The following is a 144,179-nucleotide window of genomic DNA, read 5'->3' on the forward strand; positions in this document are numbered from 1 at the left end:
TGTTAGGGATAGACATAATAAGCCTGTAGTTGCATGGAATCCAGGCTTCTGTCATCATATCCAGTGTTGCAATGGCTCAGTGCCGTCTTTCCCATTGGGCACGATGGGCAGTTGCCCGGGGGCCCTAGGACCTAGGGGCCCCCGGCCCAGCCCAATGGGAAAGATGGTGGCCGGGGTCCGGGAATTCGCTCACCCTCGCTGGGGTATCCGGGCGGTGGCGGTAGCTAGAAGCCTGATTCGGCGAAGCTCTATTTGCCGGCGGGGCGGGAAGCGCTGTTGCATTTGAATAGACTGGCCGGACGCTGATTGGCTGAATTCAGAAAATCAGCATCCGGCCAGTCTTTGAAAAGGCAACAGCGCTTCCCACCCCGCCGGCAAATAGCGCTTCACCTCCTAGCTAGCAGTGAATTTAATTTCGGGGGTCCGTGTGCCGGGGTTCTGATCACCCTCACTGGGTGATCCGGCAGGGGGATCAGGGCATCGGTGGCGGTAGCTAGGAGCCCGAAGCGGCGAAGCGCTATTTGCCGGCAGGGGGGGCGAGAAGCGCTGCTGCATTTAAAATGACTGGCTGAATGCTGATTGGCTGAATTCAGCCAATCAGGATCCGGCCAGTCTTTTCAAATTCAACAGCGCTTCCCGCCCCCGCCGACAAATAGTGCTTCGCCGCTTCGGGCTCCTAGCTACCGCCACCGCCACCCTGATCCCCTTCCCCAGCGAGGATGGTCGGATCCCCGCCACCCGGCCACCATCTTTCCCATTAGCGCTATTTGCCGGTGGGGCGGGAAGCGCTGCTGCATTTGAAAAGACTGGCCGAACGCTGATTGGCTGAATTCAGCCAATCAGCGTCTGGCCAGTCTTTTCAAATGCAACAGCGCTTCCCGCCCTGCCAGTTAATAGCGCTTTGCCACTTCAGGGCAGGCTCCTAGCTACCGCCGCTGCCCTGATCCCGCTGCCCGGATCCCCCAGCGAAGATGATCGGATCCCCGGCCGCCGGAAGCTGACTGGCTGCCGCACGGAGCCAGAGAGGTGAGGGTTGGGGAGGTGACTGTGGGCTCCTGGGCAAACTAATTGGGGGGGGGGGGTCCAGTGAACTAGGTTGCCCAGGGGCCCTTCCTAATGTTAAGACGGCCCTGCAATGGCTACTAGCCATCACATTGCAACCATAGGCAGTTTTACTATGTGCAAGTCCAGAAGCTTTCAGAGTTTTGCACATTACATTACCTTAGCTGCAGATGCGGCTTCCGGGTATCCTCAGCTGCACAAGAAGAGCCAGCCATCGGATGGGCTGTGTAAGTTGCATCCTATGGCTGGCAACCATTGAATTCCTGTAATTCCATGGAAAAAGTGCTTCCATTGACTCAAGAACATCATTGTTTGCTAACCATTGGCAACCAACAATTCTGGGGCATGTAGCTGTGCACCATCTAATGATGGTGTTCTGTGTTATCTGGCTGTGATAGCGATGTAATTAATCAAAGGCACTGCTTCTAAATGGACTGCCTTTTAGTACATTTTCTAGAATTGGTAATAACCCTGTTTCTTCGTGGAAAATGCTAACCATATGGAGAAGCAGATTCGTATATACCTCTGAATCAGGCCTATAATTATGTCCAGAGTTTGCACATACACTGGATCTTAACTGCTCATGTGCAGTACGATTCTACATTGTTGATCGCACTATGAAATCAGACTCCGTGATTGAGAGTCTGATGCCACTATGGGGCGAGGAGTGGTGGTAATGGCCTCAGGTTCCAAAAATAAAGGCATGTCTACATCTTTGTTGAGGTGGGGCAGGAATTTCCGATTTCCTGGCCTTTTGGTAGGTCCTGCAGCGGCTGACTTGCTCGACTCCATCGGTCACACAGCCAACTGATTGTGTCACAGATAATACAATGCTAGTTCATGGGTGTGATGCCTTTTGCTGCATTACCATATTAGTACTATCGCTTCAGCCACATATCAATCAGGCCCACTTTGGAGTAACTGATTTCCGGCTAGCAGTGGGTGCTGTTCATGCCACTGCCGCTCAGTAAGGTTGCATGGTGACTTCAGTAGAGTGAAACTTTGTTGTTTCTTGGTGAACCAAGACTATAAAAGCAGTAAATGACTTGGGAATGTAAAAAAATCAGTTCAAACACGCTAAGGGAGGAATCCAATTACTCCAAAAAATGCATCGGTGTGAAAAACGCTTAACATGTTCACATATACCAACATTTACCATGTCGTCATCATGGTCACAATGACAACAACTATTTTTGAAGTATCCCTAACCCCTAAACATGGCAAAGGGCAACATTTTGTCCATGTTAATATTTATCATATGTTCATTTGTTAACCTTTTAACTATGATAACATACTGTATCAATCAACATTCTCAGTGTTGTCATTGCAACAAAAGGATGCGGTTATTATCCCGGGGCTAGCTAGCGGGTGCCCAGGGAAAGGGGTGGTTAGGGTTAGACACTAGTGGGAGGATTTAGAGTTAGGCTGCAGGGGGCGAGGGAGGGATTAGGTTTAGGCAACTACAAGCCAACATTTTGGAGCTCATTCTTTTCTTTTAGTGCCTAAGAGTAGGCACCAACTAGTTAGACTGAAAGATTTGTTCTTTTTACAGTTTTATTGCGCTTCAGAACCTGAGCGGTTTAAGGAGTCATCTGGGAACCACTGTAGCTGCACCTACATAGCTGAGCTATTTCCTGGCACTTGCTGTCTGTACAGCAACCACTGTTATCATTGGTCAGCGCCATTAAGGAGCCTGCAGCCACCATTTCAGAGGTGCCCCCAAGAAGCAGGAATCGCCTTCAGACTGTTCTTGAGTAGTATCACTGCAGCTGGGTGCCATTTTAAGCGGACACTGCAATTATCAGATTAGTTTCAGGCTCCTCATAGTGGCTGATAATAGTAATTATGCCATAGGATTGTTACCTGTTTTAATATTGTAATGCCTATTTGGAGTTGTTAATGCAATTAAGGGGATTTTTTTTACCTCAGAGTTGTGTACTTAACCCAGTGGTTCCCAAACTGTGTGCCTCGGCACCCTGGGGTGCCTCAGGACACTTACAGGGGTGCCTTGGGTTGTTGGACCAGGATCAATTCATATTAGTTATGTGCAATGTAACAGGCAAAAGCAGTGCTAGTGGCTGCCAATCATAACATACAGTATGTGGACAAACAGGAGCAAACCCTGCCCCTCACCAGATAACTGTGACATATAAACACAATGCACTTACTTTTATCTTTTTTTCCTGAATTTCTCAATAAGAAACATTTGGCCTAGGGGTGCCTTGAAAACATTTTGATGCTCTAGGGTGCCGTGATTCAAAAAAGTTTGGGAACCCCTGACTTAACCCCTTTCTTAGTGCTGGTGGGAGTGTTTATTGTAGATTAAGGGGATTTTTACCTCAAGCAGCTTCTTCATCTGCGTTATTTTATGCATGTTCAAAATGTGACTGTAAGCTTCCCAAGGGTTGGATGGAACTAGGGCCCTTATTCAGCTCTGATCGAAGTACAAATTTGTTCTCAAAATGGGCAAAACCATGTGCACTGCATTTGGGGCAGATGTAACATGTGCAGAGAGAGTTAGATTTGGGCGGGTGTGTTTAAACTGAAATCTAAATTGCAGTGTAAAAATAATGCAGCCAGTATTTACCCTGCATTGAAACAAAATAACTCTCACAAATCTAACTCTCTCTATAGATGTTACATCTGACCCGCCCTACAGTACACAGGTTTTGCCCATTTTGAGAACAAATTTCTACTGCGATCAGATCTGAATAAGGGCCTAGGTTCGCTTTGCAAGGCAGGTGATGCTGTCACTGGTGTGGACCGCTGGGAGGCTCTGCAGCAGAAGTGGCCTGAGTGGGCAAAAGCCATGGCCCTGTCTATTACAGATTTGTCTAGGAAAGTGGATTCTCAGTCTCAAAGTGGTGCTATTACCCCAACCCAGACTTCATAGTTTATGGATGAGCTGTCTTCAGCTTGCAAAATGGAACAATGTTTTTTCTAAAATGACTGCATCTATGGATAAAATTTAACTGGCACTTCTTCCAAAAAGTGTACATTACCCACTTCATTGTTACAGGTGTCGGAACAGGAAGATCGAGATTCATGCCAGGAGGGGGTACTTGAGGAAAAGTAGTGTGAAGATATCTCTAAATGGGAAGAAGACTCTCATTCAAATCCTGGGATTAAGGATTTAATAGAATCAGTTTGTCAGACCATCTGCAGGAGGTGGAGACGGCGGATACAAGTGGTGCCTTGTACAAGCATAAAAGAAAAAGACATTTTCAGTTTTCCCCCGTTTTCCCATTTTGACAAACCTTTCAAAGAAGCTTGGCTAAAACCTGATATCTTTACCTATTTTCTGAGTATGATTCTGAGATTTGGGAAATACCCCCTAGAGTAGATGCTACGGTTGCTAGACTAAAGCTACCGTTATACCCACGGTACAGTCTGTGTTCTTAAAAGATCACACTGATAGAAAATGTGAAGGTTTATTAAAATCAATTTTGCTTTTGCAGGTGCTTCTCTTCATCCAATATTGGCTATGGCATGGGTCAACAAGGCCATTGAAGCCTGGTCTGCACAGCTTGACTAACGTCTTGAGTCAGAGGGAAATTTGCCAGTCATATTAACATTGGTAGAGCATTATTGGATGCAGTCGAGAATCTCGGCTTTGGCTATCTCATCCATAAGAGCTCTCTAGTTGAGATCTTGGGATGCAGATCCTGAGTCGAAAGGGAACCCTAGAAGAAGTACCGTTTGAGGGTGAGCTACTATTCGGCTCAGAACTAACAAAAATCATTACCCATGATACAAGAGGCAAGAGTCCCTACCTTCCAGTCTTACCTCCAAAGAAACAACCACCTAGTTTTTGGTCTTTTAGTCACCTGATGACAGGTAGATTTCTTTCCTTTCGTGGATCCTCCAAGTTTTCCAGCACAGGAAGTTTCGAGTTGCTGCAGCTTCAAGAAAGCCTACTCCCAAACAGAATGACTCATTTGGGCCCCACATCTCCCCTCCGGTGGTGGGAGCCTGTCTTCTTTAGTTCCAAGATCTCCAAATCTCTGAGTGAAAGGAGTGGTGTCCAGGGCTTACATTTTGGACTTGGAGGGTCCAAGGCCATTCGGATATTGCGTTACCCCTATCCCAGGGTAGCTTATATAAACAAGCAGGGCGGAACTCACATTTTTTTGGGTCTTGGCGGAGGTTTCTCATAACCTACGTTGGGATGAGAATTGGTTACCGGTAATATTAGCGGTTCACAGTCCAGGAATGAAAAATTGGGAAGCAGACTTTCTCAGTCTTCACACAGTCCATCCTGTGGAGGTTTTTCAACTGATTGTGGACAAATGATGTGGACCTCATGGCTTCTCAGCTAAACAAAAACAATAACACTTTTGGGGAAAGGAGAATTATTCCCTCTCTTATTACACTACATTTTAAATTTAAGGCCATTTAGTTATGTACAGTGCCTAATTGCAAAGTTATATTCTACTAATGAGTCATGTTATGCTCAAAAAGGTTCCCTACTGGCTTACTGACCTTAAGCTAGCAAGACACATCCAATATCTGCTCATGCATGACTGACCGCTCCTAGGGGGGTATTCTGGTTCATTCGCTCAGATGCGAATTCGCATCCTTGTGAGTGAACGAGATCCCTCTTTGCGAATGGTGGTACGCCTGCAAGGCGCGTACGTTCGCACTGGCTGCGAATGGATGTTTTACATAAACATCCATTCACATGCCCCTGGGAACCTCCCACATCTTTCTATGGTTGCCAACCATCGAAAGATGTGGAAGGTGCATGCATATTTAAGGTTGCTCTGAGAAACCTTTCATATGCGTGTACGCTCGACGGGAAAGTGGGCGGGCAGCTGACATCTGTTAATGTCAACTGGCCGCCCCTGCATGTCCGTCACGGCCCCATTAGCATGAGAACGCCCAGTGTTCTCATGGGAACGCCCATGAAATGCTGAGCGTTACCATATGCTAATGAGCCAACCTGGCACCCCCCACCTGCAAAGATGGGTACAGTGGGTGCACTCACCCTGCGCATGCACATGAGCAGAAATGCGCAAAGAGCAAACATTGACCCCGTGTGAAGGCACGCGGGCCAACGAACGGACATGAATAAGGTCCCTAATGCAACCCAGGTCCTTGACCTGAATACCAAACACCCAGATCTCATTCAATCTGGCTACATGTGTGTGGCCTATTTTCAATCCCTGTAAGGTCCTATAGCTTTTGTATATACATTTAGAAATGTTCTCCACAACTTTATAAAGTCAAATTGCATTTGATAGTTAATGGTCCTTTAAATTTAATCATGTTTTGCTATATTCTTTGACTAAGACTATATTCATATTAGGTTAAGTATATTTTGTATTTGTTTATAAATGAACTTTAACTACATTTGTTATGGTCATTTTCGACTACTACAGACAGTGATTTTTTTTTTTTGTGCTTTCATCTTCATTCACAAACAGAACATATCAATCAGTAGGCTTGATTGGTGGTAACCCTGAGATAAAAGATTTATTAGCGAGAGGTAATCAGGAAACACTTTATAGTACAAAAAATAAAGAAACCAAAATGTAGCTGCAAATTTTTCTCAAAACCCACCGCTGAACCTCCCCCCTGCATAACTCATTCATGTGGCCAGTTTGTGGACATTATCCCCAAACCAGCCTACAATAGCAACAACAGGCCTACGCCTTACACTGCCGGACTTGTTCCTTTTGCAACATTCCCCATGATCCTACTGCTGTAAGTCCCTATGTTGCGATGACACCCTTGCAATAAAGCAGTGAATCCCCAGCCTTTATAGCAGTCATTACACTATAATGTATCAGCTTTTTTAGTTTCAGGCTTTTGTACTTCTTACGTAAATAAATAATTTGTGCATTTTCTGGTTAGTTCATTTTGTAGCCATGGACACATATTACTGCTCAAAGTAATGCAGACAAAGCTGAAGTAGAGCCCACAATTTGCAAAGCGTTTTGTGGACACTGCCACTCTGGGGCATCAGAGGCTGATCATTTCATTGGACTGGTTCTGTTTTGCAAAGCTTTACTCTTTTACATTGATGTTATGAATGTGCCCTTTTCTCCTGGTGTAGAATAGTATCACTTTTTGTTCCCTACATTAAAATATGTGGAGCATTATACTTTACCTTCTTCTGCTTTATAGTTCACTATTACCTCCTCTGGCATAGAGTTCACTCTTAAAACCTCTCCCTGAAACACTCACAGAACCATGAACCCCTCCGTGCTAGCATGGTGGTGAAGGAGGTGACCGCTGTTGTAGTGGGGGAACTGCTGCACATCAACACATTGCTTAGTTCTTACATTTACAGTCAATAGGAGGCAGCGGCAACTCTTCAGTCATTGCCAGCACAGCCTGGTGTGCGCTAGGATAGTGCTCCTGGTGAGAGGTATCTCAGTCTCCACCCTGTGCACTCTTTCTAGGGGTGTCTTTGGGGAAAACTGGGTGTGGGGGCATTTGTGGGGCATCCCATAGGAGCAGTTGGGTGTTTGGGATAGATGGAGACACAGACATCTCTGCCCCTGCATGGTGACCCCTGCATAATGGGGTCTAGCGAGAGGCGTGGGGGGTCTGTACAATATGATACAGGCAGGTGGTGTGCAGCAAAAATTCAGGTGGGGAGTTTAGGTTCTAGACGGAGAGAAGCTTCATAAAGACCCTCTTCATCCAGCACTCCTGAGGAGTCCAAGAGATACTGTGTGACCTGCAAGAAACAGTAAGGAATACAGTTTGTAAAGTGTTACCACAATAAGACTCTCCTCCAGTCTCTAAACCTTGAAGCGTTCCCTGAAAATTCACCTCTTCAGGCAAGCTTATCAAATTGCCCACATAACCGCCATAAGCTGTCCTACCCAATACTCTATGCAGTCAACATATCCTCACATGTTTTTTCTCTTCTCTGTTGCATCCAGCTAACCCCTGGCCAACATTGCTGTGTGTTCATATAAAACAACACAACAAGAATCTTTTCAATATGGCTGGACCTTTATGCAACAGATAATAACTACCCTTGTGTATCATTGTCTATTTCCCTACAGATTGTAAAATTGCGCGCAGGGCCTTCCTACCTCTATGTCTGTCTTTGTATTACTCTGTTTAGTTCTAGGACTTACTTTTCTGCTGCCCGTTCTACAGCGAATTGGGGGTGGGAGCTGATATCATTTGACGTTATACGTCAGCAGGCCGGGGAATGCCTGTGTTCGCAGGGGCACGCCTAGCATTTCTATGGGTGTGCCCACCGTTTTCTGGGAACGCCCATGAAACGCCGGGTGTCCACCACAGAATGCCTTCTGCCTGTCAATCAGGGGGTCTGCAGGATGGGGCTGAATTCGGACCTGTTTGAACAGGTCTGAATGGGCCCCTTAATTATATTAAAAATAATAAGTGTATGGGTAGTTGCACAAAGGGGGGTGGAATGCCTTTTTATAGCAATATATGGGTACAGGCACGTCCCCATTACTATAAATTCTACAATGCATAGTTGAAAGACAATTATACAGAGTTCTAGCAATTGATTTGTAAGGAGCCTCAGTGCTCCACAGCATCAGCCAGAATGCTACATTGGCATTGTATTGAACTATAAAGAGCTGATAAAGAAGAAACACATAAAGTGTATACGTAATCACATCAAAATGTATGCTAGCAATATCCTGCTGTGATAACAGCTACACCCCCATTACACCATTGTGATAATAGTATAGATTTTAGGCAAAATAGACAATATAATATTGGTGGACTTGTAGTCTTACCTTAGGCTGATGGTCTATCTTGTAGGATGTCTGCTGAAATTGCCTAATCTCCCGAATTATATGTGAAATCTAAAATCAAACGATAAACCAAGAAATTGTGTTCTAGACTAATAATGCCAACAGTATAAGCAAGTCCAATTTAATGTTAGGTAGCACAGAGGCTACCCAGAGGTGCACTCAAATCTCAATACATAACTGCAAAAACACATAAAACCCGACCTAAACTGCTTTCTAGAGAAAACGAAGTATGCCGGTAATATCTGATTTGTGTGACCTTATGTTCGCCATCATTTAATCTGTAGTATCAGTATTTATTTATTTTTACTAAAGGTGCCTTTACTCCTAGCTCCTGGAAAAAAAACAGCATGTAGCAGTAAAAAAAAAACAGGGTGGGCCAGCAATCACAGGAGGGCAAATCACAAGCCACTGACTGATCTTCCTGTAAACAGTTCACCCCGCCCACTAACTGTAACTGATATTGAGTCATGCTCAAGTAGATGAAAGCCGCCCATTTCCCAAGAAACCATTTAATTATTGGCTGAATTGCCCAAACATCTCTGCAATGTAAGCTCAAATAACGGGGGTAATTCAGACCTTAGCGCACGGCCGTGAATGTGCGGCGGCCAGCAATCAGGTAGACGCCGCCCTGAAATCCCACCTTACAAATTCAGGTGTATGCCTAGCGAAGACTCTGCAGCCGAGCAAATATGTCCAAAACCCTTCAAGAGGCTCAGCATTGAATGATTCTTCCACTGCTCAGAGTCATCAGAGACTTACTCGGGGGCTGCGATGAATACAGGCATATCCAGCCTATTACTGATGTCACACACCCTCCCCTAAAATGCTTGGTGACACCTGCGTTTTCCTGGACACTCCCTGCATTTTTTTATGACACGCCTAGTGTTTTTCTTGGCACTCCCATGAAACAAGCGGTAACCACCCCAGACGCCTGCTCCCTGTCAATCACGTTGCGAACGGCTTGGGAATAGAAATAGTAGCAAGACTAAATCGCAGTTTATCGATAACCATCCGCTGTGTGAATTCACAGCCGTGTAATCAGGTCTGAATCATGCCCACTATCCTCATGAACAGCAGTCTTTGTGACTTGGTCATATTTAGCTTCCAATACATTGGAGTGGAGAATGTCCATAGACAGGATGTTTGGAAGGAGATCACTATGATAGGGGAAGATCGTTACTCCCATTAGTCTAAGATAAGCAGTCATTATTGTCATCAGTTTGGTGAATAACTGGGTTGGAGAAAAGACTAAAGGGGAACAGGAGTCCTGAATCGCAAGATGAAGGGAGAATCGATGGAGTACTCAGAACGGGGATGTGTAAATAAGCGTGCTGAATGTCCAAAGAAACTTGACATTCTTCTTTCTCCATGCTTGCTATCACAGATTTAGTATGGGATGTCCAAAACCGTGTGGCTTCAGTACAACAAAAGAGGTTTGAATAAAATCTGGAAGATCTAAGATGGAAGCTAGACAGTAAAAAGATAAGACTGTCAATTGATGTTTGCAGCTGACTGAGCAAACCAGAATCCGGACCATAGATATATAACTAAGATGATATAACCACATCAGGTCCCTCCGTTAGTTTAACTACTAACAGAACCCAAGGAAAAGAAGAGGACAGCGGAGGAAGTGCGGTGGCCAGACACGGAGTCTCTATGGTGAACTATGAAGTAGCTGTTACAGGAAAATAGCAGACTGTCTGAATGCAAACATGCACTCGGGAGGGGACCAATCCCACCTCCTACGGCCTAAGGGGCAGGTTTGGATCCAGTTGGAGTCCCCACAGACTCTCCTGAGGAGATTCTGAGCACAGACTGAGTGAGGGAAACTGTGGAGTACTGGGTGTGCAACCAAATCTCCAGCACTCCGCCACCTCCACCTACAGTACACGGTAGACCCACAGTCAGTGATGATGGCGACTGTGAGAACTCACTGTTTAGTAAATTCACCCCAAACTGTTAGAATTGCATCTATCAGTGTACTTGTATATCTCACCATTCTCATCTTTGAGAAATTGACCAGTCCATCTTCGGTATAATTTGGGGTACCCTCCTCTATAAATGCCAGATCAGTCAGGTACATCCCCAGGTAAGGAACACAGGGAGGGTCACAGCTGCAGGGTAAAAGGGAACACAAGGTAAAACAACAATCCTCATGTATAATGTAATAAAGGTAAATGAAGTCTGTTCACTCTGCAGTAGGATGACACACAGTATCGGTTACACTCTTGGCCATGGGAGGTTTTAGGAATATGAATGCCCCAGCAACAAAATAGCTCAACTCTGTGAACATCAGTATTAGGTGCAACTCTGTATCAGGCCTGAAGTATATACAATGTACACAACATATAATGCATAACAAGACTTATTATGATATAATTAAATAGTGTATACAATGTCAGTCCAGAATACAATTTCTACCAAGCATCAGATGACAGTATAGGAGTAATGTGTTGGCTACAATCATCACTGAGAATTACAGTGTACCCAATATCATTTCACTCACAGCTCTCCTATACTCAAACACTTATCTTCGTCCACATACTCATCTCCATCATTGGCCTCAAGCCTCTTATAGTATGTTGATTGAGTCCTCACTACTTATATTTAAGCTGTAATGTGTATTGAACTGTGGCACTTTTTATTTGTACTCTATTTTTGTTATTTATTCAATGTTATGCCAAGTTTTGTCTCCCTGTACTGTTCCTTTGTACGGCGCTGCGAAACACCTGTGGCGCCTTATAAATAAAATTATAATAATAATAATTACAAATCACTACTAAATGATGATAATATGTATGCGCTATATAAGAAACTGTTAATAAACAATACATAATAATCTGGTATACACAAGAGTTCTAGGAGAACTGCAGTGCTGGGAATGGTAATGATTATAATGTACACTGTTTATGAAAATGAAAAAAAAATGTGGTTCTGTAATGATTTTTGTTTATGTGGCCAGCCAATCTTTATATAAAATATTTATTATTTCTCCTGTTTCTGTGCATGTAAAGATGGTAGGGACTGCAAAGGAGCCAATGTTTGTTCCTTACGATAGGAAGAGCTGGGTGGATTGGCATGCTCTTTGCTGAATGTGGGTTACACGCAGTAATCCATCTGATTCTGTGCCCAAGTGCAGAACAGAATTTTGTTTAACAGATGCGATATGATAACAATGTTCAAGAGGTGGGAGCTGATGATTAATAAGAGCAAGATGTAACTAATGAGAGCTAAGTGTACCCATGCATTTCATACTGCCCACATATTGAAAATGGTACTTAACTTTGCAATATGGGAGGATTAAAATGGGAGTTCTATTAAAGATGGGATGTTGGCAATAACAACCAATCAGATTATGGGGGTATTCAATCTCCAATTTCCGACGGGGGAAATAGCGTCAGGTGCCTATTCAATGCTGTCTTTCCCACCAGCATTGAACAGGCATCTCTGCAGAATGGACCTGACTTTAAAAGCTGTCTGGCCCATTTTGACGAGAACGGCCACGGATTGTCAAGCTCACGGCCTTATCTCGACGATCTACGGTTGTTTCTCGTGGACATGCCCCCTTTTCGGTGCTGGGCAGGTGGGACATTGAATCCCGCCTTCTGATTTGCGGTCGAGCAGAACGAAAAGGGCCAGGGTCACGGCTGTAAAGATGGAACGAGTCGTGACCCGGGATTCAATACCCCTCTATATCTATTATCTTTTAGAAATGCTAAATAAATAAGTAGAATCTGATTGGTTACTATGGGCATTGGTATCGACCCGTGGGAGTGTGCATTTTAAATTATATAGTGCATACACACAAGAAGATATGCACAAAAATATTCTTAATGATATCGTTATTGTGCATATCGTTAAAAAAATGTGTGTAGTATGTACGCAGCTTTACTGTGATGTTTTTTTTCTGCATTACATTGTATGTTAGATACAAATTTAGTGGTTGGCTGAAGCCATTTATTGTCAAACAACTGTGTTTACTCTTTTTAAATCATAAACTACCCAAATGACCCTGATCAAAAGTTTACATACCCCAGTTCTTAATACCGTGTATTGCCCCTTTAACATCAAAAGACTTCAAGCTGTCATTGTGGTAGTTGTGGATGAGGCTCTTTATTTTCTCAATTGGTAAAGCTGCCCTTTCTTCTTGGCAAAAAGCCTCCAGTTCCTGTAAATTCTTGGGCTGTCTTGCATGAACTGCATGTTTAAGATCTCCCCAGAGTGGCTCAATGATATTGAGGTCAGGAGACTGAGATGGCCACTCCAGAACCTTCACTTTATTCTGCTGTAGCCAATGACAGGTCGACTTGTCCTTGTGTTTTGGATGATTGTCATGTTGGAAAGTCCAAGTACGTCCCATGCGCAGCTTCCGGGCTGATGAGTGCAAATTATCCTCCAGTATTTTCTGATAACATGCGGCATTCATCTTGCCATCAATTTTGGCCAAGTTTCCAGTGCCTTTGTAGCTCACACATCCTGAAAACATCAGCGATCCACCTCCGTGTTTCACAATAGGAATAGTGTAACTTTCATCATAGGCCTTGTTGACTCCTCTCCAAATCTAACGTTTATGGGGTTGTGGTCTCATCACTCCAAATGACTTTGTTCCAGAAGTTTTGAGGCTTGTCTCTGTGCTGTTTGTTTCTGTGCTGTTTGGAGTATTCAGTGGGATGCTTTGTGGCATTTGAGTAGTAATGACTTTCTTCTGGCAACTCAACCATGCAGTCCATTTTTCTTCAAATGCCTCCTTATTGTGCATCTTGAAACAACCACACCACTTATTTTTAGAGAGTCCTGTATTTCAACTGAAGTTATTTGTGGATTTTTCTTTGCGTCCCGAACAATTTTCCTGGCAGTTGTGGCTGAAATTTTTGTTGGTCTACCTGACCGTGATTTGGTTTCCACAGAATCCCCAATTTTCCACTTCTTAATTAGAGTTTGAACACTGCTGATTGGCATTCTCAATTGCTTGGGTATCTTTTTATATCCCTTTCCTGTTCTTTACAGTTCAATTACCTTTTCCCGCAGATCCTTTGACAATTCTTTTGCTTTCCCCATGACTCAGAATCCAGACACGTCAGTGCAGCACTGGATGAAAGATGCAAGGGTCTTTCAGGAAACCAGAAATTCACTGACCTTTTATGAACACACATTGATTACAAGCAAACAGATCACAGGTGATGATGGTTACCTTTAATAGCCATTTAAACCCATTTGTGTCAACTTGTGTGCATGTTATAAGGTCAAAATATCCAGGGTATGTAAACTTTTGATCAGGGTCATTTGGGTCGTTTCTGTTGTCATTACAATTTAAAAAGAGTAAACACAACTGTTTGACAATAAATGGCTTCACCTAACCACTAACCATGAGTGAAAGAAAAGTTTTTGAGTTATCATTCATATTCTCTGACAAATGGCCAGAAAATCACACATTCTGCTAGGGTATGTAAACTTATGAGCACAACTGTACCTTTATATCTCTGATCTAGCTATTTGAGCAAATATACCTTACTAAAGTGAAAACTTACTTCTTCAAGGCCTCTCTCAAGTTCTTAAATCGCCCTTCTGAAGACACTAACTTCTGAAGACGGTCAATAAGGGTCTTTGTCTATGAAGGTATATCAAAATGAGTGTTATGTACTTTACAGTTATGGAAAAAAAGGATTTAGAGATCAGTAAAGGGCAAAACTGCAAGTATATAAATGCATACTGTATACACATATCTTATTATGTTACCGTTCAGGCACTGAAAAAGGGCAGTTTAGTACCTGTTTGGACACTTTGATCCAGGTCCTCTTGAGTCGAAAGATTGCACTGCGATTCAGTGACGATGTAATCTCCAGAACAGCGTTGTAGTTGTGTAGACAGCGACAGATATCAGCCACTGCCACCCACTTCTCAATTGTACATCCGCGCATCCCTGGCTCCTCGCTCCGCAGGATCTCCGTGGCAATCAGGTTACTCATCTGGCACATCCCCATACACAGAAGTGTTAGAATATTAATACCTTATCGTGCTGTTTCTTACAGTCCATCTCCTGTGTTCTCAGTACATTTTCCTAGAAATGGCACTCCTGCCATGTGTACAGACTGAGAAAGTATGATCAAGGTGCACCACCACCACCAGTCCCAGCAACCCTGTATAATCCTGTCCCATGAACACAACCCTGTATAATCCTGTCCCGCGAACAGTGACTGCACATAACATGTTAGATCTGTGCACTTGTTTAAGTACTATTATCTATAAAGATTGTTCTATGCAAAGTGGAACATTTTAAAGCAACCGCTCATAAGGTCATGTGACCTTCTACCAGTGAAAGCAAACATTAACTATTAGATTACTGCCAATGGTATAAACATAACAGCCCCAGCCCCACAGTGACTCACGTGGTTGAAGTGTGTGCTTGTGCCCATGATATAGGGTGTTCTTTCATTCTTGTCTGTTTTCATCCAACCTTGACCAAAAAATTCCCTGTAGGGGAAGGAAAAGTAAATGACAATCTGCCAAAGCTGGATACATTAAGCTGGACAACCCCAACAATGGAGGCTAACCTACAAATAACTTATTTGGGATAATACAATAAGAAACGAGCTTGTTAGTGAAAAGAGAGAAGGGTGGTGATGATGTCAGGTGTTCATGACTGGGATCATCAAGTGATGGGGGATAATAGGGTCAGTAAAATATATAAAGAAAATGGCATACAATTAAATCTATACTGAAATTCCCCATTGTGTTTAACAGAACATGTTAGATTAATTTCTGCAATCAAATTAATATTAGAGTCCAAAATTGTGGCGCAAACTAACTGTAGCCATAACTAACTCACTCATATGGGATCTTCTTGAAGATCAGATGATCTAATAACGTCAGTTGTTCTGCGATCTCCAGAGCAGAGAGAGAATCAAATGGGTCCACTGGAGTGCTCAACACCTGCAAAGCACAAGCACCCCTACATATAATATACACACATTATGGGTGATCAGTTATTCATAAATGTCATCTGTCATCTAAATCAGGCATGTCCAAACTTTGGGCCTCCAGCTGTTGTGAAAATACACCTCCCAGCATGCCTTGCCATAGTTTTAGCATTCCCTAATAGCAAAACTGTGGCAAGGCATGATGGGACTTGTAGTTTCACAACAGCTGGAGGGCCATAGTTTGGACAGTGCCTGATCTAAATGAAACAAATACAAAAATAAATTCCCCCCCAAAATCACTTCCCTCTAGCAAATCTTTCACTTCACTTGCTGCTATAAAAGTGCCTGATTCAGAGTAGCATGCATCTGGGGTCGCAATGCGTGTTCTCATAGGAGAGTTACGGATCCATATACATAGATCTGGCAACAGGAATAGCTTGGCATGTAGGACTGGGAACCAGATATTTTGTTTGGCAACTGTTTGTTGTGGATTTATTGACTGTCTACCTAGACATTGTCTGGGAGCTAATCCACCCGAGGCTGCAACTCCCAATGTAAGATATTGTCTTCTACAAAGTCTGAATTTACACATTAGCATTCTGAAGAAAATTGGTGAAGATTCAACTTTTATGACCCATTGCGTGTGTTTCGGTGAATCCCAGTGATGGCACTGGTAAAGTAGAGAAAAGAGGTCCTAAGTGACCCAAAAAACATAGGGAATGGTCATTTTTGTTGTTAGTACCTAAAGCGTTGTAGCTTGTAAACAAATCATTGTGATTTTATTCAAATTCGATATTTAGATATTCTAACATCTGCCTAAACATGTTCACAGTATTTCTGTACATTTATATGGACACTGGAATTTGAATGACGTCTGTCATCACAATAAAGTCTACAAAATATATATTTATTTTTTATAATATCCATTTAAATGGACCAGGGGTCATAAAGGATTGGCCCAAAAATGTCACAAGAGATTTCCTTTAAGGAACAATATTATGTAAATACATAGGGCAGTATTCAATGCTGGGGGAGAGCTGTGACAACTCACAGGGTCAGTATTCAACTGAGCGAGGGGGAAATGGCGCATGCGGACATTTAAACAGCAAGACTCGCAGCTAAATGCAGCGGGTTCCCTGCCTCCCTGTTTGGGGGAATCCTCGCCGTCCTGTGACAGCGAGGATTCCCCTGGAACGTTGAATAAGGTGAGCGGCCAGCACGGGGTTAAATGGGGAGGATCGCTTGTTTTTGGCGATCCCTGACATTTAACCCCCTCACCGGCTGCATTGAATACACCCCATAACCTAAGCACCTGGAATAAACACTTACAAAACCCTTATCTGCTGCACAGTACAACAAAAAATGATGCCTCATTCTGGGGTAGATTTATCATTGTTGGTATTTCGTTCGTTATTTACGCAGGTTCACTTCACCACTTTATCGTGGTGAAGTGTACCTGACTTTCTCCTGAATTTACCATTGTCGGTGCGCACGTTATGGGAGTGCGTTATCCCCGACTTGCGGGGATACGCTTCCTCCCATAACGAATGTTGAGATCCTAGCCGGCGGCGTCTTCTGCGCATGCGCCGGATACCTTGGTCTCGCGTTGTGTACCCAGCGTATGCGCAGTTTCCCGCTTGCTGGTCTCTGGCGTCTTCAAATTCAAATCAAACTGCACATGCGCCGGGTAATGTTTGCTGGGGATGCTGTGTACCCGGCGCATGCGCAGTTTGAATTTGCAGATGCCGGAGACCAGCAAGCGGCGAAGAAGAAAGCAGGAGAGACCCGCAGCGCCAGATAATTCTGGCGATATGCACATACGAAAAACAGAGGAGCGTGCGGCCATCCAGCAACTTACTAAATAAGGTATATTAGGCAGGCGTCCAGTTAGATAACGTATATAACGTTATCCCTCCTTCCCCATAGCGCCACCGTTACAGCACCCGCACAGCGGGTTTGATAGATGAGGGGAAGCGCTATCCCCTGCTTTAGCGCACGGGGATAGTGCATATGCCCCATAGCGCTGTTTGATAAATCTACCCCCCTATTCCTTGTTATTAATAGTCCCTGTTATATCACATGACATGTCACATGGGATTATTACCAGCTTCTCTGGTGTATGTACAGAGACTTCAATCTCTCTATCACAATAAACTGTTCTAATGTTTAAACTTCAAGGCTTACCATGTGTTCAATCTCTTCCAGAGTGACCTGACTATCTCCTGGGTCCTCCTGTGTCAGTGTGCTGGCAACAGAAACAAACCCGGTTAGTAAATTTACACACACAGTGGCCCTTATTCTGGTTGACCCCGCACACCAAGTTCCACGCACATCTGCGAATGGATGTTTAGCATAAGCATCCATTCGCAGCCTTGGGTGCAGTGGAAAAATCATTCGATGGTCAACGACTATCAAATGATTTCTCCAGCGCTCGCAGAGGTAAGGCACCTCTCTGGTGTCTTACCTCTGTGAGAGCCCTGTGCAGGAAGTGGGTGGGCAGCTGACATCCGCTGACGTCAGCTGCCCACACCTGGCACCCACTTCACTGGGCCATTTGCATGGGAACGCCCAGCGGTTTCATGGGAACGCCCATGAAACGCTGGGCGTTCCCAAGGGTGCAGCCCGTCACCTCCGCCCCACGCCCCCCATCCACACTGCTAGGTGGGAATGGGACAGCAACTAGCAGTTCGCCGTGCCTGCTTGCACCAAGCATCTGCACATGCCCAGATGCTCGGCATCAAGGCAATGAGAACAGGGGCCAGTATTTCTACAGAGCTATGTCAGGTTACAGGTATGCTTATTGGGGTGTTATATATTTTTATTTTCCATATAAGCACAGAAAACAACACAAAACGTAAACATGGCAGCCATTTTGTAGTTGTATATGTAAATATAGATTCTGTCACTATTGCCGGTCTCTCGAGTCATGCTGCTCACACATCTTCAAAGCAAAATGCATGAATACAGTAAGGAAAAGAAAAACATACAACTAAAAAATGTAATAAATTGCACATATAATAAAAAGAACACAAAACAGAAGGAGAAGGTTATAAAACAATAAATAGAGGCATTGTATGAAAGAGGACACATCAGCACAATACACAACACATCCAAGTCGCTACAGTCAGTGTAGTCAGCCAGTGCGGCCACCATCCCGCAGCAGGACCCTTAAGAGTCATTATTGGGGTGTTATTTAATAACAATGGGGCTAATTCAGAGCCCCAATGAGAGAGAGAGAGAGCTATCACCTCTGCTTCCTAGTAGCAGTGTTAGCTACTCCTACCAATCTGACAAAATCCTGGGTAAAAAATCCTTGATCTGACCTGGGATTTTATTGGAAAAGGGTATCAGTGATCTAATCATTTCGGTGATGTTAAAAGCATTAAATGTGAGAATTTAAGGATATTGTACAGCTGCATGAATGGAATGGGCTATGCCTGAGAAAACCGGTCATATACTGTGAACATCTCACCGAATAATATTGGCCGCAGCCTTCCTTTCCTGCGCTAGCAGCTCAGGGTTGTGGATAACCTCCTCCAGAAAGCTAATGACTTTGTTCTTCAGCGGTAGGTTTGTCTCAAAATCCTGTCAAAATAGAATATATTAAACTATCACAGAAAAAGTAATTACAACCATGTTTGTCCAGTTGCTATAACATACCACGTTGAGTACTAAAGCAACTGGATTTTAGTTTTTTGTTAATTATTATACATATGTATCGACATACATCTATTCTCCATGCGTTACAAGTTGCGTTATTCATAACACTTGTGAATCTGTAGAGTCGGGTGCTATTTATGCAACTTTTCCATTAAAGAGCGTCTTATTTGCAAAAGGATTGAATATGACGCACAAGACTAGCGGCTTTTGTTGATTAAAATGATACATGGCATGTGTGACATGTGTGACTGCTGCCGTATCTGCATAAAACAAAGGAGCACTGCATTGTTTTTCCTGGAAAACAGTGTAATGTAGCATTTCGTATGCAGATACAGCGGCAGTCACGCATTTAATAAAGACATGCCACATATTTTAATCGTAAGACGCTGCTAGTGCATCAAATATGTGCCGTTTTGTAAATAAGACATTATTTAACAAAAAAGAATCACAAATAAACAACCCTGGTGCTACAGAGTCCTGTCACCTGCTTTACGGGAAAGGAGTCTAGATGTATATGCACAAATCTGTAGGATTAATTGAACAATTTTGCCTACAGTCCTCATTCATCCAGCCTCAATATGCAATGCTTTGCGAAATGCCTGGTGTATGTGAGTAGACAGGTCCCATACAGCCCTTCTTAAGTTGGGCATCTTCTTTTTGCTGAAAAAGCATTGAAATATTATGCAAGAGGAGACTGTGCTGGTTAATTTGATATATGACACCTGTATATTGTGTGTTAACTGAGTTGTATATGGAGCAGAATAGAACTGGTGCAGTACGGATGGTGTAATGGTTAGCATTACTGCCTCATGGCGCTGAGGTCATGGGTTCAATACCCACCATGGACCTAACTGTGCGGAGTTTGTATATTCTCCCTGTACTTGCATGGGTTTCCTCCGGGTCATCCAGTTTCCTCCCAACAAAATTAATCCTGTGTGCGTGTACATGTGGTAGAGAATATAGATTGTAAGCTCCTCTGGGGCAGGGACTGATGTGAATGTTCAAATATTATCTGTAAAGCGCTGCGGAATATGTGTGCGCTATATAAGAAACTATAAGAAACTGTTAATAATAAACTAGTATTGGAAAAATGCTGCAGCTGCTACTTTGTATACAGATTAAGAGACTCAGCTGCACAAAAGTGTCATATATCAAAATAAACTTGCATTGTATTGTGATTAGGACACATTGTGGCAAAAAGTCCCCCAACGCCAACGCTATTACATTCTCATGTGACCTGGCATGCCAAAAGGGGGTATTTGGCGTGACTGCAGCAAAGAGGTATGAGGACACATCTGTAAATGCTATAACTGGCAGAGCCAGAGCACCACTCAAGCTCAAACAGTGCAATATATTTAATTAAGATTTACAACACTAAACTATTGAGCACAACACAACAAATGCATCTCAAGTATAAAAGTAAATTTCCCCTCAATGCTTAATGTTCAGAGCGTACCTGAGCATGTTTGGACACCCAGTGTCTCAGGACATTGAGCACACGGTTTGTGGCTGCTCTTCTGATTACAAATTCCTTGTCTCCATTCCTTTGATCTGAAGGAAAACCTGCAGCCCACAAAATATACAAAAACCCCCAGAAATGCAATTGTTTAGGTATTTGTTTAGGTATTTGAATCAAGGTGCCTACACACTAGATGATAAAAGTTACTGATATGCAAAATAACTATATCATTAAGGATATCATCGTACAACAAAACATGCACTCGCGAGTCAGTAACAATGTCATTCATTGTCCTGCATGTACGGACTACAGAGGACATAGTTTGCAGTCACTTCCCCATCTGCCCCCCTCTTCATTAGTGCTGGCATCGGCAAGTGTGTAGTACAAAGACTCCTAATTGTCCTTTACTTCCTGGGTTCACCTCAAAAACAGAGAAGAATGGAATTCATGGTGCAGATTGTACCAACAAAGATATAACTGTGCAATAGAAGAGATGAGCTTAGCTTTCCTACCCTAAGCTCAAGGGAGATTTGAAATTATCAAGGATATTTCTCCTGGGACATCAAATACTTATCCTAGTAGGAAGCGCTGGTTCTATTGTTTTATATTGATTATCTGTTTATGGTAGGAGGTTACTTCAACCCTATTTTTTTCTATGTACATGGCAAAATCGGGTGTGGTACAGGGGTCTGACAGTCGGGATCACGACTGGCCCAACTCAGACAGCATGGTGAGCACAACTAAGCCACTTCCGGGCACGGGTAAATGCCTGTCGGGATCCCGACTGTCGGGACCCCATCCGGAACCCAGCAAAATCAACCTGTTTTTTCAGAGTAAATGATTGCTACTTTAAAAGAATGGGAAAACGCTCCCAAAATCTCTCACTTTCTGATTCTCCCACCCTATTACATTTAGTCCTGGGAGTTTTTTAACACTAGAAGAGCTATTGAATGCATTGCTTATTTTTTGTAGTAGCTCATCTAGTCATTCAGGTATTCATAATTTTACTTGTAAAACCTTAATTATCCTTTTCCTTTCAAAAATCATTTAGTAATGCTTATTCTAAGGGGGTATTCAATCTCCCACCCTATTACATTTAGCCCTGGGTGTTTTTTAACACTAGAAGAGCTATTGAATGCATTGCTTATTTTTTGTAGTAGCTCATCTAGTCATTCAGGTATTCATAATTTTACTTGTAAAACTTTTATTATCCTTTTCCTTTCAAAAATCATTTAGTAATGCTTATTCTAAGGGGGTATTCAATCTCCCACCGCTATTTCTGACAGGGGAAATAGCGGCGGGACCCTATTCAATCCTGTCTTCCCCAACAGCATTGAACAGGGATCTCAGCAGAACGGGTCCGACTCCACAAGCAGAATTGTGGAGCTCCTGGCCACATCTTGACGATTTACTGCCGTATCTCACTCTCAAGCCCCCTTTTCAGCGCTCGGCAGGTGGGGCATTGAATACCGCCTGCTGAGCTGATGTCGAGCCAGCCGAGAATGACAGTCGTGACACCAGATTGAATATCCCCCTAAATCTGTACTCTCACTAGATATATTTCAGGCTTTGTGCATTCCCCATTATTCTGCATACATCTATGTACCCACCTGCTGTGGCCAAAGACATACGTCGGTAAGTCTCCTTGGTTGGAGTACCCTCATTAGCTCCAGCGGTTGCTATGGCAAAGGCAGAGGCTGCTGATAGGTTGCTCCGGGTACTGTCATGCTCCCGACAGGAAGTCATCACAATTCCATTATTATATGAAAAGAGTGTAAAATCTGTACAAGAAACGTTGACATATTGAGTACACCTATCACCTACATACATTGGAGGCTGCAATTATTTAAGCAGTATCAATGTCCACAAGGGCACAGCCTATCACAGCCTATCAATACAAGGAACAAGTGACATTTAGTCAAAACGAAGATATCTTAAACGTCAGTGGTATAACTGATTATTTGTGAACAATTGGCTCATTCCAAGTGACATCAATTCTTCCTACAAGATGGCTGTCTCCTCTGAGTGTATTAAGAGCATATTTTAAAAGGCTTGTGCCTCAAGAACGGTGGTTCTCAACATCGGCCCTCAAGTACCCCCAACCGTGCATGTTTTCCAGGTCTCCATCATTAGCGGGTATGAATGACTACCAGTGGATAGTCGTATCAATATGTCTCTACAGGCTTTGGCCTATGGTAAAACCATGCTGTACTTGATGGACTCATGGAAACTATTTTGTTTCAGTATGCATTAAAGATCATTTATTTACCTGCAGAGTTCCGGCCACGTTGAGAAATTGGGGTGGTCGGAGATCGGGTGGGGGATGTGTCAGTCTCGGCCTCATCGCTTTGTGTCTGCTCGTTATCCGATTCTGCTCGGCAGGATACCTCAGAGTCTGCAGAAGAAAATAAATGATAAATCAGCATTGGAGACTCATTGTAATTTCCACCACCAATGTGACTACTGCCCCTTCTGCAGTCTCTGCTCCCGCTTTCCTTTATTGCAGCTTTCTCTCCTACCCTTACTTTGCCTTGGTGTTACTGGCTCCTCGTCTCTCTCTGCGGGTGGCTCCTCTCCCTCGCCCACCTTGCTTGGAAAGCTTCCAGACACATAAAGTTTATTGATGTCCAAGCTGGTCTTGCTGTATGGGGGAGGAGCAGGGCAGGCACTTGTGTATCCATTGGGAGAACATCCTAGGGCAGCCAGGTCCAGTGCTTTTCCACCGGTGATAATGGGAATATTGAGAGATAATTTGCGTCTACGGCTAGGTGATGACGACTTGGTGATAGAAAGGGGTGGTGGAGATGAGAACTTGCGTGTAGCTCTAGGAGATTTGGGTGGCTCACCATAGAGGAGCTTATTATTCTGATTACTTGCAAACAGTAGCTCTAAAGACCTGAGGAGGTGACAGTGAATAGGTGTTATCAAGCCAAAATGCTAATAACCTGATCTCACTAATGCATGCAAGTAAAGATAAGCAAACCTGCTACTAAATAGAATAGTCTGGGTGGAGTTTACGAAACAATATCAATCTTGTAAAATTGTTTATCCTCCCCATTTGTTACTTAGTAGGTGCAAGTAGATAACGTGGACAACACCATGGTACATACTGGATTCTAACTCAGACCAATTGTCGTCCAGGTTAGAAAGGCATAAATTTATATCACGGTATTTTATCCTGATATAACCAAAAATAAAAATAAAGCTGTACAGAGGCAGCAACATCTTAATAACCCAAAAATATAAATGCAGTAAATAAAACCAATATTATATTTATTTATTGTGGATATACAGACCTGTCCTCATACATCTTAATAACCCAAAAATATAAATGCAGTAAATAAAACCAATATTATATTTATTTATTGTGGATATACAGACCTGTCCTCATACATCTTTGGCACGCCAGGTTGTGTGAAACTCTTCTAGCGTTGGGTGTTTATAATGCATATTTTTTTGCTGAAAATGTGTCTTAGCCACAATGCAATGCAACTAGGACGCACAAGGAGACTGTAAGGAGACTGTAATACTAAGATATATGACATTTGTATATCTGGGTGACTAAGGCCCTCATTCAGCAGAGATTGTACATGCTAAGCTGCTCGCAGTTCTTGGCCTAGCAACGGCCAGAAAATGGGGGGGGGGGGGGGGAGGTGGCCCAGTCTTCCCGAACGCAGGCCACCTTTTCCCCATCCCTCTCAGTAAACGCCTCTGCCTCGTCCCTCCCAACGTTCCAATTTCTGAGATGCGATCGCAGGACCCATTCCGCACATGTGCTGAACTCTTCTTATAGGTATAGTCTATAAAATCTGTAAACAAAGTGCTACAATGTAGCAGCAGCAGTTCTGTTCTGCAGTCTTTGTCACACTCAATACACAAGTGTCACATATCAAGTTAATCAGTACAGCCTCCTTGTGTGGCGTAGATGCACTGCGTTGCAACACATCTTTGTCAAAAAAAAGGTGCCCGGTGTTAGTAAAGTTGCACAAGAACTGGCGGTGTACTCACCATAGGCATCTTACGCTGCATGGTGTATTGAGGCTAGATGTATGAGGATGCATGATTCTGAGTCACATCCAAAGTGGTTTTATTTGCTACAGCTGGCAGATTTACTACCTTAAGCTGCCCATATATCTACAGATTGATTGTCAGATCAGGCTGGTTGAAACAAAAACCTGGTAATATCTGAATGAGAGTTTGGCAATTTTCCAGCATTTCAAAGCAAATGGTCACCTGTCATTTGCTCTTATCCATTACCAGGATTTTTATTCCAACCAGCCAGATCTGGCAATAAATCTGTAGATGTATGGCCAGCTTAATGCTAACACGAGTTTCTTTGGGGGCCAGGCATCTGCAAGTGAATATCCGTGCCTGATTCTATGCAAGAGATCTACCAGTAACAGGATTCCCTTCCCCATATGCATAGCTCAGAATTGCACAGAGCCTTAGAACCATGCCCATGATACTTCCATATATAAGTCAGAATGATTTCATATGACTGCACTCTCACCACCCCGGTGCAACACTGAAATGCTGAAATTCATGAAAAGACATCCAACCAGAATATGAGGGACATACACAAAGCTATGTAAATTTGCATCTGTGCATGTGCCGTATGCTAAAACTCGCCATTTGCATCAAATCAGCGCCATAACATGTATATACACATGCTTACTTTCAACAGACCTTTACATGATACCTCCAGCAGTCCACATACTTAGAGAACCCGTCTCACCTCTTGCTTTGACCTAATTTCTTACTACTGGTAAAATTATTATATAGTATATTATTATATTAGTAAATAACGCTGAACTCCAAAGGAGCCTTACAATGGTTTCTTAACTACATCTCCATGTGTGTAGCACTCACAAAAGATTTCCACGGCTCTATAAACAGTGCACATTGCCAACAACCAGTGACCTGATGCACCGAATCACTGGTCAACAACTCCAATGTCAATGGATAATGCTAAATACATAGGCAAAAAATAACAAATGAGCAATACAATATATGTCTATTATCACCAATAATGTTCAGACAACAAATACAGATACGGCTTAGTGTGTCATAGTGATCTGTAATGTGTGTGAAAGGACGAAAGTCCAACATAAAGATCCCCACCTGGCTGGGATAGCGCTGACCGGTTTCCTGTAGATAGCTATGAGCTTGTCCAGCACAATCTCCGCCGTGGTGAAGACCCGGTAAGAGTGCAAGAATGTGTTTAGGAAGTCAATGCTCAGGAAGCGCAGATCGGTGAGACGTTCCAGTAAGCGTTCAACACTTGCGTAGCGAATCTGCAGAACCTTGCAGGAGTTCATGGTCTTACTGAATCGAATGTCAATGTCGTCGCAGTACAGACTGCTGTCCGACCTATATGAACACATTTGCGTTAGAGAAGATTGTGCATGTAACGTGAGCAGGAATAAGAAGAAAAACATAAAGTAACTAAAAACTAAGCGGAATAGCGAATGCCTCTACCTGATCGGCAGGCAGAGGGTCCTGGGAAGGCACAGTTTATGGTCTACAAAATCCTTCCCTTGTATACATTCATGCAGCCAAATGTGCAAGGGCTCAGATGCCCAATTTTGGCACCCGTACATGGCGTAATTTTAATTGGTACATCCTTTTACTCCACCAACAACGACACAATCAACACTTGCACCAACCCTATGGCCAGAGGCAGAACTCTGGGAGGCAATGGATTCATCTGCCGCCGGGCTCCTGCTCTCAAGGGGGCACCTCTCCACCACTGCCAGTTTAAATCCATTAATTGAAAGCCAATCAAAATTATATATTTCATAACAGACTATATATATTTTGAATAACGTTGCGTGTGTGTAGGGGGGGGGGGGGGGGCGCACCAATATTCATCTTGCATCCGGGCAACTGGGACGAACTTACGCCACTGCCTATGGCAGTGGAAGTAAGTAAGTGAGACAGATGAGGCGTCACTCCGGGGTTTACGTGAATCAAGTTTAATGTGAGGCGGTCTCACACTTGATTCACGTAAGCCCCGGAGTGACGCCTCATCTGTCTCACTTATATTTGGTGGAGTCGATCTACCTTGGAAGGCACATCTCCCTGAGTGCGAGGAGTGCCGGACACTACTTTGATTTATATATATATATATATATATATATATATATATATAAAAGAATTTCTCCGGTAACCCATCCCATAGCCGTAGCCATCCTTTGTGTTCACAGTGATTTGACACCTGGGGGTATATTTACTAAAGGTCGATTTTGATCTATTTCAGACTGGTAAAATCAATGTTAATACATACATATACTAACATTTAAAAATGTAAACAAAAAATCATTTGTAAGTAAATGTGTGTTTTAGCCCTGGAAGCCCAACATTGATTTAAGATCTATTTGAATCCACATGAAATCAATAAAATCTATTAACAAATATAGTAAATATAATAATAATAATAAAATCGACCTTTAGTAAATATACCTCCAAGAGTTTATTATAGTGAGCGCACTCCAGGGGAACTTGTACAATAAGGTAAAGATAAAGGTGCCTCGTGCTCTACTACCATATATACATATGTTATTTGCCAACTCACTTGATCATCTGGGGAACAGTGACCTTGGAGTTCTCTTCAAACGCGTTCATCATCAGCCCATTGCAGCGGATGTTATCCACACACTGAAGGGCAGATTCAGAGTCAGGTGTGGGCGCAGAGAAAGGACATACAGAAGAAAACACGATGGAAGGAAAAGATGGGGCACACAAAGAGAGGCCAACAAGGTCACAAAGACAAAGTGCTTATTTGTTAAATTTGGTTGTTCAAATTGAATGTTGAAAGGAGATATTTTGAGATATTGTAGTGGTTTGGTAAATAAACCCTACAATAACTAAGTGAATAGAAGCGGATTGTACACAATAAAAACTGTCAGCTATAACTCAGGCCATATACAAACAGTTCAAACATTTGCAGCTTCCGTTGGTTTTATATAAATTCTACAAGGTACAAGGTCAGAACTGACTACACAATGGGACACCCTGCAATAACCTCAACACTACAAATGTGAGCCACAAACAACACCATTGGTTCTTAGCTCAATAGAGTGGGCAGTACAGATGGTGTAATGATTAGCATTACTGCCTCACAGCGCTGAAGTCACGGGTATGATTCCCACCATGGCCCTAACTGTGCAGAGTTTGTATATTCTCCTCGTACTTGCGTGGATTTCCTCTGGGTACTCCGTTTTCCTCCCACATTCCAAAAATATATATTGGAAGGTTAATTAGCTCCCTACTAAATAAACCCTAGATTGAATGTGTGTGCGGGTATATGTCGTAGGGAATATAGATTGTAAGCTCCACTGGGGCAGGGACTGATGTGAATGTTCAACTACTGTATTCTCTGTAAAGGGCTATACACCATGTCCTAATTTGTTACAGAAAAGTAACACCCTATCCTCATTGTTACAGGGAAGTCACAGCCTGTACACTCATGGCTTAATGCAAATGTGTACACAAATACAATGGCAAATGCCAATTTTCTAGGCTATGAAGCTACAAAATGTTAGCAAGTGAAGTTGCGCCCAAAAGGTGACGATGGGGGACGGCGACGAGGCAGCGGGGACCTAGGGGGAGCTCCGGCTGAAGGGGATGCGTGTGCGTCTCGTGCGCGCGCATCCCCTTCCGGTGCATGACGAATCCATCCTGACATGCTATAGGACAGGGGTAGCCAACTCCAGTCCTCGAGAGCTACCCTTACAGTTAATGTTTTCCAGGTCTCCTCACAGAATCAAGTGAAGTATTTAGCTCCACCTGTGGATCATTTATAATGTGTCAGTCAGTACTGAGTACACCTGTGCCCCAGCTAGGTTATCTAGAAAACGTGAACTGTTGGTAGCTCTCGAGGATTGGAGTTGGCTACCACTGCTATCTATAGGAAGTAACAAGTAAGTATTAAAATACATTGTTTCCCTCAGCTCAGCTTTTTTACTTACTCAGTATTAACCCCTCCCTCGTGCACCTGAGTGGTATTACTGAACTAATTGAGCATCTACCACTATATGTATGTCTATAGGAAGTAACACCCTGTCCTGATATGTTATAGGAAGAAATACCCTGAACTTTCTGTCTTGACATGTTATAGGAAGTTTCACCCTGTCCTGACATACTGTAGGATGTAACACCCTGTCCTAATATGTTCTGACAAGGTGCAGGAAGTAACACTAAGTACACCCTATCCTCACCTGTTACAGAAGTAACAGCCTCTCCTGAGGTTATAGGAAGTAATAACCTGCACACCCTGTCCTAATATGTTATAGGAAGTAACACCCTGTCCTAATATGTTATAGGAAGAAACACTGTGTCCTGATATGTTATAGGAAGTAATACCATGCACACCCTGTCCTAATATGTTATAGGAAGTAACACCCTGTCCTGATATGTTATAGGAAGTAACACCCTGCACACCCTGTCCTAATATGTTATAGGAAGTAACACCCTGTCCTGATATGTTATAGGAAGTAATACCCTGCACACCCTGTCCTAATATGTTATAGGAAGTAACACCCTGTCCTGATATGTTATAGGAAGTAACACCCTGCACACCGTCCTAATATGTTATAGGAAGTAACACCCTGTCCTGATATGTTATAGGAAGTAATACCCTGCACACCCTGTCCTAATATGTTATAGGAAGTAACACCCTGTCCTGATATGTTATAGGAAGTAATACCCTGCACACCCTGTCCTAATATGTTATAGGAAGTAACACCCTGTCCTGATATGTTATAGGAAGTAACACCCTGCACACCCTGTCCTTACATGCTACAGGATTGTAACACCCTGTACACTCTGCCCTGACATGTTACAGTTACACAACTAAGATGAATTATTTATAATAAAGAGCTTATTCTAAATAGCGCAACAAGAATTGTGCAGAACACTTACACTTACAGAACCAAGAATTAACAGAAGACAGAGATTACCGCTATGCATGCTGGATAATATAAATCAGAACTGAACAGAGAAGGGTAAACAGAAATTAGAGTAAAGGTTCTCAAACTAAGATACACAGAAGATGTCACAATGTTCAGGGAATGAGAAACGTATTCTACGTATAATAGGCAATAATAATGGTAGCAATAGTAATATGGCAGAGATGATACCATGAAGATGCAATGATGTCAAGGGTTTTATGGTTGCAAGGTGATGACAAGGTGATGACACAGTGGTGACCTGGCTGATGTCACTGGTCCATGCTGCTTTCTCCTGCCTGGAGGATGCCAGTAATATGACAACAAACGGTGCAGAATCCTTGGGTTCCACTGAGATCTTGAAGTCCAAGTGATCCCCATCCTGTGTGGGAGGCCTGTCTGCAACAGGAGACAGCATACAAGAAGTGAACAAGCAGCAGTCTGTGTGTAATGTAACCGAGCACAGCAAAATATGGTAACAAAGGTGCTAACTTGGGGGCTATCACAGTGAAATAGTAAATACAAGGTATCTGAGTGTTTATACTAAGTATACTGACTGTCATCATCATCTTGATCTTCTAGTAAAGTGCAGTCCATCAATGATACGACCCCATTCTGGAAGTGAAGCAGAGAATTGCACTGATCAGACATTTCAGTTTCAGTTCTATGGGGCCTATTTATTAAGGATCACATTTACAATGCAATGTGGGCGGAATATTATCGCTCAGGATCGCTTTGTAATATGCGATCCTGACTGGCGGCAGTGCGGTCTGTAGCCCATAGGCTAAAACGGGCTACCGCCATCTTAGAATGGCGGTAGCCCAGGGACCGCGCAATGCTGCCCGTTGTTGATACATCGGGCAGCTTTGCATCTCCCATAGAAACATATGGGGGATGCGGTCAGTGGAGGTGCAGGAGGGATCGCAGCAGGGATCAGAGAACCTGACATAAAAGACCTACTTTATTCAGAAAACAATGGGCATAACTCATGTTTATATGCATTGTCCTACCAAGCTTGCTACTCAACGCAAGAGAAACTGCCAGCCAGAAAAGAGGACAGACACCCACTGGAGCCATAACAAACTGATTTGCAACTGCAAACACATAGGCAGCTCATACGCAATGATGAGGAGCAACAACTGTTATAGGGTAGCCTTATAGATACAGCAGCAGTGACACAGGAGCCATGTTTTTGTACATACATGATTGCAGCTGATGGAAGATACACATCCCAAAAATGGTCATGACACTGCTGACTGCAACTCCCCTTTACTATTACCAAATGGACCCTTCCTCTTTTTTTTTAAACACTTTTTATTGGTTGGAACACAGCCAAAGTGAGCATAATACGATACAGAGACAAAAATCGGTCTAGGAAATATAAGCATTAAATCAATCTGCTTTACAATAATGGCGTGATCCAGAAAGAAGGTATTTTTCATATATGTATGAAGAGAAGGAAAAAAAGAGAAAGTAGAGAGAGAGAGAGAGAGAGGTGGGAAGACCTCGCAAGGGCAAGGTGGCAGGTCGCCCTGTTGAGGGGTGGATATATATATAGTTTAATATAACATATAAACATAAAAAAGAAAGGGGGGGTAGGGGGGGGGGGGGGGACAGGGAGGCCTCCGTTATCAAGAGTCAAACGGGGAGGGGGAATTCTGAGAGGCTAGCCATAGGGACCACACCTTATGAAAGGATTTGAGGGAGTGGCGAATGATCGCTGTCATATATTCCATTTTGTAGGTGTACCACACTCGAGAGAGTACTGCTTGCAATGGGGCAGGGAAGGGTTTTTTCCAATCAGCCGCTATTTGGCAGGTCATGGCTGAAGAGATGTGTCGATGTAATTTATGCTGGTGGTGTGTTAGCATGGGTGGTTTTAATGGGAGAAGGAAGTATTTTGGTTCTAAGGGGACAGTAACTCCCATCATGGCTGAGATTAAGGTTGCTACTTCCCTCCAGATACTGGCGACCTTTGGGCACGTCCACCAAATATGAAGGAAACTACCCTCTGTGGAACAGCCCCTCCAGCACCTATCTGATGTGTCAGGAAACATCTTGTGCAATTTGGTTGGGACATAGTACCAACGATAAAGGAGCTTGTATACATTTTCTTTGATTCTAACACAGATGGAGCTGGAAGATGCGTAGTCACGTATTTCCTCCCAATCTTCATCGTCCAGGGAGAGACCTAAGTCTCTTTCCCAAGCTAATTCATGTGGGGCTCGGGAGGAAATCGGACTGGTGTCTAGGAGGGAGTAAATTGTGGAGATTAGGCCCCTGGATGATGTTCGTTTCCAACAGATGTATTCAAAAGATGTGAGGGGTCTAGATGTGAGGGTGGGAGTAATTTTAGCATGGAAGTGCCTTATCTGTAGGAAACGAAAAAAATCCATGTTTGGAATTGCCGTGCCCCCCTGGACCTCAGAAAACTGAGGAAAGTTTGTATCAACTGCGATATCGTTCAAATAATAAATATTATCCTTTAGCCAACTAGAGAGGGAGGAGCGGCCCATACCAGGGGGAAAATCCGGGTTGTGAAACAGCGGAATTAGTGGGGAGAGAGAAGGGGCTAGCTTATAATTCTTATTAACCCTGTCCCAAACGGATAGGGCGTGAGAGACTACCGGGTGGGATGTAGTCGTACGCGGGCGTTTGGGTTTAGGTAGCCATATCAAGGAAGACGGAGTCGAAAGCCCTGAATCGTTTGCCTCAATAGTCACCCACACCTTTTGCGCCCCCCAGGGGTTACACCATTGGACGATCTGGGACAACCTGGAGGCATAAAAGTATCTTCGGAAATCCGGGATCCCCAGACCGCCCTGACTAGAGGGACGTTGGAGTAATTTTAGCCGTATTCGAGGGCGCTTTTTGTCCCATACAAACTGAGTAGTTTGGTGTTGCAACGATTTAAAAACATAGAGGGGAATGTTTATTGGCAGGGTCTGAAATAAATAAAGGAGGCGTGGGAGGACAGTCATCTTAACAGAGTTGATTCTGCCATGGACCCTTCCTCTTAATCAATTTGCGATTAAATCCTCCCTGTGAGCAGCATCGCAGAGGTACCTCGGCGCATGGCACTGGGTTTACAGCACATGCGCAGCATCGCAGCCTGCTGATAATCACTCAGTTGCATGAACATCGACTTTGCCGGTACTTATGTAGTATATGGGCTCCCATGTTAAATGCACCCCATTTTTTCATACCCCTACTATCCAACTACGCATGGAGTTGATTTTATATAGTGTGGCGAGCGCAGCAAGCCACCGTGCCCGAAGCGTGGCGAGCGCAGCGAGTCCCGTGAGGGGACGTGGTCTCATAAGAAAAACGGGAGCCCAGATATTACATAAGTACCGCTTTGCCTATAAACATGAATTTAAGCCCTAAGCCAGCAACTATAATAATATAATAATCAGAGTTCCAGGATTCAAAGAGATAGCACTTAGAAATCAACAATCCCATGTCTAGATAAGACATGGAAATAACAACAGCTCAATCTTTTAATCACTGTCATAATACAGTTACTGTTTATGAAAGTAAGATTCTGCCATTAGAAATGGTCTATAACTGAGGTGCTCACACTAGAGACAGAACGTACTGTACTGTATACAGAGAGAGGCAATCAGCAAGCACACATGGGTACACTGTAAGAATAATGCTGGCGGCTTACCTTAGTGAGGTGCAGTTTCCCCCCGGAGCTGCGAGTACAGATCAGTAGGTGTTTGGAGAATAAGAAGCACTGACGCTCTCCTTCTTTCCGCAGGGAAAGTGACCCAAGCCGCCCTCTTGTGACCCTGCTCTTCTCCGACATTGGCACCTGAATCAAGCAGCCTTTAAAAAAGACATTACAAGTAGACCAGTCATTTTCCAGTCATAGGTATCGATCCTATTAGATGCGGATGATCACGGCACCGGGCGCACTTTACGGTGGACAGAATTTGCCTAAAGGCACTCGAACCTCCATAGGGTTGCGAGCAATTTTGGTTGAATTTGGTCTGTGGCCATCGAATGATTTCGGGCCCGCAAGGCAAGGCTGAGAATGGGTGTTTAGCATTGGCATGCCTGTAAAATCGGTGAGCGACCGGCGGGCAGCATTTAGTTGGCTTGCAAAATCTGCAGCTTTGCGAGTTGACCAGAAGGACCACCTAAGCCTCCCGCAGCAGTTGCAAATTTGCACACAGCAGTAGCATCCAAAAACATAGTTGCTGTGTATACTATATCCATCTGTGCATCAGGCCCATTACATGCAAATATATATATATATTTTAAAAAACAAATGGTATTGCCCATAGCAACCAATCTGTACAGTTTTATGTTCTTTTCTAACCTGCACTAGAAAAATAAACCTCATTGGTCGCTATGGGAAACATAACCTTTTCCATACTTGTTTAGTTTCACAGCGCCCGATATATCGGATGCGATATTGGCCGATATATCGATGCGATCCGATGCGATTTTTTACCTGTTCATAACCCCACTATCCATTACGCATGGAGATGATTTTATATAGTGCCCGAATCATGGCGAGCAGACGCGGATTACTGCGCTCACTACACTATATAAAATCAACTTCATGCATAGTGGATAGTGGGGTTATGAACATGTAAAAAAACGCATCGGATCGCATCGATATATATATCGGCCGATATCACATCCGATATATCGGGCGCCGTGAAACTAAACAAGTACCACATTTTCTATGCCAATGTAACATTGCACCAAATAATAGAGTACTCTACATTATAAGAGTAAGACGTTTGCAAAAGTAATTATCTGTAAACTAGACAGGCAACCCCACTTTTATTTGCAGGTAATAACCTATAAGGTTATAGATCACAAAAGGTTTCAAGGTGGAGCATTCATTGGGTAATGTTGAATTTCCAGTTCACTTTTCCACAAAGCAATGAACTAACTGTACATGATGACCTAATGTCAGTCTCAGTGCCCCAGATATCATACCTTGCCGTACGAACGTCTGACTGGTATCCAGCAATATTTCACAGCCCTCAACTATCATCCTTTCAATGGACAAGTTTTTTCGGATATTTTCTGTCTCGCTGACTTCGTCATGCATTATCCTGCAGGAGAGAGACATACACATATTTATATAGTAAAGTTCTTGTCAGTGCTATATTATTTCTCTGCATGCTGCGAGATTGGAATGCGTGGTAATGCCCATATTTTAAGTCTCACCGTGACAATTCTTCCAGTTTGGATTTGGCATATTCTAGGCTGTTGCGTTCTACGTGTTCATGGGGTGTGTGAGCTAGCAGCTCATGCAGAGTAAGGATATAACGTGGGATCTAGAAGTGAAATATTAATCATGAAATAATCCACATTTCTAGTTCTTCATTCTCTCACAGATACTCCTGTCGCTGAGGTACAAAATGTATTCACTATTAAAACATTTTATTTTGAATGCATGTAGTACTTTCATATAGCCACTAGATGTCAGCCTTGTGATAGCCATTTATGCACTTTTTAAATAGCTGTTAGTTTTCATATATAGCCTGAATTACAGATCAGATGTAAATTACTGATGTTGCTATGGGGCAATTTATTAAGGATCGCATTGGACGGAATATTACCTCCCAGGATCGCATTGTAATATGCAATTCTATTGCACGGATGTATCCCTGAAAGGAGACTGTCCCTGCGATGTACTCAGCTAGGCACCGGGGGATCTATGCATGCGTGGTTAGCGCTTACACCCCGCCAATCCCGCTGACCCGGCGGCAGTGGGGTCTGTAGCCCATAGGCTACAATGTGCTACTGCTATCTCAGAATGGCGGTAGCCCAGGGATGCAAAGCTATGTATCCACATCGGGCATTCAGGTGATACTTAATATTTGCGGCTAAGCCCCGAAAACAGGTGTTTTCAGGGATTTAGTCGCAAATATTAAATGATAAATGGGCCCCATATGAGATCAATACATTTTGGACCTTATTCAGGTTGCGTTCGTTGGCCCACGTGTGTTGGCATGGGGCCGATGTTTGCGCTTTGTGCATTTCTACCCATCCTTGCGGGCAGAGCGGCGGACTGACCCATTTGCATATGGGAACATCCATTTGCAGCCAGTACGCGCCTTGCGAATGGTGGGCCAGCGTACCACCATTCGCAAGGCAGGATCCGGTTCACTCGCAAGGATGCAATTTAAAACTAGTTATGCCTCCTATGTGAAATGACTTGGTCATCTGCAAAGTTTATCTAATAATAATAAAGAGCCAAAGTACAAATGTGTGCTGATAATATTAGCTATAATTTAGGAAATATAATATAATATATATATGCAAGTGAACATTACATTTTGTCCAAATATGTGGAAGTATCTGCTTGTTGCATAGCAACATGCTCATGTGCTGTTTTTTATTTCTGCACCTGAATAAACCTTACACCCCTGAGCTAGATACTGTATATGATGACACATTTGTATGTCTAAAAAATGCAGTTTTAGTCTTTGTCTTTAGTCGCAATTGCAGTATCAGGTGCGCAATGGCAGGTGCAGTATCTCCACATTCAACTTAAAGCAAATGCTGCTACAAAGTCCTTTACCGGTGTAAATTCCTGCGTCTGGATGAGCAAGGACGGACTTTGCATTCATAGATACTATAACACTGTTTGGTGCATCACGGCACCAAAACTTGCACCAGCCCTATGGCAAATGCATATTAATATACATCTGAGTATGGCCTCCTATGGGAGCCCTATGGCAGATGCATATTATACATCTGAGTATGGCCTCCTATGGGAGCCCTATGGCAGATGCATACTATACATCTGAGTATGTCCGCCTATGGGAGCCCTATGGCAGGTGCAGATTATACATCTGAGTATGGCCTCCTATGGGAGCCCTATGGCAGATGCATACTATACATCTGAGTATGGCCTTCTATGGGAGCCCTACGGCAGATGCATACTATACATCTGAGTATGTCCTCCTATGGGAGCCCTATGGCAGATGCATACTATACATCTGAGTATGGCCTTCTATGGGAGCCCTACGACAGGTGCAGATTATACATCTGAGTATGGCCTCCTATGGGAGCCCTACGGCAGATGCATATTATACATCTGAGTATGGCCTCCTATGGGAGCCCTACGGCAGGTGCAGATTATACATCTGAGTATGGCCTCCTATGGGAGCCCTATGGCAGGTGCAGATTACCCATTTTAGTATGGCCTCCTATGGGAGCCCTATGGCAGGTGCAGTATCTCCATCTGAGTATATGTGAGCCGCTGCATCCCTGTTAGGGTCCGGGGACTCCCTTGCCACCCCTACCTCCGTTGCCTCAAACCGGAGTTGACGGTCGTGTGCAGAGGGCTAGGCTTCACCAATAATAGCCGCGTTCGTGAGAGCCCGTTAGTCAGGCTCCCACCTCGATGCCACCTGGTCTTACGTAGGGACAACACGGCCGCCAAGGCTAGTGGAGAGCAAGGGTAAAACTGTCTAAACTCACGGAAGGCAAGGAGGCCCCGGATACCCACGGGGTAGCCACGCAAGGAACAAGACAGATCCAAGGGGAATACCAGGCGTAACAATACGTGAAGGTGGAATATAATAATACAAGATACAAGCAACAATGCTGACAAGATGGACTATAATAATACAAGATACAAGCAACAATGCTGACAAGATGGAATATAATAATACAAGATACGAGCAACAATGCTGACAAGATGGAATATAATAATACAAGATACGAGCAACAATGCTGACAAGATGGAATATAATAATACAAGGACTTATCCGAATCACAGCAGGGATCACGGCACGGGGCACTGTAACGAAGCTGCTGGAACCAGGAACACTAAGGCTGCGGGGCACACCAAAGCTATAACCGGCGTCTGTTCCCAGCAGACGCCGGCTATTTATTCAAAAGTGCCGCCCAGGGTCGTGCTGACGTCAGACACGCTGACGCCGCACGCTAGCCGGATGTTCGGGTAGGTCGCCTAGCAACCTCCCGACGCCGGCCGCACGAAGGAGGAAGCTCGGGACGTTGCTAGGCAACGCCCGACGCTTCCCTGCATGAAGATGGCGGCGCCCGCTCCGTACGGCGGCTCTGGCGCTGCCTGCTATGGCGATGCGCTTGGAGTCGCCTGAAGCCTGGAGCGGCGCCTGCCACAGCCCCTTACAGTACCCCCCCCTTGAGGAGAGGTCAACCGACCTCCAGCTCCTGGCTTCGAAGGGTTTTGTCTAAAAAATAACTTTTTCAAGGACGGGGCATGAAGATCTTTATCCACAACCCAGGATCTTTCCTCCGGACCGTAACCTTTCCAGTGGACAAGAAAGAACAAACGACCTCGGGAAATCTTAGAGTCCAGAACACTATCCACTACAAACTCCCTGCGGTCCTGATGAATGACCGGTGCCGGCCTGCGAGTACAAGGCCGACGGGCAGGTTTAAGTAATGAGGCATGGAATGTGGGATTGACCTTCAGGGAACGTGGAATCTGGAGTCGGAAGGCCACCGGATTGATCCTCCTAACGATCTTGTACGGACCAATGAAGCGAGGACCCAACTTCCTAGATGCCTGATGGATATTGATATTCCTGGTGGATAACCACACCCAGTCTCCAACTTTAAAGGAACAAGGTCTCCTGTGACGGTCGGAGAAGCGCCTTGCGGCCGTGGTCGCAGAGAGGAGAGCCCTACGGACCATAGCCCAGGTACCCCTCCTACTGGTCACCCACCTGGGATTACCTGTTCTGGCGGGAACAGGATAAAAAGAATTTGCCCGAGGATGAAAACCATAGTTACAGAAGAAAGGAGACATCTTGGTGGCAGAATGCCAGCCATTATTATAGGCGAATTCTGCAAATGGTAGGTTCTCCACCCAATCCCGTTGGGACTTAGATACATAACACCGCAGGAACTGCTCAAGTGTCTGGTTAACACGTTCCGTCTGCCCATTAGATTGCGGGTGATAAGCAGAAGATGGACTGAGCTTAATCTGTAATGCGGAGCAGACAGACCTCCAAAACTTGGCCACAAATTGAACACCCCTATCCGAAACAATATCTGTAGGAAGGCCATGTAAACGAAAAATGTGACACACAAACAAGGAGGCTAACCTTTCTGCGGAAGGTAACCCCTTCAAGGGGACAAAATGTGCCATTTTACTAAACCTATCTACCACTACCCAGATAGAATCAAAACCTAAAGATTGTGGCAGATCGGTTATGAAGTCCATGGAGATATGTGACCATGGCCTCCTGGGTATTGACAAGGGATTTAACTGCCCTATAGGAGGACAACGAGGAGATTTGTTTCTAGCACAGACGTCACAAGCCGACACCCATTCTTTGACATCACTCTTCATGGTGGGCCACCAGACCGATCGTGATAACAAAGATAAAGTTTTCTCAATACCGGGATGACCTGCCGACTTACAGTGGTGAAACTCTGAAAAAATTTTTCTTCGGAGCTCAGACGGAACAAAAAGTCTACCGTCCGGAACGGCTTTGGGAGCGGATGCCTGTGCCCAAATGACTTGATCAAGAATACTGTGTGCAACGCCAGCAACGATACAGGAGGCAGGAAGGATAGGTTCTAACTGTAAATGAGGGTCTTGAATAGCAGCAAAACTCCTTGAGAGAGCATCAGCAACGACATTCTTGGATCCGGGTCTGTATGTAATAATGAAATTGAATCGAGCAAAAAATAACGTCCACCTCGCCTGCCTGGCATTAACTCTTTTAGCTGATTGAAGATAGGCAAGATTCTTATGGTCAGTAATAATAGTAACTTGGAACCTAGCCCCCTCCAGCCAATGCCGCCACTCCTCCAAGGCTGTCTTTATAGCGAGAAGTTCCCGATTACCGACGTCATAATTACATTCGGCTGTGGAAAACTTTCGGGAGAAAAAAGCACAAGGATGTAAAAAGCCGTCCTGCTTATCCACCTGGGACAGAACAGCTCCAATCCCTACCTCTGAGGCATCCACTTCCACCACAAAGGGCACTTCAGGATTAGGATGCCGCAAGACTCCGGCAGAGGTAAAAGCTGCCTTCAACCTTTTGAAAGCATCAACGGCGATCTCCGGCCAGACCGAAGGATTGGCGCCTTTCTTAGTTAACGCAACTATGGGAGCCACAATATCCGAGAAGAATGGAATAAATCTCCTATAATAGTTGGCAAACCCTAAAAACCTCTGAGTGGATTTGAGGCTTGATGGTTGAACCCAGTCCTTGATGGCCTGAAGCTTTGCTGGATCCATTTGAAACCCTTGAGGAGAAATGATATATCCCAGAAACGAAATGCTCTCCACCTCGAATTCACATTTCTCAAGCTTGGCATATAAGTTGTTCTCCCTAAGCTTTTGGAGAACTGCGCACACATGCGAGCGGTGTTGTTCTAGAGATGACGAGAAAATCAGGATATCATCCAGGTACACTACGACAAAGACTCCCAAGAACTCCCTAAGCACGTCATTAATAAAATCCTGGAACACGGCAGGTGCATTAGCGAGACCAAACGGCATTACCAGATACTCATAATGCCCAGTATGCGTATTAAAGGCCGTCTTCCATTCATCACCCGCTTTTATGCGAATTAAATTGTACGCCCCCCTCAAATCGATTTTAGAAAAAATAGATGCCTTACGTAGCTGATCGAAGAGGACCGAGATCAGAGGAAGAGGATATGAGTTTTTAACAGTGATGGCATTGAGTTGTCTGAAATCGATGCAAGGGCGGAGGGAGCCGTCCTTTTTCCCTACGAAAAAGAACCCTGCCCCGACGGGTGACTTAGAAGGCCTAATGAACCCTTTTTTTAGATTTTCCACAATGTACTCCTCCATCGCCTTCTCCTCGGGAAGAGACAAGGAGTACAATCGCCCCTTGGGTAATTTCGCATCAGGAATGAGATTTATGGCGCAATCATAGGGTCGATGGGGAGGCAAGACATCCGCCTCCTTCTTGGAAAAGACATCATAAAAGGAAACGTATGATTCAGGTAACCCTGGAATAGAAGGAGTCACCATACGGACTGGAAGAACCAGACAATTCGAGATACAGTGCTCCCCCCAACTTAACAGTTCCCCTGACAACCAATCAAAACGTGGGTTGTGCAATTTAAGCCAGGGTAACCCCAACACTATGGGTGTAACAGGACTACGAAAAACAAAAAAAGACAATAGTTCGGAATGGGTAACCCCCACTTGAACCGGTAAAGGGACGGTGCGATGGGTAATGACTCCCCAGGGCAGACGGTTGCCATCAAGGCCGTAAACGGAAATCTCCGGAGACACAGGAATGAGAGAAATTCCCTGCTCCTGAGCTATTTGTGAGTCAATGAAATTACCTGCCGCCCCGCTATCGATGAACGCCTGTCCCTCCCACCTATGTACCCCTGATGAAATACATATGGGAATTAAAAGTGCATTATTGGGAGAAATAAGAGATAGGCCTGACAAGATGTCTCCCTGCATCCTCAGGCCTTGGCATTTCCCGGGCGCTCGGGACAGGAATTTACCAAGTGTCCCCGGACTCCGCAGTACAGACAGAGCCCCTGGGATCGGCGTCTCGCCCTCTCCTGTGGAGACAGGCGAGTCACACCCAACTGCATAGGCTCCCCAAGATCGACTGAAGAATCTTCGGGGACACTGGGCAACGGCGCAAAACCTGCACCTCGTTCGGAACGTCTCTCACGGAGCCGGCGATCCACCCTGATGACCAGCTGCATGAGATCGTCCAAAGAAGTTGGAGAGGGATATTGGACCAAGGAATCTTTAATCTGATCGGACAGCCCAATTCTAAATTGGGAGCGTAGGGCTGGATCATTCCACCCCGAATCATTGGCGTATCGCCTGAATTCAGAGCAATATTCCTCTGCCGCTCTGCGACCCTGTCTAAGGGACCTGAGATGAGCCTCAGCTGCAGCTGCCTTGTCTGGGTCATCATATAGAATCCCCATAGCCTGGAAGAAGGCGTCCACAGAACGAAAGGCCGGGCTGTCTGCCTTCAGACCAAAAGCCTCTTCCTGAGACTCCACCCTAAGGGTGAGATCTTGCAATTGCTGTGTGAGATGGTGGATCTGGTCGGAAAAAACCTGGGCCGAAACCCCCGCATTAGGGTCCATGTTGATAGGAAGACACACAGCCACAATACGGAGCTATGGTTGTGTTATTTCTCTTTTAGGCCGGTTATAATGTTAGGGTCCGGGGACTCCCTTGCCACCCCTACCTCCGTTGCCTCAAACCGGAGTTGACGGTCGTGTGCAGAGGGCTAGGCTTCACCAATAATAGCCGCGTTCGTGAGAGCCCGTTAGTCAGGCTCCCACCTCGATGCCACCTGGTCTTACGTAGGGACAACACGGCCGCCAAGGCTAGTGGAGAGCAAGGGTAAAACTGTCTAAACTCACGGAAGGCAAGGAGGCCCCGGATACCCACGGGGTAGCCACGCAAGGAACAAGACAGATCCAAGGGGAATACCAGGCGTAACAATACGTGAAGGTGGAATATAATAATACAAGATACAAGCAACAATGCTGACAAGATGGACTATAATAATACAAGATACAAGCAACAATGCTGACAAGATGGAATATAATAATACAAGATACGAGCAACAATGCTGACAAGATGGAATATAATAATACAAGATACGAGCAACAATGCTGACAAGATGGAATATAATAATACAAGGACTTATCCGAATCACAGCAGGGATCACGGCACGGGGCACTGTAACGAAGCTGCTGGAACCAGGAACACTAAGGCTGCGGGGCACACCAAAGCTATAACCGGCGTCTGTTCCCAGCAGACGCCGGCTATTTATTCAAAAGTGCCGCCCAGGGTCGTGCTGACGTCAGACACGCTGACGCCGCACGCTAGCCGGATGTTCGGGTAGGTCGCCTAGCAACCTCCCGACGCCGGCCGCACGAAGGAGGAAGCTCGGGACGTTGCTAGGCAACGCCCGACGCTTCCCTGCATGAAGATGGCGGCGCCCGCTCCGTACGGCGGCTCTGGCGCTGCCTGCTATGGCGATGCGCTTGGAGTCGCCTGAAGCCTGGAGCGGCGCCTGCCACAGCCCCTTACAATCCCACTGAAAGTACAATCAGGGTCTGTATTCCGCCACTTTCATATTTGTGCTCGGGCGTCAAATAAGGTGTCGGTTCTTGGTTTTGGATCATTCCTAAATTTTGCATAAAAAACTAAAAATGCATTTTAATGACAGTTTCTGTTGTTTGTATCATAGTGACCTGGAACATAGGGTAGGTAAGGAACGTCTCCAGGGTTCTCTCCTCACAGTCCGGTTTGGCTTCATATTGTTTGAGTAATTTGTCAAAGTCTCGGTTCTGTTTGCAGTGAGCCAGGATCTGCAGACTGTACTGATGGTTCCGCACGAATTCTTGGTAAATGTTTAGCATTGGCAAAAGAATGTCAAATAGATCCGCTGTAGACAGAGAAGAAACAGAGAGACATATGCGTTCAGATACATGGTGGAAGATTAAAGAGTATCAAATCGGGAAAGAGGTGAAGGGCACACCAACACACATGGAAGAAAGCAATGGACAACACTTCCTCACCCAACACCAACGTGGGCCAGCTGGAGATCCGCGCTTTCAGACCCTGATAAAAGATCTGGTGCAAAAACATGATAGTTTCACTGTAGAAAAAAATCGGACAAAAAAAGACATCAGAACAAATATAAAAGTAGAAATATGATACTGTGATTATTACTCAAGCACGTGGTTAACAAAAATAAATATACAATTCTGCAGTCAAACTAATTAGGGGTCAGCTAGTAAAGTGCAGTAAAGTTGAATACCCACTGAGGTATACATGTTATTCCAAACATTACATTTTATAAAAGATCTGAGGGGTGGATTTATTAAGCTTGGTGAAGTGATAAACTGTCTGGTTTTTATCACCAGCCAATCAGCTCCTACCTGTGAAGTTACAGGCTTCATTTGAAAAATGACAGGTAGGAGTTGATTGGCCGGTGATAAAAACCAGACAGTTTATCACTTCACCGAGCTTAATAAATCTACCCCTCAGAGTGGTAAAATTGTGAGATAGTCAATACTAGCCAATCAGCTTTTGCTTTACATCTTACATGCTGTGTTTGCGTATGCATTAAGTAATAGAGGGAAATTTACTAAGATGGGAGTTATATTTCAGATGTGATGTTGCTATGGGAAACCAATCAGATACTATCCATTATCTTTTAGAAGGATCTGAATAAATAAGAAGTAAATTCTACTTGGTTGCCCATAGAAACATCTCATGTGAAATAGAACGCCCATCTAAAGGTGCCTATACACGCTGCGAGAATCGCATTCGTTATTGGCTAGATCGGATCGCATCACACGGCATGCGTTTTGCATGCAATGTGCGAGCGATGCGATCCGCAGGCAGTACAAAAATGATGTGCAGCACATGCTTTTTATACTGTGTGATGTGATGCCCACTATTGCAGCGTGTATGGGGGCCTTTAGTAAATTTCCCCCACAGTATAGTCGCATTATCATTTTCACCTGCAATCCATTCATATGTAGAATGCGGCTGCATTTGGGTATTTGTGCGACTCTGTAATAGGCCTTATAAGCATTTATATTAGTATAACGACTATTTTCAATTACTACTGTAAAACAGGCCATATTTCTTGGGAAAAACTTTCCTATTTCCTCTTACTACTACATCTTCATTATTTATGCCTGTGATTTATCCACCCCTTTAACATCCCATGTCTGATACGCCGAGGAAGGTTGGATGTCTACCTGTTGAGGAAGATGCTGCTAACATCATCATGAGTGATTGGTGGCTTCTTTGAGCTGGCCGCCATGCGCAGAGGCCGCAGGAAGTTGTTGACCAGAATATGCAATTGCTGTACATACTCCGCCTCTGCTTCCAGCATGCTAAACACCACCTGGTTCCTCTTCCGCATGCTGTCAGCGTGCGGAGACCTTGAGTAATCCTGGATTATGCTCTTCCACTTCCGCCGGCACAGCCAGCCACGTAAGAAACTCTGCACCTGAGGACGGTACACAGTAACGATAAAGATTATGTGATCATTTGGCACAATACATGGTCAGTAATAGGCAGCAGTAGATATTGTTACCTTCTTAATTTTCTTGATGTCAGTGTCTTCAGTTGAAGCTGAGCTCGGTGTGGACTGAATCCGCTCATTATCCTTCAGTAATGACGCAATCTAGGAAAAGCAGCAAGGCATGAATCCACGACAGAAGACTCTCTTGCGTTATTGTCAAATATCACAATAGAACATGTCAAATATATATATCTATATACAGTACTTTGCTCAAGACAATCCTTTACTCTTCTCTACTTAAGTTATTGGGAAAAGCAAGGACAAACCTTAAGAACACTTTTCTTTGTGCAATTCTACAAGTAAAGCGATTCAACAATAACAATAATGTAAACAAAAGAAGCCAACAACTACAGCCTCAGTCACACACACAGAAAATGTATGGTAGGCGCTTCATGTCTGTTCCTAGTGACCAGCAGTGAGCAACAACCGGCCCTCGGACCTACATGAGCCCAGTAAGCTCACTCCCAAAAGTTTTTGAAGAATATGGCATCTGCTCGGACTGGTACTGCATAAGTCTGAGCTTCATCTGCTCCCCTTGTACTTAATCTCATAACTGCATGATGTGACCACACACCGCAGGGGATGGGAGAGAGAGTGCAGGTCAGAGGAGAGAGTGCAGCCTTTGAGGGAAAGGCCATGATTCCACTATGTTGACTGACAGACTAGGTAAGTGCACTATTTTGGGCAGTATGTTATTAGTGGTAATTAGTTGTTGACTACAGGTAGTTTTGAATAAATATTATTATTATTTAGTTGCAGTAGGTGGTCATTGGTAATCATTGTGAGTGTTGGGAGGGGAAGACTGAACAGGTGTTTGGAGTACATGTGGTATTTGGGGACATGTGTCGCATTGTTGGGGTTAATGGGAGGTCTGAGTGGCTTGTGGCCATATGAAGGTATTTGCAGGTCTGTGGGTATATGGTCTGATGGATATCGGAGGGTATGACTTTATACAAAGGTAATTTAGAGGCTTTTTTTGCCTTTAAGAAAATAAATATAAATTTTTAATTTGCTTTACATTGTGTGGAGAGCTATAGACAGCAGTACAGTAAGACACAAGAATAGGATTATTTGTGTATAACTCTACTATTAATGTGATTGAAGGTAAAAGTGGCAAATCTGTGGTCCACACTCTACATATATTTAGGTGTAACAGCACATACACAGATATATGCACTATTCTGATCTGCAGAACAATATGACTGTTTATTCACATGGCGTTACACAATACTGTAGCGTGATAAATGAAGTAAAGCTTAGTACATGAAGTTCAATAGTACAAGTCAAATACAGAGCAAGAAAAGGCAAAATGTAGAACTGTCATAAAGCATAAATGCAGTAATAATGTAAGATATTAAGCACAATGCATAGGATGTAATAAAAAGGTACAAAACAAAAAAAGCATATTACAGAATGTGCTAAATCTTTGGGCCTGCTCTTGATTTGGGAAGGATGACAGCCCTAATTAGGTGGTACACTGGTAGGTTTTGATAAACAACTAGGTTTTTAGAAGTATTTCAAATTGTGGAGACCGTGAAGCGTATAAATGGTAATGTATGTCACATGTGGAGGTAGATGAAAAAAGTCTTGCAGGTGGGAGTGAGACATGGTTATTAGTGAGATGCACTGGTCACTATCAGAGTGAACAGAGCAGATGGAGTCAGTTATCAGGAACAGGGAGTGGCTGAGGACTTTATAGGTAAGGGGGAGGAGACTGACTTATTCTTCACAGTGAATGGGGTGCCAGTGTAGGGTTTAGCAGGGTGGGCAAGCAGAAGTGAAGTATCTCAGGGGCACAATCAATCTCAACCTGGCATTAAGCTGGAAAAGAGAAGGATTAGAGAGAGGAGTACAGGAGAAGGTTACAGTAGTCAGGACGGGAGACAATGAGAGTTTTAGTTAACCCTTTGAGTGCCAAGGGAATTTGTAGAAATAGGTGTGAAAATAGCCAAGCAAACATTTTCATTCATCATAATGACCTGTAATGTTTACCTTATATAGGAAACATAATCGTCTTTTACACAACATTTTTTATTTATTTGAATTTATATAACAAATAAGAGCGACGCTGGCATTTGTAGTGGATATTTTGTGCATCTCTCACAAAGCTGTTGGCACTCAAAGGGTTAAGAAACGGTAAAAATAATGACATCCTGATGGCGTTTTATAGTAGGAAGCTCTGAGAGATTGGAAAATGTGAGGGAAAGGGCAGGGCAGTAGAAATATTAAAAAGATGAGAGTAAGGTTTTGTGCATGGGGACACAGATGTGGACAGGTTGGAGACTAGAATCAGGGATGGACTATAGGCCTTATTTTAAACATGCCCAGCTTTAACTTTACGAATAAGTCAGCATAAAGCAGTAAAATATGAAGAAGAGACTGTAATAAAAACATTACATTATCGCTGTTATGACCTATAGGTATTTTAAGGTGTATTTCTCCTTGTACTTTACCCCACCTCTTTTAAAACTGACTATTAAGGATGACAATATAAACAGAACACAAGTAGAATGTTTTAGACTTAAGGGCAGCATCTGATTGGCTGGAAAGAGCTGCACGGTTCTCTGGGATGCAATAGGTTAATATTTTGTTAAGGAGAAATTTCTTATGAAAAGCACAAACTCTTATGTAAATATTTCATAAATATTCAAAGTTTTAGCTTTTTTTTATTAAACAATTCTCATTAACACATCAAAGTGTTAGCAGCTGTGACACAGACATCACATCCCATTGGCACCGTGTCCTCCTCCTATTTATCCCAGCACAAAGGCCCTTATTCTAATTCGGACGGTACGGCCCGCGTGCGGCCGTACCGCCGATGTTTTTCTTCTGCACATGCGCAGAGGTCAATCTGCGCATGTGCAGCCCCCTTCGCCGCAGACGTATTTCGTCCGCCGCAAAGGGGGCGTATAGGGGCGTGAGAGGCTTCATGCCCTCATTTCCCTATGTGTACGCCCCGCGTTTCATGGGCGTTCCCATGCAAACGCGGGGCGTATGCATGGTAATGAGGGCATGACGCAACTCATGGGGGCGGAAAGCTGACGTCGCCGGATGTCAGCTTTCAGCCCCCATACAAGCTACCACACGGACGATTGTCCGTGTGGTCTCAGCTTGCGGGAGCTGCCGGGGCGTGCGGACCTGCCTTCGATGGTCGACGACCATCGAATGCAGGGGGCAGCTCCCACCATGGTGGAGGCGTACGCCTCCACCATTTTTATGCGGATCGCCAGCCGTCCGTGTACGGACGGCCGTGGCGATCCGTAGGGTGGGCGGGGATTGGTTTGTGCGGCCGGAGCCCCGTGTGCGGCTCTGGCCGCACCAACCAGAATAAGGGCCAAAGAGAGCACTACACGAAATGTATACAGCAATCGCTGTAATAACACTAGACACAAAAGCGACTTAACTGCACATAAACTGTACGCAGCATAAATTACACGCAGACAGACAGCTTAACTTCAATAAGGGAAGCAGTCAGCTGGGATGCAATGAGTCTGCTTCAGAAGAACATGTAGGGAACATTACAGGGAAAGGTGGAAGTAACAGCATGGCAGCGAATCACACATGTGCATACATTCTCTGTATATTCTGCTAGATTGTCTGGTTGGGTACTAAGTGTGCCTGTTTTCACCAATGTCCCACCATAGAATTTCTTGCTTTGGATGAAAACAGGACACAGCTTTTCCTGGTGGCTGACACTAATCAGACATGCAGGTTCCCTGCCAATCGTAACTTGTTGGATATATTTCTTGTTATAATAATACTAGTGCCCTGTATCTGTATAGTGTAGCAGAAGACATATTCATGTGTGCTGTATGATAGAACACAGGAAACTAGAAAGTGACAGCTGAAGGCATATTGCTGTAGGTGCGTACACACCGGAGGATAATTGTTACTATTTTGCAGATTCCAATGGGTATACATGTCGTACAGCATGTACCCAGCTTATGTAGCAGATTATAAAATGTATTCTATGATCGAAGCTTCTTTTTCGCTGCCCGCCGCCTCCGCCACAACCCCGCCACCTCCGCCACAACCCCGCTGCCTCGCTGACTGCCCTTTCCCCCTCCCTCCGGCTTACCTTCCTGCAGGTCCTCCTGGACCCCGGAAGGTAAACCCCACCCCCCTAGCAAGGCAGCCAGACATACTTCCGGCTGCAGGGGGGGGAGGAGAGGTGCCAGGACAGCCACGCTGACCTGTCCCGGCTGCAGGGGAGCAGTAGTCGGCTGGGAGGTGACGCACACCATAGTACAGGTATCGCAGGGGGCCTCCGTGACCGCACCGCGATGCCAGCCGCATATGTATAGTGAGATTTGGTCCATAATCTCTTTTTTTCTCTTTTTTCTCTCTTTGTTTGCGATGACTGGTGCCCAGTGGAAAAAACATTAGTTAAATCTAAACAAAGCAAAAATGAGCAGGTATCTGTGCATCTGTGTAAACCCAAGCTGCACTGCAGGTGGGGTAGATGTAACGTGCTAATAGGTTTAGGTTTGAGAGGGGTGTGTCCAAACTCATCCAGGTTGAGTTTACCATATCCAAACTGTCTGGGACCATAAGTATTTTGGATATCGGATTTTTCCAGATTTTGGAATATTTGCATACTGTACCATCTAATTAGTAGAAGGGTCTCACCTCAGATTTTAGACGCTCAACCTCTACCTCTCCATCCTCTATCTGTTGTCTCAGCTGCTTTGCAACCTTCTTCTCCGTTTCCACAATCTGCAGTAAATGCAGGTACTTCTGCATAAGGGCCTCATGCTCGGTCACCAAAGTCTTGTAGCTGAAACAGTAAAAATAAAAGGTTTGGATAAGAGCGTGAAACAACATAGCGACTACAATGTAAGTACTTGGCACAGAAGAAGCAAATGAAGAAGAAAATTACAAGCATTCCAATGTACAGTAAAAGTCTGCTGACAGGTTATTATGGCACTTTTCCAGACAGCTTTTCCCAGTTGTACAGATGTATCCTCATACATCTAGCTTCAATCCGCCATGCAGTGGCAGACGCCTGGCGTGAGTGAACTGACAGGTCCCGTGCAACTCCATTAGCATTGGCCATCTTGTTTTGGGTGAAAATGCACCTTATTCACATTGCTATCACTGATGCTGATTAAAATGATATGTGACATGCCTATATTCTGTGTGGGACCGTGCCTGTATCAGCATATGAACTGGAACATTACAGTGTTTTCTAGGAAACACTGGAGAGTAGCATTTCCTATGCAGATACATCGGCAGTCGCACACAGAAGGGCTATATAACACGCAAGGAGGCTAGACGCATGTGGAAACATCTGCACTGCTGCTTACAGCTACTATGACAATACCAACCCTCTGAAACCTCTTTACTACATTCAAGTCGTAAGGGCTAGGCAGTTAGCATTATCCATACATTAAAGAGATTTGGGTACTCTTTACCTAGAACGGCGCCCAACGCGGGCATCGCATGTACATCGCATGTCATTATAATGGCATGCGATGCGACCGATGCGATGCCCGCGATTTTACATAGACATGCATGTTAAAATGTAAATCGCGTCGGTCGCATCGCATGAGGCCAAAAAAATCGCATACGATGCGACCGACGTGATTACCGCGATTTTACATAGGGAACAATGTTAAATGGCCCAATTGACCCGATTTTACATAGGGAACAATGTTAAATGGCCCACAGACCACAAATAGCCACCCTGAAGTGTGAAATGGCCCCCCCAATTGTTAACGCCACCCCACGATCAACATCAACCCGAAGCGTGGCGAGGGGCGGCGGTACGCGTCCTCCGACCTTTTCATACCCCCACTATCCACTTTGGCGTGGAGTTGAGAATAGAAAGTGTGGCGAGCGCAGCGAGCCACCGAGCCCGAAGCGTGGCGAGCGCAGCGAGCCCCGCGAGGGGAGGCGGATACGTGTGAAGCCCGCGAGGGGACGCGGATACCTGTGAAGGTATCCGCATCCCCTCGCGGGGCTCGCTGCGCTCGCCACGCTTCGGGCTCGGTCGCTCTCTGCGCTCGCCACACTTTCTATTCTCAACTCCACGCCGACGTGGATAGTGGGTGTATGAAAAGGTCGGAGGACGCGTACTGCCGCCCCTTGCGGGCTCGCTGCGCTCGCCACGCTTCGGGTTGACGTTGATTGTGGGGTGGCGTTAACAATTGGGGGGGTCATTTCACACTTCAGGGTGGCTATTTGGGGTCTGTGGGCCATTTCACATTGTTACCTATGTAAAATCGGGTCAATTGGGCCATTTAACATTGTTTCCTATGTAAAATCACGGTAATCACGTTGGTCGCATCGCATGCGATTTTTTGGTCGCATGCGATGCGACCGACGCGATTTTTTACCTTGCGATGCCTAAGATCAAAATCTTGGGCGCCGTTCTAGGTAAAGAGTACCGAGATTTGTTCTGGGCAAAACCATGTGCACTGCAGGTGGGGCAGATGTAACATGTGCAGAGAGCGTAAAATTTGGGTTGGATGTGTTGAAACTGAAATCTAAATTGAAGTGTAAAAATGATGCAGCCAGTATTTACCCTGCACAGAAACAAATTAACTCACACAAATCTAACTCTCTCTATACATGTAACATCTGCCCATCTGCAGTTCACATGGTTTTGCCCATTTTGAGAACAAATTTGTACTGCGATCAGATCTGAATAAGGGCCTCTTAAGCGGTCTCAGGAATGTGATGAAATGCAATAAGATCACATGGATCTCCCCCCCCCCCCCCACCACCCCTTCTCAAGAATTAGAGTTCGAAAGTTTCAATTATACTGCTAACATCTCCCTATTGTTTCCAGTCTTTTGTCTTATGTTTTGTCTTGTATCGTGTTGTGCAGTTAACAAGAATACTTGAGACTTGAGAGGAGCATATCTCCATCCTCACTGGATGTGTTTTATGACATGGCTCATACCACAAGAAGTGAAGGATACCTGAGAAGAAAACGAAGATTAGCGGAGTATATCTAAAAAAAAAATTAGAAAATAATAATTGGGTAACGGAGATAGCAGATTAATCTTAGAACTTCTCGCTTCAGGCTATCCTTCGCTAACCTTTGATTAAGTCTATAATATACAGGTATACCTGATATTACATTGGTGGTACCCTCACTGAAGGCTTGATACATACCCAGATTAGTATAAGTATTAAAGTTGTTTAAGTCCAGGTATTTACAGTAGACAATCAATGTGCATGTTTTTGTTTGTTGATTTACAAAATTCTTTAATAAAAAGATTATTAAAAAAAAAAAAAAAAAAAATCACATGGATCTTTAATGATACTGTAGGTGAAATTTAATAGGATGAGAGATCCAGAAATAGATTTGGTAAGAAATATCCATATTTTTTTAAAAGCGGCAACCATACACTGCAAAATCAAACTGGTTTTGCAGTGTAAATGATTGCCGCTTTAAAAAATAAATGGAGATTTCGTACCAAATCTATCACTTTCTGAATCTCTCATCCTATTAAATTTCCCCCATTATGTTATGTGAAAAAATTGCACTTTCAGATTTTGGGATGAAAACAATAACAATGTACATAAGATTTGTTTATTTTTTTTAGTTGACCAAGAAGAGATAAAACTTTACTTTGAGCCCTATCTCTGGAATAATCCTCAAACAATTTGAACATTAGAGGAGACAGCACCATATTTTTAATGGGGCACTATATAGACAGACCAATAGCCAATCAAGCAGCCAAACCATAACCTCTAAGTGCCTAACCCGAGCCATAATTCCTAACCTTAATATGAATGAAAAACCATGTGTTGAACTTTTGAACCTATCAACCATTTTACCCTCTCAACCAAAGTCCATGACAACCATTACCCATTGAACTTTCAATAGTGTTGGCCATTTGGTGCCAACTTATCGATGGTCCCTCTATTTACTGTCTATCTCAAATCCATTTACCCTCCAAGCAGCCTGTAGGATAGGTGGAGTCCCATATGCACTGACTCTCGGGCTGGGAGTGTATTTCGCGGTGAAATGATCACTATGTGGCATACTACCAGTGAATCAGTGACTATGAGCAGCCAGCCGCACACAAGATTTCAACTATACTACTGTAATGGCCTATACTGATGGAGCAGCTTCCCCAGGGTTGCGTGGAGCATAGGGGAAAGTGGCAGGGATAGCAATGGCGGATCAGGGGCAGGCGTTGCTGGAGGAGAAGCCACTGTACTATTCTTATCAAAATAGTGTTGGAGGAAAGGTCACAAATACAACATCTACAATACACTAGCCTGGCGTACTACCCATAGCTGCAGGGAAAGGGGTGGCAGACCTGCATTAGCCACAAGCTCTGCCTGAACTAGAGTCACCAGCTTGCCCCACCAGCCTGGATACAAGGGTCACATACTTCTACTGGGAGGTGCAGTAGGAAGCTGGGCGTGGGGGAGAGGACCGGACAACGTGTCCAGCAAAAGAAGCCCCTTCTGATCACTGCAGTGTGACTAAGGTAAGTGAAAGGTGAAGAGGGAGGCTTTGGGGAGGGGAAGCAGGAGAAGGCTACAATTCAAGCCCGGAATCCCAGGATTATAAAAATGGCGCACGGTTGTCTTCCTGGCCCACGAGTTTACAAACTCTCCAGAAATATATTTAAATTCAGGTCTTATTGTAAACTATTATGTTTCCACTGGTTCCCCTTCCCATGACACCGTTCACCCGAGCCTAGAAGACACCTACTAATGGATATTCCATACTGTGAAATATTGGCCTCATTCAACCACCAGAAAATTAGAAAAGTTTAGCCTTCTGCTAGCCACGATTTAGAAACAGCCACAAAAATGAACACATTGAAAAATAAATAAATTCAAAAGTATTGGAAGATACCAGGGTATAAGAATAAGAACTTGCAAGTCACACACACAGTACATTCAGTCAAGACCGGTGGACCTGTAATACAAAGCTGGTGACATGTGTTTCTGGATGGAGGAATGAATTTCAAAAATAGGAGCGGCAACTCAGGATGTGCCTGAAGCAGTTATAATTCCTTTATACATGAGTGAGCCAAGAATTCATCCCATTCACTGTCAGCTATGAAATCTACCCATATTGCAACAGGTCACCTACTAGAAAAGTCTTAACTCTTTAAGTACTATTAGTGTTTGCTGATATATTTTAATGGGAGCATATGCTCTTTATTATAAGTTAATTAATATATCGCTTCCTGTAAATTATCAGGATATATCAAGTCAAGAGGCATTCATTAATATATAACTATACAAATGGAATAGATGACATTAGACATCAGCATTATACAGATATTATTTAACGGAATAATAATATAATGTAATATACAGTGATTCTGATATATTAGAATCACCCATGCATTTTATAGAAATAATTCGTCATCAGCTGACTGCATGCTGGGATTTGTTGTTCAATGACAGCTTGTGAACTTGTACTTTTAAACATTGGACAAATGTTGGACAATTATTTAGAAGGGGCAAAAGAAAACCGAAAGTATTTAGAGGTGGACAACTATAAAAGATAAATAAGGAGGTTGGATTAGAAACAATGATCAGATTTTACCTATTTACATTGGGACAAAAAATATTAGAGAATTGACCTAATTGGCATTTATAAACATCCTCGTACACAGGCTTGTCTAACGAGCTATTTATACCTAGGAATGTGCAAGTGATAAGGCAGCATCTGTTTTGGCGGGAAGATAAAGGTTCTCACCAGAAGCATCTTCCCGTTAAGGGTCATCAGCCTATCAAATTCTAATCCAAGGGAGGCAGGGATGTCCTATTCATTGGCATGTATTCAATGCGGCCGGCGAGGGGGTTTTTATGGTACGGGCGTCTTGTTTTTGCCGAGAAACAAGCCATCCTCGCCGTTTAACCCCCTCGCCGGCTGCTCGCCCTATTCTACATTCTGGGGGAATCCTTGCCATCAGAGGATGGCAAGGATACCCCCGAATGGCTGCATATAGCCACGAGCCTCGCCATTTTGGGCGGCTGCACACGCCGTTTCCACCTCACTTTTTAGAAATAGCGAGGTGGAAACGGCGAGTGCAGGGGGTCAGGTGAATGCTGAGGGCGGGCTACGGCAAGCAATAGGAACTGCTTGCTGTTATGGCTTGCTTGATCAGCATTGAATATACCCCATTAAGTGGATTGAAAAATGGATTGATTGCCTTTCTAACAAGGGGTTATTGACCTAAGAAATGTATCTTATCCAGGAGATGAATCTGATTGCCATATGAAGGGGTCAGGCAGAATTAATACATTCACATCTACCTTTCTTTAATTGTGTTTTTGGGTTTTAAATCATGTTTCCCCACTGTATGAGACTGCAGAACTTGCGGTGCCCCATATTTATTTACAGTTTCTTATATAGCGCAGCAGATTCCGTTGCGCTTTACAATTGTAGACAGTGATAAAACAAACTGAGTAGACTTGGAGGTTAGAGAGCCCTGCTGCAAGCTTACAATCTATAGGGATATAGGAGGGAAACACAAGGACAGGCACCAGTAATAGCATAGCGGTCCCACCAAGTTGCAAGGCCAGAAGGAAAGTTATATAATACATAAGTGCCTCAGAGGGTTATACGTGTGAAACTTAAATCATGGTTGCCTACCTGACCCTCTCCTTCAGGGAGAAAATGCTCTGTTCCTGGACTTCCCTGGTATGATTACCATCACCTGTGGTGAAACACCTTTCTTATCAATTACCTACAGTAGCTCCCCACAGATGATGACATTACCAGGGAAGTCCAAGAATAGAGCATTTTCTCCCTTAAGGAGAGGGTCAGATAGGCAACCCTGACTTAAATATGATAGGCTTGCCTGAAGAGGTGAGCTTTGAGGGAATGCTTGAAAGTTTGGAGGCTAGTGGAGAGTCTTATTGTGAATAAGCAGTATTATATTAATCAAATAATAATGCACATAGCCTAGGTCACAGTATCACATGATGTCAAAGCTTGGTTAGAGATAAATTATTATCCAATCAGCTTCTGTCAACACAGCCTGTAAATTGAAGCTGGAACTTTTTCTCTCTTCAGACTTTTATAAAGCTCCACCTTTGTCACATTATGAAAGCAGGACAGTTACAGACAGTAGGCACAGTGGAGACAAAACCACCTTCTAATGGACAACATAACATGATGTGTAGCATGCAGAGCCACAACAGGGTTCAAATGATGTTGCCAGCAGGATGCGGTTCTCACATGCGATTTAAACTTTTTAGTTCAAATCGCATTGTGTCTAGTTCAAATCCCACTGTGTTTATCAAACTAGGCAGGTGTATTTGTACTACAGATGTAGCCATGCTCATCTTTCCTGTTGGCCAGCCATCCTGGTTTTATTGCTAAAGCATGTAATTACACTGCTTCGTGGCTAGATGGCGATTGCTCCAATAATGAAAACTACAGTACAGGGCCGTGTATGGATATCTGAAGCGCCATTGCCATTTAACCTCTGCCTTTGCTTCCACTTTACCTGTGTACAATATACAGAGCTTACTGTAGCTCTATAAGGGTGGGCTCCCTTGTGGCCGATAGCCTCGGCCTGCCACCATGTTGTACAGTAATTGTGCTAGTTCAAATCGAACCCTGTGTAGGGAATCCCTTGCCATATGTACTTTACATATTTAAACTACATATAGTACTCTAGTGCAAATCTTATGTAGTTCCAATCTTATGAAATATAGTTTATACAGTGTATAAAGTGGCCGATACAGACCCATTCCTTTGGGCCCTGATGTTCGAGGGTTTACACATGCCTGATTATGCGCATATGCAAACCCTGGGACCAAACAGGTTAGGTCGAGTTTCACACTCGCCAAACCATTCGCTATGGGAGGGCTGGGGGCGGGCTGGGAGCACCCAGCGTTTATTTGCCACGCCCATTAAAATGCTGTGTGTTCCCCTAGAGCGGGCCCACCCCAAATTTAGCGGCCAGAGTAAAAGTCACTCTAGACTGACTTATTACCGAAGGGGAGAAGAAACCTTCAATGGTGTGCGACCATCAAATGATGGTTTCTCTCCGTTCATATTGCATAGCACACATTGTATAGCTCAAATCCCACCCAGCACACATCTCACCGTGTATGGGCACCATTAGACTCTGCTATCCAGAAGCAAGGGCCATAGGGAGGCGGGAGTGCCACTCACAGAGCCCTTGCCCTCTGTACAGCACAGTTGTACACTCCTAGTTACGCCTTAGGGGCCCATTAATTACTGATCGCATATACAATGTGATCTGGGCAGGATCTTACCGCACAGGATCGCATTGTAATATGTGATCCTAACGGCCGAATGTAGGTCTCTGCAAGCACAGGGACAGGGGTCCCGTAAGGAGCACGACCCTAAGATCTGCTTCCCCAGGAGCTGGGGGTCTGCTAATGTGCAGTTAGTGCTGACCTTCGGCTGGCCCGCGCTGATCTGCCAGCAGTGCGGTAAGTAGCCCATGGAATTACTGCCGCCATCTCAGAATGGCGGAAGCTGCAGGAGCTGATGCAATGCAGCCTGATATTGGTATATCGGGCAGCATCCCCCTATCAGAGATTCCTGCTGCGGTCCCTCCGTGATACATGTCACTCTGGCTACTATTATTTTTGGCTCTCTACTCTGGGATCACTGACATCTGCACTGAAACCAACAAGGAAAACCTTTTATCAATAGGGTTCAGCAATCCAGGATTCCTAGAGGACCACTGTGTCCTATGCAAGATCCAAGACCACTGTGTCCTATGCAAGATCCAAGACCACTGTGTCCTATGCAAGATCCAAGACCACACCGCATGATCCGACTCTGCCTCAAGTACACCTGACTGAAGAACGTGCAGTGTGGGCAGAACTTTGCTACATACAAAACAGAACAAACTGGGTGGTTGCCTAGGGCTATCCAATCATGTTCTTTCATTCAGTCTAAACTGGTTTTGGCATTCCTGCAAGATTTCCTGAAGCTGCGCCTGAAGCACTGGTCCTGGTAGCTTGTAAACATGCAACTGGGATAAAAAAAAACCTTGACTTGCTGAGGAAGTTTCATCTCATGCTTGGAATAATAAGAATGTAAGTGACACAGCAACAGGTAAAGGCCCTAATTCTGGTTCACTTGCAAAGGCAAATTCCTTCTCAAATGGACAAAACCATGTGCACTGCAGGTGGGGCAGATGTAACTTGTGTAAAGAGAGTTAGATTTGGGTGGGTTATTTTGTTTCTGTGCAGGGAAAATACTGACTGCTTTATTTTTGCACTGCAATATAGATCTCACTTTGAAGTAAAACCCCACCCAAATCTAACTCTTTCTGCACAAGTAACATCTACCCGACCTGCAGTGCACATGGTTTTGTCCATTTGAGAAGGAATTTGCCTTTGCAAGTGAACCAAAAAAAAAAATTGTATCAACAGACACAATTCCTTCTGCAAACAGGTGAAGAAACCAGCATTTAAAATTATCTTTGTAACTCTACCTGCAGTTCATGAACTTTGACGGCGATAAGGTTCTGTTAAGTGCTGTATTCATTATTTCCACCATACAATACAGACATGAATGGATTATAATAGGCATTCTATACTGTGTGCAACAAGCATGTTTCATGGATGCTCAAGTTCCAGATTTTGCCAGTGCTGCACCCCTTCAGTGGAACGCACTCCCTCTCTCCATTAGACTCTACCCAACGTTGCGAAGCTTCAAACGAGCACTGAAAACTCGCCTATTCATCAGCGCATACCCTTCTGCCTCTTAATCTAGTCCTAAGACTGCTCCTCCAACCCCCTGCATTTCTGCTTTGCTTACATCCTGCCATCATGTCATCTCCCACTTACTTGCACCTCATGTTATCTGTCTGTCAAACTTCTCCACTAGATTGTAAGCTCTCCAGAGCAGGGCCCTCCTCCCTCTTATCCTCAAAGTCCTCTTCATCTCACAATTCTCTTACTGCTCCCTCATACTTAGCGACCATCTTTGCCCGCATTCTCTCCTGCTGGTAAATGCTCATTTCCTGCCTATGGCCACCAGCCCCTAGTAGTATGCTGACTACTCCCTCACTACATACATCTATGCTGTGTTGTATACTGTATTTTGGTGCTCTTTGTTACTTGTACTTAATTTTGTGATATATTTACTGTAATGTTAAGTTCTGTCTCCCTGTCTCTATTGTTTGCCCTTTGTACGGCGCTGCAAAACACTTGTGGCGCCTTATAAATAAAATGTAATAATAATAATAATAATAATAATAAAAAATAAAAATAATAATAAAAAAGAGTGTAAACTTAAAACCTAGCTTGTATGAATCCTGCAATGGACAGTGTAATGACAAGTCCATGGCTATTTTCCTATTTGGATTATAGCAAGAACATGTCAGAGTATCTGTTTAGTTCAACCAGCCTAATATCCCGTGCACACGTGTGTTCTTCTCATTCTTAACTGGTTATACTTATGCTTCCACTGTGTCTTATACTGTTGGTGACAATCCCGTTAAACACGGACAGTTGACTATAAAACTCTATGTTTATTGCAAATGAACTCTTCAGCAACTACTCCAAGTGCCAACACAACCCACAAAGAACAGGGTGTTAAATTAAGGATAACAGATAAAAGGAGGTGGATTTATATTGCATAGACTAAACATTATTTAGAAAACCCTTTAGAAATAAATAATACATAGAAATGAAATAGTTTAACACAAATTTAAGTGATTATGCAATTTTAATATGGTAAATTATAGATTGTAACATCCCTATGTGCACAGTGCCTTGGGAAAACTAAGATGATAACATGAAAACGGTTTCCCTGGCTATGCAGGAAATGATCGGGTTCTCCGGTTTGGAGAGGGTGTAACACGCTAAAAAGGGAAGCACAGGAGGTGCTGATCGGTGATCGTATTAGAGACCTTATTCAGGTCCGTTCGCAGCAGGGCTGCATTTGCACGGGGACCAATGTTGTTTTACTGCGCATTTCTGAGCATGCGCATATGCAGGGTGCGGGCACCCACGGCGAACAGCATGTTCACCGGGTGCACGCACCCACGACAGTGGGCGGAGAGGGGCGTGGGGCAGCCCCATTGGCATATGGGAATGCCCAGCATTTCATGGGCATTCCCAAGAGAACATTGGACGTTCCCATGCTAATGAGGCTATGACGTGGGTGCGGGGGGGCGGGCAGCTGACATCACCGGATGCCAGCTGCCCAGCCATTTCCGTCTCAGCGTGCACGCATATGTAAGGTTGCTCAGTGTACATATGTGTGTAACATCCATTTGCATGCCCTGCGTGCGAATCGTGCTTGCGAATGGGTGGCACCCGCCAGGAGAGGGACTGAGATGGCACGTACCACTAAAAATATTGAGTGCTTTTTCTCGCCCTAGTGCCAAGGCTACACCCATTTTAAACAAGTGAAAAAAACTCTTATCCTAAATACATTCACACACTACGATTCCTGAACCCTATCTCTTAAGACAGGGGTTCCCAAACTTTTTTGAATCACGGCACCCTAGAGTATCAAAATATTTTCAAGGCACCCCTAGGCCAAATGCTTCTTAAATTAAGTACATTGTGTTTATATGTCACAGTTATCTGGTGAGGGACAGGATTGGCTTCTGTTTGTCCACATATGTTATGATTGGCAGCCACAAGCACTGGTTTTGCCTGGTACATTGACCATAAATAATATGAATTGATCCTGGTCCACCAACCCAAGGCACCCCTGCAAGTGTCCTGAGGCACCCAAGGGTGCCTAGGCACACAGTTTGGGAACCACTGTCTTAAGAACAAGTTACAATAATACAGCATTTCCCCAAATACTGGTCTGTTGCATTTATGTCTGGTGAGGTTTGTGTAGAGTGACTAGTCTTGTAATTCCTTTGTATGGATTCTATAACCGGACTATGCAAACATGCAGCATTTGTCTGAATTATAGTAGCAGTACCAGAGTCATGCAACCTTTGTATTTCATGTGCTTTTGGATTTCAATCGATCAACTGTCACTACCATCCACGTAGCCTGAGTGTGTGGTGAATGCAGTAATGTAATGGTGTCCAGCTGCTATCAGAGCAATAGGTGTAGACTGGGTGTGCACTTTACCTGGCTCGAGAGATGGCCGTTACCCACTCTTCACAGTCCTTAGAATCCTCAGTGCGCAGCTCCAGAGGCTTCTGATTCTCATGGTTAAAGTTAATGATAAAACAATGCTGCCAAAAAAAAGAAGCAATAGTCAGCAGAATACACAAAAAGTACACTGGAAATGTCCAAAGAGTACACTCATAGAACATATCTACAGTACACGCACATACTGATTACACACCAACAAAAATACATGAAAAGAATGATAACTTCCTTTCATACTAAGCGGTTTGGTTTAACACCTTAAGATGTATGGGGTGGTTCAATAAGTCAGGTAACAAGACCTCTCACGTGTGTAATGTTCTCTATTTTAATCTAAGTTCCCCCCAGGCCAGAGCAGGTAGACCACTGCTTCCCCTCAGGCCATTAGAGTAGGGTTTTATGGGCTTGGAGCTGAAACTCTTCAAGAGCCTATTACGAGAACTGGAGGAGGTGAGACCGATTCCATTTAGGCAGATAGAACCCGTACAATTTAAGCCCCAGCGTCTACCTAATATATAAAAGTATAAAAATTGCATAATTGTGTGGAAAATACGAATGTAGTTTTAATACTTATGATTTATGGTCAATTATGCGGCCAGCTGGTGTTCTTCATGCTATCATGATGGTGGTCCTGCAGCTCCATTCGCGCCATTGTTATTCTGGCCCTGTGCCTAAGAGCTGGGAGGTAAGCAGTGGTCTACTGCACCTGCTCTGGCCTGGTGGGAAATTAGAACATGAGAACACTACACACGTGAGAGGTCTTGATACCTTACTTATTGAACCAGCCTCATACAGAGCCAGGTGTACTAAGCTTGAAAAGTTATATAATGGAGAGTGATTAAATGCCAGAGGATCAGCTCCTAGCTGCCATGCTACAGGCTAGGTTTGAAAAAATGACAGATAGAAGCTGATTGGTTGGTATTTTATCACTTTTTTCAGGCTTAGTACATCTCGCCCATATTTTGTCTAATTTAGATAAGGTTTCTTTATTTGGCCAATACTGTTCTAATTAAACTCAAAAACATGTATTTTTCCATTACAAACAGGGTTTCTTCTATGGAATAACTTTCAGTATGAAGATTCCGATGGCTCTTGTGGCAGAAGGGGATATCTTAATTGGTATTTTTGTTACTGGGCTGCCCATATAGTTTATATCTTTTGGTGGAAGCAGACCAGTCCCAATAAATGCCAGTATGAGTTTCCTTTGTTGTCAATGCGCTTTTACCACTTCATCTTTGAAGACGTTTTGGCATCAATTTAAAATGTTGATGTAAAAAAAAAAAATCTGTTCTTCAGTTAGTAATTATAGTCAGTAAAAATATGCTGTTGTGTGAGGGCTTTGTGATCTAATCAATGTTCAATTGTTTAAAAAGAATTTGAACAACTGTAAAAGGTAAAGATGTATCTAGACTAGAAGATGATTTGAGATTTGCAGTCTTCCTGTTTATTAACTTTTTTGATCGCCATCAATACTGATACAAGGTAAATGGAATTCTTCCATAAAAATGGAATTCTTCCATAAAAATGGAATTCTTCCATAAAAATAATGTTCTTTGCTTCAACAACTGAAATGCATGAAGGATACAAAATGGCTTTCTCGTCAATGTTTCATGGGTCAGTAAAGTTACTAAGGTTTGTGAACATTTTCACTAAACAGTATACACAATGTAATGAGTCTATCACTAACAAATATACCCACTACATAACCTTTACCAATCATTGCCCAACACAACTGCCTGCATATATGTACATATGTAGGTACTCCATAAACCCCCCCCCCCTTCCCCCATACCCGTCCTGACAATATAATCCTTGTTGTTTTTGTCCCCCCTGTATGTTCTACGGAACCCTTAAGGCCCATACACACTTGAAGATTTTCATCTCAAAAGACTTTGCCAAAATCTTTGATAGATATATCTGTCACCAAAGTAGTGCGTACACACTGAGCTATTTTCCCCAAAGAGCAAGAGATTTTCAGGAGGGGAAAGACTTTGCTGAAAATCTTTCATTATAAATGGGCTGGGTTTGAATTCCAAGGGTTCCATATATACCGTACTATGGTGGCAGTGGGCATATAAATATATGAACATTGGTGGGCAGAGTTGGCGGTAGTGGATACATTGCTGGCCTGCGCAATAATGTGGGCAGTGTTGGCGCTAATTTATGCATTGCTGGCACAGACCAGCAATGTATATGTTACCACCAAGACTGTCCACCAATGTTTATATATTTATATGCCCACTGCCACCAAAGAATATTTATTTAAAAGAAAACTGCCCACCTATGTATTTATAAATGGCATACGCATACTAGACGGAGGGCGCAACTCCCCTCCGCGCCCCCAGAGCGACTCACCCGCCACCCCCATGGAGCGACGTGGCAGCCCTCACCGCATCACCTGCCGGCCTCCCCCCCGTGGAGCCATGCAGCGCCGGACGCATCACCCGCCAGCCCCTTCCCTCAGAGCGATCCCCCGTGGAGCAACGCGGCGGCCGCATCACACCCCCTTCCCCAGTGGAGCGAGTAAGCGCCGGAGCCTGTAATGGTAGGGGGAACTGAGTTCCACCTGAAACACAGCCCTGGACAGTAATTCCAACAGAAAAGCCGGTCCCAGCGGCTTCCTTTTCTGGCACGGCGTATGTGATGTCATGCTGTCACCACTGCTCAGGTGAATATGAGAGGAGAGGTAGCTGCTGGACAGAAATGGACAGATATGTGTCATATGTCAGATATATGAAATGGGCACTTACTGTGGACATTTTTTGCTAGGGGTACTACTGCTGTGGGCATTACGTGTATAATCAATACTACTGTAGGCATTATGTGCAAGGTATACTACTGTGTGCATACATGTAAAAGAGACACTTATGTGTCATAACGTGAATAAGGAGCACTACATTGTGCTCCAACATGAATCAGGGTCACTATGGCACAATTTTCATAGTTTGCATGGGGTGCCAAAAACCCTGGCAGTACCCAGGGCTCCACCTAATTTGGGGGGGGGGGGGGGTCCGTGGCATGGGAAATGAGTTCCACCACTTCTCTGGGACCACTTTAAGCCCTGTAAACAATATTTGTACCGTGTATGAGCACCAATAGTTCCTGTCTTCTGATTGATCAGTTTGTTCTTTAAAGTTACATAAGCAGCAAATGATTTGTATATTATGTGAATTTTGATGTTAAGTATTGCGTATAAGTTCTATTTGAAGAAAACCACTTTATATATTTGTGCTTGATTTCTACAACTAACCCCTCCAATTATATAATTGTCATGGATAAACAACTGCATTTCAGCTTTCCTAATGGGCCATACACATAGGGAGATTTCTGCTTAAGTTCTAAGCGATTTGGCTAAATCACTTAGAAATGAAGCACAAATCGCTCAGTGTGTATGCCCTAAAAATTGCTCGGCGCAAACCTCTTGTGCAAATCTCTCAGGGGCCCATTTATCATTGGAACGCATATGCAATACGATCTGGGCAGATTATCCTGCCCAGGATTGTATTGCAATTTGAGATCCTTTCAGTTGAATGTATCATCCTGCAGCTACAGGGACCGGGGTTCTGAAGGAGCACACATGGTTAGTGCTGACCGCACCACCCTGACAGCATTGCAGTATGTAGCCCATTGGCTATAATGGTCTACCAGCATCTCAGAATAGTAGTAGCCCGGGACCCACTGCGATGCTGCCCGATGTTGATACTTATGGGGAATGCGGCTGCAAGGGATAGGAGGGATTGCAGCAGGGATAGGAGATTCCTGCCGCGGTCCCTCCTACATACATTTAGGGACACTTAATACTTGCGGCTAACCCCCGAAAACACGAATTACCGGCAAATAGATAAATGGACCCCTCAGTGTATATAGGAGATTTAGACTGTGGGAAATCTCCCACACTAAATTGTTTAGAACACACCTTTTGCTCAAATCTCCCTGTGTGTATTCCCTATTAGCGTAGGCCTCTCTATCAGAATGGGCAGTACAATAGGTATGATTCATGCCTAGAAAATTCTGTTACAGAAAGGATTTTTTCATTTTAACTATTCCACCCACAATGGAATGAAAAACTACTGTATATTGTATTAGGAGGAGTATGATGAAACTAAAAAACAACACATATTCCTACCTTCCCTGTTCTGTTTGCCACAATGGCCGGGTACCTTCTCACTCTGGTGGTCCCACTCTGTCCTCTGCTACTTTATCCTATGACTAGGAAATTGGGGAAGGGGGAAGACACTTGTACTGCTCATTTCAGATCAGCATGAAGAGAAAAAGGAGTACCGCGTGGGACCCTGTCAGATCTTCCAACTGGATAATGAAACTATTATTCTTTATTGTAAAGCAAAACTAAAACTGCTCCATCAAGTGCCACCAGTGCACAAAACATTTGGGGTGAAATTTAATAGGATGAGAGATTCACAATGTGAGAGATTTGGTGAGAAATCTCCAGGGTTTTTTTTTTTTTTAAAGCGGCAATCATTTACACTGCTAAATCAAACTGGTTTTGCAGTGTATATGATTGCCGCTTTAAAAAAACCCTGGAGATTTCTTACCAAATCTCTCAATTTGAATCTCTCATGCTATTAAATGTCCCCCTTGAATTCAGTCAGAATGGCAGCATCGGTATACTAACGCTTGGATCCTGACCGCCGGGATGCTCACCACATCCACGTGCGTCAACTCACTTATTTGCAGTGTGACTGAACAATAAGATATTGGGCTTTCAGGTCCACTATAAAAAAAAGTAAACCTTCTAAAAAAATTACTTTATTTAAAGAATAATGCATTTTTCCTTTGATAATTTTCTTCTTTTATAACCTAACCTACCTACTTGTTACATTGTCTTCCATATACATAACCATGGGCAAGGCACGGTTGCGTTGGCAGTGTTATCACCATCAATATTGGGAAAAATGGGAGAAAGCCCTACTGACACTGAAAACACCCTGTGAATAGGGCCTTTTGTCTTGTAAATAAACAGCCTCTTGGTTTTCTTATAAAATTGTCCTATTTTTACACACGTTCTTCAAATAATATATAACAGATCCAGCGTATATAAATATCCCACAGTATCTCCCTCCCTGTATCCACTTTCACATTTCAGTCACATCTGTTCACGCTCAAAGATTAAGTAATGAGCTACACTATTTTTGCCTTCAGCAGAATGCTCATACTGTGTTTATCAGGACTTTGTGTAGTATACACCTGTTGTGTCCACATACAGAATATCATTATTTAAACTAGTGAATTACCTTTTCCTAAGAGAAAAAAAAAACAAAAAACATTTTTTAGGAACATACTGTAGCAAATTCATGTGGATAGAGTTATGAGGTCACTATAGGCATAAATATTTTTTCAGGGTCACAAAAGTAGAAATCTCCCCTGTCAATTCTGAGGTGGCAATTTGTGAGCCTTTTGCAGTCCAATTTTTTTATTTTTTTTGCAATTCGATGCAATTTAAAAGTTTAAATTAATTGTCATTTTTTTATTCAAAAATGGTCTACACTGAATGTTGAACGATCTTAATGTTTTTATTTTGAATGGCTCGTTATTGGATCTGCTACTAGCGCTAGGGCTGTTGAGCCTGTCTAAACGTTGAACCTGAAAGGGTTAACACATTTAAAAACTGGGAACATTTCAAACATACACATTGTACTGTATTGTACTGTATTGTACTGTAAACTAATAGAACCTTTATTGTGGGTACAAGAAGTATTGTAACAGTGATTGTTGCCCAAAAATCTTGGTGACCCTAGTGTGGATCCCTTATATATATATAGTCATAGGTAGCAATACATTTTATGTGGAGTTTCCTTACTGCATAGTCACATATGAAATAGAAAGAAGTAACAGTAGATCTCTAGGCAATTCCATAATGGAATCCAGAAGAAGAAAGTAAACGGCAATTTAACAACAAGTAATATTTTTGTTTATCACTCCCACTAATCATAACTGATGCTCCAACCAATCAACTTCTAATTAACATTTTTCAAACACATAACAGGATCCAATGGGGCCTATACATGTAGCGATATCCAGGCATTTTCCAAGCAATCTCACTAGACCGCTTAGAAAATGTCCCTACATCGCTCTGTGTGTGTGTAGGGGACATAGCGATATTGATGCACAGCCCCACAGGTCACTATCGCACCAGTGATTAATATCCAGTGGAGAACACTGGCCCTGACAGATCGCTCAGCACACAGCGCTGACACATCACTGTGTGCTGAGCGATCATGCTGAAGTGTTCTGAGCGACCTAGCATCGCTCAGTATGCTTCATCTATCGCTACATATGTAGGCCCCTGAACAGCAGTAACAAGTGATAACTCATTGTTAAATCTGCCCTTATGTAGCTTGTACAGTAGAACCACTGGTGTTGCAGACACAACCTGATGTATTAACTTGTCAGGGTTCCTGTCTGGAACAGAAAACTTTTCCTGTTGATTATTCTTAAGCTGGGTACACATTAGATGATAAAATGAACAAATTTGCCAATTCTGAAGTGTTGGAATGACAAAATCTTTCTATCGCCCAATGTGCACAATGTTGCTGAAGATGTGCGCTCCTAAACATTGTTATTGACATCCCCAGTCACCTGTATGTATAAGATGGCTTAGGACATCACAAGCGAGGGTGATACTACAGAATGCAGCATGGCTTCCACCTCCTCTCTGTTGCTGCCAGAATTGGCAAATGAGTGCACATCCCATAGCGTGCATGCAGCATTACTGAGCATGTATTACCAAAAAAGTGAATTTACTTTTCCAAAGGTGCGGGTTGTGTAATAGATCATTACATATGCAAGCTGCTAAAGTAACAAATGTGAAAATACATTTTATATAATACTGTAGCCTATGCACTGAACCTGTTTCCATACATAAATGGGGATCAACCTCCTCTTTAGCTTACATTTGCAGTATGCTAACTCAACACATAGCCTGCCATATTTATGTTCCATGACTCCTGTACACAACCTACAACACACAATTACATGATTAAGATATTGGGAATATGGGGGGGGGATGATAAAGAGAATCTTCTTACCTACTGTAACTCCTAATTTTATCATTTTCCCTGATTGAATAATTCGGTCTGTAGTCCCTACAGCAGGGGTGGCCAAACCTGTCCTCAAGATCTACCAACGGTGCATGTTTTCCAGGCAACCTGTGGATCTATAGTACTAGGAATGAATGCAGCAGGTTTGAAAATGTGACCGTTAGTATGGACTACAGCTGTGCACCAGCTAGGTAATGTGGAAAACATGGACCGTTGGTAGATCTCGAGGACCGGTTTGGCCACCCCTGCCCTACAGTATACATGCTCATCGAATCAGTGACTCCCATCTAGTTGTGCACACGTATCAGCATGGGCCCATGCATCCATCTCCCCTTCTGCAAACTTGTCTGTCCAGCTACCTCTGAAAACATTATGTGTATGTGTCTATCTCTAACCTTTATATACCGGTGTCTTGTTTGTCTCCGTCTCATCTGTACACTACATACAGCTGTGTATAGATAGGTTTACCATACTATCCCTTTAAGCTAGAACACTAATGAATTATACAGGTGCTGTGGCTGGCTGGCTGGCTTGAAGGCTGCCTATCACTTGGTTTTAGTCACAGAGCCCATGTAATCCATGGGCACTCCAGTTTAAAGGGATAGTATAGTAAGCATATAGGCCAGCATTATTCCTTGCAGTTGTTGTCTACTGACTGTATATGGCCACATGTACATATATATCTCTTAAGTCCCACAATAAGTATGCCTGCTCTCTCTCTCTCTCTCTCTCTCTCTCTCTCTCAATTGGGTAGTCCCTATATAATCCAGCACTGCTAACCTCACTGCACCACCTGCATATTCCCTTCTCTGTAAATACTGGTCAATGTACTGTACCTACTTCTTTATCGGAGCCTAAACACTTCTGTGTGTCTCATATCTTTATTTCATTTTTTTACCCTGAACATTTTTAATAGCCTTAAATGTGTAGGCATGCATCATCTGCATGTATGACATCCTGCTCCTGTCAGCAAGCTCATGTATGACATCCTGCTCCTGTCAGCAAGCTCCTGCAGACTAAAGTGACATACTGTAGGCCACACAGCTTTATTTATAGTGTTTACCTTTCCACCGACTCTGTATACTTCTGAAGATCCCCTAGTTACCCACTATGCTTCTTGCTAGATACACCTGTCTCCTTGGATACATACCTCTATGGACATGTCTCCTTACTACTACCTGTGCACATCCCCTGTACCTGTGTATATCCCCCTGTACATGCCTGTGTGTACTTGTGTAGATCCCCCTTTACCTGTGCAGAGCCCTGCATGTACCTTAGTGGACCCCTCCATGTATACCTGTGTGGCCCCTATACCTGTGCAGACTCCATTTAAATGTGCTCAGCCCCCGATACTGGTTTAAGTAAACTGTTTATGTAAACCCCTCCAAACTGTAGAGTACATCTGTATACTTGGAGCACCGATGCCCACATGTAGCCTGGGCCTGTCTGAGTGCCCTGCAGTGTGTAAACCTGTCTGTCTGGCCCAACAACAGTCTGAGTACCTACCTGTCTTTTAAAGCCCCCTACTGTATGGGTACCTGTCTATACCTGTAGCCTGCATTTGGATAACCTGAGTCTGCTGGAAAGGAACACATCTATCTGTCCAGGACCCCTGCAGTTTTGGCAACTATCTGTTTAGGCCCTCCTATTTTGTGGGTACCTGTCTGTCTGGGCCTCTGCAGTGTGGATACCTGTCTGTCTTGCCCCAGTTGTATGTGTGCCTGTCTGTTTGGAACCCAGCAATGTGGGTGCATGTCTGTTCAGAACCTCATAAATGCGGCTACCTGTCTGTCTGGGCCTCTGCAGTTTGGGTACCTGTCTCTCTGTCCCCAGTTGTATTTGTGCTTGTCTGTCTGAAGCCCCAGCTGTGTATATGTGGGCACCTGTCTGTGCGGCCACCCCAGCAATGGGTACCTGTCTGCCCCTCCCATGCAGTGTCAGCACCTGTCTGACAATCCCCCTCCGCAATGTCGGTACCTGTCTGTCCGGGACCCCCGCAGTGTCCGCACCTGTCCCCCTCCCACCACCGCAGTGTCAGTACCTGCCCCCCCCCCCCCCAGCCGCAGTGTCAGTACCTGTCTGTATGCCCCCCCCCCCTCCCCCCTGCCGCAGTGTCAGTCACCGTCTGCCCCCCCGCAGTGCCGTTACCTGTCTGTCCGGGCCCCCCTTGGCCCCCCGCTCGCAGCTGCATCCCTCCAGCAGGTAGAGCGCACACGGGCGGCCGCTGGACTCGCTCTCGAAGCAGAAGAGCAGATTGTGCAGCAGGGAGAAGCTCCGGCTCTGCCAGCGGCTGTTGTCCGAGCTGCGCTTGCTGAGGACGCCTCTCCGGGTCCCGTCCTTCCGGGCGAGCTGCCCCAGGTGCACGGCGTGAGCCTCATTCAACCGGAGCCGCTGCATCTTGTGGCCTGGGCTCGGAGCCCCGCCCCACGCACGGTGCCCCCGCTCTTCCCCCCCTTGTCCGGTACTCCCCGTACAGCCGGGTATAATGATCCCACACCTCCCAAGGTGCAGCCCGAGACCCTATGCAGGCTGGCTCCTCCCCCTGACCCGGTAATCGGCGGCGGCTGGTCCCGGGTCTCCAGAGCCCGGGAGCTGAGTGTCATGTGACGCCGATTCAGCACCACGGACAGAGCCCAGCCCACGGCGAGGGGGAACCGAGCTTGCGTGGGGGGATCGGGAGCACCCAGAGAGACGGGGCGGTGGTGTTGCTGGCGGAGGTGGGGAGGGAGGTGGAGGGGGGGATATGGGGGTCTGTCCAGGTGGGGGGGCCTCAAACACCGACAACTTGCAGGAGTTTAGCTGAGAGAACAGCGGGGACCGGGGCTGCGCACAGGCTCAGGACAGCGGCAGCTGATGGGCAACAGGAGAGGTCCTCTGTAGTTGGGGGGGTGACAGTGAGCAGTGACAGCACACCTCCCCGCACCTCACACGGCCGCACAGGGAAACAGAACATTTATTCAGGCAAAAAAATGCATAAAAAAAAAAAAAAAAAACACTTGAATATTTATTTCACTACAGCAGATATCAGTACAATATCACAAAATATTTCCCTCATTCTGCATTTGGCCATGGAATTGCGCACCTTTTTGTGCGCAGTATTTGACCTTTAGCCTTTCCCCTCCTACCCCAACTGCAGCATAAACTCATTAAAATTGTCACAGGTCAAAATAGAGAATTGAAGAGATCGTATAGCATCTGTAAAATCCTATTGATGCATCATTTTGCTGCAATGTGGCTCATCACTGGTAATCATGCAAATGGCCAGACCTTTCCAATGCCTCCCTGTCACAGATAAAGACAATTTGAGGTGAAATATCTTAAAGACAAGTTTTAATAGAGAACCATTGCAGAGGTGTGATGTCTCCTCTGTACAACAACATTCAAGTTACACTTTTGTTTTTCTGTTCACAACAATGGGGCTAATTCAGATGTGATTGCTGCTCAGCAGATTTGCAAATCGTGCAATTATCGAATGAATGCAGTGCGTACGCAACGCACATTCGTGAAGGGGTAAAGAGAGGAAGATCTACTCAGATTTGTACAGACAGCAAAGTATTTACATGGTTCAGGGAATTGCATAGCCATAGTCGATAGCGGTAAGTGATCCATTTGCAATTCATTCGTAAATTTATGCAGGAAAGGTTTTCCTTCTGCCTGGACAGCGGCTATCTACGCGCACTCATCGGCAAATTTACAGATCAGTAATCCAAGCTGGTTTAGGCCCAACACCAACCTGCACTGAATTCGCAAATTTGCATTTTGCAGCTTTTTACTAAATTTACAGAATAAGTAAATGAAAAAATGGTGGTCAATTAATTTTGATGCTGTGGTTGGTGCAGGAAAATGAAGTCCATATCCTGACAGTAAGATATGCAAAAATTCCAGGCCAAATGCAGAATACGTTGCAGAACAGTTTAAAACTATTTACAATATTGCACACAATGGGATATAGGGGTAGATGTATGGAGCAGTGATAAGGGAGGAGAAGTGATAAAGTGCCTGGTACTTTATCACCAGCCAATCAGCTCCGGGCTGTTAAGTTACAGGCTGGGTTTAAAAAGGGACAGTTACAAGCTGATTGGCCGGTGATAAAGTTCCAGCCACTTTATCACTTCTCCCTTATCACTGCTACCCCATAGTTACTAAGCAGTCAATGTACTAAGCCTTAGAGATAGATAAACTGGATGGAAATAAACTACCTAAATTATCAATCAGCTCCTGCCATGTTACAAGCTGGGTTTGAAAAAATGATAGGAGCTTGTTGGTAGTTCCACTGTATCTCTTTTATAGACCCTAAATAGGCCCCCGCTCCGTCCCTCCCTCCCTACCAGCCGATGCCGGCACACCACAGGGATCTGGCGCCCATTGCACCGTGTGTACACACCTTTAGGGCAATTTACAAAAACTTTTGATAATCTAGTTTTATCTCAGCTTTAAAGCAAACATATCGCTGAGGATGGCGTTATGCTTACATTCCTTGCATTGCCATTGTGAACTGATGTCGCCATTTTGTATGTGCGTGTGCAGTACAGCAATTATGAGATTATCAGCTCACGCATGCCTAAGAAGGAGATGGGTGGAAATAATTATTTCACAGTCATTAGCTCTCCATCCTGCGCATTCGCATAGTCCCTGCCATAAAGCCTTACGCTTACGGGTCATTATGCTTCACAAAGAGACATTTTGTTTATTGAATTGCATCAGTAACCTGTTGCAGTGGCACATTTGCAAATATACCCCAATAATTCAGACAACTGCTACTGATCCAAGATGGGTACTATGGAAGTAAAAGGTGCTATACAGGAGGAATCTAACGACCAAAAAGGGCAAGATGATGAACAACCACTTCCAGCTTCTGAGAGTTGTGAGTGGTAGAGCAAAGCAGGGACGTGCAGTCAGGGGAGGCAGGGGAGGCAGAGCCTCCCCTGTCATAATGATGAAAATAATAACAAGAAGATATATTTATATATCTTCTTTTATTATTTTTATCATTTCTCCCTCTCCGGCTGCCTCCCACCCTCTTACACTGCTGCATGTGAGGGTGGGAGGCAGCGGGAGAGGTGCCTCCCGCTGTTAACATTAAAACTACGGGCAGCGGGGGGCGGGTAGGGGAGGGCAGGGGGCAGGGTGCAGCAATGGGCTGTAAAAGCCCATTGAAAATGAATGGGGAAGCGGCATTCATACTGGTGCCGCAATGACAGGGGCAACAGTATGAATGCACTCCCCCAGATGTGATTGGGCCAGCGGATCCAGTGCTGGATCCGCTGTCCTATCACACACATGCAGGGCAGAGGATGCAGCAGCGCGGGCAGCGGGGAGTCCGGCGCTGCTGGGAGAAAGCCACAGCCGAGAGGACAGGTGAGTCCGCCCGGGGGGGGGGGGGGGGGGGAAGAGGCCTGTGCTGTGCCATGCCCGACCGCGGCAGTACGGGGGGGAGTAGGCTCCCGCATGTACCCCCTGTTGCCTGTGCCCGACCGCGGCAGTGAAGGGGGGTGTGGGGGAGTAGGCTCCCGCATGTACCCCCTGCTGCCTGTGCCCGACCGCGGCAGTGCGGGGACAGGGACGGGGAGGGGGGGAAGGCTGACGCAAGTACCCCCTGCTGCCGGTGCCCGCGGTGAGGTGAGTGCCTCCCCAGGCAATGTCCTCACCGCACGTCACTGGAGCAAAGTTGTGTGTGTGGACCACGGAGAAACTTTTGCCAAAACAGCAAGCTCATGTGGATTGTAGTCATTAGGAATATACTGTAAAAAAAAAGTGCTCGGGCATTATCTAGGGTCAAAGGAAGAGCTATCTGTACAGTGGGGGACAATGAGGAGCAGAGTACAGGTAACCTCCACAAACATTGTAGAAACACTGTATAGCTGGTGCAGAGATGGACATCTGGATAACAACTAAAGCAAGCATGTAAAGTTGCACAGTTTGTATTATTGTCCTTGAATTGTGGGGTGTTTTAAGAACCAGGGGGGCTGTGTGGAGCTGCCTTTACCCCCGCACACACTATTCTTCTCACGCCCTCCTACCTGTTCTTGGCAAATGACTGTCGGGATCCCGACTGTTGACCCTTATACCACACCCCTTGGCGGGTGCCAGACGGGGTCCTGACAGTCGGGATCACGACTGTCAAAACACTGACAGCCGGGTTCCACAACCCCCATAGAGGGAGAATAGAATAGGTGCCTCGCGTAGCGAGCCACCGTGCCCGCAAGGGGCTTAGTTGCGCTCACCATGCTGTCTGGGTCCGGACAGTCGGGATCACGATGTCGGGATAATGGCCCTTATTCAGATCTGATCGCAGTACAAATTTGTTTGGAAAATGGGCAAAACCATGTGCACTGCAGGTGGGGCAGATGTAACATGTGCAGAGAGAGTTAGATTTGTGTGAGTTATTTTGTTTCTGTGCAGGGTAAATACAGGCTGCATTATTTTTACACTGCAATTTAGATTTCAGTTTCAACACACCCCACCCAAATGTAACTCTCTCTGCACACGTTACATCTGCCCCACCTGCAGTGCACATGGTTTTGCCCATTTTCCAAACAAATTTGTAGTGCGATCAGATCTGAATAAGGGCCAATGACTGTCGGGATCCCGACTGTTGGACCCTTATACCACACCCATTCTTGGCAATGCCATCTTTTCAGTATTATATACAGAAAGGTGACATGGCAGAAGAGAGCACAGTCCCATTGTCTTCACTACAGTATGTCTCTAGTTCCAAATATAACACTGTAGAGATTACTCCACTGGATGAGTGTAAGGGGCCTGCTGCACTCTATGGGAACTCATATCATGTTCTGTGTGGCGCCCTACTGAGCCTATGTACACTGCATATCCGGAATCCATGAAGGATACTGTACGTCACTGGTGAATACAACTGTGACAATGAAAATGGAATTCCAGACATAGGGGTTATTCTATTCTATTCTAGATCGGTCCCCCGCATGTTTGCACCCAAATGGATTTCTGTGCATGTGCAGAAGCAGGGTGTGAGCAGTGTGGGTGTGGGGCGGGGGACATTCCCATAAAAATGCTGGGTGTTCCCAGGGAATTCCGGTGATGATGCAGGTGTGGGGAACGGGCAGCTGATGTCAGTGGATATCAACTGCTCGCCTGCTTCCCACACAGGGCGTTCGCAGATGAGACATCCCATAGAGGTGTCTCTGATCTGCATGTGCTGAAGAAATCTTTCAATGGTCGCCATGTGGGGGCGGGGGAGGGGGGGCACTGCGGCATTGCGTGTTAACCAGAATAAGGTCCATGGTGCAAAAGTTCTTAGATGAGAACTTGAGGATTGGAATTGGAATTTCCAAGGGCAAGTATAGACTACTTACAAGTGGGCCTGCATCAACCCATAAATATGATTGTGCCAATTGTATCTATAAGTTTCAAATCAATTTGATTTCTTCAAGTTTTAGCGCATAATAATATAGATATACTGTATTCCATATCATAAAAATAAAAGCGCATGTTATACTTTATTGAGCACTGCAGGATGTAGGGGTAAATTTACTAAGATGGGAGTTCTATTGAAGATGTGATGTTGCTATGGGAAACCAATCAGATTCTATCTATTATCTTCTAGAACTCGCATGTCCAACCTGCGGCCCTCCAGATGTGCTAAAACTACACATCCCAGCATGCATTGCCATCATTCTAGCATTCCCTAATAGCCAAATTGTGGCAAGGCATGCTGGGATGTGTAGTTTTAGCACATCTGGAGGGCCGCAGGTTGGACAAGCCTGTTCTAGAAGGTGCGAAATAAATAAGAAGTAGAATCTGATTGGTTGCTATTGGCAACGTCCTATCTTCAATAGATCTCCAATCTTAGTATAGTTACCCTGTCGAGTATTTCTCCGTTTGTATAAGTCTGATTGCATGGTTGTATATTTCCGAGCAGTGTATGTTTTTGTGAGCTGGTAGAATGACCCACCCTTTCTGCCAATTTCAGCAGAATGATTTGCATATGATATGAAAGTTACAATCCGTACCTTTAATATTACTGCCACATTATATAGTAATGCTAGATAACACAGTATGGGTATTAGATGTGCTGACTCTAGTTGTTTGGGGTGTGCGTGCTGCAGTCCCACATTCCACGCTGATGAATACTGGAGTATAGAGATTGGTGCAATGATCAGACTGAGAGACACAGCTATTTATAGAGTCTTGTCGCCTACACACTTCTAGCAAACGTCTCCCAGCATCCTCAGCACAGAGAGGAGTGAGTGGGGGCAAGTGGGAGGTAGGAGCACAGAGGCTGCTGGAGACACAAAGAAATTGTGTCTGTGTGGGTATAGATATATGTGTACTTAGTGCCATACAGTACAGTACATGTGTACATAAATAAGTATGCGTGGTCCCATGCATGCTTATACAAGGATAAATCAATATGGATTCGAAAAATAGTAGCAAAGTAGATGGAGAGATTGCTCGCAGTGCAGCTTTGTGTGCACGTGTCCGGTGTCAAAAATAAAAAGAGTATACTCATCAGCGCCCATGGTATCGAAAATGTACAATGTGTACATTGTATGTGAATATGCATGTATGGAGGCTGGTGGTTCACTGCATATGTTGATATTCAGTCACTAGACTGGACCAGGTATCAGATTGAAGGCCCAGCGATTTGGGTCTGACTGAGATCAACCTCGAGCTTCTGTGATGCCGGAGGGGGAACTGGCAGCCGTTGGAACCGGGTGGAGGTCGGAATTATTGGGTCCCATGTTAGCCTATGGGGAAAATGTTCCAGGTTTGCCTGGCAGTATCTCCGGTTCCCGGGGGGGGCTAGCGGCGCGGGGCTGGGCTCGTTGGAAAGCCCTGGCCCTCAGCTACAGAATGGGCCTATTTGAAGAGTGGGCCTGGAGCTGTAGCTCCATCAGGCCCATTGTTAATCCGGCCCTGAAGGTAGGTAAGTATCTGTATGTATGGGCTCAGTATGTAATAAAGTTTTACTTTCAGTGTGTGCGCGCGTGTGTGTATGTTTATTTCACTATTTGTACTGTTGCGGAACTACAAGTTCCAGCGGGCCCTTTAATGCCCCGCATGCTGGGACTAGTGGTTCTCCAAGTCCCTGCATGCGGTGCAGGCTTGCTGGGACTCATAGTTCCACAACAATACACAATAGTTTAATCTTTTTTTACACCAACATCAGCCCAGTGCACACTGCCCACGGACACTGGGGACAGCCACAGGCTAGACAGGTAAATTCTGGAAGGGCCTGGTGCTGGTTCTTGAAATATGGGGGACCCCTACTTGTTTTTTCCCCCAGTATTTTGGGAACCAGGACCGGTCCTTGAGCCTGGTGTTGGTTTTAAAAAATACATGGGATCCTTATTTGATTTGTTCCCTGATTTTTTTTAAAACCAGGACCGTCTCTTTGAGCCGAGGGCTGGTTATGGCCCGGGGGGGGGGGGGGGGGGCTACGCCATCTGCAAAATACGGATCTGTAACTACAGCAGATTAGTAAATCTGCCCTATTTACGGTTCGTATTTTAGACAAAATATAACCGTTGCCAATCGTATTCTGTTCTATTAAGAATACGAATACGACAGAGTCAGTTGGTCATTGTGAAAGAAATGATCAAACAAAGGTGACTGATGTATTATGTTGGTGCTAAAGACTGATGAGAGCATTCACTTCTGCATGGATTTTGGGACAGATTGCAGTCTCAAAGTTTAATTTGTAGCTGAGGGTAGACAAATTTCTTAAGCTATTTCTTAAGCTATTGGGTTCAGCCAAGTATATTTCAAACATTGAGTTCACAAAAGGATATTTACAAACTGAGCTGATCAAGGAGGCTTGGGTAGATAAAAAAAACAAACAAACACCCCTTTCTACTCCCCTGGGTTTGGTCTAATGGGTTACACGGTCTTTTGGGCATCAGAGGTCCCTGCATTCTTTCAGTGACTTCTGGATGAGATTATTCAGCCTCATAAAAACATACCTCCCAACTTTTCATTGTAAGAAATAGGGACACTCGCGCGGCGAAAAGGGGGCGTGGCGTATGCAAATGAGGGCGCAGCTTATGCTAATTAGCCGCGGCCTCATTTTCATACGAGAATAGACGCTGTGCGCATGTGCACAGCGTCTATTCTACTACATTGGGGGGTCTCCCAACTGCCACCCCCCCGCAGCGGGACAATGCCTGCCGCGGGTGGGACGTCGGGACAGGACCCGAAAATCGGGACTGTCCCGACGGAATCGTGACAGTTGGGAGGTATGTAAAAATTATGCAGCTGCCTACTTGGATCAGTACTCATTTGAGGGTACCTTTAAACTGTATTTAGGCGGCGCTCCAGTTATTATGAAAAACAGGCTTAGGGTGGTATTCAATCCTGGATTACAACTATTTGCACGTCCCAACAGTCAGCGGACCGTTTAAGCTCCACTCAACAGGCAGAATTCAATGTTCTGCCTGTCGAGTGTCGAAAAGTGGTAATTTCGGTGAAAACAGCCACGGATTGTCAAAAAGCAGCCGTGAATTCATCAATCCATTGCTGTTTCTGACAAAACTAAACCCACTTGTTTAAAAGTTAGATCCTTTTTGTCGGAATCCGCCTTCAATGCTGTTGGAAACAGCAGCATTGAATAGGCAGCGGCTGCTATTTCTGCTGTCTGAAAGGCCAAGATTGAATAACCTCTAACTCTAAAAATTGTATCTGGGGGTCAAAAAAATAATTTAATTTGAATCATTTAATTTTACTCAATTGATAAAAAAAAAAGTTACATCTTACTTTTTTGTGTGTCTTCTGTGATGCCGATCTGGCTATACACATAGCTCCTGCGGTACTTCCTCATCTTTACGGCCACCGCTTACGCTACGGAACTTACGTAGCATCGTTGGCCCCTCGCTCCACTCGCCACAACTTTATTAAAGGTAATAGATGGTGGCGTGGACACAGGATTTGTAACGGTTCCCTCGTCGAAAAATCCTTACATATCGGGGGACAATGGTGAATATAGCGGCGAAAGTAACTACAAAGATGAGGAAGTACCACTACTTCTTTTCTCTGGATATATGCCCTTGCTGCCTACCTTCCCTGCAGCCCATGGCTTCCACCAACAGGAAGCCATGGGCTGCACAGCTTTCACTCAGGCAGGCTGCAAAGCTTTCACTCGGCTGTCAGTGGCCTATGCAGTGCAGTGGACTGGCAGCACAGTGAGAGCGGCCGGGGAGCAGCCGCAGCCCTGGCATTCATCCTGTCTCTGGCTCAGACAGGTCACTGTGCTGCTTCCCTGCTCCCCAGTGGAGCCAGCTCCCCCCGCCACTGCTAGGGATGCAGAGCCCTAGTTACTTTACTGATGCAACAGTCTTTTGAGGGCTGTATTAGTGTGTTATGTCAGAAATTCAGGGAGGTTGAGAAGAGTGGCGTACCTAGAAATTTTGTGCCCCGTGAGGAAAAAAAGAAATATGTCTCCCTCCCCCCATCCCCATGCATTTATTATATCAGGAGTGTGGTTTGTGGTGGTCTTGGATCATGCTTCTTTGAAGTGATTTCATTAAGTATAGGAATGCAAGTTTCATAAGATGGAAACAGTACAATGCAAAAAACTGTGCAGAAGTCAATTGCTATTTATCACGGTGAAATTTATTCAACAAAAAATTACAATTCATTTAAAACATATATATATAAAATAATAATATATCATAGATAGCCTTTTCTGTCGACAGTTATAATAACCGGTATAATAAGCCCATTAGAACCTTTAGTGGCATAGGTGGAAATGCATACAAGTAATATTATTCAAGCCGTGTTAGTTTGTGGTCTGCAAACACTTGGATTAGTAAGGCAACAAGCTGCAATACACTGCAGGTTTTTACTTGGTAAAAAGATTAGCGGGGTTATTCCGACAATAAGAAGTTAGTAAAGGCAGTCCTTTTGTGTCTGGCCAGACATCAATTAAAGGGTACCTGGGGTATTGACACGAAGGATATAACACTGAGTTCCCAGCTGCTGGTGCCGAGTCACCAAAATCCTGCAGCTTTATCCGGATAGTGTGTGGCGTGTCCTCTTCAGTATCTGCTGGCGCTTGTAGTACTGGTGAAAGGTGGAAGAATTCTGATAGTTCGCTCTAACTAAGTTTCATAAGATGCTACCTAACCCTCCAGCCATTTTTCCCCTTTAAAGTCCGTCATAGCCCAGGACAATGTAATCTAAATGCAGATTTAATTTTATCCCAAATTGAACTGGAGTGGCAGGTCAAAGACTACCCATTAAGGGGACACAGGGGCGGATCCAGGAAAAAATGACAGGGGGGCACCACAATTAATAAAGGGGGGTGTCGTTGTGTGAGCAGGTTTCTAGTAAAGGGCGTAGGGAAGGGAATGCTGTACCCAGTGGGGCAAGAAGAAATTATTTCTTAGTGGTACTAATAGCACGCGTGATCACCTGTTTTGATGAGGCGTGCTTATATGAAACTAGAGGAGTGGTTACATGACAATAGGGGCATGACCACATTATACATATTATATGCTACACACTTGCACATTATGCCACAAACCGTAATGTCCATTACCATACCTCTCAACTCTGAGGAGGGAGGAAGAGGGATGCTCGCGCACGCTGTAGGTGTGTTGAAATTTTTTGGGGGTGTGGCCTAGCAGGAAGGGAGTGTGGACTATACTCACGATGTTCCCGCAAGGCCATGCCCACCATTTTCACCGATGTGGGGGCATGAATAGACGCTGTGTCAGTTTGCAGATTGCCCCATGAGACATTGGGTAACCTCCTGGGATTAAGGTTATGATTTAAGGCAAGGCCTATTTAAGGCCTAGTAGTTGTATTGTGCTTAATGATGGAAGAACAATCTATACCTGTATATGTATTATTCTGTAAAACTGGTATACTATTATACAACTACTGCGCTATTATAGGACTATATTGCTGTACTGTCTCCATGCTGCAATACTAAGCGCTTTCAGTTTATTATTATTATTATTATTAATGATAATAATACTAAGCCAATATTATAGCGCTGCCTTGTTTCTGCTGAAACACAACTGTGCTACTGTGACTAATTAATAAAGTGCCATATTGTTTATTTACATCTGTGTCTCTACTTGAAATTACCATGCTACACCCCATGTAAGCTTTTCTGAGGTTATATTACATAGGGATGCGGTATAACACACCAACAGTCGGGATTCCGACAGTCATTAGCCCGACATCGGAATCCCAACTGCACAGCGGGGGAGCGCAACCCTTGCGGGCTCGATGCGCTCGCCACCTATATTATTCTCCCTCTATGGGGGTCGTGGACCCCCACGAGGGAGCAGTCGGGATTCCGACATCGGGATAATGACTGTCGTCAGGCACCCTTACATAGCCCCACTAGTGCCATCCTCATAGAAAACTATGCACACAGCTACTACAAGCAGTCAAGCACTGTTTTGCATAAAGCAGGAGATATCAACTAACAGCTGTTTCCACATGTTAAGAACATCATTATTTTATAGCTATGCCCTAAATGAGCCTGTACTACGAAGCATGTCATAGTCAGTCACACTGTCATAGCAGATAGAAAGTGTCAGGGCTGCAATACATGATGACTCCCTTTGACTGAGCTGTGATTGTAATACTGCATTATCTGGTGTTGCTGGCTATTATGGACAAGTTCTCACCATTACAGATGGGTTCCTACAGATTAAATAGCTCTGAAGCTAGATGATTACAGAGCATTTATCATTCACACTATTGTAATTGATTCTTGGAACTATAAAATAGAGGAAATTCTGAAAAGGTCCTGTACTACAACTCAGTGCACATTGAGGACTGTAGGCAGTACAAGTTCCTGACACGGAGAAGTTTGTAAGCTGATTTATTTTTTGCAAACGTGAAAGGTTCCAATGTGTGAGAGTGACGGATGGATGGAGCTTCCACATGATTGGCCTGGCAATGTCACATGAATGCACACTGTTGACCCAATGTTCACATACAGGCATATGAACACAAAGTATGCAAATGTATACAGGAGAATTCATAGGTATAAATAATAAGTGCACATGTAAAATCTAAACAGGATGCAATTATTTTCAATAATCATCTGCCAGGACAATAAGAACTTTTAATTTCAAGTGTGTAGGCCAATGGTTCTAAACCTCAGCCCTCGGGTTGACCCAACAGGTCATCATTTGGGGATTTCAGGCCATAGGTGGGATAATTATTGACCCAGAAAAATAGATTAACTCACCTGTGTATGATTAAAGAAAGCCACAAAGTATGGCCTAATATAGAGGTACTTGAGGGCTGGAGTTCAGAATCAGAACTACTGCTGGAAGCAGTAATTTTAGGGAATATCAATTCATTAAGAAACAGCGTATCATGTGTATTTTCATGACAAGACCCACCTCGGCATGCGTGATATGTGAGTATGAAAGAGTTAATTGAAACATGATCACATGGTCTGTCAAAAATTACACACTCACCGCTGCTCTCGTACTTCTGCCATCATTACAATTGAATCAGAGGTACTGTAAACCTGCAGGTACTTGGCCGCATCCGTGATGTATTGAATCCTGATGAACTGTCCAGTCCTTGATGAAGAGAAACGCCTTAAAAGAATGGTTCCCAAACTATGTGCAAAGGCACCCTGGGGCGCTGCAAGGCTCTTGCAGGGGAGCCTCAAGGTTGGTGGTCCAGGACCAAATCAAATTATTTTTGGTCAAAGTGATCCTTCTTACGTATGCCTTTCCATAACTTTATCTCAGAGCCCTTTTTAAAGCACCTTTTCAACTATGGTGAATTATTTTCAATACCTTGCACTACTAGTATCAGAATCCTCAAGGAACAGCTACTGTAGTTTTATTCTGAAGTAATCCAAACACTTGATGTCAGGTGGTGGCTAATTAGCCTGCTGTGTGATCTGGAAAGTCATTGGTTGTACTGTACGTCTGTACCTGAGCAAGTTTATGATGGTTACTCTTAAAGGGCCTACACACTGGGAGATGCTGAAGCATTCAGAGAGATGCTCAGAATGCTTCAGCAAGATCGCTCAGGACACAGCACGGTGTCCTGAGTGATCTGTCAGGGTCAGTGCTCTCCGGTGAGAAGACTGGCCCTGAGTTTGAAGAAACTCAGGAGCCTGAGGTGTGCTCCCTACCACCAGTGCTGTGCCCAAACACGTGCAAAGGGGGCCGTGCGATCGAATGGGCTTATCTCCCGAAGGAGACGGGCCCCGTTTTTCCCCTAACCCCTCTCAACCATAAGGCCGAAGAGGGGAAAATAGGGAACGGTGGGTCCTCTTCGCCGAAGCTTAGAGAGACCCTCTTTCCTCAACCCCCGGAAGGGTTAGGACAGTGGGTCCTCCGCACCCGAAGGTTTGGAGAGACCCTCAGTGGACTTCCCTCCACCTTGCGGCTCGGGGTCGTCCTCGGGGGACCGCAGCTCTCCCCAAAAGGCGAGAGCTTTGGCACGTTGGGGAAATGGAAGGCCCGTAAGGGTCGACCACACTACCCAAAAAACCTAGACAAACTACAGAAAACAGAAAACGTGAAAAGTGCACGAACGTGAAATGACTGGCCCTGTCACAGGCGATTATAGATTTATCCAGCATGCTGGATATTGTCGGGCGATAGTGACGCGTGGGGTTGCACATCACTATCGCCACTACACTCAGAGTGAAGAAGATTTTGTGTACATTTCATTTTCATGTTGAGGGTTATAATGTTTGATCTAACATTATTTTTAAGGGTGTAATGTGAAATAAGGATGTATGTACATCAACAAACGTGTACTTACATAATTAGAAGGGAAGTGAAACTGTCAAGTCATTCATTGTACTATTGTTGACTCAATTATATCATGACAATAGGATGTAGATTGACCTTGGGCCTATCACTGCCAGTGGCAGACAATTGGTTGTATGAATCACCTTTCATACACAAATACTGAAGCAATAAAATGTGAGGAATGTCTGTATTCATTTTGCTTTTTTAAAACTAGATTGCACCATATCCGGCTTCTTCTGTATTTTACATGCAATATTCTGGATTGGAGGCAACTGACTTAGTGGTGATGGTACCGCTCCCCCCAAAAGTGATCATAGTGTACTTGAATGGTATACTTTTCCTAAGGGTATGAGTCTTATCCTCCCCAAATTGGACATTTTTTATTACACTTTTTTTTTATTACACTTTATTGTATATGTAACTGTATTACACCATTGCAGTTATTTTTCACACAATCAGCGACAAGGGATTATTGGTACCTTTTTTATTGCTTTTATATCATGGTCCATGTACTTTAGCTGCACAAAAAGTGGAAATGTAGATGAATTAAGTGCTTTTTATATAGTACCATATCCAGGGCCGATGAAAGGCATCTCTCCACAGGTAGGGGTGGCTGCTGCTGACCTGCTCCTCAGGGGGTGCCGGAGCCGCTGACTTGCTCTACGGGGCAGGGGGGGGGGGGGGGTTTGCAGCTTCTGCTGACGTGCCCCTGGGGCGGGGGTGGGTGCCGACGCCGCTGACCCACTCAGGGTGGGCCACCACTAGGCAGCTTTAGGCAATTGTCTGTGGGCGCCAGCCACTGGAGGGCAGCACTGAGTTGGTCAGTGGCGGCCAACAGTCCCTGTAGAGTAGGTCAGCGGCATCTGCGTCCCCTCCCCGTGGAGCGGGTCAACGGCGGCAGCCCTGACCATACCTCCCACCAAGACAGTCCCGCTTTTTGGACACTGCCCTGCCTTTCTCATCATTCATGGTCATCAAAGTAATATAACTTTACATATCCAATTCCATCAGAATAGCAGAATAGTCACAATTGTGGGTACTGTGCTGCTCAGTCAGGGTCTGTAGGAACAGTTGGGAGGTATTTCCTTATATGCTGCACAAACAAGTCAGTAGTGCAGGCATCATGTAAGGAAGAGATAAGGCTGGGAGAGGATGATGATGATTGGAATGAGGCACTAGCCATGTACTTCATCATAACACTGGTCCAGCCCTCCAGCGACATTGTACTGCTCATAATAGGCTCTTCATCATTTTCGGATCCAGGTCTTTGTGTCCATTAATCCAGTCCAGGCACAGATTGTAAGGATACAACCCTCTGATCACTCATGTAAACAGTTCAGTAAAATGGCAAATGCACTTCTGTACAGACACACAGTAAGCTATAACTTTCACAATCACATGGCAGAATGGTATCTATCTTACTAAGGGGTCTATGTACTAAGCTTTGGAGAGAAATGAAGTGGATGGAGATAAAATACCAATTCACTTAACTGTCATTTTTTCAAACACAGCCTGAAGCATGCCAGTTAGTAACTACTTGGCTGGTACTTTATCTCCATCCCCTTTATCTCTTTAAGGAAGATAATAGAGAAAGACAAATGACCAACCAATCAGTTCCTGACTGCCATGTTTAAAAAATGACCTGAACTGATTGGTTCTCCAAGGCTTGGTAAATAGACCCCTTAGTCCACACAGTAGTATATGATATAACAATATAATGCATGTGGCCTGCTGCTGTTAAATGCTGGCGGTATTCCTGGCTCTCCTTGCCTAAGATATCAGCTCACACAATTACCGATGCCAAGAATTCCCACCAATGACAGCACCAAAATGCCTTAAGCTGCCCATACACTGGTGCAATGTGTGCACTTTTCATCCGATTTTGATGCACCAGGAAGATAAATCTAATGAAAACTGTCACATGGTGTGCATTTTATTTCCTATTCCGATCCGGTCCGCTCCAATGTGCATCTGATCGGAGACTGAGATTGCAGTGGCTGCATTTACATTAATCAGATCCTGCAGACTTACATTCCGGATCCTGGCTATAGGGCCGGCCTATGCTTCTAAATTATGGATCCCCAGCCTACATAAGCTCAAGCATTAAAAATCTCAAGATTCACCTGCAAAGTGGAATTGCGTGTAACCCTACAGCAGCCCCATGGCCGGTATGTGTGTGCTACTACATATACTGTATACACTGTGAGATGCCTTTCCATATTAGATCAACATGTGTTTTATAGTTAGTTGTCCAGTCAATTGATATTACTACAATTCTCTTATTTGTCTGTCATGAGATAAAATTGTTATATAAATTGATGCCACAGGGGGTGAAGCAGTTAAAACAGAGGCAGAAAAACAGATGTGTTTAGACGGTGCTGTGCATACTGGGGCCATAATCACCGTCCTGCCTCTCCAGGGTGAGCACAGGTAACACAGGTGTGTTTGGGAGATGGCCCTACCACAGAAATGATCCTAAATTGTGCAGGAAGAGCTCCGGACGTCCAGGTGCAGGTGTCACATCAATATGGCAGCCAAGCTTTGACATGGGAGGGAACGTTCTGCTTCTTTTGCTTTCTGTGCATGTATCATACCACTGTCTTGTTTAACCTTTCAGTCTATGACATAAACCAGAACTTCATTTCTCCCCAGTTATTTAACGCTAGAGGCAAGGGAGGGGTGGAGAAATCTGCCGGATGCTAGTTTCCCAGCTACCCAGGGACTTATGTAAAATGATTAAATATTTTTATATAAAAGTACACTTATATTTACTAAGATATTTTGTAACCAAACCTAATAGCCCCTTTCAGCTTGACCCAATGAAATGAGTGATGTTTTGGTCCTAAACATTACTGAATAGCAGTGTTAAGAGAACTCCAAAATCCTGGTACCCTCAGTTTTGCAGTTCACAGATGTGCAACCAGGACTTGAACTTTCAGTACATTAAAAAAAAATGGAAATAAAAAGGACGCACCATAAATACAAGCATTTTGAATGTTTTATATAATTGGCCAATTTGTTTCCCCATGCATTGCTGCAGGGAAATCCTTTAGGGAATATGGATAGGCAAAGGCATAGGCAAAACCTTGCAGAGTACAGATCGCTCAACACACATCGCGGGTGCACCGCATGTGTGCTGAGTGATCTTGCTTAAGGTGCCCATACACGCACCAATTTTACTGTGCTATGCGTTTTTGACTGTACAATGGTTCTATACAATTTTCCTGCCAGAATGCGATGTGTATTTTGATGCTTGCGATGCGATGCGATTAACCCATTTTTGTACTGTTAATTTTCTGATGTAGTCTAAAAAGTACATGCTGCACATACTTTTTGGAGCATACAATATCGGACTCCTGGGAACGTGCGTCGCGTCGCATCGCTTCCGCCCATAAACACGCTACAATTATTGTATATGCTATGTGTTTTGTACTTTAAAAGTACAAAACGCATTCGATAATTGGTGCGTGTATGGGCACCTTTAAGCACAATGGTCAGCACTGCCAGCTCCAATCGCCCCGTGTGTTCTGGGCTTTACTCACATAGATGGGAGGACCTCAGGCAACGAAGTAGAGTCTAGGAACCAAAGGCATGCCTGAAGTATTGGGAAGATGAGTAGTGCTTGGGTGCAATGTTAATGTCTATGGCAATGGGTATAGTGAAAAAAAGAATTTCTGAGTGATATCATACTACACTATGATCTCTTTTTTGTATCTCACCCCTGATGTGATACCCTTGACTGGGTAAGGGGTGTTGCTTTTCTTGTCATTTCAGACCATCTCTGCCTTCCTAATTTGTGGATCTATGAACGTAACAACCAAGTTATGTATATCCTACCTTTTTTTACTTAAAGGTGTTGTTTATCTGCATGATATCACTCAGAAAGTGCTATATCAGTCACAAAATTATTTTTTCACATATTTATTATCTTTTAGTGGATGGACAAACACTAATTGTGCTCTGATAGCTGCATGTCTGACTATTTGCGCTCTTTTTTAGTTCACTTTGTTTGCTATAATGGGTATAGTGAACACTGGACCAGACTAAAACTGGGTTCAGGTAGGAGTTGGCTGGAACCAACAGACGTACTGGATCTCTCTGGAACCGGAGGAATGCTTTGAGCAAAGAAATACCAGAATGCAGTTCTAGGAGTCTCTGATGATGAATATCAATGGTATGTCAGATATGGGACCAGATGCACTAAGCTTCAAAAGTGATAAAATGGAGCGTGATAAACAACCAGCCAATCAGCTTCTACCTGCCATGTCACAGGCTGTGTTTAAAAAATGTCAGGCAGGAGCTGATTCGTTGGTTGTGTATCACTCTCCATTTTATCACTTTTGAAGCTCAGTGCATCTGGCCCATGATGAGGAACACTGCAGGTGAGTATGGAAGATCAGGTAAGTTCCAATAACACAGGCACAATGGGAGTTCACTGATGATGATAGCTTGTCAATGTTTTGTGCAGTGATGGTAACTGATATCAATGGAGTGATCTGAATGGTGACTGGTAGAAGCGGGTGGAACTTGGGTATGAGCAGGCAGTTAGTGAGCGGTGAAGGCTGGAAGCAGGAGCGATTCGATGGTGAATCGATGGTAATCGGGAGTGCTTGGAAAACTCTATATAGACTACTGGTGTAGCTTAGAAGCTATCAGGAATCACAGGGAATCAGCTAGAACCGAAGGAGTATTGATGATGCATCAATGGAGAACCGATGTTGGATCGATGGTGAGTCAATGTGAAGAACACACTTGGTAGAGCTTGGAAGCTGACGATAACAGAAGATCGGCTGGGACCGGTGGAGTAGATGTTAAAATTTGGACCAATGCCATGCATATTGGACACAGCAGTAGTGACACAGGAACCATTTTTTAAACTTATTTGCACAAAGTCTACGACATATATACTCCACATCAACATCTCCAAACTGTCACTTCCTATCAATCACTTCTTAATGAAATCTTCATTGTGGGCAAGATCACAGTGGCATCTTGATGTATGCACATTGTGATCTGAACCAGAGGAGACTCCGCAACCTGCAACCTGTTTAGCATCTGATAAATTATGCACTTCCCAGTATCTAAAGCTGGGCATCTGGGATGTGATCCCTAATAAATGCGTACAATGCAGAACCCACACCCCAGCATCCAGGGAACACCCCACTGTCTGTGAGATATACCACACCCCACTGTCTGTGACCTATACCTAGGGTTACCACCTTTGTGTTGTGAGATTCCCGGACAATGCCCCACCCCTTGACACACCTCCAGCCCACCCATTGACCCGCCCCCAGCCCCGCCCCTTGATCCACCTTATTGTGTCTTTTTTTTAACCTTTGCTTCAATTCTATTCTTAATTTTGCACACCGTAATGCCACTTACACGTTACATTACACACTGTAGTGACCATTACACGTTATGCCACACATGATACCCATTACATGTTACGCCAGCCACCCCGATGCCCATTACATGTTACGCGATACACTGTGATGCCCATTACACATTATGCCATATACCGTGATGCCCATTACACATTATGCCATACACCAGGATGGGCATTACACATTATGCCAGGACTCAACAATTTTCCTCTAAATAGGGCAATATGGACAGTGCGCGCCGGAGGCGCGCGCCAAAAATTTACACCATAATGCCTATTACACGTCACATGCCCATTACATATTATACCACTTGCCATAATGTACATTACACGTTATGCCAGGGCTTGACAATTTCTTTTTCTAAATAGGGACAACAGGGACAGTGTGCGCCGGTGGCGCGTGGCAAAATTTTTTACACCGTAATGCCTATTACACATCACACAACCATTACATATTACACCACATGCCATGCCGTAATGCCCATTACATGTTATCCCAAACACTGTAATGCCCACTGCACATTACGCCACCGTGATGCCCATTACATGTTATGCCTCACATGATCCCCATTACGTCAAACACACACTGTAATATATACTGTTAATAAAGAAAACTACTACAAATAGCTAAACACTATAAAAAAAATACCGTTTTTAAATAACTATTATTGTAAATAAATAAGAGCGTCAGACTCCTGAGTGGAACAAGACACAAGTCCCGAAGTCCCTGATCTGTCTCCCAGTCGCTGCCAGCTGTGTCAGTAAGCAGTCAGCAAGAGCAAAGGCACATCAATAGCATTATCCACCCATGCCTGGCAGCCCAGGTGAGAAGCCACCAGCCCCCACTGCCCCCCAGTTACTCACATGCCATATGGTGAAGAAGATGAGGGCAGTGCAGAGGACCAGGGACAACATGTAGCAGAGGCAGCGAAAATGCCATAGCGAGCGGCGAGCCCAGCCCGGCCAGCAGCACCAGTCCTCAGGTGGCCGGAGAGCCCAGCGCAGCCACCAGCCTCGGTGCGCTCTGCGACATTGCTGCTCCCAGGCGCATTGGATGCGCGCAGCAGAGCCACCTCCAACCTAGCCCAGCAGGTGACGCCTCATGTCCGGCACAGGGCTCAGAAGTGTCCCGGCATACAATACTTTGTCATGCCGGGGCCCGGGCAGTAGTTCCGCCCCTGAATCCTGGCATTTCAAATCTCGCGCCGCCTGCGGTCCGGGGAAGGAGAGACGCTGCCACACCACCACTACTGGTCTTGATTGGTTGCCTGGACCGCAAGCTCCTATTGGCTCGTAGTCCGGGCAACCAATCAGGAGGACCAGCAGTGGTGGTGTGGCAGCGTCTCTCCTTCCCTGGACCGCATAGATTTCTATTACCCGGTCTGACAGGCAGGTCCTGACTCTCGCGCTAGCGGCGCTACAGCTTCAAGTTCTCATACACCAAGTTGCGGCGCGGTTCCCGGACAATGTATAGTCCGGGAACACCACCCGTCCGGACTCCGGACACCGGGCTTAATTACCGGACTGTCCGGAGTAATCCCGGACGGGTGGTAACCCTACCTATACCTCACCCACTGTCTGTGACCTATACCTCACCCATTGTCTGTGAGCTATACCATACCCCACTGTCTGTGAGCTATACCACACCTCATTGTCTGTGAGCTATACCACACCCCACTGTCTGTGAGCTACACCACACCCCACTGTCTGTGAGATATACCACACCCCACTGTCTGTGACCTATACCTCACCCACTGTCTGTGACCTATACCTCACCCATTGTCTGTGAGCTATACCATACCCCACTGTCTGTGAGCTATACCACACCTCATTGTCTGTGAGCTATACCACACCCCACTGTCTGTGAGCTACACCACACCCCACTGTCTGTGACCTATACCTTGCCCATTGTCTATGAGCATACCACACCTCATTGTCTGTGAGCTATACCATGCCCCACTGTCTGTGAGCTATACCACGCCCCACTGTCTGTGAGTTATACCACGCTGCACTGTCTGTGAGCTACACCACGCTCCATTGCCTGTGAGCTATACCACACTCCATTGTCTGTGAGCTATACCATACCCCACTTTCTGTGAGCAATACCACACCTCATTGTCTGTGAGCTATACCACACCCACTGTCTGTGAGCTATACCATAGTGAATAATGGCTGGACCAATGTTACAAAATCTGCAAACTTCTTTTACTAAAGATGACACTTTATACAAACAACAATACAGCATATCCTGAAAATTGAGGAGCACCACATAATCTCAGTAATGCGTATGTGGAGGCTACTCAGTGTCTACAACAGTGCTGGGTGGAGGAGTGTTGTGGAACTGTTGACAGATATTGGGAACATTCTACAAGTTATTTATCCCTGGCTGCTGTGTTTATGCATCCTACGCAAGCTGTCTGGGTGTCTTGGAGAGAAGCTACATTTAATGAAATATACAAATATTTGTTCCAGTATAGTCATATTTGTTTGCTGCAGGATGTCCTTCTTCACATAACAATAATTTGGGGCATCACAGGAGCTGTGTTCAGGCCTCATTTTGTTCTGATGTGATGCATAGCGGTACACAAGCAATCTGATACAAAGCAGGAAATACACCATTTTCCATAGCGTTAAAAGTTTTAACTATGCAAAAATATGCGCATTATTTATAAAATGTTTATTGCACCCCAAATATTGAGGCTGATTCTGGGTCTACTGCGGCCAGTGAAAGTGATAATAAGTGAGCATAGCATTTGGACTTACTCTATATCTGGGTATCCTGGATGATTATACATTGGGAGAAAGTAGGGAAAAGTTTGTGTGTGGCCAACAGCTTCCTATAAGTCTATGCAGTCACGCCCAGATAGGTTGATTATGGGGCTAATTCAAATGTGGTTGGAGAAGTTATTGGTGCTTCCTTGGAAGCAGCAGTGATGGCTCTGTATGTAAATGCAGCAGGAGGTTTATATTACAAGTAGACGTCTCCTGCCACAGAAGTGATCTTAGCTAATCCGATCACTGGGACACATTCGGACAGCTTGGGGCATCCATAGGGATACACAAGCCACCTGCTACAGAGGCCGGGAAATCTCCATCCAATGACAGAGATCCCTGGCATTTTCTCTCCTCCTAAGTGGTGGCACCATGCCTCTTTTTCCTCAAACAGGGCCATCATCAGCCTCCAAATGGCATCAGACGTCAGTCACTGAGGCTAGCCTGCTTCCTACATTGCGGTCTGCACCCTTTGCATCGTCATTGTGATGCCACTGAGTAAGTGGGTGATTGATACCTCTCTTTAATACATTCAGGTGATACTAAAATAATGTGATAAGGTTTGAAAACAATATTTTTCACATTCCTTTGATATAAATAACTGTAATACATTTGAATGCTTTCCTCTAATGTAGTGCTGTTTCACAGTGTAGTGTAGCTTATAAAGGAGTCTGTAACATAGGGTAGAATATAGAGGGTTCAGTGATGAAGTGTAGGGCATAGAGGGGTCCGTGATGTAGCAAAGGGTATAGAGGGCTCAGTGATGAAGTGCAGGTTATAGAGGGCTCAGTAGTGTAGTATAGGGTATAGAGGGGTCAGTGATGTAGTTATAGGGTATAGATGGGTCAGTGATGAAGTGCAGGTTATAGAGGGCTCAGTAGTGTAGTATAGGGTATAGAGGGGTCAGTGATGTAGTTATAGGGTATAGATGGGTCAGTGATGTAATGTCGGGTAAAGAGGGGTCAGTGATGTAGTGCAGGGTATAGAGGGCTTAGTGATGTAGTGCAGGGTATAGAGGGCTCAGTAGTGTAGTATAGGGTATAGATGGGTCAGTGATGTAATGTCGGGTAAAGAGGGGTCAGTGATGTAGTGCAGGGTATAGAGGGCTCAGTGATGAAGTGCAGGGTATAGAGGGCTCAGTAGTGTAGTATAGGGTATAGAGGGCTCAGTAGTGTAGTATAGGGTATAGAGGGCTCAGTAGTGTAGTATAGGGTATAGAGGGATCAGTAGTGTAGTATAGGGTATAGAGGGCTTAGTGATGAAGTGCAGGGTATAGAGGGCTCAGTAGTGTAGTATAGGGTATTGAGGGCTCAATGGTGTAGCTAGGTTCCACGGTGCCCGGAGCAAGGGCATGTTTCGCGCCCCCCCTTGTAGTAGGTGGGACCCTTGCACGGCGAAAAGGGTGCGCGGCCAAACTTTATACCACACACCGTAATGCCCAGGCTGCTCCCCCTGTATAATAAAAGGACACCACAGGCTGCCCCCCCCCCCCCCCAGTAAACTAATAACAGGACACCACAGGCTGCTCCCCCTGTAGTGGTCACTGGCGTGGTGATCCCAAAGTTCAGGATATTATGGGGGGGGAGGGGGGTTAGTTCCCACTCCGTCACGTTGGTGGTGACTGTGGGGAGCTAGGTGTAAGGGAAAAGTCACTGGCTAAAAGGGGGAAACAAATAGTCTCAGGCTGGTGCCCTAGCTACGCCGCTGCCCCACACAACATCTCCCCCCTCTCTGCTCCACTACTGCTATTTGTCCCCTCATTTTTCTACTCACCTGTTGCGGTGGTGTCTCCTTGAGCCGTTGAGGTGCTGCTTGTGTGACACTTCCGCCGGACAGAGACTGAGCAGCAAGAGGAAGCACAAGAGCGCATAGAGCTCTTCAGCCTCTTCCTGCTGCAGCTGCTGCCAGAAACAGCAGCGCGGCGATTGGAATAAAAAAAAAAAATTTACAGGTGCCCCCTGACAAGCCTGGCTGTGTCCCCCCTGCCACCGGCATGCTGGACGGACAGCGTCACCGGACCCTTTAATGCATTGGGCACCGGCGGTCGGTCCGCCCCTGCAATATCCCCCTCCTCATCTCCGGCGTCCCCTGCGGCATCCCCCGCTGCGTCACCCCCCTTGTGACGTCATGGCGCTGGCGCACCGCATCCTAAACCGGCGCATGCGCAATGTGTGCGCTCGCCGGTTTTTACTTTCCCCCACCTATGCCGGGCACAGAGGGGAGCGGGCGAGCAGGGCGGGGGAGCCGGTGGCAGAGCTCCGGCGCCAGATGACACGTCTGCTCCCGGAGCATATGCTCCACCGGCTCCGCCCTAGCTACGCCTCTGAGAGGGCTCAGTGATGTAGTGCAGGGTATAGAGGGCTTAGTGATGAAGTGCAGGGTATAGAGGGGTCAGTAATGTAGTGCAGGGTATAGAAGGGTCAGTAATGTAGTGTAGAGCATAGAGGGGATGTGGGAGGAGAACAAACACTCTCCCCCAAGCCCCCCCCCCCTACCGCCGTATCCCCCCATGCGAGGGGACGTGTTCTGAAAACACATCCCCTTGCATGTGCCCGCAGCAGGAGAAATCAATCGATGGTCGGCAACCATCTAATGGTTTCTCTTGGGCTCGCAAATATAAGTCAGTGGAGACAGACTTATATTTGCTGGTCCCGGGATCAAGACAGGGCAGGCGGCTGATGTCATGTGACGTCAGCTGCCCTCCCCCCCAGCACACTGCGTCCTTCCCACAATTATATGGGAACGGCCAACTGTTGCATGGGTGTTCCCATGCCGGTGCACCACCAATGCCCCCCCACCCCGGTGCGAGCACCAATATGACACTGCAGGTCGGCAAAGGCGCCCCGCACAGAAGCCCTGCACATGCGCACATGAGAATATAATGCAGACACGCGGGGGACTGATAAGATTAGAATCAGCGCTAATGTGTATTCATGTTAGACAAATGTGCACCGATACACACTTACAGGCAGTCAGACAGATATGACACTCACATGCTGAATAATACAAACAAACTGTCACAAATACACAGAAAGCCTGCACAGATACACACAACATGCACAAAAGCAAAGGGAAAAACACAAACACTCTGATAGATATAAACATATATATCACTCCAACAACCAGGAAATTATGAAAATAGCCTTTCTGTAATAGTCAATATAAGTTACCATAGAAACACTGCAAAGACAAAAAATAGAAAGACGTGACACAGCCAGTCTCCATAGAAACAAGCGAACCTGCCGCTGACTACGCACAGCAGAACGCCCAAATATGTCATGACACGGAATCTGTGCTGACGGGTTCCTGCATGAGGCTGTGGTAGCTTATCGATAGGACGGGACTGGTATGATGCTATATTACAGCAAGAGCAAGTAAGATAGACACTACATCTAGTGCAAGTTCCAAGCACACCATTTACAGTATAAATGCATAACTCGGTTATCTCTTCCTTTATAAAAAATGACATATGTTTAATTATAACTGAACAAGGTCTCTTAATCCATGGAAATCCAGGTCATTTACATTGCAATGTTCTGTGGGCTGGAGTCTCTGGAATCCCTATGAAACAGTCAATTGCTACTTGTATTCCCAAAACAGGAATCGCGGCCCTGCTGGCATCGCGCAGTGTTGTAGCAGAGTTACACACGTTAGTGGTATTGATGTCACCATACTTGCCTACCCTCCTGGAATAGCCACGAGACCCTTAAATTTTGGTAGACCTCCTAGCTCCTTGGAAAGAGGGCAAGTCCCCTGCTTTCCCCAGAGGCCTCACGCACCTCCTCGGATGCCCACAGCAGAGTACAAATGGGCGGTCCAAGAATCTGAATCGCACTTGTTATGAATCACCGTAGCCCTTGGCTTTCGGCATTGTCTATTGTGATGCTTTACCCCTGGTCAGCCCACCTTCCCGCTTGGCCACGCCCTCTATCTCCCTGCCACATACAGCAAAGTATGGAAGTATGTGGAAAGCATTTGCGCAGTAAACTTTTTTTCTTCAGTTTCATAATATTAGAATTGCCAAGTAATGTCAAGTAAAACCAAACCCGCTCATCTCTACATAAAATCATTAATAGAACAGTGGTGTAGTATAGTATACACATATAGAATATTACCCATGTGCAGACTCTGTGTGGGCCCTCTCCCCTCAGTGCAGTAGACTGGCTTTGTGACAATATCCAGGAACATGGCGTCTGCTCTCTGTTCCCAGAGACATCTTTCCTGCACATGCTGAAATCTCCAGGAAAATGGCTACTGCACCATTTTCCTGTTGATTTCCCGAAACGGTACATGTGCACTGCATATGGAAACATAAGTATAATTGTAGGGATACAGGGTGTGTGGGGTGGGTCCCCTAGAACAATAGACCAAGCGGGCTGTTTTCAATGCACACTAGACATGCCAATGGGAGCAAGTCCATATTCTATATTATTGGATGATGAGGTACCAGTTTATATTTCTATGTTTTATGTGGCTTTTTCTCTTTTATTTGGATTTCTCTGTGCTTCTGTCCAACTTCACTCTCTTTTGCTGCACTCACTGGCACATTAAAAGTTGTCATGGGCATGGCAGGCCTCAACAAATGAGATTGCGCTCAAAATATAATTTCTGTGACACGTCACTTAATGAAATTCTGATAATCCTGTAATCCTAGGACTACATTGGAAGAGAGTAAGCCTCATACTATATATAACTGCAGTAAACAGCTTGGACCCCGGCCTACCAAACCATCGTCCAGCTGATAGCTCATAAACATAAACCCAAGCAAATCATGTGAAAGAACTACAGCACATCGAGATGTTTCAAGTATACAGCAAGAAACTATACAGGTATATACAGTACAATCATTTACATCTGCCATTCCCTGGAAGACTGATACTGTAGGTCTCCTTCCATTCATCAATGGAAGGAGACCTATCAGTCTTCATCTCAAATCAACTATACAGAAACATCCACCTAATCCAGATGATAGTCAAATAAAATCGGTCCTAAAGTAAAAGACATAGGCCCTTATTCTGATCGGTGCGGCCGGATCCGAATATGCGGCCAGGACCGTGCGTGCGAAACCCCGCCTTCCATACGGATCGCCAACTCCGTCCGTACGCGGTAAGAAGCTGGCCGAACGGACCGCACGTGTATTTTTCATGGAATACGCCTCCTCCATCTCAGGGATCCTCCCCCATCATTCGATGGTCGCAGACCATCGAATGCAGGACCGAGTGGTCCACCAGCTCCCGCAACCTCAGACCACACGGACATTTTTCTGTGCAAAAGCAGGGATCTGGGCGGGCAGCTGACATCCGGCGATGTCATATGTCCGCCCCCTACACGTGCGTCACGGCCGCATTACCATACGTACGCCCAGCGTTTGCATGGGAACGCCCATGAAACGCGGGGCGTATGCATATGGTAATGAGCACAAATAGCCCTTCACGCCCCTCTCCACCCCCTGTTCGGAGTGTTCACATTTCATGCGGGATTTGGCCGTACGCCCCGCTCGCACATGCGCAGAGACGCCTCTGCACATGCGCAGACACAAAACATCGGCGGTACGAACGCACGCGGATATTACCGCACCAACCAGAATAAGGGCCATAGGGAGAACTGGGGTGCGGTAAAAAAAAAAAAACCCACAGGTTGTGGCAGATATGCAAAATAGGGATGGGCAGGGAGGCCGAAGACACCCCAAGGCCCAAAGGCCACAACTCACGCCCGACACGGAGTCAATTGTACTTGAAGCTGTACCATGGAAACTGGACCAGCCAGTTTGACTGCAGAAGTTTCCTGAGCAACACATTAGCTGGAGCTAAGGGGTTAGCATCCAGCAATGGTTGCCCAGCGGAAAGTGTGATAAAACTTAAGGAGTGTTGTGCACAGCAAATTAGTGCAATGCATGTGATAATGGGGCACTAGTGACTATCCAGTGTGCTATCCGTAGTGCAGGTTGATCGACCACGACTTAATCATATTGTGCAGAGGAGGGGTTGGGGGGGGTTGTATACTGTGTACCCTGACTTGTAGAAGGGCCCAAGTAGGTCACGATTACAGGGGATTCAGTAACCAAATCAAAGCTGGTACACAACCGGAAGCTACCACTATGACATTTAGGATACAGGCCATGTGATCCCTATACCCCACCATCCAGCCAACTGCTCGAATCCAAGCAGCACCGGGCAGGCTAATCAATGCAGGGGCATTGATGGTGGGTTCCCTTTTAGCTGGATCTGTGTGTGCCATCTTGCCAGATGCAGCCTTGGTGATATCGTGGAGAGGAGATAAACACTGCAGCATTTTACCATGACAAATGCCTTCTGCTGTTGTGAGCAGGAATGGTCATCCACCATCACCATTGATAGTGGACACCCCTTGGTTCTAACTCCATCAATGTTACCGAGTGCCTCCAATTTTATTGTTAAATTATTGCTGGGACACAAAGCCAACCTCTGTACACCCAATGTTCCCACAATGCCCCAACCCCAGGTTCTAATGGAATCGGTACATCTGTCAGAGTGAACTTAGGTCTACAGTCATTAGGTCGACCCCATTAGGTCGACTGGCTGGAAGGTCGACCTGATTTAAGGTCAACATGGGCCAAGGTCGACATGACTTAAGGTCGAATTTGCATAAAGGTCGACATGAGGAAGGTCGACTGGCCATAAGGTCAACATGGGTTTTCCTCTGTTTTTTTATCCAAATGTCGCTCGCCACAGCTTTAATAACCTCCTCCACGCCCTAGTGGATGGTAGGGAATGAAATACCGCCTGTCGGCACATGTCTGCTCAAAAAACAGTGAAAAACCCCATGTCGACCTTATGACCAGTCGGCCTTCCTCATGTCGACCTTTATGCAAATTCGATCTTAAGTCAGGACGACCTTGGCCCATGTCGACCTTAAGTCAGGTCGACCTTCCTGCCAGTCGACCTAGTGGGGTCGACCTAATGACTGTAGACCTAAGTTCATTCTAATAGATGACCGCTTCCCGTTCTAATTGGCCAGAAGCTTAGTAAGTCATAGATGAGCATCGGTGGATGAAGACATTGATGGATGCCCTGTGAATGGTTATATACCCTCAAGGTTAACCACTGATGGTTCCATTAATGGTTAACCCACTGATGGCCATCCCTAAGTTTCAGAAACCCATTATAAGGAGTCAAATTATGGGTGAGTATGGCATTAAATGAGGATAGTGCCTCCCCCACATTATGTACCAGGGAGCTATGCTGTGGGGAGTCAGGAGGCTTTCGTAAATACAGTAGGCAAGTAAAGCAGGGAAGAACAATCAAAAACAATGAATAAAAATGAAAGAATAAAAGGAATAAATAAAACGAAGTATAAAAGGAATGTGACAAAAAAATAAATTAAAGAAAGAATTAGGAAAAGGAGGAAGGGGTGGTAAAAAGAATAAAAATAATGAAATGAGGGAGAAAAGAACACTAAAAAAAAACATAGAATAATAACAATTAGTAAACAAACTGCACAATGCACCCGTCTCTATCCAGTGAAAATTGCTGAAAAAAGAGCCCCCCCTCCCCTCTAAAGCCCTAAGCTACCTAACAATTAATAACAAACCAACCCCTTCCCTATTTCTGCTGCAGTTGTCAAGGGTTGTTGAAGATTTCCCCATAATCATCGGAATGCTGGCATCGAAAGGTGAAATATTGCCTTTAAAAGAAATACATTGATGGTCTGTAACCATTACAGGCAGCTTGTCGGAGGTATCAAAACTTAAACTAACAGTTTTAGGATAGGTATAATTGGAACAATAGAAGAGTTAGTTAGATAATATAGTGGTGGGGTAAGCTAACCATTGCAGGTATTTGTAAGTGGGCGCACATATGTAGCCACACTCTACCGTGATGCGTCCTAAGCACAGCAAAGCTGGAGTGGCTAGTGTGGCTGCGACTATGATGCGTGTTCATGCGCGTGCACGGACACACCATAGGAATACATGGGGCTGTGTCTAGTTGGAACTGTGGGGCATATTTATTAAGCTCGGTGAAGTGATAAACTGTTTTTTATCACCGGCCAATCAGCTCCTACCTGTGAAGTTACAGGCTTGGTTTGAAAAATGACAGGTAGGAGCTGATTGGCCAGTGATAAAAACCAGACACTTGATTACTTCACCAAGCTTAATAAATTTACCCCCCAGTGTTTTAAGTATTACCCATACTGTAACAAGCTCCACAAGCAGTATATTTCTGTGAGTATAAGAGTTAATTAATATTGTTTTGGATAAATCTACTGAACATTTAATCCTTAACTCCTCGCCCATCCAGATACAAGAGTAGAACGTTACACTAAGATTGGGAGTGAAATAGAAATTAAGCCCGAGTGTCACTATGAGCATAACCTTCAGGTAATCTTCATTGGAAATTCACTGGGGCATTACACATGGGGTATGGGTAAAAACAGGACCGGACATAACCCCGGAACGCCGGACAGGCTTCATTCATCAATATCTGTCATTCTGGAGCTTGTAGTGTTCGGTCCGGGGGTGCATTGCCAGGAGTGTCCTATCCGGTGGGGCTGCTGTGACATCTGTCTCCAGGGAGAGGGGAAGGGGGAGAATACAGCTTCCCTGGATGCCGGTGATGTATTAAACCGGAACAGTCTGTACCAAACGCAGAGGCTGCAATCTCCCCTTCCCCATGTTCCTGGTGAAAGCCATCACAGACATCCGGCTGGACAAGGCATCCCGTGGACCGGACACTACAGCTCCAGAATGCAGAGTGTGATGTCCGGTCCGGCGTTCCGGGGTCTTGACCGGGTCCAGTTTTTACTTAGTCCCTTACACGTGGCAATAGTCACAGTGAAGCGACCCCATTCTCAAAGGAAGAGCCAAGGATGCCACTCCAGAGCAGAGGAGGGGCATTACTACCAAGCAGTAGCAATGAGCTGAGGTATCTATTGCAGGTTTCCAGGAACTACAACCAATATATGCATCTCCTCTTGATGAACTATTAAAGATAGTTCATGATCTTCAAGTGTCTAAGATGTCCTAAACTATAAACCTTGTACCCAAATGGCTGCTGGAGCCTTGTAACGACACATGGATTGTTGAATACATCTGGTACATGAGAAGTTGTAACGCAGATCTAAAAAGGTTTGGTACAATGTTCCACTAGTTTATGAGAAGTCTATTCCACACTAGGATGTTTGTACACTTATGGACTCACTTTATATTTTTATATGTGTGTGTGTGTGTTATCAGCTTACTTGTACCTTTTGAATTACAGTAAGCAAAGAGGTCATGGCGGGTTTGATGGAGTTCAGATATATCTGCTAAGGAACATCCTATCCATGAATCAATAAGCTTGTAAACGACCTAGGAATCCAGTCCCAGGATACATCTATGAGTATGATGCTGTGGCATTTGTCACATATGGGCCAACTGTAATGGTACACTTGTAGCTCCTGAACACCAGCAGATGGCCTCACAAAGCAGTATGTGATGTTCTCTACATAGGGGAGCTACTGAATATTTGCAATCTATAAAAGATCTCTTTATCCATAACAATAGCTGATCCATTGTTCTCTTATATAGTCAAAGATGATGATGATCATCATGTGACTCTGCTTAATAAAGACGATGATCGTGATCAATCTGGCACTTGCACAGCTGAATCACCAGGTGAAATTGCAGCTGAAGTTAAGAACATGGGCTTAACTATACTTAGCATAGAACATGAACGTGCTTTTCCTGCAGCTGGATATACAGTGAGCACAATCTGAAGAAGAATTAGGTGGTACTATCAGCAAATAAAAAAAAAAAAAAAATCTTTTAATATTGCAGTCAGCATTGCATCAACAATCAACAGTTTAGTCAACTAATGTCCTATTTCCAGTTTATTCCGTTTGTTTTCTTAATCATAATCCCAAAATTGAAACCCAGGATTGCAGATTGGTAATTCTGAAATGCTGGAAAAACGTAAAATGACCAATACCCACTTTCCCGCCCCTCTGGTGAAAATGTGGAGGTGATATATAGGAAGTTCTGCAGCCCCCACCTGCTTTAAGTACAACAAGGATGTTTTCATCATAGACATCCTTGATTTTGTGACAGACAGACAGACAGACTCATGCCCCCCCCAGATCCCGGCACCCTAGGCAGCTGCCTAAATCTTCCTAATGGTAGAGCTGGCATTGAAGGTAACCTTATACCCTTAAAGGACCACATCTCCAATATGCAGCGAGAGTAAGGCCCTGATTCAGGACCGCTTGCTAAGCAGCAGCCTTTCACTGCTTAGTGAGCATCTTAATGCTACTCGCCCAAATGCCCCCCCTCCCCCCGCGCCAAATCCCCTTGATACCATGTGAGGGGATGTACGTGAACTCATCCCCTTGCATACGGCCGAAGGGGACAGAAATCATTCCATGGTCGCCGAACATTAAATGATTTCTGTCCCATTTGGAAATAAAAGTCAGGCTCATCTGCGTTCCCAGGAGAACACCCAACGCTGGGGATTCCCCTGCTCCGGCCCATGGGTTATATATTCCACCCCGAAAAGGTACCAGATGAGGCAGCATTTTAGGGCATGCTAAATCATTTACCTTGGGTGGAATAAACAACCCTGGAAGAGATAACATAAAATATAAATGCTGCATCATACAAAGTCTAGGAGGGTCATTCTGATTGACTCGGTAAACTGTGACTTGATGCCGCCCCGCAAATCCGCGCCGACATCGTATCCCTTTCCAACCATGGGGCAGATGTATTAAGCCTTAACAAGAGATAAATCCAAGGGTGATAAGGAGAGATAAATGCCCAGCCAATCACCTGCTAACTGCCATGTTACAGCCTGTGTTTGGAAAATGTCAGTAAGGAGCTGATTGGCTGGATGTTTATCTCTCCTTATCACCCTGGCATTTATCTCTTGTTAAGGTTTAATACATCTGCCCCCATGTGAGAAGTGTTAGGAAGACACATCCCTCGCATGTGCCCGCAGCAGGATCAATCATTTGATGGTCAGTTGGGACTGACTTATATTTGCGGCCGCCGGGACGCAGACAGGCATCAGCCCACCTGCATACCCATGGGAATGCACAGCGTTATCATGTGTACGCCCATGAAACACTGGGTGATCCCATGGCCCAGCGCCCCTCCCTCCCCCTATGTGAACTGCCTGGCGAGTGATCATAGCGCTGAGACCGTCCGCAGTCAGGGCTTGCACATGCGCAGAATTGCACATTTGCAAACCCATACCATCGGGACAGGGGCCGAATTTGGTTCACTGCGTGTGACCCAGAATCATCCCATAGATGCCAGGGCTGGAACAAACCATGCTACAATGTAAGCAGTGGAAATATATTCAATTTTGTTTATATGCTGGGTAAATGCTTGATTGTGGGTTTACCCAAAGGCAAGGTAGGTACAGTAGGTGGCACTTGACAGGATCTGCTTCATCCAGCAAACTGCTGTAATCCAGTCTGTTCAGTCCCGGAGAGAATGTGGCAAAGAAGAAATGGTAGCGCTAAAATAGATACTTGAAAAATAGATTGGACTGATTTTACAATCATCAATTTTAAAAAGAAAGTAGGTAGATTCAGGTGAACCTTGGAGAAGTGCTTGGGATGTGGCCGGGAGGGCAGGGCCCGATTAACCAATAGGCTGTTTAAGCTGCAGCCTGGGCAATTCTGTATTAGCATAGGGTGGCTGGAACCCTAGCCCTGTGGGAGGGTCTCCTGACCATTCCAGGAGCGTAGGCAAGTATGGCCCACCGAGCCACACCCACAAATGCTGAGCAGTTTTTTTTTTTTACACTGCAGATCCCTTCTTATATCTCAGGCTGGGTACACTCTGCAACCTTTCGATAATGGAATGAATGCCATGTAGCCCAGACTGATTGTACACAATGTCAGTTCAAAGTAATACTAGGAACAAACCTAACCGTACATCAAACTAAGTGACTGCGGTGAAACGTAATGAAACGTACACACTGAGCAATGTAGACGAATTATCGTTACAAAACAGCATATCGGCTTCACATCACTCCTTTGTGTATCCAGCCAAAACCTCTCTGCGCATATTAAATCTGCCCCACCTGCAGTGCAGCACAGTTTTGTCCAGGTGCACAGTTACAGTTTTTTTGCTTTACTCCCAACACATTTGGCCATTTAATTCTGAAATGATTACATTTTGCAATGCCTAGAGGCTGATTTGTGCTTCCTAAATGATCTCCATAGCTACAAAATGACACAAATACTTTTATAAGCCAGTGCCAGGCCATTAGATACCTGCCAAAATTACCCAGCTGGCTCCTCCAAACTTTCAATTAAATTAACTTAAGCTTAATTGTTTAATTGATATAAGAAACATTTTTTAACATTAATTATTGCAATAATCCAAAGATCATTTTAATTACATGAGAAACTGGGAACATTATTTTGCACAGTAATACGGTCAATGTCGTTGGTGCTAGCAGCCTCTCATATTATTCCCAATTAAAGAATATATATTTTTTCATATTTTTATTTTGATGTATTTGCAATTGCTTAGCGCCCATATACTCTTCAGTACTTTATAACTGGGAACCAACACTGTAATTAAATAAATGCATTTGGACAAAAATGCATCCGAAGGGGTGTACACAAGCTTCGATTTTTTGGCAGGTTTTCTATTCAATTTTGCTTATAGAAGCAAAATCAAATCGAAATTGAACATTTTTTTAAGACTCTTTCGATCTGCATTCGATTTGATGCGCGCTCCCATTTTCTCTATATCGAAAAGAAAAATAGACTGTGCAGGCCAGGAAATATCGAATTCAGTAATCCAGTAAATTAAATGTGTACAATGTGCCTTGAATGTAAATAAAATTCGATATCGAAATCGAATACAAAAGTGCAGATCGAATATGAAATCGAATGTCAAAGCAAAGTCCAAATCGAAAGGGGGTGGAATAGGGGACATCGAAAGCAAATTGAAATAAAAGTAAACCGATACGCCTTTAAAAAGCTGGGCCTGTCCATTCTTTACTGATGCCAACAGTTATAATGTGACAGGGCGGACCCTATCTGATGTCACCAGTTATAGGGGGAGATTCTCTAAGAATCTCCGCCCCCCTTCGCCTCTCTTTGCAATTATAATTATCGCATATGTTCTAACATATGCGATAATTATAGCAAAGGACAGCTCTTGCGTTAAGAGCTGTCCTTTGCAGTGAGAGTCGCCGGGTCCCAGCAGGTCCCGGTGGCTCCCCCCTCCCTCCTACACCCGGCGCTGCTGCGCCGGGCTCTCCTCCTCCCTGCACCCGGAAGAGGATCAGTTCAGGGAGGAGGTCACAGGTCCGGGCAGAGCTGAGGGACACAGGGGAGGGGGCGATGCGGGGTGGCGGGGGTCCGTGCGGGGCGGCGGGGGGTCGTTGCGGGGCAGCGGTGGGATGCGGTAGAAGCCCATTGGCTTCTATGGGGCATCACCAGATTTTTCTGGCGATGCCCCCCGCCGCGGCGGGGGATGCTTACAGCATCCCAAAATGCGGTAAAAACCCAGATAACGTGGTTTTTACCGCATTTTTAGCTTAGAGAATCTCCCCCATAATCTGTGGTTTTAGGGTTCTTGTACCTTACTGATCACTTCTCCAATTGGCTTTACTCTGACGTTAATCCTTTGAGTGCCAACATCTCTGCGAGAGATGTAAATTCACTTGGCACTCAAAGGGTTAAGCCATGTTGCACTGCTAGGAATGGCCATCGTGGGTTACACATTGATAGTACCATTGATAGTAACCTTGATGATTTGAAACCATCCGCAAGCAGAGCTTGCAGTAGGGCTTGAGCCCCAGGATGCCTACTGCATCCTATAGCATTCCCTAATAGCAAAACTGTGGCAAGGCATGATGAGACTTGTAGTTTCCCAACAGCTGGAGGACCATAGTTTGGACATGCCTTCCCTATAGACAGCAGCAGCCACACTAATAACTGGAACACAGTAGTATAACTTGGGTATGGGTCATTAGGTCGACAGTGTCTAGAACTACAATCAAAAGGTTAACTACTATTGGTCAACAGTCAAAAGGTCAATACATGGAAAATGTCACTATGCATTAGCGCAACATGGTCTAAAGGTCGACACAATCAAAAGGTCGAAATTGAAAATGGTCGACATGAGTTTTTCTAAAATTTTGTGTTTTCGATCACGTCCTCTTGCATGGTGCTCGGCACACTTTTATATTCTACCTTTATGTCCACTGGTATGGAAAAGTATGAGCAAGTTGTTTTAAAAAAAAAAATGTGAAAAAATTTATCTTGACCTTTTTCCATGTGTCGACCTAGACTCTGTTGTCCTAATGAATGACTGCATACCGGATAAATTTGAGGGATGAAGACGCTCTTAGTCAGTCTTCAGTTAGCTCTAATGCTGCCCATACAATTGTGCGATCGGATTCAATGCGACATCGCATCTTATGGTGCTTAAGTGCCCCCTTTGCCATCTTGAGATGATACATTGGGTGCTGGAAGAGGGTGGCGTTATGTAGCACAAGAAGTAGCGCTAGTGGGCGGCGGGGGTTATTTAGCAGTGGCGGCAGAATTGCTTAAACATTGGGCAGCCCTCTGATTGGCTGAGATAGCTCAGCCAATCAGAGGGCTGCCCAGTGTTTAAACAATTCTGCCGCCACCGCTAACTGACCTCTGCCGCCCACTAGCGCTACTTCTTGCGCTACATAATGCTGCCCTCTGCCCGCCGTCTCCCACGCCTCCAGCGGTCCCTCCGATCTCCCCATCCCCAGGCAGCTGAAAAAGCAGTCCATCCGTCCCCCACCAGCGGATTGCATTCGAGCATCGCATGTGGTTAAAAACCACATGCGATTGCTCCTGCAATTCGATAAATATTATGTGCAACACATAAGATCTTGAGGCCCGACATTCGACCGGCGTGCCTGCGCTTTGCTTGGAATGTCCCCTTAAAAATGCATACAATCATTCGATTTATCGGCCAGATGTGGTCGAAATTGAATGATTGCATGCAATATCTCACAAGTGTATGGGCAGCATTAAGGTGCATACAGACGCATCAATTTGCTTTCGCTTTTGATTCGATTTTGATTTTCCCTCTCCACCACCTTTTGATTTTGCCTTTGATTTTCCATTTGTTTTCACTTTCGTTCTGCACGTTTGCATTCAATTCAATTACATTCAAGTTGCAGTGGATCAAATTCGATATTTCCTTGCCTGTACAGTCTATTTTTCTTTTCGATATAGAGAAAACGGGAGCGCGCATCGAATCGAATGCCAGTCGAAAGTGTTCTAAAAAAACCCATTCGATTTCAATTCTTCTATAAGCAAAATGGAATCGAAAACAGGGAAAAATCGAAGCGTGTGTACACAGCTTTATTTTGCGGCAGGGCTTGAGCGCCTGCAAGTGATCAGATGAATGACATAGCATATGTGTCTTTGTTGTGACCTGGAACTGACAATTAATAGTGATGATGGAAGGTGACTTGGAGCCCTGCACATTGGTATCAGTAACCACAGCATTGCTAGGATTAGACACACAAAGCTGTCATTAGGCTAGGGGAGGGCTCCATGCACACAGCCAGTGTTTGTAGCTTGAGGGAAAATGTAGTTCATTAAAGACAATTATTATGCATCCTTTGGCATTTGCACAATCAATAGAAATCATGTTGCTCAGTAATTATGGAATCCATATTAATACCATTCTTTATTTGGGCAGCAGATTTCATTAAAATGTAATAAGGGTCTTGCTATTTCTCATTCAGCATTACACCTATAGGGCCTAATTCAGGTTGGTTTTCAAATGCTAACTCCTTCTTTAATGGACAAAACCATGTGCACTGCAGGTGGGGCAGATGCAACATGTGCAGAGAGAGTTACATTTGAGTGGGGGGTGTTCAAACTGATATCTAAATTGCAGTGTAAAAAAATAAAGCAGACAGTATTTACTCTGCACAGAAACAAAATCACTTACCCAAATCTAACTCTCTCTGCACATGTTACATCTGCCCCCCCCCCCCTGCAGTGCAGCATGGCTTTGTCCATTAAAGAAGGAGTTTGCTCTTCAAATGTGTGGGGGAAATGGCAGCTGTGACAGTGTAGCAAACCCTGCACCCATTATAGATATGCTTAGGGCTTTTGTCCTGCTTAAATTGAACAGTGGGCATGTGGTGGGTAAGGGGTTGAAGCACCAACATCTATCTTTCCTCCAGGCGACTGGCATTGCTCTCCTCCAATAGAAACTGCATTCTTTTTCTGGTATGCTGCATTCCTCAGATCCAGTAAGATATAATTTACTGACAGAGAGTACTTGGCCACTCACAGCAGTGCCTGCACCAGTGGAGCCTACAATTAATACTCCATACTATTTAGATACAAATACACTGTGGGTTTTTTTTTTTAAGGTTTTTTTTTACAGGAGGAAATAGGAGAAACCCAGCAAACATATAAACTCAACACAGATTGCGCTGTTTGAAATTGAACTCAAGACCTAACATTGCTGGTAAACCTTTGATTCCACAAAATCAAGAATACAAAATTAACAAAACAATTAAGAGGGACGTAAAACAATATGGCGGGAAGTTCTGGGAGAAAAGTTACATATATCAGCCAAGTCCAGTATGCAAGGTAGCTGACTTGTCTTTTTGTATTTCATAGCTGGCTGAGCAGGGTGCAGCAACCAGAAATAATGTACCCTTCAGTAGCAATCCTGCTCCCAAACACTGCATTTTAACCCCAGCATCAATAATGCCCTTAAATACTAATGTTTCCAAACAATCTGGCCTCCAGCATCTATAATACCCTCAGACAATAAACATTAATCTACCTTTCACAACCAATATTACTCCCACTAAACCTGACATTTAATATTAGTGACAAGTTGACACGTTATCTCTTGACTTGAACTGCAACGTCAATACAAAATTTGCAAAAAATGTTGGTCTGGGGCATCTGCATTGTTCTTAAACCACTAAAGGGATTATGTAAAATAGTTTTAGGTGATGTGATCTGTTCCTGCCAATGAGGCATTTGCTTTCCTTCTCTAAACTGCTTTATATAAGTTGTAGAATCTGATTGGATCTAATGGTTTACAGCAGATATGCGCCTGGGAACATTTTACAAAAGAAACCACTTTGTGTGCTCTATTATATTGGGCCTGATTAAAAGTTGATCATAAAAGACAAATCTTTCTCAAACGAGCAAAACCATGTGCACTGCAGGTGGTGCAAACGTAATGTGCAGAGAGAGTTAGATTTGTGTGTGGTGTGCTCAAAATGAAATTTAAATTGCAGGGTTAAACTAAAGTATCCACTACAGGTTGAGTATCCCTTATCCGAAATGCTCGGGACCACGGTTTCCGTTTTTTTGGAATATTTTTTTAAATATACTTACCTGGTCCCCCTGATGGTTCCCCGGCATCCACGGTGTCCCCCGGCGTCCTTCAGGATCCTCTTCAGTGGTCCCAGGGGTGCATTGCATGAGTTGCAGGCACGCCAGTGATGCCGGGGACATGCTAAGTATGAAAAAAGGGGCAGGGGGGAAAAAACCTTAAAAATTCTGAAAAACCAGGGTTTTTGGAATATTTGGGTTTTCGATATACGGATACAGGATCCTGTACCTGTATTTACCTTGCACAGAAACAAAACAACTCATCCAAATCTAATACCACTTTCACATCGCAAAATGCAGGGTCGCATCGGGACTTTGAAATGGTTCAGTCCTGGAGTGACCCTGCATTTTGCTCTCTTCAGATCCCTTCAGCGACCCGGCAATATTGCCGCATCGTTGACATCATCAGGGAAGGAGGCAGTGCCTCCTAAATCAGCGTGAACGGTAACCGGGTTGGTCGACCCGGTTAACGCGTTCACATTGTACAGCAACCCGACAACAAACCGGTAAGAACCCTCCTTTTTTACCGGTTTGTAATGCTGGGTTGCTGGACCCGTTAAGCCCTTTCAGATCACACCTATTACCGGGTCGAACCGTCAACAAACCGACATGAACCCAGTAATTAGTAGAGATGTGCAGACTCGGATTCCGGAGATCCGAGCCCCCACGGACGTCATCATTCCGAGCCCGATTCCGAGCAGCGCTCGGAGATTTCCGCCTGACTCGGGTCCGTCCGCGTGGTCAGAACGTCATCTCCCGGCGCCGGATTTCGCGAGGCTTTATAAGCGGCTGCCGCGCCCACCATCCTCACTCCGGTCAAGTAGTGGGTTGGGAGAGGGTGTGTTGGTGCTGCTGCTGGGGCTTAAACTTGAGCTTGACCTTGAGCTTGAGCGCAATATTTTTCAATCGCTGGTGCTGTCTCTCAGTGCTGCTGTGTAGTCTAACTGTGTACTTGTAGTACTACTGTCTCCTCTGTGCGGTCTACCTCTGGTGTGCTGTGCTGTAATTAATTATTTTATTCGCTGGGGCTGTCTCCCTCAGTGCTGCTGTGTACTCTGTTCTCCTCTCTGCTTAGTAGAACAGTCTAACTGTACCTGTAGTACTACTGTCTCCTCTGTGCTGGGGCCTACCTCTGGTGCTGTGCTGTGCCTGTAATATTATATTATATATTAATAATTAATTAATTATATTATATATATAGTCCACTGGTGCTGCCTGCACTGAATCTGCCAGTATTATTTAGTTACTCAGTCCACTGTTGCCACTGGCAGTGCTTCTGCCTACCTAGTGTACCTACCTAGTACATACTAGGCTGCCATATCTAATTTACCTAAAAAATAATACTTGTGCTGTGTGGATCTGTAAAAAATAATTCCATGCTGCTGGTGCACTGACGTGTGCCACTGAGTGCCACTGCCAAGCAGTACCTAATATTAAATTAATTATTATATCAATTCTGCTGGTGCACTGCATAAAGCTACTGGTGGTGTGTAATTTAACTACCTTTTGAGGTGACCACTGGCAGTGATACTGCCTGCCGGCCTGCCTACCTACCTAGTAGTTTATTTTCTCTACCTACTAGGCTGCTATATTATTAATAATTAATTGAATTATATATAGTCCACTGGTGCTGCCTGCACTGAATACTGTGAATAGAGGTTGCCAGTATTATTTACTCAGTCCACTGTTGCCACTGGCAGTGCTACTGCCTAAGTGTAGCTACCTAGTACAGGTTGAGTATCCCGTATCCGAGTATCCGTTATCCGAATTATTCCGAAAACCATACTTTCCAGAAAATGAAAAAAAATAATTTTTTTTGCTAAAAACTCACTGGGGACATATGTAACAGCACTACTGAGGACATGATATGTAACTGGCACTATATATCTGCAAGAAAATGATTGCTTGGCATTCAAATTCAATATCTGAGATAGTACACAAATTTTGTTTCATGTTTTGAAACCTTGTTTTTTGAACAAATAAAATATATTTGTGTGTATTTTGTGTGGTAATAAAATATATTTGTGTGTATTGTATGTGTTTATACAGCATACATGCAAGATACTTCAAAATACATAATTGAAATATTAAAATATTCCGAAATACGGAATAATCCGTTATCCAAAATTCTCCTGGTCCCAAGCATTTTGGATACGGGATACTCAACCTGTAGTACAACTACATACTAGGCTGCTATATCTAATTTAATTAAAAAATAAGGTACTTGTTTCCTAGCACGGCCACACCGATTTACATCGGGGTGGTCGTGTCGGAAAAATCGGGTCGATCGCATCGCATGCGATTTGGTCGCATGCGATGCGATCGTCGCGACCGACCGATTTTGGACCTGATTTTTTTTTTTGAATTGAATGTAAATCGGGTCCCTGGGACCCGATTTTACATTGGATTCAATGTAAAATATTCCCAACCCCCCCCCCAAATGTCACGGCGTACACCCCACCCCACGATAGACGCCAACCCGAAGCGTGGCGAGCGCAGCGAGCCCGCGAGGGGCGGCGGTGCGCGTCCTCCGACCTTTTCATTCCCCTACTATCCACGTCGGCGTGGAGTTGAGAATAGAATAGTGTGGCGAGCGCAGCGAGCCACCGAGCCCGAAGCGTGGCGAGCGCAGCGAGCCCCGCGAGGGGACGCGGATACCTTCACAGGTAAACGCGTCCCTTCGCGGACTTCACAGGTGTCCGCGTCGCCACGGACACCTGTGAAGCCCGCGAGGGGACGCGTATAACTGTGAAGGTATCCGCGTCCCCTCGCGGGGCTCGCTGCGCTCGCCACGCTTCGGGCTCGGTGGCTCGCTGCGCTCGCCACACTATTCTATTCTCAACTCCACGCCGACGTGGATAGTAGGGGAATGAAAAGGTCGGAGGACGCGCACCGCCGCCCCTCGCGGGCTCGCTGCGCTCGCCACGCTTCGGGTTGGCGTCTATCGTGGGGTGACGACGGGGACATCTAAAATGTGAAATGGGTCATATTGGCCCATTTCACATTTTTTCACATTTTTTCAGGATTTCAATGTTAAAAAATCTTTTTACCTATGTAAAAATCGGGGGCATCGCGTCGGGACCTATGTTAATGGTCCCGACCGACGCGATGCCCCCGATATTTTACCTTTCCCGACACGATTTCAATGTTAAAATATTTTTTAACATTGAACCCTATGGGGAAATCGCGGGCATCGCGTCGGTCGCGTCGGGACCATTGTTAACGGTCCCGACCGACGCGATGCCCCCGATATTTTATCCTAGCCGGCCAAATGGACCTGATTTCAAAGGAAATCGGGTCCATCTTATGGATCGTGTACCTTAACTAAAGGTACACGATCCATAAGATATGTGGCCGTGCTAGGAAACAAGTACCAAAAATAATACTTGTGCTGTGTGGGACTGTAAAAAATAATTCCATGCTGCTGGTGCACTGACGTGTGCCACTGAGTGTCACTGCCAAGCAGTACCTAATAATAAAATTAATTATTATAAATTCTGCTGGTGCACGTATACTAGTATTGCTGACGTATCTACCTGTCTTGTGCCTAGTACTGCCGTATTTACCTGTCTGGTGCCTAGTACTGCCATATCTACCTGTCTGGTATGGGGCCCACTGCCTAATACTGTCGTATCTAGCTGTCTGGTGCCTAGTACTGCCGTATCTACCTGTCTGGTCTGGGGCCCACTGCCTAATACTGCCGTATCTACCTTTCTGGTCTGAGGCCCACTGCCTAATACTGCCGTATCTACCGCTGCAGTGTCACTCTTACATGAGCCACGTGTTTGTGCCGCACACTTGTGTGGCTTAGCCAGTAGTTATCCAGCTACCTCGGTGCAACCTTTTGCCCTAAAAACAATATTGTGAGGTATTCAGAATAGACTGGAAATGAGTGGAAATGAATGTTATTGAGGTTAATATAGCGTAGGAGCGGCAATAGCGGCCAATAGCGGCATTCGGGAGGCGGAGCCGCACGATGTAAACAAACACCGTGCGTCTCCGTGTCCGCTTGGTTTCGGGTGTCGGTTTGTTTTTTGCCAAGACACTTACCTGGACTACGTCGCGCTGGGACAGGTGAGTATGGTTTCCTTCCACAGCTTCCCAAATGGATTTCGTCGGATCCGGACGGCGACAGCGACGGTCGACATGGAGGAAGAAGACGACACAGGACCAGAAGACGACGACACAGGACCAGGGATACCTATGGAAAGAAGATAGGTAAGTATTAGTATGTGTGTAATGTGTGTATTAAAGTTTTATTGTAAAAGTGTGTCAGTGTGTTTTGTGCACTATTTTTTTAACTGTGGAACTACAAGTGCCAGCGGGCCCTTTAATGCCCAGCAGGCTGGGACTTGTGGTTCTCCAAGTCCCAGCTTGCTGGGAAGGCTTGCTGGCACTTGTAGTGCCACAGTAAAAAACAATAGGTTCATCTTTTTTTTTACACGATAATCAGCTCGATGCCCACCGCCCAGGGGCATCGAGGACAGCACCAGGCTTCAGCCTGGTCAGGTAAGTCCTGGAGGGGGGGACCCCTTTATTGGGGGGGTCCCCACTCCCCCAGGGCCCCTGGCCAGGCTGACTGGTCGGTAGGGTTAATGCTTTGGCCGGGGGGACTTGCATAAAAAGTCTCCCCCCGGCTGTGGCATTACCCTGCTGGCTGGTTTTGCCTGGGGCTGGTTCTTGAAATACGGGGGACCCCTAGTCATTTTGTCCCCCGTATTTTGGGAACCAGCCCCGGGCCTGGAGCCTGGGGCTGGTTGTTAAAAATCGGGGAACCCCTATTTGTCGGGTTCCCTGATTTTTATTTACCGGCCCCGGCTCCTTCAGCCTGGTGCTGGTTACAGCTGTGGGGGGGACCCCACGCCGTTTTTAGAAATTAGAAATAATTCGTATTAGCAGCCGTATATACGGCCGCTAATACGGATGGCTACACCATCGGAGGGTTACAAAGCAGTCGTATCTGACTGCTTTGTAACTGACCCTCCGGAACACGAGTTTGCATACGACTTAAACAGTCGTATGCAACCGTAGGGAAAATACTAATACGAAAAACTAGGTTTTTCATATTGGTAAATTTCCCCCTCTATCTTGTGCTTCGGCAATATTACTAATCACTTGCAAATTAAATCGTAATAGGCTGAAAATAGGACTGACAGCATGATGATGACCAGCCAAGGTCAACCTTGTAGTTGGCTACAAGGTTGACCATAAGTCATAAGTATGAAAATAGTGTATCTATTTCCTCCAAAAAAACGTATGCAATTTTTGAAGTTCTATGTATCTATGTATTGAGGAAGGTGTTGTGGTTGATAGTGTAAGGGATGGCCACACCCACATGACATTGGCCACACCCACACCACACTAGCCACACCTCCTCTACTTCTCACGATAGGCTAATGATCATTTTTAGCCTCAGGGCCATGTGGTCCTTAATTTGGCCTTGGACAGATGTATTAAGCCTTGAAAAGTGATAAAGTGGAGATTGATCAAGTACCAGCCAATTAACTCCTTACTGTTATGTGACAGGCTGGGTTTAAAAATGGCAGTCAGGATCTGGTTGGCTGGTTGGTTGTTGATCACTCTCCACTTTATCCCTAGGTCTGTCTGAATTTGGACAGTATGGAAATGTGGATATGCTGTCCCAATGATTCCGTCTGTGAAGAGAGGGCAATGGCACCTGCAGCTGGTGAAATACATAACTGCAGGTGTCGGAACAGTCAGTGCCACTGACAGTTCATAAATTGAGTTCTCACATCGCTGTACTATCTTGTAGATAGCAGCATTGATCTAGACAGCGCCCCTGTCATGCACCAGCACATTCATACATGGGAGAGAAACAGTATCCGCGCTGGTACCACTTCTACCCATAAGGACTCATTATCCATCTACCCCAGTAGTACATTATCCCCAGTTCATATTATGCCATATTACAGTGCTGGTACTTATGTAGTAGTTGGGCGCCCACTAAGCAATTTGCTTAGTGGGCTATTCTGCGTAAGGAAATCGCATCGCATCACATGACCAGTTTTAGTGGCATACGATATGTGTGATGCGATCTTACTAAGTAAGTTATCCACTGATCTTTTGCCGCGGGCTTATCGCATTGCATCGCATGCCATTGTACCTCATTCAAAATCGCATGCGATTGCATGCGATTTTGTAGGGTGTGATGGCATTAACTGTACTGCCATTTTTAGCCTCCCCCCACTATCCACGCCACCCCAAAGCGTTGCAAGCGAAGCGAGCACCCACTATCCATGCCACCCCGAAGTGTGGCGAGCGGCGACAGAACGCGTCCTCCCAACCTTTTCATACCCCTACTATCCACATCCGCGTGGAGTTGATTTTATATAGTGTGGCGAGCGCAGCGAGCCACCGAGCCCGGAGAGTGGCGAGCGTAGCGAGCCCCGCGAGGGGACGCAGAAAACATGTAAAGTAATGGCGTGGATAGTGGGGTGGTTTTAGGAACACACTCACAGCAGCCATACAACACATCTGAGACAGTAATGTGGACACATGTTAACGTCAAACAGTAAATTTAGTGACTAATTATTAAGATAATTAGAACCCAGCCTGTAACTTGACAGTTAGGAGCTGATTGTTTCACCTTCCACTTTATCGCTCCAGGATTAATACATGTGCCCCACAGTCTGTAACATTGCAGATAGGAGCTAATTGGCTGGTACTTTATCTCCCTCCACTTTGTCTCTCTCCGAGGCTAATAACGTAGACACCTATGTAACTAGTGACAGGATCATTTGTCCCAAGCGTCTGTGCCACTGCATTGTCAAATAGCCATGCCATGGCAATACAACACAATGCATATGAATCAGTCAGTGCTAGTGGGTTGCTGAATGCCCTGCAAAGAGATGCTGAATCTCTTCACCCAATTGAGATGTAGGCATCAGAACCCTGTATTACACATGTTCAAAGCATGTCACCGTAAGGTTGAGCAAACCAGTTTATTTAAGGGTCAAAAAAATGAATTTCTGCATATAACAATAAAGAGAATCCCTGGAGCCAAGTTTAGAAGTGGTGAGATGCCGGTAATCAGAAAAGGAGGCCCTGCTGCTTTGTTTTAAGAAAGAGGTTATAGCAATGTGTTCATTTTATGGTTTATATTAAGGACACATAAGAACCTGCTGCAAGGATGGACTCTCCAGGCTGTGTAAAAGCTTATGGATTGAGACATGTGAGGCCAGAGACCAGGGATAGATCTTAGAATGTCTCTCGGGGATACAGATACTTGCATAACCAGATGTCTCTACATGCTAGAGGTGGCTTAGGCTGTGTTGTGAACTATGCAGTTATTTTTTTGACATCTAAATAAAAAATGTAGAGAATAAGAAGGTTGTTTCATTGGTTATAAAAGTGCGCCTCTTTCGGACATGTCAATGTGCGTGACCTGCTTAATGTAGCGTAGAGTTCACTTTTACTACACCCTTGCTGGCTAAAGCCCCTCCTTTATTTATGGAAGAGGGAAGAGTGTCAGTGAATCGGAATGTAATGATTCGGCAGAAGTCCTGAGGCAGAAATGAGAAACCTGTCCAATGGCAAGCATCGGGGGGAGGGCACAGACCGGCAAGGGAGGTATGAATGGGCTGGATGTGGAACTGGGAGACATAGTCATATCACAATGTAAGTACTAGAGGTATAAAAACTTTAAGAACCATAAAGAGAGCTGCAGGGGACACTGTCAGCAAATCACAATTGCCGTCGCCATGAAAAGGATATAACAGGAACTTTTAACAATAGAATATGTACATCCTGTTCCACCGCCGAATCCCGTTGCTGGATTGGCACTGGGCTTTCTGCTCTTGAAATATTCAGAGATTTGGAATATTTGATCCTTCGGAAACAAGGAGATCCTCACCAGATGCCAGTATCACTTCCTTATCACTTTTCCAGCCCAGCTTTCTATTATTAATTGTTGGACGGAGAACTGATAAGGCTGTGTGACTGCCACGCACATCTGAGGCTACGACCAGAGGTGAGATCACGGGGGGACGGGGTCCTAGAATGACAGTTACCAATGGGAGCCTCCTACCAAGTGGTGCTGCGATCACATGCTATGAAGACATCAATTCAGCAAGTTCTATCTGTTTGTATGAAAATATTTTACCGAAATTCATTTGTTTTCCAGGAAAAGCAGGATAATCATCAACAATACTTTCTTCTAACATTTAAATGTTCCACTTCTATTAATATACATGTCATGTTATAACTTTTACGTCATGAATTGTAAGATGTTAAGAATGAAAAAGATATTTAAGGCACATTTTTAATCAAGGATGACTGAGAGTAACGGCGAGATTTAATGTGATGTGATTTTATTGCATTTTCCGAAATCGCACCATATCGCACATTTTAAAATCATTTTTTTTTGCCGTGAATTTGCATATTTAATCAGATGCAAATGTGCTGCAAAAAAGTGCATTTTTACCCCCCCCCCGCAAATCGCATCCTCTAAAATGTGAGATTTTTGGAAAACCGGCGATTTTGTCAGTTTTTACAAAAAATAAAATCGCTCAAAAAAAAAAAAAATCACATCCTATTAAATGTCACCCTAAATGCTAAGATTGTAATGTGCAGGTCAGTGACCAGTCTGATTTTTCAAATTCATGTAAGCAGGTCATCTGTGCAGCATTTTCCAAATATTATTTTTCTATGGACTATAATACTGTTTGCTTTCCACTTTTGTGCTAGTGGCTTACTAAATTACTGAGTAGTTATTACTGGTTATTGCCACCAGATAATCTATAGCTATATATCAACTGGGTGATGGTCTATGCCAGGGTTAAGTAAACTGGGAATAAGTGTATCCCCTACTTTTTCTTTTAATAAAGCTATTGTCTACAACCACCTATTATTATTATTATTATTATTATTTTAAATCTCTTTATTTGTAACCAGAATATAGTATCTCAAGCACCTAACAGTTTTTGAATTTGAAATTTTTGCAACAGGAAGTAAATGTAATAAAAGAAGAAAACTTAGGTTAAAAGTAGCTAGGGGGGAGTGGCATGGTTATGCAGCAGCTGCATTTAGTGCGGGTGACAATCGCTAAGCACATATAAACATACATATTATCATGTATGTAATTTATATGGTGGATGGATCACACGGGGTATCGGCAACACACGGACTCCTATGAAGCTAGCCAATGGGAGTCCCGGGATGGGCTTGGAAAGTTTGTGAAAGTTTATTCTGAATCCTGGGTGCCGCATGCTGATCCCCGGGGGACCCATCCAGCACACATGATAACATGCATGTTATATGTACTTAGGAATTTCCCCCTGCACTAAATGATTGGCGCTGCAGCCGTTGCTGGTTGGGTGTATAATTACTTTAACTGGTGCAGATAATAATACATGCAAAAGTCAAGTGATTAAAAACTTTTCCATGTCTGTTCGGGGCTGGAGAGTGATGTTCAGTTCCTCCGAGATACTCTGGCAGCAGTAAGCCGCTATGCATGGAAGGCCAGTCCCCTCTGAGCATGTGTGACCCAGCATTACCATATCACACATGTGCGCTGCAGCTGAAGCCCGGTCTCAGACATACAGGTGCAAATGATGTCAAGTTCAAAGATAGGGATTTTAATACATATTAAATAAGAATATGTATTTATTTAAATAACATGTTTTTTTTTTAAAGTATTTTTTTGCAGTTGCTATCACCACTGATAAACTAGGAAGACAGCCGATGGTAAAGGGACCGTTACTGTCCTTCATAAATGTTTGCCAAGTAGTTGCTCTTTGTACTGTAGGAGCCCAAACATGGCCACTTCCTGCCACACCCTGCGCTTGATAAAGATGCCAGATGCAAATATTTTATACCTTTGACAAATAGACCCCTATTTAGAAAAGTCTAGAGCTAGCCAAGCATTATGCAACTTATTTTTTGGGGGGTAAACTGACAAACAGGACAATCTTTTTTTTTTTACTTATCGATTTTCTACCACAACACCCTGAGTTGTATGTGTCTTCGCACAAGGCAAGTGAGGTAACCAGGATAAACCATAGAAAATATGGGCTCATTATGAAGAATGCACACACACACTGAACGATATCAGGACTTTTTGCAGTCAAGACCTGTCCGACTGACCGATAAGGATAATTGAAGTCAAGTGTTTCTGGACATTATTAACTATTTAAGTGTTGTTTGCTCAAAATGCTCATGCCTACAGTCTGTGGGGTGTATTCAATGTGTGCTGGTATTTCCAACCGATGGAAATATCGGTATTTTCGACAGGAATGGGCCAAATTTACATTCAACCTATTCAATCTATCTGACTGTTCAAAATTTGCACACAGTGGGGGAAATTTATTTAAATGGGAGTTCTATTTCACATGGGATGTTGCTATGGGCAACCAATCATAATCTACTTATCTATTTAGCACCTTCTAGAAGATATTAGATGGTATCTGATTGGTTGTCCATATAAACATCCCATATGAAATAGAACTCCCATCTTAGTATATTTCCCTCAGTGAGTCAATGTAATGGAGTGCAATATGGCAATGAGCGGTGAATTGCGGTTTTAAAAAGCCAAAGTCCCCAGTGAGTCGGTTTAAATCACCAGAAAAATAAATATGCAATCGCTAGCTGTACAGGTACACCCTACACCCTACACCTATTTTTTAACATTTGTATCTAGGTGGTAAAAAATAAAACTTAATCAAGAGGCCAAAACCATAAATATATATTTTGATCCATAATTGCTTAATTTGTATATTACTGTGGCAATTTAATACAATAGGACAGATTTCTCACCATCCGCATCTGAGGATGCAGTTGTGCTGGGGACTATGTAAAAACCGGACCCGGACTAAACCCCGGACCGTCGGGCCGGACATCAAAATCTGCAGTCCGGAGCTTGTAGCGTCGGGTCCGGGGGGTGTCTTGTTCAGGGGGTCCCTGCGATAGCTATCATCAGGGACATGGGGAAGGGGCGATTACAGCCTCCCCATGGGGTCCGGACCATCCGGTTTTTGACACATGTCCGGATCATACAGGGAGGCTTTATTCTCCCCTCCTCCTCTCCCTGGTGACAGGTGTCACAGGCAGCCCCCCAGACAGGACACCCCCGGACAGGACATCCCTGGACAAGACACCCCCGGACCAGACGCTAGAAGCTCCAGACTGCAGATTTTGACGTCCAGTCCGGCAGTCCGAGGGCCTTGTCCTGGTCCGGTTTTTACCCATGCCCGTTGTGCTGTGATAATATTGGCTCAATCCACAATGTCTTAAATGATTACATTGCACAATGAGTCAATTATCATCACATCAGAGACATAGCTTGAGAGAAAGCTCTAACCCTGCGATGCCACTCTGGAGCTAAATTGGAGTATTTTTTCCAGTTATGTGCTGGGCATTGCCGGCACTACCACTGCCGCCACCCTCTCCCCATTGGTATGACCCCCCACCTACACCGTGACCCTTCTAATCCTGATCATACATACCATCAACTGAAGTGATCAGGGCTCCTGGTGCGCTGTTCGCTCCTTGCTGATGTGGTGTCCGGTGCTAAAAGTGAGTTGTTGCTTTGCAGCATCACTTTACTGCACCGGTGGTCACAGGAGCAGCAGGGAGACCTGTTGAACGGCAGTCCTCATCCGAGCACTGATCATTGAAACCTGGGCATGACTTTTTAATTTTTTTTACTGCGATCAGCCATATAGCTTATCCCATGAGAAAACTGTACAGGGGTTCCGCAGTGAACCTTGTGCTGGCATAATTATCATAGAGCTCGATATATATATATATATATATATATATATATATATATATCTAGAAAAGGAGATGGAAGGAAGCGCTATATAGTGCAGTATTATTTTGATAAAAAGGCTTTATTCCATCAGAATTTATATATATATATGTGTTATATATATGTTATTAAAAAAAAGTGAATTAAACGGGTTGTTTCTCACATTATTTTAGTAATACAAAAATGATAATATGCCCTAATAATAAAATTAACAATGTAATATTAAACCAATATTAAGGGACCAGTATTATTACTAAATTAATTAATGGGGCAATACTGTACATCATTTTTGTTAATTAGGGCCATATTAATTCATTATGGAAGCATTAGCATGCTGGAAGTTTTGGTAACACAACTCTGCAATATAATATGGCGCTAATTATCAAAATATATCATTGCTCCTTTAACTAATAGGGGTATATTCAATGACTTTTGTGAGCTGTGACAGCGAGCAGTGCTGACTGCTCGCTGTCACAGCTCGCATGGTCAGTATTCAACTGACCTCCCTGCACACGCCGTTTCCATGTCGCTGGGTTTTTGCAGCGCCATGAAAACGTCATGTGCGGCCGCTAAAACATTGAGGCTCGCAGCTAAATGCAGCAAGCTACTTGGTTGATAAAGCCGCCCAGTGTGCGGCGAAACGTGTCCCACAGAATACCCGGATCCCCTGCTGATGTTACCTGCCTACCGCCGTCAAAAAAGTCGGAGAATCTCCTCTACTAGCCGCAGACTCCTCACTCCATCATAGACGCTGTGGCAGAGCGTCACATGGAGTTAACACCGACTGCGACAAGGAGACGGCACCAGCCGAATACTACAGCCGGCTGCGCTCCCCCCAAACATCTGAGCCAGCCGAGAGGCACGGAGCAAGCAGGTGCTGCAGTGCAGATGCACTAGCCTACCTTCCTGATACCTGCCAACGCTACTGAGCGGTAAGATCCATTCCTGGCAACAGGACGGACACTGTCACTGACCTTTGTGTGACAGAAGTCCTGTTTCCAACTTGTGACTGTTACCATACTCACAAGCAAGGCGCTTTTGCTGCAGTAAAGTGAAAGTGTGCACACTAGCCTGCTTAATACGGCGAATCACCTATGTGAACTACCCTTGTTCTAAAAAAGGACACTGCACCTTGGAAATTAATTGGATTGATACCATCTTAATCACCCCTCTGTTTCACCATAACGGGAATAGATTATCCAAGCGCTTATTTCAAGTGGTCATATAACAGTGTCTTAGTGACACCCCAGTTTTTAAAGTGTATTAATGTATGTATTGTTGTGCTATATGTTTTTTAAATAAATTGTGAATTCCTTGTTTCACCCAAGCGCCCCACGTTCCTTTTTTTTTTATACCTGTTTAACTTTAGAGGCTAGCAACCCTCTAACGTGGTGGCTGCAGGGGGACAAGCTACACCCCTCTGGTCCCGAGCGCCAAATACTACCTTCTAGTTTAAGCTACCTGCATTAGCTGCGAGCCTCGCTGTTTGGAGGAATCCTCGCCGTCCTATGACAGAGAGAGTTCACTGAATAGGGTGAGCGGCCGGCGCGGGGGGTTAACCTGCGAGGGCCACTTGTTTTCGTCCATCCATGCCATTTAACCCCCTTATTGAATATGGCCCATAATATTGGTCAAATAATATTTAATATGATATTTTTCCGTTAATAATTATAATTCCATTTGTATTTTAGTATTTAGCATCAAAATGTCCTCAATCAAATATTCATGAAATAAAAGATAAATTACATTTTATTGCAACAATCTTGCCAGCCAGAGGCACCTCTATTTTTATATTTTATTTTTAGCCATTTAAAAGATCACCACTTTAAAACATTGGGCAGACTCACTGGGACGGTTCGACAACGGCAATTTGCAGGTTATTATATGTACAGTACCTCCTAGTCTCCTGATAGCATAGGTGCTGAATATGGGTGTGGATCATTAGGATAACAGTGTCTATGTCAACAATCAATAGGTTGACCATTGTTGGTTGACACGCAAAAGGACAACACATGAAAATGTCACCTAGAAACTGTCGACCTATAGAACCAGCATAGTATATTGTGGTACACTGCCATATTACAGTGACACTACTTGATGGTATCTGGATGGTAGGTCGGCCATGTCTAGGTCGACAGTTAATAGGTTGTCATAAGCAAGTGGTTTTGCCTTGTTAATATTGCCGCTTTAAAGTCAGAATACCGCTGGCAACCCGCAGCGAACTTGGACTGTATTGCATCTACATTCCAGCAAATAGCGATGTGAGTATTATGAGTGCTTCATTCAGGACCATTCCTTCTATGGCATAATCACCCAACTTGCCCTATAATTAAAACCAGTGGCAAGGGACCATGGTGGCATGGTATGCCTATAAAGCATTGGAAGTGCACTTCCTATATGACAAACCCACATGCGTTAGAATCACTGTTTTTCAAAAAGATTCTGTAATTGGAAGCAGAAGAACCAGCAATTAGAGTTTTATGACAGAGTGGTTCAAATAAAAAACAATATATTAAAAGTTTGGGGTGTATTGCATTCCTTAAGTATTTATTATACCATAAATGGTCAATGCAACTCTAAATACAGTAAGGACAGCACGTCATGATGGGATTTAAGGAATTCTGGCGTCTACCAGGACACATGATGCAATTTGTACTATAGAGTTTATGGAAATAAGTCTACAATGTCGGCAACTATGTCGGCAACTATGGAACAATTATTGTAAGGTGATGTCCATATGAAAAGTCATATTTGTAGGTTTCAGATTATAGAAACAATATCTGATGATTTTAGATCATGCTCAAATTATGGCGGAGCTGAGTAGTCTGGGGCAGATGCAGTTTATTTATTTATTAACAGTTTCTTATATAGCGCACACAGATTCCGCAACACTTTTTATCTGCAGTTCTATGTGTACACCAGTTTGCCTCATCTATCATGTATGAATTTGCATTGTACATGCTAAGAAAATGAACATGTGAGAATGCATCTATGCAATGCATAGAGGGTGGTGGTGACATGATTGCGACCCCTTGTTGGGCAGACCTGGCTGCTCCCTCCCGGAGGGAGTAGACAGAAAGTCATCAGGTTTGATGATAATGCAGCATGAGTTGTCTATAACAAACAGACACCTCCTGCTTCAGTAGTAGAATGGAAATTTCCATCAAAAGATGAAGATCAATGGCCTACCCCATGCATGTCCAAACTATGGCCCTCCAGCTGTTGTGAAACTACTAGTCCCATCATGCCTACCCATGGTTTTGCTATTAGGGGATGCATGGCAAGGCATGCTGAGATGTGTAGTTTTACAACAGCTGGAGGGCCACAGTTTGGACATGCCTGGCCTGGCCTACCCTCTCCTTAAATGGTGACGACATGCCACCTTTGGTAAAAAACTGTAAATCGCTGACATTCTGCTGCCATCCTGCATCCTATGTTGTAAGATGCATTCTCGGACACGCAGAACTTTGTGGTACTTTGCGGCACAGGACACAGCTACAACCACATCTGATTTAGGCCCATTATGCAACACTGTACTCCAACTCACATTATAAATCATTGTGGGGCAGATGTATTAAGCCTGGAGAAGAGATAAACTGGAGATAAAGAGGAGATAAAGTGAAAGGAGATAACACACCAGCCAATGAACAGTGATTGAAAATGACAGTTGGGAGTTGATTGGCTGGTGCTTTATCTCCTTTCACTTTATCTCCACTGTATCCCCAGTTTATCTCTTCTTCAGGCTTAATATATCTGCCCCAGTGTTCCAAGTTCATATTTTGACACATTACAGTGCCCCCAGTTCATTTTATACCACATAAAATTTACAATGAGAACGTCAAAGGGCATAAATATTTATAGATATATTGTAGGCTCCAAGAAAAAAGTTTCTAAGGGCCCCTATGTATCTATCAATGGGGAAAATGTATATTACAAATGTAACTCTGACAGGAAAGGTGGGCTCCTCTCCCATATGGGCCAGAAGCAGCTGCATTTCCTGTATGTACTTTAGAATACACATTATGTTATGTGGCGATTAAGGGGAGTATTCAATGTGTGCTGATGTTTCCAACAGTCGGAAATATCATAACATACCTATTTAATGCGGCCGCAGAATGACAAAAACGGACGCAGATTCAACAATTTAGCGTCCATTTTCGACAATGCAGATTTAACTTCAATCGGAAGGGGACAAATTTGGGCCTGACCGAACGAGTCTGTATTGGCCCCATACTACAAAGCTGCATTACAGTTACAGTATGTGCATGTCTACAGTATTTACTATGAAAGCGGTATGAATCTTAATTGGTTTTAGTGACCATAGAGCAGACATTCCCAACCACGGTCCTCAAGGCACACCAACAGTGCATGTTTTAGTGATATCCAGGCTTCAGCACAGATGGTTTAATCAGAATCCCTCAGATACTTATTAGGTCACCTGTGCTGAAGCCTGGATAGCTACAAAACCTGTACTGTTGGTGTGCCTTGAGGACCGTGGTTGGGAATGCCTGCCATAGAGTATAGCAAGTGTACTCCTTACATGGTAATAAATGGATGATAACCCTATACACACAACCTACTGAATTGTTTTCAAGATTGGCTTACTCACTTTCAAGGCCCTAAATGACCAGGGCCCAATGTACCTGCAGCAGCTGCTGATTCCTTACTCTCCTACTCGACTACTACGATCCGTTGAAGAAGGACTACTAACAGTACCCAGAATCTCCCTGAATTCATCTGGATGTCGAGATTTCAACTTTGTTGCTCCAACTCTATGGAACTCTCTTCCTCGCACAGTGCGAGAAGCCCCCAATGTAGAATCCTTTAAAAATAGACTAAAGACGTACCTATTTACTCAAGCATTTTACTGACATCTACTGTTAAGCTTGTTTTATATATTGAGCTGTAAAGACAATGGTGAAGCACTTTGAGTCCTATTGGGAGAAAAGTGCTATATAAATATCATTATTCTTATTCTTATTATAATAATAATATCATCAGTATCTGTTGTATACAAATGAAAAAGTGCTGTCCTGCATAGGAATAACATGCTGCCTGCAGATTATAGAGTGTTCTAGCTGTAAGACACAGGAAACGTATGCTATTCAGCCATCATTGCATAACTGAACTTGATTTTTAAGATGCTTATGCGTTTCTTACAGGATAAACCAGAAAATAAAGGCAGGGCGGTACTTGTGTATTATCACGGCGCCCATCGCATTGCATACCATAAGGATTAATATCGTATGCAATGAGATGAGATGCGATGCGATGGGACCCGATCTTATACAATTTAAAATTGTATACTATTGTACATGTACATGTAAAGTAAAACGCGGCCGCTCGCCACGCTTCGGGCTCGGTGGCTCGCTGCGCTCGCCACACTATATAAAATCAACTCCACGCCGACATGGATAGTGGGGGTATGAAAAGGTCGGAGGACGTGTACCACCGCCCCTCGTGGGCTTGCTGCGCTTGCCATGCTGCGGGTTGGCGTTGATAGTGGGGGTGGCGTGGGGGTGCATTTAACATTGTAAGCACCCATTAGGGTGCTTATACAATTAAAAATCTTATAGGGGGGCCAATTAACATTGAAAGCACCCATTAGTGTGCTTATACAATTTAAAATCGTATCTCATCTCATCTCATTGTATGCCATATACAATGGTATACAATTTTAAATTGTATAAGATGCCATAAGATGGAAATCGTGAGCGCCGTGCTAATACACAAGTACCGGCAGGGCTAGTCCATGGGCTTGTCAGAGTTGCCATTTGCAGATGCATATTGCATTTGTCTTTATTTCTTCTGCCATAGACCCCAGCCCCAAATCCTAATAGGACGGTTCACCCTGCAACATGATCCCTTCAGAATTCTATGCATTTCCATGTTTATTTACTATTATATGGACCCTGTTCTGAATGAATGAATTAGTTCATATTTAAATAAATAAAAATATCCTTTTCATCAGTTAACTGCTACACCTGAATTATAAATGGGATGTGGTATCAACACTGATATAATTTCAAAGTTTGCCAAAATTTCTACATAGTGAATGAATGATGATAGTAGGTATGCTGACAATGTGTTTTCCCCTTGACTTCTGCACTAACCCTGACCACAGCATAATCCAAAGTAACCCTAACCACAGCTTAAATGTAAATTAGTCAAATTGTTTAAATCAAACAGGTTCAACTACAGTACCGTGTCTAAGCGACAGTTTTTGTCCTCTTCCAAATTTTGGGAGCAAATTTCTGGAGTAAATATTACATTTGCTCTCATCCAGTAACATATTTTTATTCCATCCAAGCAACTAGTTGGATGGTTGGAGGAAAGTTGGTCTGAAGTGTGGCCAGCATTACTCAGTACTACTTCTCCATTCCGTGCACCTGAATGGTATTACTAAACTAGTTAAGCACCTGCTACTTGCCATATGTATGTTGTGAGAGGCAGAAAGGAGCCTGTATTAGGAGGAGTAATATGGGGTAGCTTCAAAGTAGGTAGCTCTTAGTTTAGATATACAGTATTTAAGTAAGGAGCCATTATCATGTGGCTCCTTGCTGGCTAATCGTTGACCCAAATTAGGAAAACGGTGGTGTGGGGTGCGGTGCCCCTGGACTGGTTGGCTCTAGTGTGGCGAACCTTTACATTCTATCTAACACTTAGCACATTTTTTTTCTTCTCAGTCATGCTGTGTACACACGGTGCAATTTGACATTCGATTTACTATATAGTCAAAATCGAATCGGGATCGCACATACATCGTATGGAGATAGAACATTGTTTTTAAGCTTTCTATCCCGATTCGATGCCGATGCGCCCTCTCGTTCAGCTGATATTGAAAAGCCAAATAGACAGTGCAGCAATGACTATGTAGTGCAAATTGAATGTAGATAGTATGAATTGTATGTAAATAGTACAGTTAGCAAAGATTGCATAGCAATTGAATCTTAAGTCAATTAGCAAAGGAATCTCACCGTGTACACACCATACCAATATTTCTTTAATATTTTAGTTACATTTAATTTTTTTTTCTCTCTCTCACTTTCTATATATAGATTCAGCTTCCTATCACTAATATTTATTAACACTGGTGTGCTACTCTGGGCTTTCTTTTTGGGGTGCCGCACTCTGCACCTATAGCACTAGGAACCCCAATATACAGAGAAGCCTTGACAATGGTTTGGGGGCTCACACATAAATTTGCACGAATACATGTAACCAATATCTCTGAATTCTATTATCATGTAGTGTTCTAGACTGGTTACTAATGCCATTCAGTGCCCTTAAGGAAACCATGGATTGTTACTTACTCAGTATTACCCCTCCTTTCCATGCACCTGAATGGCATTACTAAACTAATTGAGCACCTGCCCCTATCTAGATGTATTTATATGTTTGGACAACATACCACATATCCCTGAACTGATGTAATAATTTCCAGGTACTTTCTGTCACACACACCTATACTAGAGCAATATTTGTGCCAATACAAACATAAAGTACTGCATTTTATTGTGCTCAGCTTCATCTTGCGTATCAATCTGGGGGAAAACATGAAGATACCATACATAAACTAATTTTGTAGCATTTACAGGTATGAAGATACAGTAGCAAGGCTATAGCTGACAAATTCATTTGACATCATTAAATGGCTGTGTAGGCAACACTACTTATTTAAGGACCCAACCAGTGGCGGATTTTACCTATGGGCTGCAGAGGTGCCGCCCCCCCAGGTAAAATCTACCACTGTGTGAAGCAAGATGCCATCTGTGATACTGCACTGGATTTACTGTCACTGGCAGTGACTTCCTATTGGAAGTCCAACCTGCCAGTCACTCAAAGCAGTCCCACTGGGGGATGATCCCTCCCTCCAGGATACCTCCATGGGCTGCAAGCGGCGGAAGGCCATAAAAATGGGTTCTGCGCGTGTGCAGTACCGAGGACGATACTGCTCATGCACCGTACCCAGGACCGTGAATATGCTGCTATGGATTGCTGCCAAAGTGGCACGTAGAGGCAGGACGCCAGCGCATTACCGAAAAGCTACTGCGCATGTGCTGATCCCTCGACGGGGGTGGAAACCTGCGGGGGGGACCAACAACAGTGGCAATGGAGAGGGCTGGCATCTCGGCTGAACCCCTCCTTCACAAGAGTAAGAGCCGCCACTTGACCCAACACATTACAACATTTTACTCACAATTACAGTACAAACATTTTGATGTCACAGAAGAAGCACCAGAAGAGCAGTGGCTGGAACAGGAAGATGATGCCTGTATGTGTGGCAGGGTGAATCTCCAGGCAACCCACTAGGTGCTAAAGGGTTCCATATTGCATCCTATTTCAAAAGCACCAGTGAAATCCGCCCAACCATTACAGCCTTAAACCTAGATCCAGGTTAATGACATAAGAATCTTAATACTAAGTCAATACATTCCTTAAGTTAAGAATAATATACCTGTAAGTAAGTAGTGTACAGGAACATAGGGAGGATGGGCGCATGGGCTGTTGCCTCATCTAGGGAGCAGTACCATGCAGGCAGCACCATTGCTGCTCCGCAGCCCATGAGTCTGGCTAGCAGGGTACCAGGAATGGCACACTGCAGCCACTAATGCTTCTTCAGTGCCGCTTAGAGCATCCACTGGATGCTCTGGGTATGCAGGATTCAGTGTGTACAACATATGAAGTGTCTGGTCAGCTTTACACTTTACCATATTGGTGGGCCCAGCACATGGCTCCCAACTGTCCTAAATTCAGCAGACAGTTGACAATAAAGTAACATCTGTAATTTGCATAATATAAAATTATACAGAGCAGCTGATTGATTGCCATGGGCCACTTCTCCTCTGGCTTATTAATTCTCCCTTATCACTGCTTCATACATCTACCCCCTAGTGTGCTACAGTGGAGAGAGATAAACTACCAATCAATCAGCTCCAAATTGTCATTTTTCAAACATCCTGCAACATGGCATTTAGGAGTTCATTGCATGTAATTTAGCTCTTTCTAAGGCTGGTATCAAATCAATTTGCAATGATAATTTACCGCTGCTAATGCATTCGGGGCAGGGCTACCTGATTAGCCCTGAAACACGGCAATTATTGTCAATTATGCTTCGAGTGCCTATGGCACTCAAGCTCATGGGCCCTACACACATAGCAATGTGTTTAGGGTGACCTAGCTATGCTAGGTCGGGCAGTTCTGTGCCTCTGTCGCCCAGCACACAGAGCTGACAGCTAACACACAGAGCGAGCTGTCAGCTCTGTGTGCTGAGAGAACTGACAGTACCAGTGTTCTCCGGTGATAGAAAACTGGTGATGCCAATATTAATGGACACTGCTCAGCAATCGCTGCCAGCGACACGTGGGGACGCGCACTACTGACGCTATAGCCCCTACACACACACACCTATAAAAGGGCATTTTCTAAGCGACTTTGCCAAACTAGGCAAAGTCGCTTAGAGTATGCCTTAATATCGGCATGTGTGTAGGCCCTATTAATCTGTGATAAGCAGCCACCCGGGGCCACAATATTACATGGGATTAGCATACCTCCCAACTTCTGACATGAAGAAATAGGGACGCGAGCGCCCGAAAAGGGGGCGGCGTATGCAAATGAGGGCGTGGCTTATGCTAATTAGCTGCAACCTCATTTTCATACGAGAATAGACGCTGTGCGCATGCGCACAGCGTCTATTCTACTAGATTGGGGGGTCTCCCAACTGCCACCCCCCGCAGCGGGACAATGCCTGCCGCGGGTGGGACAGCGGGACAGTACCCGAAAATCGGGACTGTCCCTCTAAAATCGTGACAGTTGGGAGGTATGGATTAGGAATTTATCCGGGATTCCATGTGTTATCACACGATCAGCGGTCCTTTTATAGGCCGATAAAAAGGGCCTAATATTAAATAGTGGATAGTGACCATACATCAAAGAAGTTTTTACTGACTGAAAAACTATTGCACCGACTGGTCGAAAAACTATTGTCCCAAGAGTACATCTCCCCCATAAAGAGAAGCTCAAATAAGCCCTTTTCCCAGCTTTATAATTTAACTCCCACATGAAGATTGGTGATTTTGGCAGGATAGTGTGAATGACACATACCATACAGTATATAACAGTGGAGGATCACCGTCAGTAGTGTAGATCGGTTTGCTCCAATGGTTACATTTGTGTATTTATCAGGCACGCAGGGCTCATTCCCAGTGGGTAGTAGTGCAGAAAGTTTGCCTAATGTTTGTCCTAAACTCACTGCTGATATCCCGTTTTTATAAAAATTTCCAGAAACTCCAACATTAACTACCTGACTTGGTACTGTATAATAGTATTAAAGTAACCTGGACTAATTAAATTATGTTTAACAGAATTTTTGATCAATTAATTAAGCCCTGGACACTGCAGTCTAGAAATAAGGACATTTTAGTGGCAGAACATTCTGAGACAGATGGAGGGATCCTACTTGCAGGTCTTTGACTTAAGGTGAGTACACAACTACAAATCCCCGCAGCTGCCAACATCGGCTTTTAGTGGCCCCACATTCCCTTTAAAGTTTGGTGCATTATAAAATGTATCCTACATGAATTCACTGAAATCCAAATAGCGCTGTCTTATCTGGAAGCTTCGCTCATTAAAGAGGAAATGCACTGACCTTTATCATGTGACAAAGTTTTGTGTATTTGTCTACAAACCAGGTGTGACAGGCTGCAATTAAGAAATGGAAGAGAATGTGTGCTGTAAGCACAATCCTGCCTTTGCACATGACACACTCTTGTGCTTGTGTCACAATAGATTGCTCAGTTATTCTGATCACAACACCTGCGAGAAGCACAAAAACATTTCTGTGAACTGGAAAAAGTTAGAGCGTGTGCTTCAAGCACAATCCTGTTTTGTCTTAGCAAAGTTCTGTGAGCACCTGTGGGATGATATGCTGACATTGCTCCATAGCTGCCTACCTGACCCTCTCCATGCAGGAGAAAATGCTCTGTTCCTGGACTTCCCTGATAATGTATGATTGCCATCAACTTTGGTGAAACACTTTTCTTATCAATTACCTAGCTCCCCACAGGTGATGGCAATCATACACTACCAGGGAAGTCCAGGAACAGAGCAGAGTCCCTCATGGAGAGGGTCAGGTAGGCAAGTATGCATTGCTCGCCACCATGACTCTTTTTTTACCTGACACAAAATGTGACTGATTAGTGGCAAAGCAATTACGTGGCAAAGCAATTCAAATATACATAACTGTTATATCAAGGAATATGGTTTTTGTTCATCGATAATTGACCAGATTTGCCTGAAATGAAAAAAATAAATAAAACACCCCTAACCCAAGGTGTGGGTTTCACATGAGGGGTGAATAACAAAAAAAACATCAGAGTGTAGTATTTAAAATAATGCTACAATTACAATGTGTTCATAAAACTCACAATGGGTAGACATGTTAAACTTTCTATCGGCAGATGTGGATTGCAAGACACCATTACACAATAGCCTTAACACTAATTAACTAAATAACTAGAAATAACCACATGGACCACTGAAATGCCATTTAAAATCAGTCAACCGTAATTTATTAAAATGCTTAAACTAAGTATGGTGGCAATAAGTAAGAACGGCCAGACCCACAGTGACATTACGACTTAAAGCGGCCACTCATGTCCATGACATCTTTAATTTATTGGCAATGCCAATGACAGGTCTCCGACTCTCTCCCCAATACACCATAATAGGGCCGGCCAGACAGCCAAGCCCAAATGACCCAGCGTATACAATGTATTGGGTAAAGAACGCACCCTAAAACAGCAGCGCAATAGCCACTGTAACTGTCGTTCTTTCCAGCAACATTCATAGGTTGACAAACCTCAACCGGAAAAGAAAAAGAAAAAGTGGGTGGGGAAAAAAGGTGACTTTGGGAGGGAGGGGAATGTCCGCAGCAAAAGAGGAAGTTGAAAAGTCCTGCATCTGACAAAATGTCCGCTAGCCCCTCCCTAACACTCCCCCTATTCAAATTAATATCCAGACTTAATATCCAACTATTAACTGTTTACTGACTACCTGAATGTGCGCAAGGATCATACAATCACACTGCCTTGAAGTTTCCAATCGCTCGCGCTATTTGCACTCGCTCTTAAAAAAGTGCATTATAACACTTCTCCAAAGGCAAAACTGCTACAAGTTGTATTCCTCTGGATCCAGGCCACCTCGCTGATGTTGAAATGCCACGAGGAGGAGGAGGACTCACTGATGGGGTCCTCTCATCAGGCACAGGAAGTAGGGGGATCTGTAGTCAGGTCCAGATAGCTGCAGGTAGGTACCAACACTTTACGTGTTTTGGATGCACTGGCCTTCTTCAGAAGGAGTGTCGCACTGGCAGGAGAGGGAAGGGGGCGGTCAGGGTGAGGCAGCAGGGGAACGCCAAGCGTTTTATGGGCGCCCCTATAAAAATGCTGGATGTTCCAGTGGGAACGCAGGTGTGTCGATGCCTGCATGGGTGCAGTGCCCGCCACAAATTTTTCCATCTCCGGCCATAATAAAGGTCAGTTCTGACTGAACAGAGAAAAATTCATTTGATGGTCAGCGACTGCATTCGAGGGGATGTGTTCATGTACACACCCCCTCACATGCTAGCGAGGGGATTTTGGCAGCGGGAGGGGAGTGAGTTTGGCGGGGCATCGGACAGTGCTTACCTGTTCGCTAGGCAGCGAGTATATGGAAGGGCAATGTGTGGCACTCCAGTTGCTGTGCAGCTAAACATCCCAGCATGCCCTGCCACAGTTTTCTTGTTAGGGAATGCTGAAAGTGTGGCAGGGCATATTTGGAGGTAAAATTCTGCAGCATCTGGAGAGCCACAGACAGCTTACCCCAGATTATAGAAGCAGATTATCTGTGCAGCTTTCTTTATACAGATGGAGTTCCCCGCCTCCCCCAATGGTCCCCATAGCCGCCCCGAAACCCCCCCCCCCCCCCAACGCTGCCCAGCCACGAGAGACTGATAAAGTCCCTCTCCACAGGCTCTCACCAGAGGGGACGGTATGGCGAGAGCCGAGCAAAGAAGAGAGGGCTTCATCTGTATATACTATATATGTGTTTTGTGTTGTATGTTTAGATGATAGGCTCCATAAATAATACCCTAGCAGCTAATCATGTAGGCAGGATGTTATCTGACAGATGTGCCAAATACCAACCTATATGTACTAGAATCATGAGAAAGGAGGTTCAGTCGCTAGAGACCTGCAATCAGCAATAATACAATTTCTAGCTTTGCAGCCGTCTATGTAAATGTACAGAACGCTGCCTCACTTGTTACTATGCACTTCACTTGTAATCGTAGCTCCAGGCAGCTCTCAATCGGATGATGCAGAAGACTTACGTCCACAATCCACTAGATCTGGAAGAAATGCCGGTTATGACAATGATCAGTAAATAAGCAGAGCCCAGTTAATAAACCACATCTGTCACATAACTAGCATAGCAGATCAAGCAAGGTGCGGTGTGCCAGTTCTTGCAGAACTACAAGTACCCGGCCTGCATAGCCTGTAGATTCCCTGCGCTGGGGCCAGTAGTTCCAAAACAGCTTTTATTATTTTATTCTTTAGGGTTAATTTACTAAGATGGGCGTTCTATTTCAGATGGGATGTTACTGTGGGAAACCAATCCGATTCTATCTATTATCTTCTAGAAGGTGCTAAATAAATAAGGCTAAATAAATAAGAAGTAGATTATAAATGGTTGCCCATAGCAACATCCCATCTGAAATAGAACGCCCATCTTAGTAAATTAACTCTTTTGTATCTTAGGGGCCCATTTAGCAAGGATCGCATTTACAATGCCATATGGGCATAATATAACCGCCCAGGATTGCATTGTAAAATGCCATCCTATCACCTGAATGTATTGTTCCCTGCTCGCAGGGACAGGGCTTCGGAAGGAGCCTGTCCCTGCGATGTGCTGAGCCGGGTGCCGAGGGGTCTGCACATGCCTAGTTAGCGCTGACCCCCCGCCATCCGCACTGCCCCGGCGGCAGTGTGATACGTAGCCCGTAGGCTACAGTGGGCTACCGTCATCTCAGAATGGCGATAGCCCAGGATCCGATGTTCTGCTGCCCAATGTTGATACATCGGGCAGCTTGGCATCCCCCATAGTAACATATGGGGGATGCGTCTGGCGGCGGTGCAGGAGGGATCGCAGCAGGGTACGTAGATTCCTGCTGCGGTTCCTCCTGATACATTCCAGTGATACTTAATATTTGTGGCTAACCCCTGAAAACGGGTGTTTTCGGGGATTTAGCCGCAAATATTGAATGATAAATGGGCTCCTTAACCATTTGAGTGCCAGAATTGCTGTGAGAGATCCTCAAAAGAACCGTTAAAAATGCCAGCACCGCTCACAGTGACTGTTATTTATTTGGGTGCAATATTTAACTAAACTTCATCAGCCATTTCTGGGATAATAAAGTACATCTCTCTATGTACATGCAGTGATGAGTGTAAGCTGTGTGGAGATACTGAGCAGGCGGAATACAGAACTTGCAGGTGGCAGATGCTCTTTGCTGGCTCCTGCTCTCGCTGCTCCTGTCTCTTCTCGTCTCATTCCATTCCAGATTTCTGCTCTTGTTTTATTAGCTCTGAATGGATGGATTTAGGTCCCGACACACAGGAATGTCAGTGGCAGCGCAATTTCCAGGAGGAATAATAATTTGCTCATCCCACCAAATCCCCAAACCCAACACAGCTTCGTCTGGTATGTGAGGCCCGGGATCAAAGGCTGGCCTGCCTCTGCCACCCTGCAATGCTCTGCAGACCGTGCTCTTTCCTGCTCATGACATGCAGGCTGAGGACAGGAAATACCAGCCTTAACAGAAAGCATACAGCCAGTGTGCAGACGGCAGACGCCATTCCCAAGAGCACATATATCCCCATGGCCAAGGCCACAGCAGCACAATGTGCAGACACCTAACTGGCTTGTCCTTGGCCTACTCCACAAGGCAGCCACAAAGAGGCCGCTAGATAAAATATTACAGCAATGCGCTCTCATTGTCTCTCTACAATCACTATTAGCATTGTTAAGTTGAAAAGCTGCGCATACTTGTAGACTTCAGTCAATGAACTGATCTTTTTTATTTTTTTTTTTATTTTACTCCCAGGTATGCAATAATAAATCAATCTGTTCTAGAGGTAAAACGGTACTTGTGTATTATCACGGCGCCAATCGCATACCATCGCATACCACTAATTAAGGTATGCGATGGGATGCGATGAGACCCGATTTTCGGGTCAAAACACCCGCACTGTACAATAAAATATCGCATCACATGCCATTAAAATGGCATGCGATGCGATGCGATTTTTAATTGTTCAAGCACCCTGATGGGTGATTACTATGTTAAATGCACCCCCATTGTTAACGCCACCCCCACTATCAACGCCAACCCGAAGCATGGCAAGCACCGCGAGGGGCGGCGGTACGTGTCCTACGACCTTTTCATACCCCTACTATCCACGTCGGCGTGGAGTTGACTTTAGATAGTGTGGCGAGCGCAGCGAGCCACTGACCCCAAAGCGTGGCGAGCGCATGCGGAATACATGTGAAGTAATCTGCGTCCCCTCGCGGGGCTCGCTGTGCTCGCCACGCTTCGGGCTTTGTGGCTCGCTGCGCTTGCCACACTATCTAAAATCAACTCCACGCCGACGTGGATAGTGGGGGTATGAAAAGGTCGGAGGATGCGTACCGCCGCCCCTTGCGGGCTCTCTGCGCTCGCCACACTTAGGGTTGGCGTTGATAGTGGGGGTGGCGTTAACAATGGGGGTGCATTTAACATAGTAATCAACCATCAGGGTGCCTGTACAATTAAAAATCGCATTGCATCGCATGCGATCGATACGATGCCCTGCGATGGAAATCTTGGACGCCGTGTTAATACACAAGTACCGGTAAAACTAATGAATACAAATGAAATGGTCATTGATTCTTAAATTAGTGTCAAAATTGAGCCACACTTGTCTACTCTCCCGGAATGGTCAGACGGCTCCCAAAAATTGGAGGCACCCCTGGAAGTACAGGCAAGTTTCAGAATTTTTGAGAGCCCCCCTAACCAGTCGCCCGCCAAGGGGGGGTGTCGCGGGTGCCGGCGGGAGGATCGCAGGAGTCGGCGGGGTGATCGTGGGAGCCGGGAGGCTTTGCGGGAGGGTTTTCCCTCTTTCCGGGAGGCGCGGGAGGGGGACTCCATTTCCGGGACCCTCCCGGCCATTCCGGGAGGATAGGCAACCCTGATATATATATATATATATCCTCTGGTGGCACTCCCCATTTGTAAAAACAAGCAAAATAAATAAATAGGTGCCCTCCAGCATCTGACAGCGCACAGCTATCTTAGGTATATGCAGCGTTGAGGGTTGCGGCGACACTCAATGAAAGACACAGCAGACGGTGCTTGGTATATATAAATGTTGTTGTACATTTAAATTGTGTGGTTTGTTAAGCATATTAACTCAGGGCCGGCGCCACCACTAGGCAAATCTAGGCATTTGCCTAGGGCGCCGGCCACTGGAGGGCGGCATTTTGCCCCCCGTGCCGTGGGGGTACCTGTCCTGCGGCGCTGTGTATTTAAAGCTGGCGCTGATTCAGCCAATCAGCGTGCGCCGTGCGGCCAGTGTTTTCACAACAGAAGCGCTTCCGCATAGCCCGGCGGATAGCGCTCGTTATTTCTTATTGACTGCAGGGACCCCCCGCTGCCGCTGCCGCCGCCGCCAGCTTTAAATACACAGCGCCGCAGGACAGGTACCCCCCCCTCCCCCGGCACCGGGGCGCCCCCACCCCGACTCGCCTGGGGCGTTCCGGTGCCTTGCACCGGCCCTGTATTAACTTGTTTTAAAAATTACCAATTGATCTATTAATTATTTTTCCCTGGTGGTCTATGGTGAAAACAGTCACCAGTTTATCTCCAGTTTATCTCTTCACCAGGCTTAATACATCTGCCCCAATGTGTGTAAGCTGGTTGTTGATATTGATATTGCCATAAAGGTCACCCCATCATTATTTCTGTCTATTGCTCCAATCTGTATAAAACTGGCTCAGCAAATATCATGCTACTGCTCCGGTCATCAGGCATCTTGCCTCAACGCAACGCACATGCATTTGTAATAGGATGTGATTTTTGGTAATGTGGGATTTTTTTGGTCAAAAACGGGCAAAATCGCACATTTACCGATAATTGCACATGTAATAGTGTGCGATTTGTGATAAAAATGTCATTTTTTGCTGCAACAAAAAAATTGCACTTTAAAAATCACATCCAGATGTTACTTTTATCATTGAAAAGTTCAAGATCATAAATGTAACAGGGTGCGACTTTTCAAATCGTGCCCTAAACATGATCAAATATCGCAAGAAAAATAGACCTGCTTCTGGCAGATGAGTTTGACAGAACCATTCTCAGATCAGTGAGATCGGTGCATGGTTCTGTCAAACTTATCAGCCAGAAGCAGATGAGTTTGAAAAGGTGTGAAAAAGCAGCAACAAAAATATCTAAGCTGATAATCAAAGAAATATATACATAAACTGATAATAAAAAAGTGGAAGAAAACTGCTATTTCAATTTGACTGCAAAATGCAATTTCACTGCAGCATTGCTAATCATTTCTTTTATGAGTACTCCCCCTAGAGGTGACAGATCATCATGCACAACACTAACAAATATTGGGGCAGATGTATTAAGCCTTAACGAGATAAATGCAAGGGTGATAAAGGCCCTTATTCTGCTTGGTGCGGCCGGAGCCGCATATGCGGCTCCGACCGTGCAGGCGAATCCCCGCCTTCCATACGGATCGCCACGGCCGTCCGTACGCGGACATGTGGCGGTCCGCATGAAAATGGCGGGGGATACGCCTCCACCATCTTGGAGCAGCCCCCTGCATTCGATGGTCGCCGACCATCGAAGGCAGGGCCGCACGCTCCACCAGCTCCCGCACCCATAGACCTCACGGACACTTGTCCGTGTGAAAGCATGTATGGGGGCGGGCAGCTGACATCCGGCGATGTCAGATGCCCGCCCCCAACACATGCGTCACAGCCTCATTACCATGCGTACGCCCCGCGTTTGCATGGGAACGCCCATGAAACGCGGGGCGTATGCATAGGGAAATGAGGCTAAGTAGCCCCTCACGCCCCTATCCACCCCCTTTGCGGCGGTAAAAAAAAATGTGCTGCGATTTCGCCTGCACATGCGCAGAGTGCCCTCTGCACATGCGCAGAGCGAAAACATCGGCGGAATGACCGCAAGCGGCCGTTACCGCTTAGATCAGAATAAGGGCCAAAGAGAGATAAATGTCCAGCCAATCACATCCTAACTGCCATGTTACAGGCTGTGTTTGAAAAGAGTCAGTAAGGAGCAGATTGGCTGGATGTTTATCTCTCTTTATCACCCTTGCATTTATCTCTTGTTAAGGCTTAATACATCAGCCCCAGTATCGGCGGACGACACGTCCGCCAATGACTCCATGGGGGGTGCCGGGCATGCTGCTGGCAAGTCACTCCACGGGCGGCGGGGGGGGGGGGGGGATTTTCTGCCCACCTCCATGCCATCCGGAGGGACACCTGCTCCAACCCCCACCCTCCAGTTGCCGGCGCCCTAGGCAAATGCCTAGAGCTGCCTAGTGGTGGCGCTGGCCCTGCGTGCATTTATCTCTTGTTAAGGCTTAATACATCTGCCCCACTGTATGTTAAGTTTCTGTCATATTATTATTGCAAGCTTTGCATCTTGTGAAAATTGTCCCTCCTGAATTCCTGTAGCTAGGCTAGGATGTCATTAGCCCTGCCTTTCTTCCTATCTCTAGCACATTACATGTCTGCCATTTTAGCCTTCATTTGGTTCCTGTTGAGCTCTGGCAAATTATTATCTTTTCACCTGCTGAGTTATGGAATATTACAAGAAATCAGCTTGAAATAAACCCTCATCTGCATTTTTTCATACATGCCTTTTCAGTTGAGTTGACACTGTCTGACAAGTTCTCCTGGAGTAAGTACTGCAGGCTTGCCTACCCTCCCGGAATTGCCGGGAGGATCCCGAAAATCGGGTCCCCCTCCCGGCCCCACGGGAAGGTGGGCAATCCTCCCGCATTGGGCAGGCAGTCCCCGAACACCCCTTCCCTGCTGCCCAAAATTACCAGTTTTCGCGGGTCCGCGGGGAGGGGCTAAAATGATGCAAATCGCGTCATTTTGAGTCATTTTAGCCCCTCCCCCAATTTGCGGATCCGCGAATTACGTTATTTGACTGTCATGGGGCGGAGCTTGATGATGCTTGCTCGTCCCGCCCCCCTGACATGCTGCTGTCGGGTCTCCTCTACAGGCTTCTCCCGGAGAGGAGAAAAAAAAACTTGGCAAGTACATACCCTCCAACTGTACCGAATTTGCCGGTACAGTACCGTTTTTTAACAGTCTGTACCGGCAAATTATGATTGTACCGAATGTACCGATTTCTTTATTTTTCTTATTTCAGCTGGCGTCAGCCTCACTCTTATGTGCGCCGCATCCTCCTGGCTCCCGGGCCCCTGTGCTGCGCCGCCGGCTTCCCTCCGCCCCTCCCCCCGGCGTTCCCAAGAGTACTTTAGTTTGCACAGTTTGCACTGCTGCGGCCGGCACCGAGCACCAATCATGGGAGGAGTAGGACTCGTCCTATTCAGTCTCCCTCATAGCGCCAATTATCGCCCAGTGAGTGTTCAGCCAGGACTTGGAGCCCCGGCGCGTGTGACACTGACTGGGCTGCGATAGCACATCGGAGGAGCCTGCCACAGCACACTGTAAGTGCACGGCAACAACTCAGGACTGGCTGTACTAGGACTTTAAATATTACATCTCCACACTTCTCTTGACTCTTATCCATCGTGACGCACCGGCTGCAGCTCATGTCACAGCTGCAGCTCATGTCACTTGGTGGCTGCTGGTATGTTAAATAAGTATATTTAATATACTTATTTATTAAATAAGTATATTAAATATAATTATTTTAATATGCCAGCAGCCACCAAGTGACATGAGCTGCAGCCGGTGCGTCACGATGGATAAGAGTCAAGAGAAGTGTGGAGATGTAATATTTAAATATTTATATTATAAGCGCTCACTTTTAATTTGAAATGCCCGGAAAGTGGGTGGACACACCCCCTTTCACGTATGGCCACGCCCCTTTCACGTATGGCCACGCCCCCTTTCTCCGTGTGTACCGATTTTGGTCCTCCAGATGTTGGAGGGTATGCAAGTATGAAATACTGGTTCAGTGCAGACATACACAGATGAACTGTCTTAGAAGCCTTACACTTACAGCCTGGTTATTAAATCAGAAAACATGCTGCTGTGTGCTGGGCTGCAGTGTGGCCAGGGAGGTGCTTAAAATGCTATTTTATCAGTATTTTATTTTAAGAGTGCATGACCACACCTCCCATGTGTGGCACCCGGCAGTGGGTTTCATTGCAGGAGGCAGGGAGGAATAACCCACCAGCAGAGAGGGGGTTAATTCCCCTCACGGCGGGCGCCGAGGAACAGGAGGTGGGACTCAACTGGGTGATTGACACCCGGAGAGGGAGCCCGGTGGGGATTGGACAAGGGCGTGCGGCGCAAAGGAGCCGGCGCCGGAAGAAGGGGAGAGGTCAGAGGTCGGCAGCAGCGCGGAGAGTGGTGTGCCGCGCATGGAAGCGGGAGCCGGCGTGGGAGGCATGCAGAGGACGGAGTGGACCACAGGAGAGGAAAACAGAGACGCTGACAGCCGCACCGCACACCGGGACCTTAGTCACCCCGGCGGTGATTGACAGCGGGCGGAAGGGGGAGACGCCGGTAGCCAGGCAGCGCAGGAGGCGGGAAAGTGAAGATGCCGGCAGGGCCCAGCCGTACCAAGCAGTGGTGACAAAGGTCGCCAGGAAGCACGGGGGCACCGCATTTGGAGAAGCTGCATACTTCCCCACAGCCACCAACAAAACCGTGAGTTCAGCCCTAGTGGCTACCTGTGCAAGGGGGCAGCCATGTCATGGGGGGGGGGGGGGGGGGGGGGGGGGGGGTACAAGTAAAGAGGACCCAACATAGCTAAGCCCTGAAGATTGAATGGGGTAGTGACACCCCCCAATGGTCCCCAATAGAGACCAGTGTCCATCCTGCCCCCCCAACTGATAAGGGCCCAGTTTACCCGGGTACAGACGGCTACCTCTAACCCATTACAAAATGGAGGGACCCCAACAGAAGAACAAGGTCTCCAAGGCTATCACCTCAATAGCACCACCTGGTGGTGTATAGCAAAACGTGGCTCTGATTTATTCTAAAAGGGATATTCCGGCCCGTGAAGGGGAGTCCTTTTCTGCTGGTAAACCCCAGTTGATTTACCCAGGCTACTGATCCGTAGGAAGGCCTGTCAAGGGTGGGACCCAGGCTACTGATCCGTAGGAAGGCCTGGATTCTCCCTTAGAGACACCCTCCCCGGGGAGTGATACATTGATCCCTGTGCACAAGCTGAGTCCCAGACTTGGGTTCAGGACAGGAATTGGGTATAGGTACCTTTAGATACATGTTGGTAGATCCCGCATATGTTTGTGCCATTATGACAAGTTGTTGATTGCTTGATATGTTTGATATGTTAGGGATAGTGATAGAGTTGTTTCAGCCCGTATGCGTTGCACGTTAAGTTTCGCCAGATGTATGTCCATGTCCTGACTTATGTTCAGCTTTTTGAGTGCGAACCGCTGTTTAAGTAACATCTGCCCTATTGTATTGTATTGTATTGTATACAGTGAGTTACAGGACATTGCACTACCAGCTGCCTTGGTTGTGGCCGAAACTGTAGGCCTGGGGCAGTAATGTTTCTTTTCCGTTAAACTGCACACAATTGAAGTGAAGTGAATAAAACCATTCTTGTTCTACAGCATGTATTCTTCTAAGTTTCGGATTCATTCATTACCTTCCAACCCCTGGAGCGAAAGAACCTAGCAACCACCGGGATTTCACATTTGGCGTGATACCGAACAGGATCCAGGGTCTAACTTGGAAGCAGTGAAAGATGGAACAAATAGCGGTTTTGAACGCAAATGCAGCACCAGGAGGGGAACCCCAATAAGAACAGCCTGCACTACTGGGGGTCACGCCCATTACGCTCCCCTACTATTTTGGGGCCCCATGGATGCCGACTTAAAGTGGGGACGCAAATAAGACATCAGGGACAACATTCGCAGAATTTAGAAACCAGCTAGGATCAATGTTCCTGCTCTACAACCTTCAAGAACAGCAGAAGGTAGAAATGCTAATAGGGCAACTGACGGGGTCCGCCCTCCGCGAAGTAAGGTCCTGGCCACCAGAACAGAAGCAGAAAGTGGAAGAGATACTGAAGAAACTGTTGATCACTTTCAAAACTAGGAGCCTCCCGGAACTGAAAGTGAAACTTTATGGGAGGAAACTGCAACCTGGGGAAACACTACGGGACTATGCCCTCAGTCTGCAGGAGGCCCTGAGGGCAACACAAGCCATCGACCCGGAAGAAGCTAAAAATTCAGATGATGCGCTGGCCATCCAACTTAGGGAAGGGGCATTGAGAGAGAACAGGCGGGCACAGCTGAGGTTACTCCGTAGACAGATGCCCGGGAAATCGTTCGCCGACTTTAAGGAAGCCGCTATCGTGGTAGTTGGCACTGAGGTTGAACGAGAGGACGAATACCCCAAGCTATTAGGCCTGCATGGAACCACCAGCCAGGATGGGACCAGAACAACCAAAGACACGGCCGTACAGGGCGGACAGACCCTCCAGGAAGACCGACTCCAGGCACTGGGTAAACAAATAGAAGAATTAACGGCAGGGATGGCGGACATGAGGAGAGAAATGTGACAGAAAAGCAGATCGCAGTGACATGGAGGCGAGGGGAAGAACCAAACGGCGGAGAACAGCCAGAAATCGTTGGGAACCCCCACGGGAGTCAGCCGGGCGTCCGACCGACCGATTTGATGGGCAAGGACGCCCTATCTGCCGGCGGTGCCAGGAAGTGGGCCATATAGAGAGGAACTGTTACGGGCCAGAGCCTTTAAACCCCAACACCCCGAGGGCAGGGGCCGATGCCATAGGGGGAATGTCGGGACCAGTCCCTGATCCATAAAATTGATGGCCCCAGTATGTAGGGCGATGCCCAATGATGGATGTGGATATCAATGTAGTGACGTCCTCCGCAATGCTCGATACTGGGTCACAAATATCATCTATACAACTCACCACCCTCCAGAGA

The 144,179-nt window shown here is 45.0% G+C and overlaps 1 protein-coding gene across 1 annotated transcript; it reads right to left on the minus strand.

The window, feature by feature from the left end:
• Positions 1–6,511: 6,511 nt before the first annotated feature.
• Positions 6,512–70,863, minus strand: RASGRF1 (Ras protein specific guanine nucleotide releasing factor 1). Its single transcript, XM_083184461.1, has 27 exons — positions 70,104–70,863; positions 60,877–60,983; positions 49,480–49,627; positions 44,863–44,952; positions 44,522–44,775; positions 43,328–43,407; positions 43,001–43,194; positions 34,991–35,100; positions 34,757–34,875; positions 33,468–33,628; positions 30,355–30,412; positions 30,060–30,196; positions 27,424–27,506; positions 25,971–26,219; positions 23,375–23,745; positions 23,119–23,244; positions 22,460–22,630; positions 20,847–20,953; positions 19,203–19,315; positions 17,915–17,975; positions 15,640–15,743; positions 15,200–15,284; positions 14,582–14,779; positions 14,342–14,421; positions 10,810–10,927; positions 8,796–8,864; positions 6,512–7,750 (listed from the first exon to the last, which is right to left on the minus strand). Exons 1-27 carry the CDS (start codon positions 70,350–70,352, stop codon positions 7,658–7,660), a joined length of 3,735 nt encoding a protein of 1,244 aa, XP_083040587.1. The 5' UTR covers positions 70,353–70,863; the 3' UTR covers positions 6,512–7,657.
• Between the last annotated feature and the right edge of the window lie 73,316 nt (positions 70,864–144,179).

Source organism: Crinia signifera, chromosome 4 (assembly GCF_055691185.1).
Source record: "Crinia signifera chromosome 4, ASM5569118v1, whole genome shotgun sequence".
In the NCBI taxonomy this organism is placed as follows: domain Eukaryota; kingdom Metazoa; phylum Chordata; class Amphibia; order Anura; family Myobatrachidae; genus Crinia; species Crinia signifera.

Bases quoted from the DNA above. Each gene is read 5' to 3' on its own strand.
- RASGRF1 (XM_083184461.1), bottom strand. From the start codon at position 70,352: ATGCAGCGGCTCCGGTTGAATGAGGCTCACGCCGTGCACCTGGGGCAG. The intron at 44,953-49,479 runs GTGAGACCCTTC...TGCTTTTCCTAG, and splicing joins TTGAGCGTCTAAAATCTGAG to ATTGCGTCATTACTGAAGGA. The intron at 17,976-19,202 runs GTGAGATGTTCA...TTCTGTTGCCAG, and splicing joins GCTGCGGCCAATATTATTCG to CACACTGACACAGGAGGACC.